This window comes from Danaus plexippus, chromosome 8 (genome assembly GCF_018135715.1).
Source record: "Danaus plexippus chromosome 8, MEX_DaPlex, whole genome shotgun sequence".
Classification (NCBI taxonomy): domain Eukaryota; kingdom Metazoa; phylum Arthropoda; class Insecta; order Lepidoptera; family Nymphalidae; genus Danaus; species Danaus plexippus.
The window spans coordinates 6,715,436-6,859,614 of NC_083542.1; the positions used below are offsets into that span (position 1 = coordinate 6,715,436).

The 144,179-nt window shown below is 31.5% G+C and overlaps 10 protein-coding genes across 14 annotated transcripts; 5 read left to right on the forward strand and 5 right to left on the reverse strand.

The window, feature by feature from the left end:
* The first annotated feature begins 524 nt into the window (after positions 1 to 524).
* Positions 525 to 62,240, forward strand: LOC116772853 (rhomboid-related protein 1). Of its 3 annotated transcripts, none has more exons than XM_032665151.2 (10): positions 525 to 672; positions 2,419 to 2,929; positions 3,097 to 3,120; positions 4,070 to 4,168; positions 4,357 to 4,422; positions 57,957 to 58,069; positions 58,653 to 58,770; positions 59,784 to 59,960; positions 60,256 to 60,528; positions 60,752 to 62,240. In XM_032665151.2, the coding sequence occupies exons 2-10, from the start codon at positions 2,687 to 2,689 to the stop codon at positions 60,986 to 60,988; spliced, it is 1,350 nt and encodes a 449-aa protein (XP_032521042.1). In that variant the 5' UTR covers positions 525 to 672; positions 2,419 to 2,686; the 3' UTR covers positions 60,989 to 62,240. The 3 variants fall into 3 exon arrangements, with proteins under 3 accessions (XP_032521042.1, XP_032521033.1, XP_032521051.1); XM_032665142.2 differs by having other exon boundaries at positions 529 to 672; positions 60,749 to 62,240; XM_032665160.2 differs by lacking the exons at positions 525 to 672; positions 2,419 to 2,929; positions 3,097 to 3,120; positions 4,070 to 4,168; positions 4,357 to 4,422 and adding an exon at positions 53,690 to 54,186 and having other exon boundaries at positions 60,749 to 62,240.
* Positions 62,241 to 62,293: 53 nt separating this feature from the next.
* On the reverse strand, positions 62,294 to 65,539 carry LOC116775774 (CDP-diacylglycerol--glycerol-3-phosphate 3-phosphatidyltransferase, mitochondrial). Its single transcript, XM_061521196.1, has 7 exons — positions 64,716 to 65,539; positions 64,471 to 64,632; positions 64,171 to 64,388; positions 64,025 to 64,095; positions 63,850 to 63,945; positions 63,399 to 63,525; positions 62,294 to 62,636 (listed from the first exon to the last, which is right to left on the reverse strand). The coding sequence occupies exons 1-7, from the start codon at positions 65,290 to 65,292 to the stop codon at positions 62,511 to 62,513; spliced, it is 1,377 nt and encodes a 458-aa protein (XP_061377180.1). The 5' UTR covers positions 65,293 to 65,539; the 3' UTR covers positions 62,294 to 62,510.
* A 2,272-nt stretch (positions 65,540 to 67,811) lies between these two features.
* On the reverse strand, positions 67,812 to 69,579 carry LOC116775875 (probable isoaspartyl peptidase/L-asparaginase GA20639). Of its 2 annotated transcripts, none has more exons than XM_032668885.2 (7): positions 69,340 to 69,579; positions 69,063 to 69,249; positions 68,791 to 68,987; positions 68,557 to 68,670; positions 68,303 to 68,471; positions 68,128 to 68,229; positions 67,812 to 68,054 (listed from the first exon to the last, which is right to left on the reverse strand). In XM_032668885.2, exons 1-7 carry the CDS (start codon positions 69,394 to 69,396, stop codon positions 67,885 to 67,887), a joined length of 996 nt encoding a protein of 331 aa, XP_032524776.2. In that variant the 5' UTR covers positions 69,397 to 69,579; the 3' UTR covers positions 67,812 to 67,884. The 2 variants fall into 2 exon arrangements, with proteins under 2 accessions (XP_032524776.2, XP_061377350.1); XM_061521366.1 differs by having other exon boundaries at positions 69,395 to 69,578.
* An 833-nt stretch (positions 69,580 to 70,412) lies between these two features.
* Positions 70,413 to 79,659, forward strand: LOC116772478 (E3 ubiquitin-protein ligase SMURF2). The gene is made up of 12 exons (XM_061521194.1): positions 70,413 to 70,587; positions 70,691 to 70,729; positions 72,581 to 72,722; positions 72,817 to 72,917; positions 73,393 to 73,630; positions 74,837 to 75,094; positions 75,307 to 75,410; positions 75,729 to 75,961; positions 76,436 to 76,612; positions 76,918 to 77,157; positions 77,595 to 77,782; positions 77,944 to 79,659. Exons 1-12 carry the CDS (start codon positions 70,533 to 70,535, stop codon positions 78,590 to 78,592), a joined length of 2,424 nt encoding a protein of 807 aa, XP_061377178.1. The 5' UTR covers positions 70,413 to 70,532; the 3' UTR covers positions 78,593 to 79,659.
* Positions 79,660 to 80,319: 660 nt separating this feature from the next.
* Positions 80,320 to 95,419, forward strand: LOC116774080 (uncharacterized). The gene is made up of 4 exons (XM_032666725.2): positions 80,320 to 80,766; positions 90,163 to 90,288; positions 92,615 to 92,798; positions 93,920 to 95,419. The coding sequence occupies exons 1-4, from the start codon at positions 80,592 to 80,594 to the stop codon at positions 93,975 to 93,977; spliced, it is 543 nt and encodes a 180-aa protein (XP_032522616.1). The 5' UTR covers positions 80,320 to 80,591; the 3' UTR covers positions 93,978 to 95,419.
* Positions 95,420 to 95,768: 349 nt separating this feature from the next.
* On the reverse strand, positions 95,769 to 98,167 carry LOC116775886 (uncharacterized). Its single transcript, XM_032668911.2, has 7 exons — positions 97,954 to 98,167; positions 97,672 to 97,876; positions 97,284 to 97,595; positions 97,026 to 97,131; positions 96,544 to 96,659; positions 96,141 to 96,199; positions 95,769 to 95,910 (listed from the first exon to the last, which is right to left on the reverse strand). Exons 2-7 carry the CDS (start codon positions 97,861 to 97,863, stop codon positions 95,841 to 95,843), a joined length of 855 nt encoding a protein of 284 aa, XP_032524802.1. The 5' UTR covers positions 97,864 to 97,876; positions 97,954 to 98,167; the 3' UTR covers positions 95,769 to 95,840.
* A 502-nt stretch (positions 98,168 to 98,669) lies between these two features.
* On the forward strand, positions 98,670 to 100,847 carry LOC116773137 (zinc finger CCCH domain-containing protein 10-like). Its single transcript, XM_032665536.2, has one exon. It carries the CDS (start codon positions 98,868 to 98,870, stop codon positions 100,404 to 100,406), a length of 1,539 nt encoding a protein of 512 aa, XP_032521427.2. The 5' UTR covers positions 98,670 to 98,867; the 3' UTR covers positions 100,407 to 100,847.
* LOC116773148 (uncharacterized) lies at positions 100,692 to 101,834 on the reverse strand. Its single transcript, XM_032665547.2, has 2 exons — positions 101,570 to 101,834; positions 100,692 to 101,482 (listed from the first exon to the last, which is right to left on the reverse strand). Exons 1-2 carry the CDS (start codon positions 101,832 to 101,834, stop codon positions 100,881 to 100,883), a joined length of 867 nt encoding a protein of 288 aa, XP_032521438.1. The 3' UTR covers positions 100,692 to 100,880.
* Positions 101,835 to 101,885: 51 nt separating this feature from the next.
* Positions 101,886 to 105,851, reverse strand: LOC116776160 (zinc finger protein 41 homolog). 2 transcript variants are annotated; one of them, XM_061521174.1, is made up of 8 exons: positions 105,833 to 105,851; positions 104,641 to 104,770; positions 104,347 to 104,500; positions 104,120 to 104,256; positions 103,825 to 103,970; positions 103,013 to 103,214; positions 102,673 to 102,791; positions 101,886 to 102,330 (listed from the first exon to the last, which is right to left on the reverse strand). In XM_061521174.1, coding segments are annotated over exons 1-8 (1,023 nt in total). In that variant the 5' UTR covers positions 105,835 to 105,851; the 3' UTR covers positions 101,886 to 102,197. The 2 variants fall into 2 exon arrangements, with proteins under 2 accessions (XP_061377158.1, XP_032525162.2); XM_032669271.2 differs by lacking the exon at positions 105,833 to 105,851 and adding an exon at positions 104,876 to 105,134.
* LOC116773859 (zinc finger protein 34-like) lies at positions 105,415 to 110,652 on the forward strand. The gene is made up of 10 exons (XM_061521173.1): positions 105,415 to 105,790; positions 105,864 to 105,993; positions 106,128 to 106,257; positions 106,333 to 106,529; positions 107,207 to 107,385; positions 107,893 to 108,088; positions 108,311 to 108,426; positions 108,714 to 108,949; positions 110,121 to 110,148; positions 110,353 to 110,652. Exons 1-10 carry the CDS (start codon positions 105,672 to 105,674, stop codon positions 110,420 to 110,422), a joined length of 1,401 nt encoding a protein of 466 aa, XP_061377157.1. The 5' UTR covers positions 105,415 to 105,671; the 3' UTR covers positions 110,423 to 110,652.
* Positions 110,653 to 144,179: the final 33,527 nt, after the last annotated feature.

A 144,179-nucleotide genomic window follows, 5' to 3' on the forward strand; every position in this document is an offset into this window, starting at 1 on the left:
AAACATTAGTTACTATGATTCATTAGACGGAAGAACAATTTTTTTTAAAGTCATTAATTTTATTTTTCATTTCAATTTAACATGGAAATAAAAGTACACAGAAGAAGTTCTATCTAAAAACAAAACTAAATCTCAGTAAAGTACATGTAGAAAATACAATTCATATAAAAAATCATTAACATATCAATATGTTAGATATAAAACAGACTGCAACCATTATAAAAATTAAAATTTTTAACTTAATTTTAATTTGGATCAATACTTTTAACTTCGTCATATTTTTAAAATTCATACATTACTGGAATGCAGTTTTGCTCGTTTTATTTTCAAGGCGTTAAAGTGGAGGTGTGCCGTTATTTCAACATGTTTTTCCTTCTGAATGAAAAGTAATTACTTTTTTTGCAAGTACTTACAATTTGTGATACTATGTCAATGACTCCCTGGTCCATTTCAATATTTTATGCAACCCCAGAGATTCATTTACGCATGCGCTAAAATCTTGACGCCACTCTCAGTTGCAATGTACCACGAGTTGTTTTGACGTATGTTAAATGCCCGCCGCATCCCTAACTTTTATGAGATCCTGACACGAAATGTTGTTCTATTACAAAACGTTGGAAAGAAAATATAGATTGAAGTTACCCTTATGATAGTGTGAGAAGTATATTAACGGTAAGTCAAAGATTGTTTATTTTACTATGATACGTAATTGTCAATTTTGAAATGTAAACAAATGTATACACTAATTCATTCTATCATAAATTGGAAAAGGATATTCTTTGACAATAGGATTCAACTTGGTTAGTTAGATATTTAATTTGATTTATAAAACTGTACTTAATTACTAAAGAAGTCTACCTTGCTGAGAAACTTAGGTACCTACATAACGTTTAATGCACAGGTCACCTTGTATAAATTGAATTTAAATGGGCAATCGTGTGTGAACTGGTAGCTGGGTGGTCACTAATTGAAAGGAATTTAATATTTCATATACAACATTATAATGATAATTCAATAGGATTTTTATACGAAGCCAAAGAAATGTACTAAATCTATGGAGGGATTTGAAACACCCACTTTTGCACGTGCGTTAGTTAGGGAAGATATTGGATGGTGAATGAAACTGCGACACGTTGCCATGGTAACGTCAAGAGGGCTAAAGCCCTCTGGAACGATGCGCTTTCCTTATGTTCGTTCCCCTAAATAATAGCACGCTTTAATGATTTCGGATTGGCTGTATGAGTGTTCCTAACCGAGATGTTTCTATGTTGGTAATTAGGTTTTGTAACACTGTAGGTCATGCTTTTAGGACGACGATCTTTATCCATAAGGATTTTACATGTAATATTGGGTTTTAGTTTAAAAATCAACCCTTAAACGACTTTGGTATTTAGGTATTCAAAAAAATATATATGAAGGTTTATATAAGATCTTCCGTAGTTCTAAGAGAAATTAAAACAAAAAAACCAATGATTAAACTTTGTAATTCAAATATAATAAATTCAAAATACTTTTTAAAATCGATTAATTACGATAGATACAAGTTTCGATACTTTCGAAACGGTTCAGAAATATGTATGATGCATATTTTTGAAAACGCATGACGAATTTTCAAAACATAAAAATGTTTTTTTTTTATTCACATATTGTAATTTAATACGTCCTTCTATAAATATTTTGTGGTGAAAAGAGTAATATTATCTTAAAATAAATAATTACTATTTATTTATTTAGTTTTATCGTTTTGGTTCTTCTTATGCGGCTTACATACAAAATATTACTAACGTTTAACTGTTTCGCGCCAAAATTAAGTAATTTTGTTTTGAGATGAATATGCGGTACCATAGCTGTCTAAATCCATCCAGAAAGACACAAATATATGAATGAGGTAAAAAATTAGTTTAGTACCAGGGCCTAGATACGCGCGTAAAACATAACCTTTTCTTAGCAGTCGGTAGAAGATAGTCATTTCTAGCTTTTTATTTACAAAACTCATTATTCGTTCATTCCAATTTAATATTAAAACATATTCAGTGTCAGAAATATTGATATTAAAATAATTGCTTGCGCTGCTCTATGCATAAAATATTATTATAGTAATTTGCAAAATTATTAAAGACTAAGACTAAGTTCTCTAATAAATAGAAAAATATTAGACTAACGGTAACCATATTAACAGATGTTTTCAAATTTTTTTTAAAGCTATCTTTACATTCACACTGGAATTGTTGAATATCTTTCCGTTTTTAGAGGAAAATAATTAAATGTCATGCGTGTAATGGCACTTTATATTATTATAACATATCTTTCCAGTGCGTAACGTAAAGTTATTTTTATTAACAATGGTCTTAAGTGTAAGTTATAATGTGTTTTGTTATATAAGTCTTAAAACTTACAAATAATATATTTTTGTTTCAGACCCTTCGGCTGCCTAATAGAGCTTTATCGAACAACGTGCCTTAGTATATTTTCTTTAACCCCCGTAAATTAGACACAGCTCATTGATAACTTTAGCCTTATAACTATTGTCCACATGACAAATATTCGGTCCAAATCTGTCCATGATAATAATATACGTATATATTTAATAAAAAAAATGGGTGATATGAAACGAAGTGCCAATATATGCCAAATAAATATATAAAACTGAGAAGAATAGTTTGTTTGTGTGGATGGTGTTGTTAGGATGTCAGTGTGGTCGGGCGGTGAGGTCCGCGCGCCGCCCGCGGCCACTATCCCATCAGCAAACACCTCCATGGAGTCCGGGATCGAGGCGGGAGTGCTACCAACGGTCACGGGATCGCTCGCCTCTGCTAGGGATTCGTTGGGATCGCTATCCCGGGCTGCGGAACCAGTCTACGACACCGACCACACGGACCTGGGTTCGGAATTGGACGAGGCGGAAATACGAAGGGAGTTGATGCATGATGTAGGTTCATAATAACGCTTTACATTAATAATGTTTTATTCTAATAAAGTCACCTGATTTTTCAGTCTCTTGACTTCATTTTTACTTAGTTTCAATAATGGAATTTATAATTACATAAGAATTAATATAATGTGACACTCTTTACTTATATACGATTTTGTTTTTAGAAATGGCGTCTGCTTTTTGATAGGGTAAGTCGATCTTAAACACTTTAAAAATATATTTATAAATTATTATGAACTAAATAAAACGGAAGATAATTAAATTTTGCTTCTGAAGTCTCTTTATACATTTCACTAATAACTGAACGTCGTCTTTCCACCGTTTGAGAACAACAATGGGAATGTTATTTCAATTCATTCGATTGTTTACGTGAAGACGGACAGAAATTAATTGATGATTATAGTGAGAAGAGGTTTATTATAAGTACCGATGAAAATATTTTCTCATTTCTTTAAAGAGTTTTCGTATTATATTTATTTTAATCAATCTCTATGTACATTATGTGGTATCAAAACAAATAATCTCGTAGTTCAAAGTCCTTATAAATAAATCTTTTGATTCTATCGAAGTATGAAATATAATATCTAATAATAATTTATCTATGGATGCGTATGTGTAAGTGTGTGTGTGTTCGTGCTTGTATGTATGCTTGTATGTGTGTCTGGGAATGGCGATGAATATAGTTATTATTAAAATAATGATGAATCGTTGGCGGGGCGACGTTTTCAGCATATACATGAGTTCCAAGGGTCGCATATAACGAACTGTAGTCTCATACGACACGGAAACAAATTTCTTAGAATGTTTCTTCTGTTCTTACTTGATTAAAATGTACAGAAGCGGGGTACAAAAAGTTGTATAAGCAGATAAGCAGCGTCGGTAGCGCCTCGGATCAAACGTTGTGTCCTCACGTAGCGGACATTGAGATAATATGACAAAACAGATAGGGCGCTTTACAGTTTTTGTGTCATTCTTTTTGGAAATGACAAAAATTATTACAATATCATAAACATTATAATGCAAACTCCCAGAACGCCGGGCGATTATGACGTTCGGATGCTCCCGTGAAAATTAAACGTCTACGTGAGGGACACGGCGTATAGGTGTGAATATTATATTATATATGTTTATCTGCAGTTTGATCCTGAAGGCTTCGGGGAGATACCGTGGCCAGACTTCCTACAGACCCTACAGAACCCTGATTTTATAGCCCAGGTGCCGCCTCATAAGCGTGAGGTAAATAAATTTTTAATAACTAAAAAACATATAAAAAATTCACGTATTTAAATTTAACTAATTTTAATCGACTTCATTTGTTAATTTAATGCTTTAACTTCAAAGATAACAGTTATAATTTTCATATGGACATTAACTAGAATCTGGCAAGGAAATATCACAAATTTTATAAATTAATTTCTCAACAGATACTATTGGATAAAGCCAAAAGTGCAACAAGTCCGGCCATAACGTTTCAGGAATTCGTAAATGTGGTAAGTGAATCTATTATACAATTAAAAAAAAAAAATAGCATAAGTAATATTTCATAATAATCTTGTTCTATTGATTTAAATGTAGCTAATTTAGGGTTGGATACTTGGGTATGTTTAAGTAAGCGCAAACCCTGGGACAACTTAATTAAGATTTAACACTGATTACATCCGACCCCGATCTACTTAGAACCAAACGCCAAACCAAAATAAGTGTAAAGCCGTAACTCTTAGTGAATCGAAGAAAAGTAAAGGGAGGAGACCTCGTCTTTATCGGCTTTTTATTGTCGCGTCTGGAAATACGATAAGGCTCGTCGAGATTTATTTGGTGGACGTTTTATTTTTGTATATAAATATATATTATCTTAAATGCGTATTAATACTGAGCACGGAACTCTTTTTATTAATTCGATATCTTGTTTTGAAACGTTTTTATATTTGCCTGAGGATCCATCAGATCATTTATTGTTAATTAATTATATCATATTAGCTCGACAATTATCTTGTTAAATATATGTTTTTATTCGGACAGTTTTAAAAATTACGATAAATTTTTATAAACACATTTTTTTTTATATAAAATAAATTCAGAAGTCGATTTGATAAAAAAATAAAAGATAACGAGACCTCCCATATAATAAGGGTTATTTATCTTGCAGTTTAATTAAAAATTAAACATGTCACGATATCAGATAAGGCAGGGAGATATTTGGAGGCGTTTTTAAATAATTAGAAGATCCGATGAAGCCAAAGGATGCGAATCACTTTAGCGTCAAATGATTTTCTGTTGTCAATTAATTATACTTGAATATTTACATTATTTGCATAAAGTTATATCGAGATTTGAGAAGCGCTTAATTATGTCTCCCGAAAATATCACTTGAATTGTAAACGTAAATTATATACCTTCATTCATATATGAAGTTGTAACTTTACAAGCGTTTAATGTTTTATAGGCTCTAAATCATACTTTTATTGTTTAAACTGTAATATTTTGATGGTCTTCTAATACAGATGGGTTTTATTGATAGTTGGTTATATATGTGCAATGTGCCTTCCAGCATCTAACAGGATAACGTATGAGATTTATAGCTCGGCTGCCGTGTGGGAAATCTGCTATCGACAAACATTTATTGGATCCACAATGAATGATTGGATATTTTATATTTGGCATAAATTATAAATTTCCTGACATCTTAGATGTCGCGTATCGTTATTATCGATGTAAAGACTAAAAATAATATAATAAATGTAATGAAAATTATATTAAATCTGACGTGAATAGCTCCACGTTACCGTAATATACATTTATGGTGTTAAAGAACCTTAAATAAAAATGAAATAATCGCGCACGTGGACCATTGTCGGCTGGTTATAAATTGTTCGCATCACAGAATGTTTTGCTCACAATTGTGTGTATAAACGTAAATCAAAATTAAATTCGATGTATAGAGACAACGCTGGTCAGAGCTGGGCCGTTGAGGTCTGTGGGCGCTCGTGATGCAGCATTCTTATGCTAATCCGACGGTACACATTTGAACGGGGTGGGCCAAATTGTTATTTATATTGTCACCTCGTCTTTTTTGTTCGAACTCACCAAAACATCTCGACCAAATTACTATCTGACTTCATCTTGATATTTCATAACTTAAACAATATGGCATTTTATTGTGGAAGGATACTCGATTTCTATACAGATATTCTGCTGTTTATTTGACAAACAAAACTTACATATATTTTGTGTCGATTGTTAAATCTTTTTTTTTCGTTCTATGTTCTATATTTACTAACGCGGGTTTCTTGCTATGTATTCTTAAACAAATGATTGATGTTAGAACGGTGACTTAAACGCTACCTCTTAGGGAAATTGTACGCACTCGTCAAGGAAAGCAATTTCCTGTCAGGAAATTACTTTAGTCCATTACGGCGATATAGCTTCTAAATATTCACGAAATAACTGTAAATATCATATGATATTGTTACTAACACACACAGTTTTCGGTTGATCCCTAAGAGAAGGAGCTTAGTACCTGTCTCATAGCACAAAAAACTTTTGAGCGCCGCCGCAGACCCCTAATCAATTTATGGGGCGCTAACTGGAACATGGAAAATGTATTAAAGCTCGCTGTGGGAACGAGACACACGCCAAACACGAGCGTGGAATACTCATATTATGTTATTCCTTTAGACAGATCTTATCCCAGACGGGATCTCACCTTAACAATGTATAAAATATAAAAAGTTCCTATCGTATATTGTATATTAGTTATACCCAAATCCAAATCCTACATGAACCCTAACACATATCGACACTAGGTATATCATATAAATCTATTAAATCATATTAAATGTTCACGGTGCGTTTCAAATTCACATTAGGAACAAAAGCAATTACTTAATAAAACACACCTCAATCAAAATTAATTGCTTTACGCATTAATCTCTTTATCTCTCCTCACCAACAAAACAACATGTCTGTTCTTGGAGGTAATGGAAGCAATCATTCCAGATAAGATATCACAAATGTGAGAAAAGGTATACGTAAACTTGGGATCGTTAATTTATATAAAACAATAAAAATAGTTTTCATCATTTAACACTTTAGACAAATTCATTTTAAATGATCACTCCGGGGTGTTTTATCGAGGGTGGGCCGCTGAAAGACTGGTTATGTTAGGTTGTGTTTATTGTAAATACTTGTAGGCGTGCCGGTGTCCAGGAGGCGTCCACGAGGCGTCAGATCATCACATCATCATGTTCAGATCGTCAGGTCGTCATTAACGCAGGTTAATGCGTCTCCACGCTAACGATACTTTAAATAACTCGCGTCGGACTGGATAAAAGACGGCGCTTATCTTATAAAATCGTAAATTAAAAAATAAAATTAATGTAACGCCCAATTTGAAGTACCTAATTCGTTAGCAGGTCCTCTGTCCTGCTATGGTTCACATTCCATCGTCAAGTAGGTTTTCGTGTTCGTTTCGTCCGTCCGTAACTCATCCGGTATCGGTGCCATCTAAATTGAGATTTTATTGACGATTACTGTTCTATGGTCGGTATCATGGCGATCTTGGCGCCCAAATCTTCGCTACGTCCCTTACCCTCCAGCGACCTAACATTATCCCTTTTAATGACACCCGAAAAGATATTCACTAACAAGACGTATTATTTAGTTGTAATACGTACCGAATATAAAGCTATTAATCGAAACAATGAATACAATCCTATCCCTTCCCTTCTCGATGCAGTCCAATATGAATTCATCTGAAATACAACGTCAGTATTATCTTGATACTGAATGAAAAAGTAAATTAAATATTTAAAACATTGATAAAATCATCAATATCTGTGTATCACCTATTGTCTCGTAAGGACAATGGGATTCAATATTTTAGTTATGCAGACTTAGTAATTTAATCTTTTTTGATAAGTTTAATGATAGCCATCACGAGAGATGTGCACTAAGATTATCATACAAAAGAGATGATGTTGATATGACAGAAACGAGAATCGATCATATCAGCTGATACTTCTTTCGAAGCATCCAGCCTCTTTGTTTTTACGTTTTAATTAAGATATGCTATGTAGTTTTTATACTGTTATACTGTTCGATAATGAAGATAAAATGCTTGGATCGTTAAGGCTCTCGTTTCTATAAGTATGGCTATTGTATTAGGGTTGTAGGTGATGACGTCACAGGTCACCATGCCCAATCCCAGCCGGGGGTTGATGATTCGTGTAATTGTAACGATTTTTTTCCCTTAAGACCACACCGCGGCAAATTTACAGTAATTTCACGGATAGTGGGTTCACACGCACCTGTGCCTTTATAATATTTTTTTTATGAGCTGGGGGAGTGAAAATTACAATGTTTTTAGATATGGTATACGACGTGTCCAATTTTTCTTTAATTTGTCGATGTAATATATTAAATTTATAGCTCACGTCAGTAAGCATTAACCTCGATGTGTAGGAGTATCTATGTGAATGACCTATAGGCTATTGCAAACAATAAACCTTGAAGATATTATCAAAATGTAAATAGTAACATTTGAGGGGCCTTTCTTAATTCTAGGATAATGTATGATTTGTGTTTAATTTAAGAGGACTCAATAAACACTGTTTGTATATTCTTACATTATTTCATGAATCAAAGAATAGAGTGTAATGTAAAACCATAATCAGCCTTACTACCGGTTAAGGAAAATCTTAAGACAGTTATTCTTCATAAAGAATATAATATTAATAAAAAAAATTGTCTAATTTTTAATTAATGTAACAAAGATACAGTATTTTTTTCTATATAAAGACATCGTTAGTCTCGAAGGACATCAAAAATAATTATTTGATACTTCAAAATAAATCATTATCACTATGAACTGAAAGAATTTTAGCTGCATATGATAAACTCGAGAGCGAATCCGCCGGCAGCACTAGACATAATCACTCTCAAGTATATCAACATATAACTTCTTTAAACCAATATGGGTTCAGGTTCATTGGATTGTAAATAGATTAATATGTATACAAAGTTAATATAAATGAATTGTGTTCGGTGAATGAACTGTTGCGAATAAAATGTGAAGGTGTCGCTCGTAAAGATTTCAAAACAGGCCATGACATCACCCGGTAACGGAAAAAAAAGCATCGCTAGAAAATAAACCTTACTTTTATAAAGGTTCGAAAGAAAACTGTACTGAAATTGTTTTAAGGTAATTTCGTAAGTTGCATGGATTTAAACAAACTTCATTACATAAAGCAATCTAGTTGCAATATTACATTAATATCTTTCAATGAGAAAATTGATTTTGACTTATAAAAAAAAAATGAACAAAATAAATAAGACGATATTGTACCGACTTCACCTGTCCACAACTAAAGATATATTCGGGACTTGTTTTTTACTCATACACAATCTCTATCCATATCGTAACAGAAGCACGTGCCGGTGCCCTACACCTTCCTTGTATCGCACAGGTGTAAACAAATAGATCGAATGGTAGCTTTAAAGAAATCATTCGGATGCCACTCCGTAATCATTATTTACAGTATTGTATCCTGTTCTGTTTGGTTAGTTAGAATCGTGAAACCGTTTACGGACGCGATAAGGAGATAACACAAGGGCTGTGAAACGTACGTTCAGGACTAAATATTTACAGTGGGTCTGTAGGGAAACATAAATACTGTTGTGATCGGACAGTGTTCGTTAGAGTTGTTAATTGGATACGTCATACCGCCGCGAGCGTATGTTCGACGAGGGCCTGGAATCAATACACACTACAACACCCAACATTATATACAAGTAATTTGTTGTTATATTTGGTATTCAAAATTTGCAAATACTAAATATCAATTCAATATCAATAGAAAACTTGAATTAAAGAAATACCCACAGATAATAAAAGTTAATAAGCGGTAAATGTGGTAAAATGTTTTTACACTGATATATTGTCAATTATGAGGGGTTTCATTCATTATGTATGTATCTATATAGTAAATTAGTTTTTTGCCATTGTCACTACGTAATTAAGAGCTTACTTGATCATTGTGGGTCATTGTTTGGAAATATACGTATATTAATGTATAATTTCACGGCTGGTGAACAAAGCAATTAGTTAGGGGCGTGAGAGTAGCCACAAGCGACTCTGATGCTATCTGCTGGATGGGAGCTGATCACACATGCGGTGCAAGCATTCTCACGACTAAGGTGCAGCTTAAGGCGGGTTCTCTATAACGTCAGAGGATTTAAACATAGGAAGCAAATCTACTTTTAACCTGTTTTTTATTCAACAAGCGTTTTAAGTATCTTATTGGTGTTCCAAAAATAACCTTTTGATATTTGATTTTTATATAACGAAAATTTATTAATTTTTAATGAATTAATAAGTTGTTTTAATAATGAAGTTAACAATGTACCATGATTATTGTTTTGTTGTAGAGTAACAGCAAAGTAACTTAGTTGCAACAAAGCAAATGACGACTTTGTCGGAGGTGATTATAACGAAATCAATTCGGTTTGTATATGATATAAAGCGAATAATAAACGTACGTCAAACGAAACAATCTATTCCCAAGCGTTATTTATAACATTACTGTTTTTTTATATATATTACTAAATAAGGTATCGTCTACAATATTTTGAATAATGATTGATCATATTTTTTAAGTATGCCATTTTTCCCATGTATTGACTTATCATCTGTTTAATCGGCTGTGCAGACTGAAGGCAACATGCGCAGACGCATGTTTGTACTGCTTATTAGCGAGCGACAACACCGCGCCTTTCCCACGCCCACACAGGAATCCTTTCTTCATACTATGCTTTATTGTTCCGAATCGACTATCTAGCTCTCTTAATCATCCTATTCAGTTTATAACTCCGATTTCTACATGCTTTCCAATTTAAGTTTTTTTTTTGTTTTTAAGAATACTCATAACTTTGTGACTCTCGTACTTTAAGAATGCGATCCGTGAAGAATAAAGAGATTGCATATGTATTTACAGATACAGAAAATAATATTATATGCTCATTCTAATAGAGTTTCATTAAAGCTTGAATTCATCTTTAATGCCTGTAAAATGCCTGCCCTATTAAATAATTCAGAACAACAGTTCGGTTCAAGCAACTAACATTATCATTATATAAGGAGACATATTTTGTTGGTATTTATACTCCAACTCAATATTCGCAAAGCTATGAATAGACGTTAACATGAATGGAATAAACGAATATAATGTATGTATACTGTCCCCGAATGCTTTTAGGGCAAACGGAACTCGTCTTTATCCTTCCAACGCCACACAAGATGTTTCTTGTTCCTAATCTGCTATTACTGGGAAAGCGTCATAAATATACCATAAGCTGTTCTCCACCGGACATAGTATTCAATTGTTACATACTACTAATGCGATGTTTTCCTTACATTAGTCGTCGCAGAAATAGACGGCTTTGTTCCATATTCGCAGATTGAATGATGATATTGTGTAAAGGATTTAGCACTGGCACTGTGTGGCCGAACAGTTTTAATCCCTTAATACCTTTTGACTATTTGTCGGACTTGATTTTTTTTTTGCAATATTAATTCATATCCTCGAAGATCTGTCTTTAACAAAAATTTCGATGAAGCCATAAACTATGAATTCAGATTTTAGTTTAGCATCTTTTTGTATAAATACATATCATCACACCACATACTATCTGTTACAACCAAATAGATTCAACCAGAACGACCATGCCATTTACATTATGGACGTCTTAATGAGTGTCATCGCTGTCAAATTTGGGCATTATCTTAATATTAAGATGATATGAAACTTTAATTAGATCATTAGATACAGTGAGATCACTCACGTCCGCGTGTGGGCAGACAATAGAGTAGGGTGGGCGAAACGGCCAAAATACGAACCTACGCCGCCCGCGACCCCGAAATGATCTATGCCTTGCGATGTCACTGCATCATTCTAATTGATGGATGGCTTTAAACAAAAGTTATGTCTGCGAAAGCTCGGACAGTTTATTGGGTAAAGAATGTTGATAGTATTTATTTAAATGATATAAAATAGTTTATGGTCTGATTGTGTTTTATGATACATTATACATATAAAAAAAAGGTTTTATGTCCAAATAAATTCAATAAAAAAAATAATCATTCCGTATAATCTGTGATATAGGTGTCGCTAATCGAAAGCAATAATTCAGTCCCCTTAGCGTCTAGTGTCCATATTTATAATATATGTCTGTATCGTTACGTTATTAGTAATATCACAGCGCCGTGTGGCGTTGGAAGTTGGAAGCGGTGGTCGCACCCCGGGGTCTTTGTCGGTCACCACCCGCTGTTGGCGTCTCCCACTTACGTGAAAAATTAAACATATACTCACTATTTAGACGCCCGCACTGATATCTAACTCTCAAACGAGAATCATCTCTATCGTAATGTATTTAAATTACAATAACCTTTGATACCTCTGGTGGCGTTTACACTGTTCAAGATGCTGTGTTGTTTATTTGTCACCCGTACACAAACATGTTTCGTTGTCCAGTGCACGTCTCAATAAAGAGATTGGGAGCGTGTAGAGCGGTGCCGGTGGCCCGTTGTGATTTATCTCTCTGGACGTTCATATATAAAGGACAAGCGCTAGTTAGGGACGCCTATTTAATAACGCTTTTTTTTGTATCCAATGATATCCTAATTTCGTTATTTATTGCTTCCAAATTTATTAAGTATTTAACTACTTATTCATTTGTTATGAATTTATTTCTATATTAAGTATAAATGTTTACGTTCGATCGTCAAGGTCTAGTGGACAGGGACGCAGTGAATCCGGGATGTAGTCGAGATTCCTAAGAAATGTTCAACAATAACAAATCGATTGGTCATCGTCCTAACATTGTGATCTACCGTCGTGACAGGTGCGGTGGATCGATACGCTTCCGATTTGGATCGATGGCGATCGATTATTAAAAGGAACTCGATATTGAGACAATTCTAACGCCTCTATTACGGTCACGTCTATTACCAAAAAATTGATCCGAAAGTCGTGCGGAATACTTTGATCCGATAGTGAACGCTGCGTGTGAAGATTTCGGCGACACAATTGCAAGACGATTCGGATGTTTCATTTATCAGTCTACAGTTTTGTTCGTAAAATATGTTTCGATAACAAAATCAGCAGTATTCTGTATTAACGTCGCCACACCTTGTGGTATAAAAAATAAATTTGACAGGGTCGCTAAACCGATTACTGCTAACAAGGTGGTCTCTGCCGATGTCTCCATTATCATATCTGTAACCCAGTACAGCAGTTTTATTATATTCATGAAATTTATTACTAACTTGATTTTACTTCTTGATATCATCGTACGCAAACATATCATTATATTGTATACGATTTTACAAATTATTTCGCTGTAATATTGTCCATTAAAATATAAGCAATGTTTTCACTTTCTTGTTTGCTAGAAGTTGCTAGGTATATCTGTTTGTAGGCGACAGGCCACCTATCGCGGTCGAGACCTAATAGATTACGTGGGTAGCACCAAAGGTGTCGTCATGGTAAGCGTTTGTCTTCTAATACATAAAATACACTTTGAAATAAAACTTACGATCGCATTATCCTCATTTTGTTTTCATTTAGTATAAAATAATATTTTTAATGACATATAATCTAAATATAGAACGCAGACGACTTAAAGATAAATTAAGAAAGTATTTAAATCGGAGACGATACGTGCATTGATCGCTGTTTAGTTGTTTGAGAGTATTGCTGTATCGCTGCTATTCCTGTCTTGTCCCGGTATAGTTGTTCCCGGAATGCAACGGAAGTCCCGCCCGAGCCGCCTCCTTATTAATGGCCTGTTTAGACGAGCTCCTTTGTTACTCGCTCACGTCTCACCACTTCAATGTGCTAGTAAAATTACGTAGACTTCGCTCCAGTCCTTTTAGTTGCCCTTTGCTTTTTATGTAAGGAATTTCGTAAATGTAACTTAGAAGTACTTAACTAATAATAATCATCATTTTATTATTAACACTTAAACCGGGCAAGTAAATTGGATTAAATGGCACTATCTTTCCCTCTATCTAGTATAGATTATAACATAAATTATGTACAATAGTTATATGTATTTAGTTGGTGTTAATGACATTTGTGTTTTAAATTTCTATAATATTTTTATTCTACTTAATAACATAGCATTAAATAATGTATTGTCATTCTGGTACAAATATGTTTAGGGTACATTCTAACAAATCGATAAAAGCCAACCCTACACTCGACTAAAAAAAGTTATGCCTTTTTTAATTTAAGAGCACTCTCTTTAATATAACACTTTAGTGCTTACCCTAGCGTTTATGTTAAAAATGTATTATACCGTTTTTTAGTTACATCACTAACGATGTGGACAAAGGATGATGTTTTCACTTTCTGTCGTTATAAATTGACATATCCTGTTAGATTTTCTCGGGTTAATTACTTGTGTCGGTTATTCACGTGTCTTAGCGCTTTTGATGTTCGGTCTAAACACGCGGTCGAGACTATTTAAGCGTTATAGCATCGATTTCCGCTTTCATTCTATTTTGATTAAACCAGACAGTAAACTAAAAGAATCCGTGTATGTTAAAACTAATCGATCTCATGATTTTCGTAATTATTTATTCAGTTAGTTGGCATCGTTGATGTGAGTAATTTAAAGATGTTCACTATATTCCCCGTCATAACAGTTGATCTCGTATCACATACGTTATTATCTCGGCGGCGAACAGTAAAAAGATATCTTAATCAAAAATAATCCAAGCATGAATCATTGCATTCGGGTCGGGTGTGACATTCGCAAGGTCGAGTTATGAACCGCTCGCGTGCACTTTGCAATCTACACTTTGAGATGATTACGAACTACTTCAATATTATAGTTAGGAATTCTTTTTTAATTTATTGTGCACATTAAAATGATGTACAAGGTATAATCGATAACTGTCACATAGTTCGCAAATTTTTTTAATCCTGTAGATTTATTTAATAACACACATGGTCAGATACAATCCACGTATCATATTAAAAAAAAAATATGCTGAGATGCTGATTTTGCATTTAAATAATCTCCAATAAAGAAGAGTCGTCTAAAATTATATACTGATAAATAAAATCAAAAGAAGAGTCCGTTTGTAATTCCAAATTAGATTACAGATTTTCACTAAACCTATATGAAAATATAGATAATTTCTACATCAATTATGGAATTTTTTAATTTTTTTTGTGTTTGCTCCGGCAAATCTCTATATAAGCTTGATCGATTTCGATTGGACTTACACTACCATATAGAAAATATCATAAGGAGTATCTATAGCCTAAGGGCTAAAGTAGTCTTAACATTAAGCCTTTAAAAGTTTAACCAACAGCAAAGAGGAGGAATTTTTCAATTCGACTTTTTATTTAATACTATATAACTTCTTAAATTCTGATTTTATATTGAGGTAATCCCAATATCACCAAGTCAGGATTTGATGAAACGGTCTTCGAAAAATCATATACGTTATAAACTGAAACTTAATGTTTATACACAGGCAAAGCCACAAGCAACAACTAATACTAATTATATTAAGGAATGTTTACATTTCAGTCAGCTCTTAATTCTAATTTTGTTCCCAACCTCCGTTTTATTTGATTAAAGACAGTTAAATATGAACTGTTATTCAAATTTGCAGATGTTTAATAATAAATTTAATTTATTATTTCTTCTGAGACAACGCTAATCCTAGTATAATATTTAAACTAAGCATTTTAAGCATTTAAAAAATAAACAAATAGTAAATTTCATTTATATTCGATGCATTGCTCACCGCAATGGTCTAGAGTAGATGATTGCTCAATTACCAGGACCTCCTTAGTAGATTTCTAGACGGATGCGACGCCGTTATTTTGGACTTTATAGTTAATATAAATAGACTCTAATATTTGTCGCTAGTGTCATTTATTCGCGTCGGCTTTACACAAAAGGTGGCTTCGAGTCTGCGCCTTGTCATTAAGGTACAATCAAACTTTATGTTTAGGGATCGCCGACAGCTTAACCGGAGTTTTTCATCCATTTCATAATTTGTTATTTCGGATTACCTAAAGGAGCGTGCCGGGAGACAAAGTAAACATTGACGTAGCCGACGGCAGTAAATACGGACTTGGATAATTTATAACGATCGACGATAATTTGTTTACAATTTTTTTTTTGCGTCCAATGCTAATAACAAACATTGACGCTTATAGCACTATTCAATATTATAGAAACCCGCACTAGTACATAACAGCTCCAAGATAACAAGCATTAATTTAGTATCCTTTGAACAAACTAAAATTTATTTACGTTAAAGTTGGTAGGTGTGTAAGAGTTATATTATTATAATGTACGTAAATAGAGTAGTGTTTGAACGTCGACCGGTTTAACGTGAATTACAGTAAATGCTAATAAGTATTGTTAGTTCCGCCACATACCACCGCGACTGCTCCGTTTTGCAGTTACGCTCCACGGACCCCACTATCTACTATAACCATTATTGTTATTCTGTTATTTTGTTCTCAAAATAAAAGTGTCAATGATCTTAGAATTCTTTGCCCATTCTGAATTCCGACACTGTCCTTCACATCACCTTTAAAATTTAGAAATTAGGTTTCATTCCTGTCATAGGTCCCAAGTCTGTTTCTTTCTAAAAATTATAAATTATATAGATTTTATCTTTGGTAAAATATTACGGCTCAAGTAATATAAAGCTGTTAGTAAAAAGACGCATGTTAACTTTAAATACTGCCATATAATTATTTGTTTGGCAAAATAAATATTGTTAATGTCAGCGATGAGTGAACGCGTGTTAGGCATCAATTGGGTGAACAATGCAGCTGATCGTTCCAGACAGTTATGGTTGGGCAAATTGCGAATTTGCAAACATTACAGAATCAAAAGAATAGCCATGAATAAAGGAGACCCGGATCTAGGCCCTCTACCTGCGGCTTCCGAATTCGCGCAAAAAATATAAAATTGATTTAATGGGGCGCGGGCCATACAAAAAGCATTACGTCCCTTATATTTAGCAGCGATCCGACAAATAAGGTTACATTGCTTGGAAAAAAAGGGATTATTGGTTTTTGAGCTCATTCATTTATGAAAAGAATATGGGTGAGCCTATTGAAGGAGCATCAGTGAGGTATCCAGAGCTCATTGTTACCTTGTGCTTTAGATTGACTATCGACCTGATTATCAGCGTGTTTCTGGAATATGGGTCAGTGTTAAATAGTGATCGTAGGAGTAGGAAATTGAAGACAGGATGAAGGTAATGAGTGCTTGTAAAACGATCGTATGACTCGCCTACGCTGGCAATAGTACCCTTATTACATTATTTTGCATTTGTCTTTGTTCTCGATACCTCGAAATTGCAGAGGTAATTACCTACGCATGTATTATTATTTATGTTAAGCAATAACTAAAATACCAAATCTAAAATCATGAAGTGTTTGAGGACATTAACGTTGTAATTAATTCAGCGCAATTTAAATAGATTGGAGAGATGTATGGAAACGCTAGTCATTAGTATTGCAAATGGCGACACAAAAAGAAAGCACCAAAGGCAGGATGTGGCGCGTGCGACGATGAGGAAATGCTTTAGATGTCCGATGGATGACATGTACTTCATTAAATTACATTTTATGACGGCCTTCATTTTAAGCTTTTATACTCTGTGTATATTTTTTTACCTTAACATAATTGTATTTTTTTCTAAAATGAGTTATACTTCACTCTCTATTAGATATTGAAGTAGAGTTTGAAAAACAATATTTTTTTGATCCCTCAGATTTCTTGTGTACGACTTATATTTCGTAAGTGTTATATATAATTTAACGTAATATCGAGGAAATAGCATGTTTACGTATGAATATTCATAAATTAGAGCTGTTACTTGTAGTTGTGTTCGGCGCCAGTGTTTATTGGATAATGAGGCAATCCCGCGGTGACTCAATCAATTGAATGATTGAATGATTGAATGATTGCCCACCGTAGTCATAGCTACGTGCGCCGACATAATAGTAGCTTCCTTCTAATAAATATCGTAAGAGATACCTAGAACATAGTGAGTGCTTATTAGAATTATTACGAAAATTATGTTCATTGAATTAAAATTAATTCTGATACTCATTTCTGGGTAAATATATTAATGTTAGACAAAAATTGTGTTTTAATTTTTGTCTTATGAATATATCACATGATTCTCGGACTCGTTCTCTTGTCTCGAGTTTATACGATTCTAAACTAATATTGTTTTAATTTGATTTTCAATTTAATTTTTTTTTTCGTTTCAAGTATACGTGAACCATAAAATATATAAAAAAAGATAAAATGGAACGAATAAGCAAAACATTGATTTGAATGACGTTGTCGGTAAAAATTAGTTCTCGAAAGATATTTGTAGAGCTTGACTAAAGTATGTAATTTAATACCTTAGAGCTAGGTCATGGTTTGACATTTGATTGACCTCTAACTTGCTCGGATAACACAAATAACCATCAAAGGTTAGAAACACAGTATTAGTTATCTCGAGCGATTATTTTTTCTAAATAATTTATTATAATTACAATAATCAAGTCTCAAAATAAGTTTAAATTTTAATATTTGATATGGAAGCTGATGGTGGTAAAACTATTGTCTGCTATAATGCAAAACTAAGACCCGATATAACCATCTTTACACTGTTGTTTTAATAGAACTTAAAGAAGTTATCTTAAAATTATATAGTATACTTTATAATGAGTGTGCTTTCATAAACATGAATCTATCGTCCGCTACACGTTCGTTACGCTCCGAGCCACGTGAAACTCGCTCATTAATCGCAACTTAATTAATGGACAACTCAATACAATCAAAGCTCCACACTCATTATAATAAATGAGTGAATTATAACCTGGCCGTAGATAAAGGTAAATGACATCGGTTGACTGTATTTGAAGTGTTAATTTAGAGCGGTGGGTTCAAATGAATAGCCGTTTTTGATACGTGATATTGTATATTATATATTGTTATAGTGAGTATACAACATAGACTCATACCATAGAATTGTACTAAAATTGCTCACAAGATGTGACTATTAGATATTTCAATGTATCTTTCTCTTATCATAAGAACATATTTATTTCTCATAACAACACGAGCATTCTGTTTGGATTGATAGATTGTATTGACTTGTTTAGGTTCTGATAATTCAGCAGAGCAGCTGGTTCTGTGGGAAACTCTGCAACGTGCTTTACCAGAACATTACTAAAATAGAATCCTCGATGTTCTCAATACCCATGAAAACAAATACGCATACGCCATACCTACATACATCTCGTATCCTATATTCGAAGTATTTGTTGGGAGCGGCAAACTGTCAGCGTAAACAACTTGTGGTCAAATCTTTTAAGTAGGCAGCGGGTCAATATTTTTGTTAATAATTTGGTTCCCTTTCATTCCCACGATCCGTAATGGAGAAGGCTTGGTTACAGATCACACCCCTAACTATGATGTTTATATAAGCCTATTTCTATTCTGTGCATTTTAAGTTCTGTCACGCTCGCCTTAGAGTTGCTATCATCCAAAATAAAGAACGCTTTCACTTTGTTCTATTTGCTAGCCCATATTGGTTTTAAGAGTATCATTGTTTTAAAATTGTTGATATATTATTATAATGACGTATATTTTAAACCCATATAAATCTGATAAATGTATTGTATCGATGATGAAGTAAGTCAAAAAAACAGTACATTTCACAATAGAGAGCTGAAACAAAAGATAATTAAAGCTGAATCAGCTTGAGCAATACAACAATGAAACAAAAAGAATATTAAGGTGTTGTGAAAACTGCGGATTGTATTATTAATATCTTACTCTAGATCAGAACAACTAATAAAAGTCCTAAGTCGGTTTCAACACGGAACCTTTACAGAGGCTGACCTTACAGGAGAATGTGAAAGATATTTCTTGAACCTCCGGAAATTAAAAGCATATTGATGTTTTAATATTAGACACAAATGGATTGTTAAGAATAAAATATCAATAAAACGAGATATAATCTTTTACTTTGACAAGATCAAATGCTTATAAAGCATTTATATGAAGCCCAAACATAACTATATTTGTTAAATATCAAGCAACTATATAATAGATAGAATCTCTAAATTTATATTTCATAATAGTGTCCTGCTTTTGTAAGAACTATGATAATCGAGCGCGGCTGATGAAATGTTATTGTCTATATATAAAAAGGAACTATTGTGATATTATATACGAAAAAAACATATACATAATTATATATTTTTTTAATATATTACAATTAGCAGATACAGCATACTTGTCATATTGATAACGTACTTTTTGAAGTCGATAAAAAATAATATTTCATGAGAAGTGTGGCGCGGGTGCGAAGTAACTGGCGGCCGGGGTCTCTAGGTGCAAATTGCAAACACTCACTAATCTCTTCGGGCGTTATTCCCACGGCCTAACAATGCCACCGTTCATTCGGAATTTCTATCAAGTTTCCACACAATTATGCAAGACACTTAATATATTGAGATTTTCTCTGAACGGATTTTTTTTTAAGAGACGCAACGTATTATATGTAAGGATTTTTCTTCAAAGGGGACTGTTTTAAAATTCCTTTGCCTCATACTCGCAAAAAGGTACTCTTCCTACCTCATAAAAAACGTGAATCGCTCCGAGGAAATGAAACTTTTTAGGAATCCTGTATCCTTTTCTGTTTCTTTTCTGGCATGCTTTGTTCTTTTAAATCATAAAGCTATGTAGCTGTTTTTGATGAAAAGAGACCTTATTTAAAAATAATATACGCAGACTAAGAGTTTAATTACGAAAAGTATTATTATCGCTCGAAATATTTATGTAACGTCTTAATAAAGTTATTAATGCAAGAATAATGAAACAAACAAAGCGAAATGTTCGTAATTGCACTAAATACAACATTGACGTAACGTTAAGGTATAATTTGATACAAGGCAATAGTTGTTTAAACAAAGTCCATGTAAAAACTGGAACTTCCAATTCTATTAATTTTCAATATGGGATTTGAGAGTTGAAATTTCGATACGTATTACACCTTATTTTATTATAGATGTGTGAACATTATTATCAATAGACCTATATATATATAACACGGCCATAATTTCAAATACATTTTCTCGTTCTTCTCGTGAAAACGTCTAATTTAAAGTAATCGTTATGTCGCTCGTAGGGTCGGGTTAAAATTAAAATGTAAATAAAATAAACGCGAGCTAAATCCAAATATATTTAAATACTTTCCTACATTTGTCATGTTTTACGAATATTTTCGAAATCTCTTAAATGCTAAAATATCTTCAGTATTTTCTGTAATATGTATATCTCAATGTATGTATTTGTTTAAGACTTTCATATTCATCACTTCAGTACCCTTTGATTAGATCCGACATAATTTATGTGGCGTTTAATGAGCAACACACACGAATAAAAATATTTGCACGGTTATTTGTTCTGGATGCCATCTGTATCCGTCTACAAATTTGTTTGATTTATAAGCTTCGTATAAATCATTGTCAACTATAAAGTGTTATGAGTCAGTGAAGTGTTAGGCTTCCACAGCGGATATCCCATACACAAAACATGGATGACTTATGCCATGGCGTACAGTCAAGGGACAACTCCGACACGCGTGCCCAGCGTTCATAACTAAACAATATGAATCGTAAGATCTATATTAACATCAAAAATACTATCTGTTTAATTATGAACACAACCGCATTAAGATATAACGGTCATTGGCATCGATACGACTAAAACAAAAGATATTTTCAATTCAATGAGCTTCACAGCGCGCAATCGAATGCTGTTTTAATTATACTGTGAAGGAACGATTTTGTTGCAACTTTGTTTGGAATGTTATATTTGGATCGAGTTTTTGATGTTCCAAGCGATCCCAAGAACAAATCACCATGCAAGATGAGTTGTTGATAATAATCCTTTTTGATGTGTATACAAAGCTTAATTGTTACATAAATAGATTATAATTTGTATACAGAACTTTTTTCGTTGAAGTATCGATATCTCTACATTTTGTCATACAACTTTACATATTTGTATCGATTCACCAGAACATTCGGAGAAATCATTGTGACTCAGATATTTGCAACTAAAAGAGAACAGAAAAAGTTACGAAATACATATTTTCTCAAATTACTCATGCATTTTCCTTATACAGTATAATAAGAATAATAAAACGAGTCGAGATAAAAAATGATTTATCTTAGGAACTTTAGGCTTGACTACTGTCTGAACAACATATAAGAAAACGTAATCTTAAAATTTTACGTTACACATATACGAAAAAGTAAATGGCAAAATATTATAAAATGTCAGCAAAGACCTTGAGGCCTTTATACGCTATAGAAGAACTCATATAACAGGTTGCACGGTTTAAACGGAAATTCCCTCGGAAGCGAGTAGCGACCAGCCCGGACATGAATGACATATGCATTACACTCAGTACTGCGGTCGGTCCTCGGTAGTCCGTAGTTATATCGTGATAGGTAGTTGTGTAGTGCCGCAGTCTATTCGGTAGTCCCCACGGACTGGCCACGTGATTGTACAACAATAATGACGCAATACAACATACCTGAATTAATGCCTGTTTGATATTTCAAGCTACAATTTCCAATGAGCAACGAACATGTTTCATATATATAATTACATTCACCTTGTTAAAGTGTGTCAGTAGTTTTGATCGATTTTATTGTATAATTACATCATGTTAATTGCAAAATTAAAATGTTTTGCTGCATTGCGGATTATATGTTAAATAGAAACTGCAGCGGTGTCGAATGACTGCGACTACAGGATGTAATGTTATTACATCAAGTACATTCAATGCAGTATAAGTCAGTAATACTGAAAGTTCCTTTTATAAAGTTATCGAAGATGCAATAAATGACTACATACTTATTTCGTATAAAACTTGTGATTTGTAGCTACTTATATAAAAAATAACTTCTGACACAAATATACATATTTTGTTGCTAGTAATCTATTCAGCTTTTATGGCTGAGCTTTGATATTTAAGACACTGGAAGTAAGTAGTATAATTATTATATATTGCAACCAAAAAGTATGAAATGTTGTTTAGGCCATTTGTTAGTAGTTGTCAATTAAATGTATTATATTTTTTCCCGTAACCGTGACGAGTCTTTGCACCATCCAGTCCATTCATAACTAGAATCAATGATAGCAATTCGTTTATTTATGTTTTTTTTTTTGTGTTATTTCTTCGGACTGTTTCATTCAGTAAAATGAGCGAGCCGTTGTTTACATTTCACAATCGTAGAATAGAACAATAGAGCCAGTGAACGAATCGTAACGGGCGTCCCCGGCGTTTAGTGTTTACAATAGATATGGAACGTGAGAATGTTGTTTTAGACCAACTTTATCCCGACTGTGGGTCCTACGTGCGCGTCACAAAGACGGCACACGACGAGCGAACCTTGCGTTTATTGTGTAGGCGGTGTAAAGCAGAGGTGTCATAAACAATGTACGTATAAACTCACAGACCCGGACCGCCGTAAGCTACAGAACCTTCGAATAATCACGTCAGAAATAGACAAATGCAATTAGTTAATTGTGTTGATCGTGGGAACGTGTTGTTAGATTCTATTGCTTTTTATTTTACTTCTTCCAACTGAAATGGTAACTTAAATGGACAATAGTAAAGTGTCAACAGCGGTTAACTTTATTGTATGCGAATATATTTAAAGGCGAACTTCCTCTTGGAGACAAAAGGCTTTTATAAACGAGAAGGAAACGGATATTAATATAATTCTTGGGTTTAAGCGCGTCCATTCAGAAAGTTCTATAATGCTGTTATTTCGACATAGCTTTTATTGAGCAAAGTTTTTAATCAAACATAACAGAATTGTAAAACAAAAGCTCCTCTCAACAACTTCAAAGCCAAACCAATCTTTTAATAAATAATATGGTTTTCGGCTAGCGCTTATAAAATTTAAAATATATTACTAAACAAAATTTTACATCTTTAACGAGATAACTTTGGTGATTTTGAAACTATCTCACTGATATTTAGTTCGTTTATTGATTGATTGATTGGTGATTGATGATTGATTGAATACATGGTTTCATGATTGAATTAAAGAGGATTTTATAATCAATAAAATATATTTTTTTCTCTGTCCTGGTGACACAGAATCCAATATTAATTAGCATGTGGATTCCAGACATTGTCAAATCAAACAGGTAAATAAACCTTAAACGCTAACAGTAGTTAACTTTCATAGAATTTTATTCACATACAAATGTCTATCATGTTTTAAGAGCGATATAAATTTTATATTGAAGTTACAAACGGATGTATAACTTAATTCATATGAACATATATATAGTTATAGTTGTAATAGTAAATCGGTGTTTTATTCGTCGGTGGTCCGTGGACATCCGGTTTTGAGCGGACACGGTAGCTTCCGCAGCTATTGTCCTCTCCCTCATTAACAATTATACCGCAATGAGCCCTCTGTACGGAGGGAATAATAATGAAATGACGTACACTAATTTTGATATTATAGTTTTATTACATCGAAATGAATATTATATTCTATATATAAACAAAATCGAAACATATATGAGATTATTATTTTATTTATGTATTATACCTTAATATACTTTTGTACATAAATTTAACATTATTATTATTTTATATAAAAGTTATTCCCTAACAATATACATATGTCTACAACATAACATAAATATCGTTTAAATTAACAATACCGAAAAAATTACCTCTTTAATTTTTAATATATAAGATTACATTTGTCAATTTAATTGAATTCTGTGTTGATTCAAGGATATAATAAAAATATTATGTACATCTGTAATATACAATAAATATTGGCTTTACATTACCTTCATACGGCAATATAACGTTTCTTTTCAACACGAAAAGGGAAGTTCGATAAACGCTAATTGATGTTTAACAGCTTTTTAAACGCTCGTTAAAAAAAAAACACTTAATTGACGACGGCACCGATTATACAAAACTGTGTCCGACTAAATTGAATAAACAGCTGATTATTTATTGTAACTGATGCTAACATTATAATTATGTTAATTACGTATATTGAATAACTAACTGAGTTCATAAATCGGTATTACTTTATGTGATTGGTATGCTAATGTCACTTCGTTCCAGGACTCATTGATATCATATTTTTCTTCAGCAATTCAAATAAATATCTTGCTGCTAATATTGAAAATAAATTTTATTGAATCGTAAGCAATATAACATACGTCTATGTCTATTTCTACTTGTCAAAAGCATTATTTCATAATGATAAATACGTTACAAAGTTTTTTTTAAGGAATAACAAACATACATTTATCAGTAACTTGAGTACTATTAAGCTGTTCCATCTTAAACACACGCAATTTAATTATAGCTTCGGTTATATAAAATGTTTATCATCCTAAAAGCTGACGTATCCTCGCCCCAGTAAGAAGGAAAGGCAGGTGCAGGAACACACGTGCTCTAACAAAATATACAGATTAAATAAATATTCCTTTTACTTTAAATCAAAAAATATTTACAGGATTTAAAGTAACACGTGTATCCAGTTTGTATTAATATATTATTGACATATCTATAACAAACGTCACATATAGTAATGAATGTAACCTCCTAGGGGTTTTTTCACTTGTTTCTAGTAGATTATGTTTACAATTCTATTCTAAGAGTATAAACTGTTGATATATACTATAATATTTTATTCACATCACTTCTAAATGAGAAATCTTTCGTTTTCAATATTATATTATAACCACTAGTTTTACCTAATATTACTTTGTATTTTTCTACTTTTTTTGGTAATAGTTATTTTATATTCACATATACAGCGTTTGATCGTTAAAAAAATAATTATCGATTAATGAATGACCAATGAAAAGGAAAATTAACGAAACACCAATAAACCGTTTAATTTCTCGATATAATTATTCCTCCCATTACTTAAGTTATTCCTCCCATGAAAGTCTCAAAGTACATCTCGCGACGAGTACGAGTGCGATCTCTTAAATAGGTCGCGTATTCCCTAGACTATTTCGGATGGCCCAGATGTAACTGCCCTCTTAACATCTACAGGAAATGAAGGTTTTTTTTTTGAGTAACGACTACAGTATCATGTAAATATTAATGATCTGCTTCACTAATTTTAAAGTCTCGTATATTATATATAATTCATTTTGAGTTAACCAGGTCTCCTTTAATTTTCGGCTACGAAATCCATAAAATTGATTTACTCAACTCACAATGGCATATTACAAATGTATTAAAAATCGCTTTTATAGTTACAATTTGTTTTAATCATAGATTAGTGTAAGATTTAAATATATAATTAATAGGTAATATATTTATGAATATTTAGATTTTGATTTATGTAATACGTTTATACGATCGATATGCTAACATGAAATTTAGATTTCACATTGCATACACATGTTTATGTTGTGTAATACATTCGTTTCATTATTCATTAGACCGTGAATGCATCGGATCCAGTCATAGATATGCGACCAGTTGCTAAACAATAGTGGGCGACAATAGTGAGCATTCACTGTGGAAGTCGTTTCAAGTAGCATGTTGTCACAATGTAGGTGACACCGCGGCCGCTGATACCGGTCCTTAAACATCTGTTACCGTAATAGTAACTAGTAAACATTGGAATTTCTTACATGATGTAGATGTTGTTTTAATGAGCTGTTTGCTATCAAGATACCGAGAGATATAAGGTGTTGAATACATTCTATCATTAAAAGTTTATTAAACACATGTACATAGTCCCATAATTCGTATAATGTGAGTATAAAAAAATTAGAGGTTCTAATTAAACTTAACCAAGATGTTTAGCTATATTCGAATGACATGTAAGAAATGACTATGAATGGTCCCCTTTGCCAGCAAACCCTCGGGGGGCTAAGTAAACTGTACAATTGGTCGGAAGCGGAAGTGTTTCGCGATCTCTTGATGAAATTCGGCCGGCAGCTGCGCGTGCGCCGCGTCAGCTGCTCCGACATCTAATAGGTCATTTCCGTTTTGCATGCCTTGTCGTTTGGATGGCTTTAGTGCTATTGTACTTTTAAGGCTTTAGGCTCGATCATGTCTCATTGCTCTGACATTTATATAAAATAATTTAGCAGGATGTGTATTGCTTAGAAATAGACTAAAATTGAAAGTACAAATTTCCTTTTTTAGTATTAAAGATAACCTGTTTCTACCACAAAGACTAATTTCCTAAATATAATAAAACTGAATTTAAAATAAGATTAATTAGGTTCTTACCCTTGTATAACACATAATATAAAGTAATTGTCCTCTTAATATATTATTGTACACAAAATATAGTCAAGCTTAATTATTTTACGTTGCAAATGATAATTCATTTACCGTGCCATATTTCAGAGTCCCAGATGCGTGGAGTGTCACAATTAATAACAAGGCTTACATTTTTTATACTTCATCTTCGCATTGCATCTGTCACACAGTATATTTAGAACATATTAAAATAGATTAAAGAAAAAGTGAGTATTTTTAAACCAGCAAGGGGGATGTTTTCATTTCTGCATAGAGAGAAAAGAGTTTTTTTATTGGAATAAAAATTCAGATAACATGTTTCAATATATTTTTAAGCCACATCACTTTAGTTCGTGTTTCGGAAATAGTGAATAAATATGGATAGTTTTTTTTTATGTTATTTAAAATAAAATACAGAATGTTTTCGTTTAAGAACATCAGAATTATTCATGTTGCTTATACGTTTAAGAGTTGCTTAATTCTGAGCATATGATTAAACCATATATTTTCACTATAAAATCTCTATTATATTCTAGTAATAGCGCTACTAGAGGTACACTGAAGGTGCTTGAAATAATAACAACCTCATACTACTTCCTTCGATAACACTCGCTATTTATTATGTCATCACAATTTATTAATTGCTTTACTCTCAAAATGAGGAAATTCAATAAAACTCGGACAAAATTAATGGCATCTTAACACAGGAAAGATGTGTTTCTTGCACACAAAAGATCTCTACTATTCCTTTCAAGAAATGAGCGTAAGTTTGTAGATATTTATAGCATGTTTGATACAATACTAGGTTGAACAAACCGCAGTATCGTCAGAGCGTTAGGATGTCGCAACTAAATCAAGGAACATATCAATTAATTCTCTGCTACTAATGTAAGGTACATTCGTGAAATATTTAACACAATTTCTTTCAGTTGTTCCATGGACGATAAAGTGATACTAATTTGTGATTTGTCAATGGTATGCGTTATATTTGTTTATATTCTTATTGTAAAATCTCAGACCACGCATTATCGTAACAAAGCGGAGACTTTGAAAGCTTGTTTGTATCATCCAATAACTTATTCGTTTTTAAATATTATATTACATTCGAGGATCTCTTCAATATATGTTATCTATCTATCAGTTGCGAAGTGCGATAGACAGTGTGTAATCTTATTATAGTATTGTTAAAGTTTGTGTAAAACGATATTAGTTTGTTACCTTCTTAGCTATGATCTATTGTACTTTTGTTATAATCCCGTTGTCCCCAATATCACACAATCAGAACAGAGCAATATCTCACAAGTTATCTATATTGTATGTGTGAACTATTAAAGAAATTTTTTGTTTTCTTTGATATATACATAATCTAAATGGAAAAAACAATGGTATCTGAATGAATTTTTCACAATACAGAATTTAATTTTCAAAATGACTTTATAACGTAAATGTTTGAAATATTACCCCATTTTCAATTGTCTTTTACATAAACAATATCTATTTAAATATATTACAAAGAGGCTAAACTTATTTCCACTTTAAAGTTTTCTCATCAGAAGCGAGAAAGCAGATTATGTAACAGGATAGTACTATCTTTTGAACGGTTTATGATGTTTATCTATTTTCTGCCACACTCTATACTACATATCTTAGAAGTTTATCGAAGGACAATTGTTTATTACTCGTGACATACTCCAATACATTTTAAATAATGGCATAAAATGTACAATTTTATATTGAATTATCTTTATTTTGTTTCCTTTTCTCTTTTACCGCGACATGTGTTCGGATAACGCATAAATCATTTGAAAGTTAATGGTGCAGTGGAAATGTACGTCACGTGAAGGCAGTGACAATACGAGTACGATACATTATGGGCTTAAAAGTATAATTGTAAATGTGCAGCCAGATTCGCATTGTTTGGCCAAATCAAATCACATCTGGTGCACGGATAGTAAGGTGTCGGGAGGAGTTACTGCACACATGTTGTGACCTTATGAATTATAATAGTCTTTGTAATGTTATTTACCTTTAAATTTTTTATTTACTTATATAATTTTTAAGATGATTAGAAGAATTTTTAATTATTCTAAATATTAAAAATATTTAAGTTCCAAGTCACGAAGTAATAAATTAAATTAGGTTTTATTTAATAAATTGCTGACAATAATAATATAGTTAAATATGTTTTTTTTTTATTTATATCAAATATATTTAAAGTTAGCCTCATTCAGATTTCTCTAGAATTAAATATAATATTTTCAATTATGTACTCAATGTCTTTGAAAGATGTTTGAAGTAAAAAATATATAATCTCTATGATTTCTGACCAACGAATCCAAGCAGATATATTATTATGTCAATACATAGTGTTTAAATTCGTTGTATCCGTTGTATGGATATGGCTCGCGTCAATCTGGAGCATTAGCCCGGTGTTAATGCGTTTTTTCTAAGACATGTGCTACTGCCAATTTACCGACAAGGTGTTCATATCCGACGGCGCCTCTGTCCTGATTTGATGAGAGGCCGTCCGTACAAAAAATATAGCTTTAGAAAAAAATCTATCGTCATATATGCCTTACCCAATAATGTAATATTATCTTCTTTTTCTCCTTTATGACGAACGGCTTATACGCTACATCATAAGATAAATCAGAAACGCTATTTAGATTCTAGATTTTGGAAATGTCTGTGAATCTTGGATGTAATTTGGTTTTGAATTGGTTGGGTTATCGAGTATTCCTAATATGGCATTGTTTGCCTGCTAAATAAAGACTAGATTAAAATTATTTTTTGTAATTAAAATTGTTTCCCAAATAAAAAATTTCAAAACATAAATCGTTTAGAACTTTACTGTAAAATATTGTGTTGAGTTTTAGCATGTTATTTAGACGAATGCCATTCTTAATAATGTTCGGTACTTGTTTCTTGACGACATAGGTCACGAGGTTATATTTACAGGCTCTTCCTACTTTCTAATACCTAAATACTGTGTTATAGAGAAAAACACCGTGAGAAAGCGTATTAAGATTGTGGGAATACAGCGATAAGCTTAATTCCTTTTAAGTTAGGTGCTAAGTAGCGAATGTCTAGTTTAATAATAAAATTCAGATGTAACGAGCTTCTGCGAGTTCTCAACTTTAATGCATTCTAGTATATTTTTTATACAACTATATTCCAATAGTGAACTTGTCTTCAAACAGCGCATAAATCTAAACACAAAAGTATAAATAAATCACGTAATAGAATTGTTAAAAGGATTACTTTTGTGTCTCGTTATTATCTAGTCACATACTTCGTCTAAAGCCACGCTTGTTGAATCCATTGTTGAAGCTCAGATGTTTGAACTAAATTATTATAATTGTAGGCCAACTCACTTTAAGGGCCATCCGGTGGACTGGGACATTAAATAAAATTTCTTTGAATGTTGAACGTACAATTAAACGTTATTATGAGTGCATTAAACGCTTAGACTCAAAAACTGGATGCACAACCTAAATACATTTAAGTTTCGCCTTTTATATGTAGAAAAAAATAATCACAATGATACATTTCTTTTAGAAGTTTGAAATTTAATATCTTCATGTATGTTTGCTATAATGAGATATGATTTATAGGTTTATATATGAATATTCGTTTGAGGTTTTCATCTTAATTGTTTCATTTAAATTTTATTTAAATCTAAAAAAATCTTCGTCGCTAATAGTTAAAGTAACTTCATTACACGTATATGTATAATAATAGATCGTTTGTAGATATTTCTATCTTACCATTCTGTGAGTTGTACTAAAAAAAATGTTGTTATTCAAATGGATTATTTTTAAATTCAATGTTTTTCTCGGAAAAAATGGATCCTATATTGAATTGTTTACGTGTCCATCTATCAGTTTGATATAACTATCAAATACTCTCGTCTGCTTTGCATTGGTAAAATTAAAGTATCCATAACGTGAACGCCATTGGTTAAGTTATTCTGTCTATTTCGAATATACTGAAGCTCGCATTTGCAATTACATTTGACCGTTTACGTCAATTTGTTCAGGAACGTAGTCATACAGCACAAGAAGAGGAAGAAATCTTCCAACCGTAAAATACTAGTTAGATAACAATTTTATGTCTCTTGTTTAGAGATACAATTTATATACTATTTGTTAACGAACTCCGACTTTGTCGATGTATAGGTATAAAAGTTTTTTTTCAAATGCAACGCAAATTTTGTATTCTAATACTAATACAACGATCATACAAATATACATAAGAATTATAAAAATGAACCGGCCCTTATGTATTTCTCAATATAGAATTCAGTTATCACAAATCTGACTTCTATTTGTCTGTATGTTGGTTAAAATGCTATGATAAGACATCTCATTTAAACATATTATGTCAACGTGTCAAACCAAATATTTCGTCAAAAATTTACAAGAGTTATGCCAGCTGTCTTCATAAAATATTTCTTTCTATTAATATGACCCAATTAATCTATCTTTTTATCCACAACAAGGTCAGATGCTAATAGCTTCATGTGAAAATTGTTGACCCTTAGAAATAGGTTAAGTTCATAATTTTATCTCTGCTACTTATAATACTAAACTTAAAGCTCAGAACAATATAATTCTAAACCAGGAAATTGATTTTAACCGTACAAGTAAGTTTTTGTGAAGCCTTTGACACCGTAAATAATATTTTATATAATGTTTTTCTAGGTCAATGACAATGAAAGATCAGCCCTAGCAGACGGCGCCGTCGGTCTTGAGATATATATTTATTATTTCGGTAGACTTTTCTTCTTCTGTCTAGACATAAAGAACGCTTAAGAAATTTATTCCCACAACATAACAAAATGTTACTTCTAGTCCTTTTGATTTGTTATTCAAATTTACTTCCGCTCAACTTCGTTCATTTTCCGAGTTTCCTTTTCAGGTCTCACTGTAAGATTTACTCAATATGTAATTGTATTTTTAATACCACGATACAATACGCATTGTTTTTTTTTATTGTGATCGTAATCTACACGTTTGTAGTATATAAATCATAATTTTGCCGGTTCTAAGTCAGAAATATATTTCTTTTATATAAAGGTAAATGTAATGATTAGTGGTTTCTTAAAAATATAATTCTACTAAAAGCTTTTTAATTTTTTTTTATATCCTATTTACAATATACTAATAACTTTTGACCACCATCTTGCTGGGTGTCATTAATTAACAAAGAGTGGTTTGTTACTAAAAATAATAGAGACAATTCTTTAACATTTATTTGCTTCATATACCTTATAACTTAATTGCGTCTTGTTTGTTGTTACGATTTTAATACGGTCAGGATTTTCAACAAACAGCAATTAGAATTATAACGTCCGTATAAATACTATAAGAATGTTCATTTGTTATGTAACAAGTTATTTTAATTCTGCATTTATAGGGAAAATTGTCATGGCATTGTACGTCGTTATGGTAACAATCAGTTCCATTATATTTATAGCAATCGGATATTTATGAAAACATTGCGAATATGGTAATTTGGTTGCGGGCTGATGAAAAACGAGCTTCCATAAAAACTAATGACTTCCAATGTTTTTTGTTACAAAGAATAAGCAAAGGTTTATTCTGATAAAGCAATGCACGAAATATCTTCAGTTCCAACATACAAGTTATGTCTGGCTGACGATTCAGTGAAACCCGTCAATGTCCAAGAGACAAACCTCGCTCCCGTCCCCTACGAATTTATGGCAATCCGATACCGTTCACTAGCTTTGTGAAATAGATATACCGTGATTAAAAAAAGTTAGGATGGATATGAAAATGGGTATACGTTCATGTTAAAAGTTACAACTGTTCTGGAATCGTCACATTTTATCTGGTTGTAGGTAAGTTTAAAAATATGATGAGAGTTTTTAAGCGTAGATGGTGTATATATTAATTGTATTTTAATAAAAATCTTGTTCTTTTGTAGGTCCACCCAATAAATTGAAAGTAATTTCATTATATATTTCCTACGACAGAAGTTTTGGTAATATAGGTCTTTGGAACGGCTTTCCATATTGTTGCTGCCTTTGGCCGAAGGTAACTTCTTGCACGTGGTCTGCTTGTTGTTAATTCCAAAAAAATAATATAGGAAAATGAATCCTAATGTCGTGTAATTAAATCTTTTCGCAAACCATTTCATCTCACACCGCATTCCGATACCAAATAACTTAAGCGTTTTACATCTTCAAAAAACTTTTGTTTTCAGAAACCTTTGTTCTGGTTTTTACTCCAGAATGAAAGACACTTGCATCCATCATCATAAATAAGAATTGTATAAGAGTTAACAAATCATAATTTAGGTTAAAATATTTACAAAAAAAGAACGCGTAAAAAATTCTTTAAACGTCTCATAGCTTTCGTGATTCAAATACTATTACGATTTAATGAACATGCTAAAGTAACAATCTCAAATTAGGGTTTTGCATGTACCGAAAATGCTTATTGAGGTCATATTTTCATAGGAAATATGACTGTGGAGTTTACGAGCGAGGGCGGGCGGTCAATGCCTCCGCTCGCCTAGACGGAGACGCTAAATATCATTCAATCATTTTTATTTACGCGTCAACTTAAATGGCTCAACTATATTTAAAGAGTTTGGTTGTACTTAATTTATAAGTGATGTTTACTTGATATGTTCCTGATGTTAAACGTGTATTCTTTTTAAGTCTTGACATTCAAGTAATAAACAATTCAAAAATGACACCGACTTGTTTATATTATTTTTATATATATGTTATAATGTAACGATTCATTTCTTCTAGAAAACTCGATAAATGGTCCGAGTTGTAGGTAGATGCTTTCCATAATTACAATGGTGGTCACATAAATATCTCGGATAAGCGACGACTGAACTTGTATCGTGACTTATGCGGGTTTTAAGATGCAGAACATAATAGCTTTGTGTTTTTAGGTAATAAATATGTCAATTGATACATACATTTGCCCACACTGTTCCTTTATAGAGGTGAGATAGGAATTGACGCGTTGTAAAACAATTTGTAATTACTTAAACGTATTGTTCAACTGATTTGCACTTGAGTATCTTTATTTTCGACGTATGATTTATATAATGTACGAATTCTTAATATTAATAGATAAAAATATAATAACTTCAATAATTTGCTGTCATTCTTGATATTTCATAGTTTAAATCGACTCCTTATAATAAATTTATATAAAAAAAAATTGTATCGTATCGTATAGTGTCGCGGAATTGCCATTACAACTAACAAACTTTTAGTTTGACTTTTATGTTTTTATATGATAAGTACATGATTTGCGTTTGGGTTATTTTTAATTTTATTAAAATCAGTTGTAACAGAATAACGAAAAAAAATTTTATATAAAGTGCAACTCATATTTCTATAGTAATTTTACGAATGTTTTAAGTAAATTAAGGCTTATTGCAACGTGTAAAAAAGTCGAATAAGAACTTACCTTATGTAATATAAAATTATTCGTAATTTTATATTTATTTAGAAAACACGCGTCTCTATAACTAAGTTAATTATCATCATATGTTATCCTAGAACGTCAATTTTAGCAGAGTTTTAGTAAAAGTTCAGAAACTTAACGTAATTCGATGCAAATCCCCTACCCAGCTGGAGCGCAACACTATTTTTAGTTAAATAACTTTTTTCATCGTATACTTAATGAGTTCATAGTTGGTGAAACACTACAGTACCTTTATCATTTCGGATACAGCAGATTAACTCAAATAGACTGCACTTAAATAAATGGCACAAATGAGTTTGAATGGATGTGTTTCTTATGTTAATATTATGTTTGTTAACGAATGTTGAGCAACCTAAGTTATAAACATACAAACAAATCACCAATCAACGGTTATCGATGGAGGTACATTGTTCACCTACACGTGAATTCATTCTTATCGAAAGGTGAAAGCATCCGATAAAGGAAATCGTGGGAATTTGACTACCAAAGAAAGTAAATACGAAACGTAAATATTACAATAACACTATTATAATTATCAAGTTTCTATGTAACTCACCGTTGTACAACAGAAACATCGTTTTATTTGTAGAGAGCGACTGACATTTTACTATTCGATCCCACAATCGATGATAAGCGTGAATTTGATATTGTGTAAAGACAATAATATATAAGACGATATGAAGAAAAAAATAAGTAGCTCATTAAAACTACATAAAATAATAAACTAAATAAACTCTCGCCAAGATAAAAAAAAATGTCATAATTACCGAAAATATTTTGTAAAGTTACGTTTTTGTTATATCATCATGTTTATTAAAGTACTTGCAATCAGCAACGCCGATTCCGCATTGCTAGAATATCAGATGTACTGAAATAAATCTCAAGTATTTCGAACGAGCGGCAGGAAACGAGGAAAAAAGCGGTAATAAGCGGACGATGTATTGAATATGAATGGACGCTGGCCACCTGCGCAAGCGCAACGCAACTGCTGAATGAAAGACGCGTGCGCGGAAAACGATGTAAGAGCAACAGCACCGGTTTCTTTTAACGATAATCGTCTCAAGACGCTGCTTCATATATTTACAATTTTTTATAATATTTAACAAGTTTTCCTCATATATGTAATACATATTTCATACCATAATATAGTTAGTATTTAATATGCAACGACTCGTTTATTTTGTAGCTTATAAAAAAAATTTTTCATCTTTGATTGAGAATAGGTACTCATTAAATACAAAATAAATACACGAATAGTATGGACAGTTAACATTAAGTATTTTTTTTCCTCATTGTACACTTATTTTTTAACTATTTAAAATAATATAAAGTTAATGAAAGGCTATTTGACCAAAACAAAGTCTCTTACAATAAGACTTGTTTTTGTGTATAAAATGCCCAATTATGTTCAAAGTATATAAATACGATGATTTTTTTTATAAATATCGCAAGTTTGATTTATTCATTCCAAAGTGCACTTTATCGCTCGTCTCATTATACTTTCATTATCTGTATGTACGACTTGACTTTCGTCAGAAAGATGTCACGCAAAAAGTGTGCTTGCTATACACACGGGGTGTTTTTATTCCGTCAGCACGGTTTCATGTCTCGCGGGCAGTGTCCATGTGTAACTCGTTTTAAATTCACATAGTGAATCCTCATAAATAATATATTAACATAACTGCTATAACCAGTTGCCGCTTAGTTTTAAATTTTCCCAACCGCTTAATTAAATCTAAGAAAATGATGATTCTGTAAGATATAATTATATTATTCAATCAATGTAAATGCAGCACCGTAAAACATTCGTCTGCCCATCTACATGAACAATAAACTTGCTTCGTTACGCTTTCTAATTTTTGACACAACGTCTATTAAAAAAATATAACATATAATAATTTTCGGCTATGCTCACACGTTTGGAGAGTATATCTTATCTAAAAAGGTTGCCGAAATCGTTAGCTTTTTCACAATATTATGCCTTACTAGGAAGTATATTTGCGTGGACAAATATTCGAGACGTCACATAGAGTCGTGGGAGCAGTTTAGAGAGCGCGTGTGAACCACGGGCCACAATAGATGATACATACATATGTACATACACGCATAATACAATAGATGTTACACATGCAAAGGACAGCCCCGGTTTAGAGGAGACATTACGTCGAACAATGAGCATAGTGCTGCAATCATAACATAATTACGCACCTGATGCGTAGGAGGCATGGGAACTGGTATTTTCCTTTTACAAATGTTTATATTCAATGGCCGCAACTGGGACTATTAAATTATATAATTGTATAACATTAATTAGTTGCATAAGTGTGCTTCTTTACAAAGCAAAGCTTTTAAATCTTAGTGGTATTTTCCCATGCATACTTTGATAGCATTATTCATTTTAAAAGCTCGAGTCCACTTTTATAAGGTTATTCAATCTACGTAAAATTATGTTTGGGAAACCAAAAACTCTATTAATCAAACTGTCCTGTCGAGCAAAAAAAAGGTTATGTATGGCATTATATTAAGTATGTATCATCAGTTATTATAATATGTTTGTTTGAGCCCTGAAGGACCATACGACCGTAGTAATGAAAATTCTATGCAAATATTATAATCTAATGACGTTAGAGGCGCACCCTCCGTATTGATGACTTCATACACGAATCGCGAACACATGACGCCATTCTACATAAAACGGTTATCTTATCTCAGAAATATCCACTTGAATATAAAAATATCGTTTATATATTTTAAGGCGAGCTCGTATAAAGACGTAACAATATCGGAACTTTTCATTGTCCTATTAATGCGCCGCCCAAAATAATACGATGAGTTATAACTCATCGTATTATTTTGCTATAACATTCTAGATCTTATAAATTGAGCCATTGATATACTATGCCTGTTAATACTTGTGTCGTTTAAGAAATGTTAATTTTGTCAAAAAATATTAAACAAGAAGGATTCAATACCATCTAATGTATATTAAATAAAATAATTATTGTTTCAAAAACTATCTCATATATTATTATACAATCAAAAATAACTTTTGTATGTTGACTGTACAACTTTCAATATGTAATTTGGTTGCAAATACTACACCCCACAGCCTATTTGAAATTCTTAATTACTCTACACATTGTAGTATTGCATGGAATTACCTTTTAACACTCCTATGTCAAAATTTTGACTAATATAAGTCTACCGAGACGTATGTATACAAGATACATAAGCGAATTTTAAAACGCCGAAGAAACGCTCACGTGCAATTGTCCCAACTATAAATGACATTGGGACACGTCTCGTCTGGTGCGTGACACACGCGATCATTACAGTTGTCAACTAGAGGGATAGCTCCTAATGTGACCTCTACAGGCTATTGTTTCGAGTTCACTAATTAATAAACATTGTTAAAGGAATATTCACAATACGTCAAAACTGACATTAGTTTAATTTGCCACAATTTGTACTTAGTAAAGTAATTATATTTAGAAACCGAATCTAAATGTGAGATGGAAAATAAATAGGCATTTAAAAAAAACCTTGATGCATAATGTGATACACATTAACAATTTGTTTTTATTCGAAGACAAGAAATAAAATGTCTTTCATGTTCTTATATTTGTGACAGCGATGCGCTACTTTTACAAAATCGTGACATATCAATAAGGAACATTATTTTTGGCATCGTATTGCAAAAAATCATTAAAATATCCTTACAAACAACAATGAATCATTTTCAAATCATTTCATTCATTTAATGCTCAATTAAAGACAAATTGCGCAATAGACCATGGATTGGTTGGATTAGAAAATAAATTCTGGTTACAGACTTGAAAAAAATATATCATTTTTAAATGTCTTATAATGACTGTTAAATTTAATTTGTTTAAATAAAGAAAAGTCTTTTCTGGTACAACAAATAGACGGTTATCAATATTTTAGTGGGTTTTCTTCAAATATGCAAAAATTAGTTTTTCATAGTTTTCTTTGTATGTTTGGAAACGCAAAAAATACAAAAAACGAAATGAAAATATATTTTGTTGTAGGTATAGTTACTTACAAAATTAATAATATAATCAGTTGCCTAGGTCCCAATTTGTCTTTATTATTTTTTACATTGTTTTATAACAACATCAAGAAAGAAAAAACAGTGCGTAATAGTTCTCGAAAACAGCTCTTTGTCTTTTTATATAAAATGCATATTTACACAAAATTTGAAAAAGCATATTGTGAATCTGGTAACTAATTACAAATAAAAACATCATTTAAACAATACTTTAGGAGTCAGACATCATAAGAACATCCATATTTATGTATCCGGAGATTTAATTGCTGAAATAAAAGGAGTTTAGAGTAAGAGCTAAAAGAGAGGAGACGGCGACGCGGATGTCGACCGATTTAGACGAAGGATTCGCGACGAACCGACTGCGAAATGCAGACTGAATGTGATCTGAATGTTACTTGTTACTGAGTGGTACAGATCGTATGGGATTCTTATAATAAAAATATAAAAATTCTATAAATAAATGGTAGTCTTAGTCTTTCATTATTACATCTAGACGAAAAATTGTCCCTAAATATCCTTTATTTCAAAGCGAACATGTCATAACAGTTGTATTTCTAATCAAGTCATACATATATTTTTGACTTCTTCTGCATCCAATTTTAAAGTCCATTCGGACTCAGTTGAGGACAAAAACACTTATTTTTGTAATTTTTACAGGTTAAAATAGATCCTACTTGTCTTTTAACAGCAGCTAAAAGTATAATTAATTCATATTATGAGTCTGTTACTTTTTTAAACAAAAACAGGTTAAGTCGTGGTTTTATTATATAATATATAACAAATATTTGTTTGACTATATAGATACTGGAATAATATACTCTTATTTTTTTGGTCAAAACAGTGTTGTCTAAGACCACACCAACCGCTTCTTTGTCATAAAACAAACTTCAGAATCTTTTGTACACCTTAGAGCCAGGATTTTTTAGTATTTAAACAACAATTATTATAAGTCACTTTTTAATATGTACAGTTATCGCACAACTTTTAATGTCGCAGTATCATGTGCCATACACTTTTGCTCTTTGCCGTATATAAATAGTTTGCACCTGAAAGCGGTCCTTGAATTGTTGCAGTACGAACGCGTGCCAGGCCGGCCTTGTGACCTATTACGTGGCCTTGCAGATGCAGCATATGCAGGTGCATAGAGTAATTAAACACGTACAACATTATTATTATTAACTATACAGTTGTGCTAACTATTCCTAGTTTATTTTGAATGTATCTATTGTCTACACTTAGTATTCCTCGGGCCTATTGACAGTTTGAAATGATGAAATAGAAATGTATGCAGGAATCTCTGTTTACAATTTCATGAGTTATCTGTAACTATTAGGTATTCGGTAACTTGTCGATGACACACGTTGCTTTCAATAACAGTGACACTTGCCGATTTGTTACATAAACAGTTATCTTCGTTTGAAAATTCTACAGATAAGGCGACGCGTGTCAAGCAAACGATATCATAGTTTGCCATATCTCAGAAATAACAAGGATTTTTAAGCAATAATGTAAATGAACTTTATTTGGCATAGTTAAAGTTTAATATAGCTTGGCGTATCAGGCATGTGGTTGCGTCGGTTGGTTCAAACAAGGAGGTGTTTGCAGGAGATAGTGGGTATTGCCTGGGAACCTCAAACAGGCGGGTCGGTTCTCGTGCCGCTGCCACTGGCCCCACTCGCGGGGAAATACCTCAGATAAGGATTCACTCCGATAAAAGCATTGGACATATATTAGTTTTTTAAAGATATTCATTGTTCAATCGCTTATGAATGATACCAATAATAAAACATCAGTGAGTCAAAAAACATTAACGTTAACATATTAAAATCAGTCTTATAAGGTACTTTAGTATTCGTGTTAACTAAAAGCGAAATTGCTATCTTGAGTCTAAGTTTAGCTTAAGCATCTGCTAAAATAGTAATAACAGTTAAGGAATCGTGACTTTAACTTTTTCGCTAATTAAATCTCTTACCTTGCTGGAAATAAAGGTGATATTCGGATGGACTAGTGCAAAATAACAGTACATTAGTAACCTTAAAGGCAAGATAGAATTAATTTGACGAGCTTCGGAAAAGCATCGCTTGGTATGCAGGCAGCCGTTTACTCGTCCATCCGGTGCATTCCTTCGCTTTAGAATGACACATTTCACAATGGAAACAATGAAAGAAATTATTTGTCTTATTAAAAATATTATATTGAATGATTACATCGTGTTTCAACACTAACGAAATTGACAGCAATCAAATGTATTTTTTATATACTAGCCTTTGCATACTGCTTCACTCGCATAAATGATTTGTTATTTTACATGTATATTGTGTTTTAATGTTATAATTATAAATTAATAATGACATGCTTGGCGTTACTCATTACTTTATAACTGCAAATTCGATTTTCTTCTAATGAATCTGAATTTTTGTTTTACTTACGAACCCTTTATATTTCTGTCATGATCGTATTATTATTATAGTATATTTATTTCTACAAACTTCTCTATTATCATTGTTCCATTAAAATGTATTTAGTTTTACAGAATGAGAAGAAAGGCAGTTAACAAAAATGTATGGTGTTTACGTCTTTGTGTCTCGTAAATATTGTATGCAGTTGATATTCAATGATCAATCAATCAACCAATCACTAAATACATATTTACTTATACATTATTTCTTACCTTATATGTATCTCGAGTTAATGATCACATTCAATTGCTATAAAATTAAATATCAAAAAGAATTTGATTGGAACTTGATATATGTACCTATGTCTCTTATTTACACGTGCCTTTTGTTTGAAGTGAATTTAATTAACATCTCTCAATCCGCTAATTTTCTTATACCTAAAGAATATTATTATAACTTTGGAAGACAAGAGGGACTAAAAAGTATTCAAGAACTTAGAGCCTAGGAAATGTTATATATATATATATATTTTATTACACAGGAGCTGGATTCCGACCAAAAAAAGACTAAGTATGAACATATATTTAATGATTTATCAATGGAGAACAGGCTTTGCTTGTTTGTAGATAAATCTTTAACAACCGGCTCGATACAATGGTAACGATAACACATATCAGGAGATCAAATAAGTGTCCGTAAATGGTAAATCTCAAATCAAAATAAAGTTAAGGCGAGGTGATAATATCTCAAATAAATAGCTAATAGCCGCTGATACCCCTTCATCCAATTATGTTTGAACTGGTTTCTGATTCCTAATGAGAATATTCCTGCTTTACAGACATCAGGACATACGATCTCGTTATCAACTTCAGTTAAATAAAAGAAGCTATACATATTGCCAAAATTATAACTGATGATCCGCTAATAAATGGGTTTAAAAGTTAAGTTTTTATTATGGTTTGGTACTAAACTGTACTGTAACTGTAAAATTAAGTAACGTATTGCGATTGTAACGAAAATTCATCGTTAAAAAGACTAACAAGTAACGCCGCATTCATACTGAGAATATGCAAAAAATTTTTGAAACGTCGTTATGATTTGAAGTTTTACGTAGTATATAGTCAATGTTCTATGATAATGATATGATATATCATGTTATTGGAGTGCGATGTGGACGCGGAAGCTGGTGATGTTCGTATGATATCCTTGGATCGGTTTTTACTTGGTGGAATCCCGATCTTGTTCGCGGTCGCCGGAATGCAACAATCGCTGGTTACACAGGTGCGAGCGCACCTGCCCTTATTGACGATTCGGCATCTATGTATAGGACCTATTATGTATTTAGTGGCTAACATCTTTATGCTATGGAGACATTTATTTAAATGTACTCATTCTTCTGTTTACTTTCTGTTAACTTGTTTGGGATTATAATCAATTAATTTTGGTCCTATTATTAGTTAAGTACCTAATATATCGATCATATCAGCTTTTTTAAGAATATGTATGAAAGAAATGCAACCTAAATAATAACATTTTTATATAAACACATAAACTTTTTTTGTCCATATAAATTAAGTACATATGGAAACAGCGGATGTGAAATTCAGTCAGTAAAAAGTAAAAGCTGCAGATATCAAAATGATACAGAAACCTTACAAGCACAAAAATTGACAGACGGCTGTAATAAAAAAATATATATAAAATTCATACGCGACCAAAAAAAAATGATTCGTCACCGTAATGGCGATTTCACGCGATGTTTCACGCACGAATTAATATTGGGTATGCAAATATGTGTGGAATATGTCCAAAGTTATTTGAATAATCCTTAAGGATTGACAATGGGAAAACAATCCGAGAAACACACGTAACATATTCAGTGTTCATAGATCAATAAAATTTAATTTATGAAGTTAAACGAAATTAGCGTCACATTAGTCTGCTCAATTGGATTCATAGCGTCCGGTTCTATGACGATTTTGTAAGTGGATAATAAGTGTAACAGCGATGTTCGAAACCGCAGACGTACAATACTGAAGTAGTTACCGGCGCCAACTCGTGAGAAACGTATCCGGTAGTACTTGAGCGTGACAGCAGAGGAAAAAAACAGTCGCTAGAATCAAATATAACACGGGAATAAAACGAATCGATTCGCAGTAGAACCGTGCTGTTGTCGCTGTTAATGTCACAAAAAAAAAATATACATAGCTTTATGAAATTGTGAAATCCGCGAAATCGAAACGACACCGTTTAGTTTATAGACAAAAGTAATCGCGGCTTTTTCCCACCGGCCGTGTTTTGCAGTGAACTAAAATTTTACAAACCATTGTAGGAATAATCGAGCGTATAATTGAAAAATAAATTATTTTTTATATTTATAACGGTTCGATGAGTGTAATAAGACAATTATTGCTAATGGTTGGAGAGCGTCTAAGATAAACATCTAAGAGGTTGTTTAGCGGCGGGCGTGGCGCCTTCGTCGGCGGCGAGTCGGTAGTGTTATAGGGCATTTAACTCAGGGTTAAGGTGATTAAAACCGCCCGTTCAGTGGGCGCGTGCCCCCGGGGCTTCGGACCCTGCGTATTTCACATTCCAATATTAATTAGTTTTGGAAGGCCGGATTATGTGCCGAAAAAATCGGTAACAGTCAATTAGCTGCTTGAAAATTTATTCAATACAAAAAAATGTAAACAATAACTAAAATGTTAGGTTTTATTTATATTAATTTAATATATATTTTTAAGATTTTTATTTAAAGTTGCTAACTATCTGCTCTTCTATAGTTGACAAGGCGAAGTTGATGCTGTGTTATCTGGAAATTTCTTTTCTTATAATAAGCATGTTAAGTTAAACATAAGACAGGTAGACAATGAGTTAACCGTCGTGGTTATATCTTCGATGTAGAGGCATTGAAATTTACGATTGGTAATTGAAGAGTGCGTTTCAAGACGCCGCGGCTTGTGGTCGGCTAAGCGTTCGACGCGCGCACGCGATGCTCCTATAGCGTATGGCCCAAGTTGTCGAAACATATTCATATAAAAAAAAGGTTAAATATAAACTTCTCATTTAATATATGACCTTCTACAATCATCATCTTCTGTAACGTATTAATGAAATCAATTATATTTCATTTATAAATTCAAACCACATTCCAGCAGCGATCGCTTGGTCCATGGACGTCATAATATATGTACTGAAGGATCGCAATTTTGCATACAGCCCCGGGCTATTGCCAAATTACAGAAGCAGCCGCCGGCGTAATTACGAACGAGCCTCGTTTGAAAACCGCGTCCGATTAATTACGATTTAATCGGCCCTAATTAAAATATTCAACACAAAACATCACGTAAATAAGATGAAACGCTAACGCCGCAGTGCGCTACGACGCTACGTGCGTAGCGCGTCTAAGCCTATACACATAATATCTTATAGATATAGTATACATTACAAATACATATATATCAAGTTTTACGTATAGATTTCTTACTTACTAGTGTCATGGTAAACGTTATAACTACTACAACGCGCACTGATACGGGTATAACAATTATAGTTTGTTGGTAAATTTCATAGAGCACCAAATATAGCACCTGCACTTTCCGACTGTCCATTATTGGGTAAGGGAGAAAGGTGTATGATCTTCCCACGGCAAGGACCTCCCAAATGCGCATACATTACAGAACACATTGTCGCCGCCCGCCTCGGCCACACGCAAGTCCTGCACCACGGCCAATTGGAAATGCCTCTAATTATTCTCGCTTTGATAACGTATTATATTTTATTCATACAATTTTATGTTATTGCTCTCAGTTTTATTGACTTTTAATTACTTCAAGGTTTATGTTCTTTTGACACGCCATCGACACTACGCCCTGTTTGCTATCAGCGACTTTGTCAACAGAAATGGCGCGTGTCAAAAGTTAATTCTGCTGACCATTAACAAGTCGCTTTCAATGTATGTGATACTGATAAATAATGTAAAAATGGACTTAGCTTGTGAAGGTCGTACTTCAAACCACTTTAATTTATATAAGTATTTACAATCATCTCTATTAAGTTAGATTACTAATAAAAAAAAGAGTTCGTAAAAGAAATGTAATCTATAAGTTGGATTGTTATGATACGATATGGATTGTAAAGTCAGATCTGATTCATAACAATCATTATAGATCCCAATGGCTCGTATGTCACTTACGGCACAGACTATGGGACATGGCACAGGACGGAGAACTCTAGCCGGCATTAGCATGTTAATGAAGGGGCGTGCCACAAATCCGGCACAAATCACGTGGCCCACGGCCCACGCGCCTCTCACCGCCTAGTGATCGATGTGCTCTTTAATAACCAAACGTCCAGCTACCCTTTTACTTTTTTGATGATATATCAATATATATATATTAATAAGATGTTTTTTTCATTTATTCCAATTTGACCTTATTGTTGAAACTACTAATTATAATTAGATTCTGTAGTAATATTTGTAAATATTATTTTCAAGGAATATGTATGTAAGGTATTTATATTTAATTGTAATAATTTATAAATTAGATGATCGCAGAATGTAGTGCGAATTGTATTTATTTTAAGATTAAAGTTAAGCGATAGATTTTGTTGTTTGTTTACGGTCAGAGTGAGGTATCAGAGCAGGTATTACTTTTGGTATCTCGATTAACATAGTAACGAAGGGGCGGTCCGGCCGGTAACTCACGCCCGCACAAAATAAATAATTTCACTCTGGAATGTATCCACAATGGAACCACTCATATTCGGCTTTTGGTATATGAATTTAGATTCTTTGTTGTTTTCAAATATATGTATACGCTGGAGGTCAGTTGGACGCAAACGCGAGGTAGGAACTTATAAAGGTTGCATATTTTTTAATGTAGTTTACACGACTGTTACAAATTAGTTTATGTGAACCAATTAACTTTGACTTGTATCCCTTCCTCGCAACTATCATTTTGACTCCATAGAATCTGAAAATGATAAACATTTGTATGTTATTTTACATATAAAATATAATTAAATAAACCTTAATCAAAATGAAATCTCTTACAAAATGAACTTCATGCTGTTATCATTGATTGGTAACAACAATGAATGAATCCACTTTATTTAAAGTCAAACATATGATATGCGAGTGAATTTTTCATCGTCACTTTTCGCACGAAGCAATTTAATCTCGAAATGATTACAATCGAGATCAGTCCCCGGACTCGATATATTTTTATATTGTCCTCTAATTTGCACGCCGGCCAATTAAGTATTGAAATAAGGCTTACATCGGAATTTGCTTTAGATTTGCGTACAAAAGAATTTTAATTGGTTTATCTATATTCAAAAACAAGTAACCAACAATACACCTATATATAACAAAAACATTTATTTTGTGTGCTAATTATAATAAGTTTAATTGTTGTTCATAAATATATATCGGAATACGCATATATTTCGCCGATCACATTCAATGGTCTGTCAAAATGTCAGTTGATAATTGGAAAAATGTGAAGGAAATGGAACCGATGTTGAATATTTCAAATGAAGTTGTCAACGTGGATAGAGAGCGGTTTAAATGAATTAAATAAATAAAATGGCGGCACATAAATATCGTATTTGTTTGAGAGTTGAGGCTGCGGCTTGCTGTGGGTGGCATCTGCGTTCGTCATTGCTACCAGGGAGTATTACTTCGATACAGACTTTATTATATTCACCTTTTGCTTGAGTTGGTAAGTTTAATTTAAATTTAAGTACAATTATCTTGACAATGTCAATACAATAATATCAACTACACAATTAGATAAATAAAGAAGAAAATAAAAACCTTAAAGATGTAATGTGAAGTTCTAACAGTTTATTAAACATTCATCTAAAATCTCTCGAAATTATGTATCTGTTTTACCAATTAAAAAGAAAGTATTCAGTGATATAATTAAATAATTCACATCATAAAACAAATTTATCACATCCAAATATTCGTAGTCCAACGAGATCCGTGGTGGCCACTATCGCGGCAAACATCGGTCTATGCAAATGTAGTTTTTGCAGCTACCAATTGAAGAGCAGAACGGAGCAATCTAACAACTGGGTGGCCAAACTTATATGTTTTCAATTTCTTATAATTTCCTTCCCATAACCCATGCAGGTTAAACATGTGAAAAGCAAATTATGACATCAGAAACATCACTTAAGTACGTGAAAAAAAAATGAATCCGATCACTGTTTAACATATATAATAATTTCCAATACAATATAATATAGAATCTATATTATATCTCTCCAATAATAATCGCTCATGTTTATTTCTATTGTGTTTAACGCATCAACATCACAAATATAAACAGTCATTCATCGAAACACAATCGCTATTCTAATAAATGTCACTAATTGTATCTCTAGAGGACAACAACACGCCACAACTAAACAACAACTAGTTTACATATTGTAATATTCAAAAATTGCTCTCAACAACTGAGTCATCCCGAGCCAGGACTTTGTTCAATTTCACTTAAGGTCTAGTGCTCTTAACATTTTCTTATTATGTTGTAATGGAATTATGACCCATTGAACTCTGTTTTAAATTCATATACAAAACCAAATGATTTCTCTGGAGTTTTTTCATAAAGATTACATAATTAATCAAATTTCATTAAGAACCTTCTTTACTATTATTTAAAACACATGGAAAACTGTATTACCGTTTATTGTTAATACCTTATTTACGAACCTTTATTTGCAAAGGTTGTTGGCCACAGTTGTCTTATCAGCGATCTCAAGGCTCTCCCGGCACGTGACGGCGCTGCACCTTAAGGACATATTTTTTTGCGCGGCACACTGCGACACGACAATAAATTAGATGCGTTGAAATGTTTGTGTCGTGGCGTCGCGGCCGCTGTCGGCGCATACATTAACGCACAATCCCGCGGGGGGCTGCCATTGTGTCCTCGCAGACTCACACTCAACCCTCCCTCACCCACCATCGCCCACACCCCGCACGCCTCTAATGAAGGATTCAACACGAGACCCGCAATTATCCGATAAAAATCGGACCATGTGTGGTCACAGAATTTAAGCCTCTTATCCCTTAACTTTTTCTGCTTATACTACAATTGTACAATAATCGAGTTCGCGGAATTACATTAGGGTTGTGTGTACAGATTTCGTGTTTCCGCAGACCCGTGGTTCCTTATAATCACTATGATATATTGGGAGGGCAGGTGCGCGTGCGCAGACTCACGCTAGTCGCGCACGCCAAGTATTGAGTGATTAGGTTGTTTTTTTTTTTATCTATACAGAAACTAGATAGATAACCTATTTATTTATACTTTCCCCCAAATAGTAATAAACAAGTTTTCGTTACTTTTGTTTAAGAAAATATCTGAATTAATCCTTAATAAATACTCATATTACATATAAGAATAAAGGTTTTCAGTTACAAAAGTACAGTAGTATTTTATAAAACTAAAATCCAAAAGAAAGTGTTTATGCAATAGTCCATTATGGGTAGCTCTTATTCTTTTTTTATTTAAAAAAAGAAAATATGTTTTTAAATTATCTTCACCGACACTAAAAAATGCGCACAAGATACATATGGCAGATATATTATTGACGAAGCTATGATATTTACAACAACGATATTCAACCATATCTCATAAAGAGAAAAATCTCTTATTTGTGTTTCATAAATCATAACGTGTTCGTTTTATAGCTTTTTAGGGTTTTTTACCTTACATTGTAGTTATCAAATTAATTTAAATTTTATGAGACTAGATACGTAGTATTAGTTAAATCATTTATAACTCAAGAACGACTAAACCGATGTTCAAGTTTTTGATTTATTTTAAATACAATACAGAGACAAATAAATGTCTCTATTTCAAATAGCAAACTAACTATATAAGATATTTTAAAAATAAAAAAGTAAAATTAAAAATGAAACATTTTTCCATACAAAATGTGCATCAGTTTTATAACGATCAAACTCCTCATCATCATCATCAATCGAAGCCTACTGCTGAGCAAAGGCCTCTTCTCACATGGAGAAGGTTAGAGCATTAATCACCACGATTACTCAAGACGGGTTGGCGATTTCAATGTTATAATTTGAAATTATAAGACCAGGTTTTCTCGCGATGTTTTCCTTCACCGTCCGTCAGTGGTGTCTAACTACTCTTAGAAAGTACATATGACTCGGAAAAGATCACATTGGTACTTGCCAGGTTTCGAACCCGCGCCTTCACGTATGAGAGGCGGGACTTTAACCTCCAGGCCACCACGACTCAAACTCCTCATATTTATCCTATCGATACTATAAACTCTTCCCTCATATAAAACAACGTATAATAAAGGTTTCGAATCAAAAACATATATTCACTTTCCCAATATTACATAGTATATATTTTTTTGTGCTATGTCTTCAGTCGTTCTGATTTTATATTTTTTAAAAATACAATAATGACAGTAATAAGAAAGGATTGACATATATACATATAAACTGTCAAAGCTTCATGCCAGCGTTCAGAAATTTGTAATAAAATCGTAAATTCAGTGCATGCTATCTGTAGCTATAACAACAGGCGCTAAGAATTTTGGCGAGGTCCCCTAGGGTATACTGAAATAGTAAATTCAAGGCGATAATTCACTTGATGTCCGAGATGTTAAATAACCATGAATTTAAAAGAGTTACTGAGCAATAATGAGCCTATATTTAATAGTCCTTAATAGTTAATTCCATTTAATTAATTATTTTTTTCGTAATTTAATGCAAAAAACAGAACATTCAAATATTTAAAGAAAGGTGATGGATTTTATAGTTTTATAATACATGATTAAAATGTAACCAAATATATAAAACGTAGGGGATTGCCTATATGGATGAAAGTCATTAACTCTGTACATAAAGCAAGCTGTTATAGCAAAAAGAAACTTTTTTTCGAGACCACCTGGTATGCACCCGCGCCTCAAATACAAAAACTTTAAGAAAAAACGTCATAATATTTGAATATTTCACAAAAAACAATTAAGGCTGCCGCACGTCACCTGTTGTGGGCACGAGATACACATTTGCATAGAAACTATTCTTTAAGTATTAATCATTGTTAACCGCGATGGGACCCCAAATATGAGACATCTTGCGATGGATTTGTAATGTAAATTAAAGATGTTTGAATAAAATATATACAAGTAACAGGGAATTAAACAGTCTGTTACGTACTAAATAATCAGAAAAGGTAGGAGAAAGATATATAATGTTTTTATAATACATCAAGTAATCTGGTATATTAAATATGAGTTCATTTATCTATTGTTAGCTTGAACAATTCAGTGTTTTGGATCCCGAGCTGACTGACAGATAACGTCATTAGCGAGGAACGTAAAAGACATTTAATTCCCTCTTTCAAACGATTACTTTATTAATATATTTTTTTCATACACTTTAACAGCAATAATAAGATGAAAATTGCGGCAAAATTATATCAAAGTTTTGGAAATGCATAATATTTGTAAATATTGTTGTTACATATTAAGTCTTATTTTGTTACATAAGCGCGTGCTACTAACACGCTAAACCTATTACAATGCGTCTGCGCATCGTGCTCTCAGTAGCAAGCCCGCCGGCGCTCGTGCCGTTTTCGCTCCAATTTTAAATGCAAATCGCTTCAAAACAACACTGCTATAACCATTATAACTGATAGTCTAATTTGAATCGTGTCTATATCACAGAACAACATTATTGCTTTGAATATTTAAGGTCACATAATACTTACAAAGCTGTTAACATAAGTATACGCATAGTCCCATATTTCGAAGTTTCATAGACGACGGAAACAACACGTAATTAGTTTGCTTTTAAAATGATGGAATACATAATTTTCTGAGTGAAATATGATAAAGAATCAGTTAATAAAGTTACATAAAAATTTTGCTACTAAAACTGAAAAAGATTGCAATGGCGAATACAAATAAGGGTTTCGTGATAGGGCCGCGACCTCCCGAATTAACGATTTTGACCGCTCGCGTGTCAAGAACATTGCACCAGGCATTCATTCCCTGTGGTTATTATTTACAAAAACTTTCCCTATCGCGGAAACATTCAAAGGATATGGGTATTTTAATATTACATCTTCCGACAACCGTTTATACATTGGATAAAATGATACCAAACAGCGTTTTTAATTACTCATTCTATATAAAAATCAAGTTCCTAACGGAGTCATATCCCAGGAACTAACGCGTCATAGATTGAGACGTAACCGAATATCTAGTACGGCCACAAGGCCGGTCAGTCACTTTAGCAATCTTAGATGTGCGTAACATGCTGTAATTCATGACTCACTTACTGATTCACTTTCACACATCTCCTAACTCACCTATATACCGCTACACGTCGGAAGCTGGTTCATTAATCTGTCTACCTCATAGGAAATACAATCTATGGAGGTCATCTACATGTATAGTAATATGTTGTTATATACTAATTTATTCCCGCAAATTCGATCGTGGATAATATTAAATTAGTATAGATGATAATATTAAGATAGTATTAAATTAAACGTTATACCTGTAAAGTTAAGATTCTTTTTATGCTCATAAATATTAATACCTTTCAAGGCCGTTGTGACTAATTCTTGTTACAACCATACTAAAAGTACTAATCTAGGATATTCGCCTCTCATAAATACAACAATCTAATTAATAAGTGATTTTATGTTTCATACCCAACATACATATAAAGCTACACTTTTAGAATCAAATCTCTGTAATTGTTAACCGTTTTAAGCAGATTATGTGTGCTCGTTCGATGTATCGATTTGAAGTCGATCAGGGAGCTCCAATTTGTCGGCGCTACTAAATCATTGGACAAAAGCACCGCCCGATCTAAATCGGTTTGTTCAAATTACGACCGGCTTATACCAAGCTCCGGTTATTAAATGCCTCCCGACTTTTGCTAATCGGCCGTTTAAGAATGGCTATTGCATTGTATATTCAGTGCAAAAGAGGTCAACGCTAATTGGAAACAATAATATGATAAAATAAATACTAATTCAAAGTAAAATGTTAATCTTTTGGCTGCAATTCAATACAACCGTTAAGTACTCGCATATGTATTTATGACTATACAAAAATACCATGAGAGGGGAATGACTGTCTGTTTGGAGTATATTAACAATATTTTTGATAGTAATATAGCAACATATGTCGGGGGTCGTTAAATATAAACCCACTACCTACACTACCCGTTGCAGAAGGTAACACGTGAACGAAACATTTGATTATTATAAACAATCCGACAAATTCACCAACAAAATTATTCTAATAATTTTTCATCCTAGATTATTTATTATACTAGAACTTATTTAAATTATTTCTTATAGAATAAATATTTTTTTGTTAAGATATTTTTTTTATTTATATAATTTAGATGTAACTCCTGTTATATTAAGAGCTGTTAAAGTTGTATTGCGAACAAACTTTTGTCTAAATAAACAGACATATGGTGAAATTTCAACATACGTATTATAAAAGCGAACAAAAAAAAATGCTCCATTTTGATAATAGTGTGTTTTTTTTAATGATACGAAAAAGTTCTTCTCACATTCGAATATAAAACTCATTAGTGGAGCCGCCTCACGGAACGTTGGTCGTAATGACTTACGATTTGTGTTGACGCCATCTTGCGAATAAATATTGGGCGAATTAACGGACCCCAGGGCTCATGGCGCCCACCTGCCTTGCTCTGACGCCCATGTGTTGACTGATAACACGAGACTTGTTAACAAACCATGAAATGTCATTATCAGATCAAACAATTCCGCCGACACATCTGGTCTGTTTGACATTTATACTTTGCCATTTTGACACTAATTTTGTAAACTAAAAACATTAAGTGGCAATAAATGTGAACGCTGAAATGATTGATATTAAAAAAAATGTATTACGTATAAATAAAATATATAAAATTGTATACCGTATTAATTGTAAGTTTTTTAATGCAGTAATCTGTCTCATATCAGTAAATCCAGATGAATCATAAAATTAATATTATTAACAGTCGAAAAACTAGATGCAGGAAATTTTGTCCGTAAAGATATTTTATTTAGGAAAGGAGTCACAGTGGAACAATGCTTTTAAGGTAATTACTTCATTTAGAACCCGGACATCTGGAACGGATTTCAGATAGAGACATGGAATAGTAACATTAAATCCAAACAGATGTGTCCAAACAAGAGGTAAGTGGTGAATTACAAATAGCAAAGGAAATTTACTAAAACCTTTAGTCACGAAAAAAAAATACAAATAATAATTTAATGACCCTATATTGTTTTCTCTTAACTATTGCTTAAAAACTTTAAATGCATATTTGGTTAGCATACCAATTTTTTTATATACTAACTTAAAGTAGAAAATTTACACTTTAATTTTATTTATTGAAGTACATTAAAGCTATAATACAACATGTTCCACTAAAACGAAATCAAACTCATCCTGTTTTTATATAGTTTGGAAACCCAAATTGAAATATAATAGAATGTGTACCAAATGTAATAAAAACTATTTGGACGACAAATGAAACTCTACCGCCCTCGGAACCGGAACCACCCTCTCAAATAGCTTGCAACCACCACTCCGGACTTAAAAAAAAAAGTCTACGCACGGACCGATTGAAACGAAACCCGCCACTGGCTCGCTATCGTCGGCGAAATCAGTCTGCATTGAGCGCTCGTGGGGAGAGGATGTGCTGCGCTCGTAACGCAATAAGAAATACGCTCGCGATATTCACATCGAAACACGAACGCAATTTATAAAAATAAACAAACGTATATCTACCTCAATTATTAAAGTGACATTAAGGTGTTGTGATTAAATTATAACAATAAAAGCCGGTTCTTGTGTGACAATAAATATAAACTAAAGATACGCGATGGGTAAGTTGAAAACTTATTTCTGACATTTGTTTGATTTTTAGGGATGTCATCGCAATTTTATTATAAAAATTATTTTTTTGTCTAAAATGCTACAAAAACAAATGCAGAAATTATTCTGATACTTAAATTAGTGCTGTGCATATAAATTATTAATGATTATAATAATTAGCGATTTTAAATTGAAAAATGAATATTTCAATTGCTGTATACAATTCGATTTTTGTATGTATTTTATTAGGGCAATAAATCTATTAATATTACAACGTTTGTTTGTTTAAATTAATATATTTTATTAGCATTACGATAATAATTATTTTTGTTTGTTGTATTAAGAATGTTACTAATTTCTACTTTCTACTGCATTATGTGTATAACTGCACAAAAATATGTGCAAGGTCAGTGTCAGTGCAGAAAATAAGAAGGTTACTAAAAATAAAAAAAAAACTAATATTGTTTTAATGCCTTAATATTGGGGGATAATAAATAAATTTTTACCTTCAAAGAATTTTACATGTGACAATACCTTTAAAAAATATTCTGCAAATCTTACAATAAAAAAATTATATGTCTAGAATATTTAGTTGTAAAGTATAAACACTATGATATACTATTTAAAATAAAGAATAAAAGAATTTCTAAATCCTAAATTACAAATGCCCTTGTAAAAAATATGTTTCAAGATATTTAAAGGTAAATAAAAACAAATTAGGTCGATTTTAAACATCAAACTAAAAGTTGTAGTTCTTATGTAAAATGAGCCTCACGAAATCAATATCGGAGAAGTCCAACGGAGCTAATAGTAGGTTTATTTTTGTATTCGTTCTAACCATTTACGATTACAATATCATATATTAATGAAATGCGGCCCCACAATAAAGTGACGTAATAATTTTAACAACATCCGCTGTATCCAGCGAGTAACGACAAGTCGAAACATGATTTGATGCCTGTATATAGATTTATAATCTATTTATTTCGATGTCCTTCACTCACACCTGGGGTGATAGTAATATGAAGAATGTTCAGATCCTAAACTTCATCTACTTATTTAATATAATAAGTGAAGAGATTAGAACATAATAGAGCGGAGGTGTCGCGTGGGAACGCTCCCAGAACATTCACTTGTCCAACACATCACTAAATCCACCATTAATATGCTAGATTTAGATAAAATTTTCTGACAGAAATACGGTTAAAGAAGTCATTAACTTTTAGCGTAGCGTCTAACGGTGGCAGTTTAATCCGACGTCTTATTGCACGTTTATTTATTTATATGAGACTGTATTGTTTTATCGTATCCACATCTGTGTTGATATCAAACAGCGAAATAAAATTGTCATAGAAAAAATACTAAAATACGTACGAAATTTTAATGTCTTACAAAATTCAAATGAATAAGTCTCTACTCGATATCTTCATAGACATTGATTTCAATTGGAAATGTAGAAGGTTTTAGATTTGTCATTTTTTACCCATTATTGTTGGTCACCCAAAACACAAGCTTTATATGAAGATTTTGATCTTTAAAAAAAGTTATATCGAGGCAGTAACGGAATTGAATTAGCGTAAAGCTCAAATTATATTTTATAGCCGATGCCAAATAACGAATGGTAATGTGGGTTTTTGTAATGGGCGCTGCGTCGTAGGCTTACTTTGACGAGGCGGCAATAGTGTCTAGTTAGTGGTTCCGGATACGAATCGTACGTGTCGGATGTCTGTGTGAGTCATGCGGCGCCTACGCCGGAGCCCACCGCCTGCCCTCGCAACACGACCATCGAGAGGGAAATCGTTTATATTGTATATTGGAAGATTTGCATTCATCAGACATGACTTGGAATTTCAAAACTTAGATACCTAGTTTGGATCACTTTGGACACTATTGATTTTAAAGCCGAATTTTTGCGCTCATACAAATTTACTTATTCGCTACGGGTAGTTGCTTTTCAAACAGCGAAGAGTTATATTTAAAAAAAAATAAAAGTATATTTAAAAACACGGATATATTCAATTTGTATTATATAAAATATTGTGTATATTGCATACACACCCATATACATCACAATCCATACTGACCTCAAGAACGTATAAAGTAACAAATACATTTAAATTTTTATAAAAAAATAATAATGGAAAAAGTCGGATTACATTATGATTTATATGTCAAACAGTTACTTTAACGACTGTATTTTGTAGAGCTTTTGTTTTATACGTAATAATATATTTTTATATATATAATAATATCTCGCGTTCGGTGAGGCCGTTGCCGGGACGGATATAGCGAACGTCTGCGCCGCGTCTAGGCTATTTAGGTTTTGGCATTGGCCATTTCATTGCGATGTCGTGGGAAACCGAGTTGAACGACTCTCGGGGACAATACGGTAGCTGGAGTGCGGATGGCGAGTTCACTGTTCAGCGCCGCCCACCTGTTCAGAGACCTGATCTATACCACTGCCCCATAGACCACACAGCATTCCTACTCGATAACTATGAAGGTCCATACAGCTGCGGCGTATTGTTTAAATTTAAATAATTGGGCAATAATTAATGTTATTTTAAGAACTAATTTTTTATATAATTTGTATGTATACTATTAACCTACGTTTTTATGATAAATCAGCATGAGTCCAAGTCGTAAATAATTCAAAAAGAAAAGCGTTAATACAATCGTATAAATGATATATATTTTTTACAAACTTTCATTTTTATTTACCAGAGAAAATAGTAATAGCGAACATTAATAGAATTAGAAGGCCGTTACGAAAGTAAAGCGTATCGATTAGTTTTAGACGGTTTTTGTGACCTTAAAAGCTTATTACTTAGGTCATAGCTGTTTGTCCACCACGATCGATAGGTGTACTGGAAACAGGCCAGCTTACTGCCTGTGGTATATCAATGTTCCCTACATTAAACTATTTAAAACAACGTAAAGTTAACCGCAGTTTTATACTGAATCGTAGTCAATTTGTACCAAACGAGAGTTATTTGATGAATTTTATTATTTGTTGTTAATTTTATAACGACCATACACCGCAACGGATGTTGTTTCTTTCTCACATTAAAAACAGAAATCTTAAAATTACAATGAAGTTTATAATTAAGTATATAGGTTGTTATAAACCCATCTAGATAATAGATAAAAGTTATTGCAAATTTTCATTATTTACGATACATTGTTTCCTTTTAAATTCCACACAGGTTGGACACATAGCCTCAGCAGTACCGTTGTACGACTCGTAAAATGTGTAACATTATATATGTGGCATCTTCAAAGAAAACTCTTCAAGTTTAATTATCATGAATATTTCATCTTTCTTCATATTTTCTATTAATATTTCTGGTTGCACTTTGATGGCACGCTGTTATGTCAAGTCGATGTAACGGTGTGAAAATCTAACTTTTGAGACCAACTAAGCAGTTAACAGTAATCAATGAGATTATATTTTTGTGTGATAACAAATAAACAGGTTCACGTATAGATATTTATTGACGACAAAATGCCGTTTATAGATGACGTCATTTTTATGTCGCGTTTTTAGTTTATTCAATGTATAAACGTATTTCTAATAAACTTACTCAATAACATGCCGTTTTGCGGTTTGGTAAGGTAAACTTAACGTTTTTGTTGAATGAAATACATTGTAATTTCCCTCTAGACAGATCAGACAGTATTTATGAATCATTCGATGTTTTATTGTTATAATATATGAGCCATATTCCAAATATCGCCAAATTATTTAGTTGATAGATCTAATAATTGTATTTTTTTCTAGATGAGCGGCAAGCGCACGCGCAGCTATAGATGTGCGGTGCATCAAAGAGACAGAGAAGTCAGCTCTGAGAACGACTTTCATTTACTATTAGAAGATCCAACACTTTTTGCCAGGTAAATTTATTTAGTAATCATTATCAGCAACAAAAAAAAATTAAAGTAACCAAATAAAGTCTAAGAAGTCTACATATAAAACCGGTGTGCCGTGACTTTGACAACAATGTTAAAAAAAAAATCATCAAGAACAATGTTTGATATATAAAATTCTCTGTGTAATATGTAACAAGATAAATAACAGCCGTAAAATTTAAACAAAATTATTAGTGTAAAGGCATTATGTTTTAATAAACCTCGATTGACATGATTGTAACGTTTTTTTTATATCGTTTTGTCGTGTCACACTGACATGTTGTGTGATTTCATGTAATAAAACGCTTATGAAATTGCTCCACCGTCAATAAATCTCATAAATAACAATCATGTGAGTTATAGCGTTTGGCAAGTCGTTTAGATGTTTTCGTAACCAGGTACGCAAGTGTGGAAGACCATACCGTTTGGGACCGTTAAAACAGATCTATTGACCGAATTCACACTGATGAAAATTAATGAAGAATATTCCAAGATATAAGAGATTATTAGTTTAAAGAAATCTGTCTGTTTCAATGTGCATAATTAAAAAAATATATTTCTATTCAAGGATGGTTCATCTCGTGGCTATGGAAGTGCTCCCGGAGGAGAGGGATCGGAAATACTATCAGGAAAGATACACGTGCTGTCCCCCGCCGCTCTTCATCATCTGCGTCACTTTACTAGAAGTAAGTTGATGTGAATTTATTTAGTAAAATTCACAGTAGATTGCCGTTAGTATAAAATTATATGATCGACTCATCACTTTCAAACGTACAGAACGCAACACAGCTGTATCCCCGCTCTAGTTACTTCGCTTAATTAAAATTTGTAATTGCTGATTTCACATCCGTGCAAACAAGCTGTTTACGTGAACAACAAACGGTCCGAGTGCTCACGCTTCCATACATTCTATCGTCACACTTTGATTCATCTCACGCGTTATTTTCCTGAGCCTCAAATGATCACAGCTAACGGTCCCTCCCCATGGATATGTCATAGGAATAAAAAACTATTTATATCCATTAGATTTTCCGGAAACGGAAACAGTTCAGCATAACTTTCATCAGATACGATTGTAATGTAACGTTTCTCCGATGCCTTTTTTTACGACAAACGTTTATTTCTCATGACGATAATAACATTCCTATTATTGCCAAGGAATTAGAAATCTTTGTATTCATGTTGATCTTATCGTCCTGTCCCTGACAACTATCCTTAGTTTAGTTTTATATGTTCTGCCCAATTTAACTTTAACTATGCAATCTTTGGCGATAAGATTTTAAAGTAAAGTTGATATGTAGTCTAGTTATTTCATATAAATACCTTCATAAGCGAAAACAATACTCAAATTCGATTTAAAACTGATTTTTTAATCCCATATATGAATGCATATTATATAATTAATCATTCTTGGAACTTACTTCGAAGGCAGCCCCAGGAGGTTCTTTTCAAATTTGGTTAGATAGAGAGAGGAACTTGGACGCAGGTGGAGGACGTTTAACGCGCTTTAGATAGGGACCCCTTAAACCTACGCCTGGGTCGCAAGTCCCAGGCACTGCTGAAGCTACTCTCCCTGCAACGCGATTGACCCGGCACCCGAACCCTATTCTGTATCTCGTCTATTTAAGAACAATTTATCAAGTAGTATGTGTATTATCAAGTGGAATTGTTCACTCAATATGCTGATCGTGTGTTCTAGTTGGGAGTGTTCGCGTGGTACGCGTGGGGCGGCGTGGCGGCCGCGGGCCCGGTGCCTGTGGACTCGCCCCTCGTGTATCGACCTGACAGGAGACAGGAGTTGTGGCGCTTCCTCACATACAGCGTGGTACACGCCGGCTGGCTGCACCTCGCATTCAACTTGCTTGTACAGTTAGCGGTCAGTTTTATATCAACATCGGAATATGCACTTTAAATACATATAAATAAGACTTATTTATCTGTTTGCTTGCCTGTCAATTGTTTTTTAAATATTTTTTTAATCTTTCTAACTATTCACAACCCTTATGGATACAAGTGTTATCAGCTTTTGGAACATTTTGTTTTATAATATGTTTTTAATCCAGCAATGTCGAGTTATACAGTTGCTTTCCAATATCTGGAGCTCGATATCCAACAGGTTGAGAGTGAGTCAGGTTTTTGTATTTTAATTAGTCTTTGGTCCATGATCGCAGGTGGGTCTGCCGTTGGAGATGGTTCACGGTGCGGTGAGGTGTGGCGCGGTGTACTTGGCGGGTGTGCTGGGCGGGTCGCTGGCCGCCTCCGTCCTCGACCCTGATGTGTGTCTCGCGGGAGCCTCGGGTGGAGTGTACGCCTTACTCGCGGCTCACCTCGCTAATGCCTTGTTGAACTTCCACGCCATGAGATACGGCGCTGTGAGACTCGTGGCAGCCCTCGCCGTCGCATCCTGTGACGTCGGTTTCGCTGTCCACGCTAGGTATACTAAGGTGAGTTTGATTCAGCAGTACTTTATCATATTAAAGTTAACACATATGCCGCACGTTGTATTAAAAGCATATACTATTGTTACATTTTCATTTATTTAGCAACAGCAAACCCATACACAAATGTGTTTACTATCTTTAGAGAAACTAAAGACGAAATTATGTCGTTATTAAGTCTTAACATTATTGGATGTTGTACTAATTTATATAATGTTTTGTGAAGCAGGAGGCGCCGCCTGTATCGTACGCGGCGCACGTGGCGGGCGCTCTGGCCGGTCTCACCATCGGACTGTTGGTGTTGAAACACGCACAACAGCGCTTATGGGAGAGACTGTTGTGGTGGGCGGCGCTAGGAGCGTACGCGGCCTGCACTCTATTCGCCGTATTATACAACGTGTTCAGCGGACCGGTCGATGAATTGCACTATATGCCGCCCGATCCGCCGCCAGACGTCGGCTTTTGATTTTGAATTTCGAACACTCAAATGTCAAACTGCCAGTGCTGCCAACGTCAGCCGGTGAATGTGGCGCCATGATCGTAACGACATTACGCGCGCTGTTGTTGCTGTTTATTTGGTCGAAATGCCATTATACGGACATTCGCTGTGATTTAAAAACCTTTTTTGTATTACATTAACATTGTATATGGATATTTTTTAATTTGAATCATATATCTCGGCGATTGTCTGTGGATGTAATGTTGGTATATCGTTTTAATAGACATTTGTAAGTCGAGCTAACGATACCGTCACGTGATTGTGACCGACTCACAAAACGCCTAGTCAATTTACCTTAGTGTGATACGCGATAAGTAGCATTATTAGAGGAGGCTCGTTTTCAGTACGCCCGCCACAGTGAAGATTTATGAGTCTTTGTTTTTATTACGCACCTTATAACAACGAGAGATAGTTGGTCCGTTTAAATGATTTGAGCTGTTGTTTCCTATACGACCTCCTCCCTATACTTAATTGTTAAGTAGTATTAATTATATTTGATAGGTGAAATATTTTTGTACCTACTATCTGCGTCCGTAGTGTTTAGTTTGAAGGCGTTACCGCAACACAGTATATATTATTCCGTGTGGACTGACAACTCGACCAAATGCCGGTGTCTCTTTTATTGTAAGTTATACAAAGATGGTTGATTGATTTTATTATAAACACCGCCCTACGGCATTTCATTGAGTGTCAGCGTTGTTATGCCCAGCACACCAAAGATTAGAATAAAATGGCGTCCATGCTTCAATGTTATAAATATTACTTCTTACATTCTATATTGGATACGAAAATTAAAATGCTTCAATTAATTGCTCATTCTTATAATAAAATCTATAATATGTGATTGCTCAATCGCAATAACTAATCTGAAATGATTATGCTCAAAACTTGAGTTTTTGTTTTGGTTGATCGATTGTTATGTTGTACCTCATACCTCTATGGTATGCCGCGTAATGTTTTAACATGTTACTACTCATTAGTAAATAGTTATTATATATATAATGTGCCTGATTCCTATTATTGTAATTTGATTGTATAATTTTAATAACAATCAAATAATGTCACAAAACCGACTGATTATTATTTTTTTTGTGTATAAATTATTGCAGAGTGTTTTCATTTAATTTATTTTAAGCGTGAATCAAAGTAATTATAATTATGTGATTATATGAAAAAAAAATAAGATTGAATATGATTAAAAAAGATTGGATAAAAATTATTTTTTGGTGTTTTTTATTTTAATAAGATTGACCTTTAAATTAAAACAATATATACCTATAACAACTTTCATATATTCCATTCTTTACATAACAATAATAACAACAACAGCAAAATAAAAATCAACTTTAAAATAAAACATAAAAAAAAGTAAAGCCAATAAGCAAAAGTTCTTAATTTGTTTTAATCTGTTTTATTATATTCGTTGAAATTAATACTGAACTATAGGGTAACCTCTTCGCGTATATACTAATAGAAGTTTTTTATTATTTCAGAAATATGTTCTAAATAAACCCACAGTAGCCCGAACCCATAACGGAGCTCGTCTTTCTTGTAAATCCTGACTACATTCTGAAGCGTTTTCGTGTAGACTAGAACATTCGTTGTGTAGTCTCTCCTGTAATAACGCAAACAATTAACACGGTAATTAAACTGCTACAAATATATCTATCAAAAAAAATATCATCCCAGACATTTAATAAATATAATTATTTAGCAGGAGGTAATAATGGAGTTGTCATCTTAACATATAATTTTAGGTTAAGGATAACTATATTTACAAATTATAATGTGATTATCTTAGCCAAATTTAATGTTTCGCTTTATGTTGAAATCGAAAGCTTATTGGCTTCAACACTAATGTCATTAAAACGAATGACATTTGTTCGACACATAGCCTCTAAAATTATTGCATAGTTTTTATAACCCGTAAGTTTTATTAGTACTGGAAGCAATTTAGGGAACACAAACTATATCAATAATGTAAGAAACAGCATAAAAACTAATATTCTTATTATGTTCTAAAAAGTCCCAAAGGTATATATCTAAATGTGTTTGAAGGAAATATACCAAAACATCTGTGTTGAGTCAAAATTAATAGTTTTATAGTTCTACATTTTATTTTCGTTTTTGACAAAACAGAATAATTAAATCCTTTAATTCTGAAACGGTTAAGACGAAATCGTCACACCTCATGCCTATACCTTTTCATAACTATTCTCACGAATTCGAAATAAACTCAAGAGTATCCTATAATAAAAAAATATTATTAATCGGACAAAAAATAAATATGGCCGTTTTGACGCCGAACACAAGGATGAGCATTTATAAATTATAACATAGAAAAATGTGTTCCAAATTCAATATCAAAGTGACGCACCTGTAAATCTGACGATACCGTAAATATGGCGGCTTGTGCTTCAAGGTCGCGTCTTACGGAGCGCTCGCCGAGGTTTGCGGAACCAACAACCGTCATCCAAGGTACATCACTACCAGGAGGATAATACCTGGACAATAAATGTTAAAAAAATATATTATATATTTATTTTCAAAACTAGTTTCTAAGTAAAATTCAAGGAACTTTTTACTACAGTAAAAATCTACAGATTGTAATTTGCTTATATGGATTTCGTTTGATTCAATATTGTATATGGACTCATTTTTGCAGTCTTAAATAACTTTATTTTAAATTAAAAGCTTAGCCTTAAAATCATATTGCAGTACCAATAATTGATTGTCACAGATAAAATAAAAAATGTATTTATAAGGTGTGTTAGTTGGCTAAAGATAAACATAATATATATTTTTATGTAACATACAATTAACCTTACCATAAACCCTTAGCATGAAAAGTCCATCCACTTCTCTCATACTCCATCATTTTTACTCTACTCCTCTGATTATTATCAACAACTTTTTGCCAGAATCTGTATATATTAAAATTTATTATAAGTAACATCATACTCGAGTGACAAGAAATATATGATAACTCAATATATTACATACTGTCGGGCTATTAATGAGTAAGCATGAGGTATTCCCCCTGCTGGACCAGCCGCTCCCATAAAACCATTCGCCTAAAAATTACATTCACAAGTATATAACCCATGCCTATTTTGTAATGTTTCATAATTTTTCATCACAATACTAACATTAGGATGAGCCATTAAAAGACTAATGTGAGCTTTACAATCTCTCAATAAAACATCAGCATATGTATTTGTCAAATTAAAATAGCCAGTTGCAAGTCTGAAGTAAGAACCCTTCGGACTCGACGATAGAATTCCACATGTGGCCTTTTCGTCCTGGGTTATATTGAATTCACCCATTTGTATCAGAGGAAATATCCATGTGTCTTTGTCACTAGCATCTGAAACATGTAATAAGATTAACATTAAATATTAAGAATAATTTAAGTGTCTTTTTTAAACTGTTTACACTTTATACTATACCATTAGATAAGCTTGATAATTTCTCATATTGTTTAAGTCTCCACTTCTCAATATGGTTTTCTATACTTCTTCTAACTTCCTGTATAATTTTATTTTTAGAAACCGAGGTATTTTTATCACTGTCCAGTGAATTTCCATGTCTACTGTATTTAACTACTTCATCTGGAATATTGAAATGTATAAACCATTTTATAAACCGGCATAAAAACTTATAACACCAGTAAAGTGACTTACTGTTTTCATACCTATAAGCTCATGATAAAAATTTGCGAGTTCCATGTCTTTTATTTCTATGTAACGATCTTGTCTTCTTTGGAAATAATCATGGGAACAGTTTGCACCACTAATTATTACAGAATCATCGGCAATGTATAATTTCATGTGTTGTAGACCAACAATTTCATTGTAGCGAGAAGGAAGAGCTTTGGACCAAGAGCCATAGAGTCTTGGTGTTTGAAATAAAGCTAAGTGACATCTATCTGACACATTTTTCATATAGTTGTTAAACAAAGTGCATGAATTAACCTCACCTCTGGTGCCTCTTTGGTAATCTAACAATACCTTAAAATTTAAATCCTTCACGTTTTTAACATTCTGTGCAGTTACTTCCAACAACCTTTTTTCTAAATGACCTGTGCCTATGTATAAGCTGGCCATTGATATCCTATGTCTAGCATTTTGAAATCTGTTGCAGAGTGTGTCATAAAATTTTACAGGTTCTGTTATAATATTTATGTTTGAAGCACTTACAGGAAAACATGGTGCAAATTTAAACATCCAATTGAAACATTGTAATTCAGTAGCTTTAAAACGAATAGACATTATGTATACAAATATTTTTAATTTTTTTAAGTACCATTACAATTAAGTTGATATTAGCAATAATTGTAATAAATAAAAGCCATTCTTAAAAATTGAAATCTCTAAGCTCTTGCTTGGTAATTGACAATTCGTTTGTCAATGCTCAGCTGTCACTGCCAGTGCGCATGTTCAATCGTTATTTTTTTTATATCCAAGATGAAATGTTCAACATATATTCTTCCAACATCATTTTTATTTCGAGCCATATTAAAATGAGTTCATACTTCAAAGGCATTAAATTAAAAGTCTGTAAAGACATTAACAACGTTGTTTCCTGAAGGACATATTCTAGAACGGGCTCTACAAGATTAACGTTTAATAATAGTATTTTTTATTTTATTATACTTATTTATACACTTTTATTTGGTAGACTTTAATCACTGGAGGAGGCCTTTACCTTTAGTTCTTCCAGAATATCCACAATATCCAATAATTTAAGTATATAATACATACACACACACACACACACACATATATATATATATATATTTAAAAACTGTTACTACTAATAAAATTATTAATATTAACACAAATAACGACTTTTGTAAACAATATTTTTCTCTCAGAAATAAAAGGAATTTACATATGAACAGTCATTCCCTCTTTTTACCCATTCTCCCCTATTTTTTGCAATAAAAAGTCGTCTATGTTGTTCCTCAGGGTCTATTCTATCTCTGTACCAAATTTCATCAAAATCATTTAGGCGTGAAAGCGAAACAGACAGACAGAGTTACTTTCGCATTTATAATATTAGTATGGATGTGTTAATATAAATGTTTGGAATTTTCTTCTGACCAGGAGCCCCTTCCGGCTGGGGGCCCGTGGCATTTTGCCAACTTGCCACCCTGTAGTTACACCACTACCTACATTAACCAAAAAGCGACCAATAAAACAGCCTCAATACAATACTAAAACAAAAGCTACTACAGTAGAACGGCGAGAATAATTATTTTTTATTACTATTAGGGCGCATTTTCATTGGTCGATATGTCGGTAGTTAGCCCGATTGCGGGGAGTACCCGCATGCGAGCTAACAACCAATGAAATCCACTGGTCGATAACTCGTTCGATTAATCGTGTGCGGGTGATATCCGCATTCGGGATAACGACCAATGAAACTAGTCAGTCGATAACTCGGTCGATACAAAGCATGCGGTGACTCGCCTCCGTTCAGTCATTTATTAGACGTCATCAATACTACGCGCATTATTTATATTATTAACGCTGTTTATTTTGTTTCTTTTTCTTTTTCTTCAAAGAAGTTATTAATTTCTTTTTTAATACACCGCAAACAGTCAAAATTGCTCCACAAAGCAATAATTGTTGATCCATGGCGAGTACGTCTGCTTATCTCAAAACCCACTGCCAAACTGTAGATACCTAATTCTCTCGCACTTCAAATGCGGGCTCTAACGACCAGTGAAAATGGCTCCCCGCATGCGGGCCTTATCGCCTGCGTTATAGAAATCACCCGCACCCCGTATGCGGGCTCTGACGACCAGTGAAAACGATAAACTCTTTGCGGGCCCTATGGCATGCGTTACAGAAATCTCCCGCACCCCGAATGCGGGCCTTATCGACCAATGAAAATGCGCCTTTAGTTTTGCAGTTATAGGAATAATTTATCACACTGGATGGCGTCAGGGGTGCTCTACGTGATTTCTCAGTACCTTTTATTTAAAATTAGATTTACAAAGGTAAATTCATATTCATCGATTGTTACAGGCTCTTATAAATTATAAAATTATTTTTAAGAATATTTTAGAATTCTATTCTAATCAATTTGAGAAAAGACACGATATAGTTGCTATTAATTATCAATTCCCTTTGTTGTAAACGTTATCTAAATTGACTTTTATATGATTTTGTGTAGCTTATTCAGTTTGTTTTTTCCTTGTTCAAATATAATAATTGAAATTTCAGCCTCTTCCTGACAACCGACCTGATCCGAAATTTGGTATACGCTTTTGGTTCTGGTGACAATACAAAATGTATTCTAATCTTTATAGCAAATACATCAATGCTACATTGCTACAAAATGGCGGTGAATCTATTTTTTTTTTTGTGTCAATCCAATCCAATGTATCAAATGAATGGGCTTGACAAGTAGAAATGATCATGGCCTTCCACGGTGCATAAATGCAAAGCAGCACTGTGGATCATGCAGTCGTATGCTTAGAATCGAAAGTATTTGAGGAAAGTTAAACCTAGGTGGTACTTTACCGAGTGAGATGTTTGGAGGGATTACGTGTCAAAGAGATTGTCATAAATTAACGGACGAAATTATCTTTTTTTGTTTCTTTTATTATTTCTATAGTCCATACGAGTCACGCCAAAGCATATTGGTCGAATGACAAAAGAGGACGCGACTATTTGTTTTGGATATCAAATACACGAGATATTTGATAGCAGAAAATCTGTTAATTAAATTTCTTGGTATATTATATTTTTAACAATTTTATCGTAAATAAAAACACGACTTTTTAATAAATTTTATAAAACATACAAAAATATATGTATATATTTTAAGATTTGAGCTCTTTTTTATATAAATTACAAAGAAACATCGTCCTCAAACACTTCATCATGGTTAATACCGTAAAATAATTTATTTGATTTTATGTATGCCCAGGCCAATCGTTGTGAACTAAAATGTATACCAACATCGCCATTTTTGGACAAAGTTATCGCTCCCGCGGTGTTATTTAGTCTTTTTGTCATCCCTGCAATCAAACAAATTTAATAGCAAAAAAATAATCAACAAAATTATACTATTTAAAACCATTTCAAATTCACCTTCCACTGCCATTTTAGTAGCAGTACTTGCATCTTTACCATTTTCCATAAGCTTTATAATGCTGTGGGCCAGACAGTATTTCAGTATGGTTTCACCATGTCCTGTGAAAATAAGTCATTTATTACCATCGTTACAAACAATGTTGATGGTCATATCTTTAATTAATATCTATACCTGTTGTAGAGACTCCTCCTATATAATCATCGGCGTATGTACCACTTCCTATTTGTGGTGTATCTCCAATTCTACCAACAGCCTTACCACTCATACCTCCAGTACTTGTTGCTACAGCTATATGACCATTACAATCAAGGGCCACTGCACCTACAGTCCCTACGTCACTCTGTAAATATATAATTTTAAGGTATAAAACATTAATAGATATTCATATTTACATGATACATATTTTGAATTCAAATAATACTTACTTTAGTGTCCATTCCGATTTCAGTCCTACCAAAATCCCCATGTTCCAAGAAAGAATTTAAAGCAGCCCTGGCATGTTCACTTATTAAAGATTCTGGAGGAACAGGTGAAAAACCCTTTAAATAAGAGATATGGTGATAAGCATTGTGCAAAAAATATTTCACATATATAGCTAATAGATTGTTGCAAAAATACTGAATTTTTTCAAATTTATTCTTGTATAAGACAATCATTACCTTCTCAAGTGCAAATAATTTTGCTCCTTCGCCGCCCAGTAATGAATGTGGGGAATCAGTCAGAACTTTATGAGCTATACTTATGGGATGTAAGAAATCTTTAATCAAAGTTACAGCGCCAACATTTAAATCCTTTCCACACATTATACTAGCCTCCATTTCAACTTCTCCACGTAAATTTAAAACGGATCCATATCCTAATAAAAAATATCATCCTAAGTAGTCAATATCTATTATCTTCTAATCAATTTTAGTGAATAAATAGATATTACCTGCATTAAAATATTCATCATTTTCCATTGAAACAACTGCAGCCTCTACAGCATCTAGAGCACTACCTCCCTCAGACAATATTCTCTGTCCAATAACTGCTGCAAGTTTTACACCTTTCAATTTTCCTTCTACCCTACTCCCAGGAATATCCCCAGCTCCGCCATGAACGATAATTGTAGGAACCATCTTTAAATAATATATTAGTTTTAATTATTAAATTTATAAAAGCAGGAACGCCTAGATACAAGTGACTTTATCTTTGATTAAATATCGTACCGCTATTATTTGCGGTGATAATATAATGAATACAAATATAAATATATAAATATACATTTTATGTATAAGCCAGTGGTGTTATCACTATCAGTAGCTGCACATAATATCTGATTAGGCGAGCTAATAGCTTCAGTTGAGATCATAAATTATAATTATAAATGGAATTATAAGGTAAATAATGCTTATTGAACAATTGTGAATAATTTAACAAATAACAAGTAATTGTCAAATGTCAGCTGTCACGGTATTAGAACTTGATTGTTTAGGTTTTTCTCTTATTAATGCTATGGCTTCATTCTTGTTTATTTGTTTTGATAACTCAATTTGAATCATGTCGTTTAAGAAAATGCATTAAACTCTTATATACAAACATGGAGAAAAAAAAGTAAACTTTTATTTCAAAAATTTATAATTTGGTTATTTGTCGTATTTTTGGATGTAATTTTATAGAATAGTAAGGAGAGCATTTATTTAGGCACGTAAGCACTCAGAGATCTATTATAAATATAAATAGTATGTCAAAATATTCATTTTCAACGGAACCGGGTCACATAAATAAAGTATTCGGATCTTAAGGTTTTTACTTCAAAGCAGGCATATATACCTATATAAGCACATTAATAAATGTTCAAAATACAAATATAAGTTTCATTTAGAAGTTGTCCATTTCCTTAGTATTAAATAATGAAGCAGTTTATATATTCTAGGGGTGTAGGTAAAGAACCGAATAATCGTTCTGTAGTGTAACTGTAATACAAACATACCGCTTTGTTTAAATCATTATAACTAGAGACTAAATTTATTTTGATTGTTATTTTTTTAAATCTATAACTGAAATTTACCTTTATTTTATTATACTTCTCAATTGTTTTGCTCGTCGAATTTCATATATTAATAGAGTTAGGGCAAAAACAAATTATTAATACATTTTTTAGGAAAATAAATATGTTTACACGTCTTTGCGTAAGACTTGAAAACATTTTTCTCGTTTGTATCTGTGCATTTAACATTTTCAAGACCTATTGAGGACAAAAAAATATTCACTAGAATCAAGTGCTAAACTTTCAAAATAAAAAAAGTCAGTCAGTGAGTAGAATAAAATAAAGATGGTGGTTGAAGTGAAATGAAAACTGTTCTATTTAATGTAATAAAATTATAATTAAACACGGTGATGTTTAATAAACATTCAAAAAATGTCTACTCCAGTGTCTAACCGTAAATATGGGGCACAAAAAATTAGACTTACGAGTAAGTAATAAAACCTTTCACCAGTGTGTTCCGTAAACGCAATGTAATTTTAATTTCAGTTTGATTGTCTTTCCTTTATTAATGCGTTTGTTTCTCGTTTCAGTATTATGCGCTAGAAATTTAGTTCGGAGGGATTTGTTTCGTAAGTAACAAAAATAATGGTATTATTCTTGTCATAGTCTTAAATTGAGTTAACTACCTATTGAGTAATAATGAAGGATGTAATGCTATCTTATGCTTCAAACATCACACTAAAAATTAATTGCGTATTTATTTGTTATTTAAAGATATTATATAAGCTTGATGATACACACTAAACATGTGGAAAATATTTGCAATTGAAATAAAATAAAATTTTAAATGTAAAACAATAATACATCGTAATAATTATATCTTAAAATTTTTAATTACATGTTTTGCATGGTTTCTCTTTTATGAAAGTCTTCAATTAATTTCAGCCAGGTTTGAAAAACTTAAATCTTTACAATATACTGCATTTAATAAAATTTATATGATTACAAACTGGTCTTTAACCAACTTCAAAAAAGGAGGACATACTCATATTCGTAATATGTTAATGAATTCGTCTTGGTTTAAAGCCATTGTCTAATTATTAAAACCAATCTGTCTGTATTTGTTTTATCCATGTGAAGGTCAAATGTTGTATGTGGTGTGAATTTAATTATTTAGTAATACTTGTTTGATTGATGGCACATTTTCACTATATTGTTGGTAGAAGACTTGTAAGTGTTGTGACTATAAAATAAATGGAAAATAGGTAATTATATTTTTACCCCTACTTTGAACTTCCTATCATGTTGTTTGTTTGTCAAACACAAATATTTTACATCTACATCTTGTAAAATTTTGAAACCAGACATGAAATTGTCTATCTGAGTGTAAATATCAAAAATATATATATATACACATCTGAGACAAAGCATTCAATAATATTTTTTTTTACTAAAAATATCAAAACAATTCCAAAATTTTTAAGTATATCTGAGCCTTAACATTCTGGACTAATAATTACAAACAAAATAGCACATAGTATAGTGAACCAGAGTATAATTTATATATAAATATGATATATAATATATTTGGTATAAACTAATGAGCTATCATTTTATTCAAATTTATTCTCAATTAATTTATTTAGGGTCATAAACATTCTCACCTCTATTTACTCAAAGACGAACAAATATTTTTTGTTGTGTTATAATACTGTTAAGTGTTAACCCTGTCATAGTTTTTATACAAGAAAAAATTATTAAACCATAATAATTTGTCTTTGGACGACAAATGATCCTAATATTCTTTTTGTGGAATATATCAATGTTTCTTCTAATTATTCCCAAAATGGTAATATCTTAAGTTTTGAAATTTTTACATTCTTCCATTTAAGCTGTTGTGCTTGACGGCCATCTTTGTTGTTGTTCTGAGAATCTATGGTGGAGATAAAACATCATATGTAATCGTACAACTTTCTAAGAATTGCTAATTAAGGCAATAAATCTGATAATGTAACGATGAATTTGAAGTAAACAATGCTTAATTTCATTTAAATTATAGTAAAATTTATATTAAAAAAATCCTATTATTTATTATTATTCAAAATGTATCTAGCAAAAATCTGAAAAACTATATATAGCGTTTTTATTAATTTGGATCAAAATCAAAGTAATATTTTAAGCATAATATACTTAATCTCATACACTTCAGGTAAAGTTAAATCGCATTTCTCCAAACATTCTCTTTTTTTATCTTTGTATTAAGATAAAAGCTATCAATGATATGTCCTATATTCCTTACTTGGATACATGATAAATTTTATATTTTTCATTAACAAATAAAGTTAAAGAAATTTTTATTTGTTCAGAAAATCTTACGAATAAAAATAATTTTAAATTTTATATTTATATTAAAATTTTTAGAATCCTTTAAAATATATGTCAATTTTATTAATGATAACATTATAATGGTAACTTTTTAGGTTTACCGGATCCTTTTGCGAAGATATCAGTTGATGGCAGCGGTCAGGTCTATTCAACTAGTGCTGTCAAAGCAACATTGGAACCGAAATGGAATACTCATTACGATCTGTATCTCACCAAAGGTGAAGGAATAACAATCAGGTATGAATTTTATTTTGGTCTTGTAAAATTTACTGTGCTTATTGGTTTTGTCTTATTTCGTATTGTAATTCATCATATTCTTTTCTATTTGCAGTTTGTGGAATCAACGTAAAATACATAAAAGACAAGGGTCTGGTTTCCTGGGTTGTGTAAGAATTCAGCCGTCCACAGTTCACAAGTTGAAAGACACGGGATGTATGTGATTTCTGTTTTATCATGCTAATATCATTAAGCTGAGGATTGTGACGATTTGTGGATATTTATTTCTGTTTCATGCAAAACCTACTTAGTGGATTTTGATAAAAATACAGTAATGTTGCTTAGACATCAGAAGACAAGCTTTTCCCTGTAGATGTTGCAGGATCTTCACCTATCACTTTTATTTTGTATAGTGACTATAGATGTCGCTGTCGTTTGGTTACTGTATCTATTGTTAATTGTTACACCTTAATTTATGCATTTTGCTCCGAGCAAACTCCGGACCCATGCGGGCGAGATTGCGGACAAAAACTAGTATAAAAAAGCTATTGTAAATATTGAGCCCAATTCCGGAGTCCATGCGGGTGAGGTCGCGGGCAAAAACTATGTAGTATTAAATAAAACTGTTGTACATAAATATTATTACTATGGTTTCTTGAATGTTAATACTAAATATAATTTTAAACACCAGATCAATGCCTGGAGCTCTGCGAGGACAGTACGGGTGAGGTGTGCGGTGTTCGCGGTCAAGTAATCGTGTCGCTTCTGTCCCGGGACGGAGCCCGCGGCGAGCAGGCCTCTACTGTGGGCGAAGGCTCCCCGCTGGCTGTAGTGGGCCCCGCGGGTGATGTTCGAGCGCCGAGAGATTCAGTCAGTACCGAGACACCGCTACCAGCTCATTGGAAACAGAGGTTTACACCCGCTGGAAGGTAATTTGATAAGGACTCTTGTAAACTAGTGAATTGATTTGTGAAATGACGTCACACATATTTTTGCAATAATTTTTTATATATCAGCAGTATTGAAAAGTCAAATTGACACTGTAGACTGTTGATCAAGACTCTAGAGTTTACGTTTTTTAAAGCTAAATATTTTAGATTCCCGAAAGTGAGAACAGAGTGGTTTAGAACAAATATTATCTAATAGTCAATTTAGAATATTGAATAAAGATATATTTTATGACCTTATAAGGAAAGCCTAACCTACCTATTCCTGAACTCCTTTAATCTAAATATATCTAGATTCATGAAGACATAGGTAGACAGTGAGAAGAGCTTAACAAAATGTTTGATACAAATATTAATGTTAAGTACATATTATGCACTTTAAAATAATAAATGACGCGGAGTGATACGAAAATATTAGTTTCATTTAAATGAATAATTGCGAAAGGGTTCATTATTATCAACGGTTTAGAGGAGGAAATTATGATGAAAATTGTTTTTTTTTTTCAAACATTCTGCTTACCCTATCCCAAATCTCTGTGCACGCAGTGCCGGCGTTAGGGGGGGGGGGGCGTGATGGGTCGATGGCCCAGGGTGACAAATTCGGGGGGGCGCCAAGGTCTGAAGTTGGAGTCTCTTGCCTCTCCTGGTGCAAACCCTCAGAACTGTCCTCTACGCTCTGTGCATATGCATATTTTTTATTGAGATTTTTTTTAGATGGATTTTTTGAGGGTTTGTGCTCACTTGGGTTAAGCACAAGGTGCTTACGCTTACGATTGGTGCAATACTTCCACCGCCAAACCGATACGCGTGACACGTGGTAGATGGTGGGGATAACTGAACCTTCTACGTCCGCGTCGTTAGCTCTGGGTAACGCTAAAGGAAAGATGAAATTCTTAATATAATTTTACTTGGGATCAGCAAAAAACACTTGAAATTGCTTCCCTCAAGTGGGCGCCACAATATTTTCGCCCGGGGTATCAGTGGCCCTTACGCCGGCACTGTGTGCACGCCACTGCTACAGCCGTCTGTATGTCTGAGCCTCATAATAACAATAGGTTGTGGAATGAGAAGAAAAATAGTTGTAAAAAATATTACGTTATAAAATAAACTTCATACTATTCTATACGTCCAATATACTTAATATACTATTAACATAGCAGTTATATTAAATGTGTGATATTATTTCAGACCTTTCTACATAAACCATCAGCTCTGTCGATCGCAATGGGAGCGTCCGAGTACTTCCCCCCTGTCACCGTCGTCTCCTACGGCCCCCCCGACCGTGTCCCAAAATCTCCCCGTATCCCAAAACTCCCCCGTGTCCCATAATTCCCCTGAATCCCCTAATTCCCCTGCGTCCCCTAGTTCCCCAATTGCCCCCTCCTCGCCCACAATGCCATCCTCCCCTGTATCCGATGACAGCCATGTAGCTTCTATATCCTTAAGGTATTGAGGTTTTTTTTTCTTCTGAATGTTTGGTGCCTTGTAACTAGCTATAATTTTAATTGCTTTTTATTTCTGAAATGACCCTCCAATCGCAAAAACGTGTTCTGAAGATATTCAATTTGTCAGTATAATTTAATTTATTTTTCAGCTAGGTTCGAAATGATTATGAGGCTTATATAAATGCAGTTATGTATATATATTTTATTTTTCAGACCGGAACCTCAACCCCAGACAGCGATCCGAAGTCGTCAGTCATCCACACCGTCCTCAGTCAATGTTACGCCGATAGCGACGTCCGATCTACCGCCCGGATATGGTAAAATAAAAAGATTAAGAAAATATAATACAATATTGTTCTTCTTCAAACGACTCAACTTCCAAATGTATATAGGCGAATGAAATAAGCCAGTAAGTTAATATAAGATACAGTTTCTTCATTACCTCGGTAATCATACTGGATATTTGATATATTAATCATATGAGACCATGTTTCTTGTATGATATTCCCTTGGCTAAAGGAACAAGCATACAAACCTAACATGTAATATTGGAAGAATTTTCGTACTTACAAAAAGTTATATAATAAATATAATATCATTGTTCGGTTTCTATATAAAGTATAAATCGTTTCCAGAGATGAGAATTACGGTTCAAGGTCAGGTGTACTTCTACAACGGCAGCACCCGCTCGTCCACGTGGCACGACCCACGTGTCCCACAACACCTGAGACACTGCGCCGCGGTCGCCGGGCCACTACCGCCCGGCTGGGAGATGAGGCACACACACTCCGGACGGCCGTACTTCGTTGATCACAACAACCGCACTACACAGTTCACTGACCCCAGACTAGCTTTGACCACCAGAATTGTTAGTTGGAGGAACATTTCTATTACAGCCGAACCTGACCGGATTATACTACAATGTTTATCGGATTTACTTCGCTTTTTTATACGATCGCGGCTGTTGCAAAGTAAAGGAAACGTCATATAAAATGTGGAACAAAAAAATACGGGGATTATTTAATTATTTTTTTTGCGAGTATTTGTTATATAGTATGTAATATAGTTGTTACATAGTTGTGCATATCAGGCTAATGGTTATAGTTAATATTGATAACTTTATCATTATTCTGTTAAGTTATCAGATTATGAAATTCAGGCACCACTAAAGAATCCATAAGGAACAATATTTTTCTGTTACACTTTGTCTTCTATTTTTTTTCCTTTATTTTTTATCAAATATGAGTATCACTAAGAGTGAAATAAAATTCTATTATGATCAGTATTCATTGTTTTATAGTTCTTTGTGACAATGATACTATTTTTCCAAATAATGCCTCAGGCGCCGCCGACTGAAGCAGTACAATCTACAAGCCCGCCGTCTACAAACCCGAGTACTAACTGGCCTGCAGACAACGACGTTCTCCCTAAGTACAAACGAGACCTCGCGGCTAAGGCGAGGGTGTTGAGAGCTGAGCTACAGGCATTACAGCCACAAACAGGACACTGTAGGATTGAAGTGAGTCTATGAAATGGTGAAAATTTTATATCCTCCAAGAACTCTTTGGAGATGCAATAGGTTTGATATATATATAATTTGCAAATATGATATTTCTACTAATTATTACTACAAATTTTCATGCTTAAACTTAATATAGACATAAGGTTGTCATAAATTGCTTTATAAATTGAAATCTGAAAATCATCATCATTATTACAAGTCACACTAAACACGTTGGGAATGCGCTAACTACGTCCAAGCTACAGATTAGCCGTACCAAACTATTGAAAAAATTATCAATAGCTAACTAAACCGTTTTCCAGGTATCACGTAACGAAGTACTAGAAGAATCGTACCGTCTCGTGATGAAGTTACGGGGTAAGGAGTTGAGGAAACGCCTGCTCGTCAAGTTCCGCGGTGAAGAGGGGCTCGACTACGGCGGCGTGGCCCGCGAGTGGCTCCATCTATTGGGGAGGGAACTGTTCAACCCGCACTATGGACTGTTTCAGTACGCTAATGCTGGCGATGACAGATATGCGTTACAGATTAATGCCGACTCTGGGGTGAGTAATAACATTAAATAAAATTGTAACAAAAAAATATTGGATTATAATTCAAGTACTAAGATCAACATAGTTAAAAGTTAAATAATTAACTATTTGTAAATTTTTGTTTTAGTTAGGAGAAAATAGTGTCAAGGCAAGAAAACGATTTGTTTAACAAATATAGATTTAAAAAAACTCTGATATGAAAAAGTTTTTAATAATCAAATTATCATCCAAAATAACATTTCCATAAAGAACTAATTATAAAAAGTCACTTAATATGTTTAGCCTTCAAAAACTTAAACAAAATTATAGTTGCATCAAAGTTACCATTACACTAACTACTAAATTTGATATACGACTTGTATAATACATACAAAGATATCTTGAATGAGTTTCATGTCATTGTTAAATAATTATCAAAGTACAGTAATATAATAATTTCTTATATCCAGGTGAATCCAGAACATCTTTCATATTTCCACTTCGCTGGTCGTATCCTCGGAGTGGCTTTGTTCCACGGACACCAACTAGACGCTGCCTTTACTGCACCCTTCTATAAGCAGCTACTAGGAAGACCCATCACCCTCAGGGATATACGAGATGTTGACCCAGAACTGCACAGATCATTGTCTTGGATGCTGTGAGTATAAAATTGTTTGTCTACCGCCGTAATTCAAAATTAGTTATAATTATAGATTTTGCTGTTATTATTTGAATAAATTAATTTTTCATTCAGTATTATGTATGGCTACTTCTATAGTAAAATGGTCGTAGAATTAAAACATATTTTTATTTATACAGTGAAAATAGCATAGCCGGTGTCATAGACACGACATTCTCCGTCGAGAGTTCGTCGTTCGGGGCAGTGCGAAGCGTAGAATTGAGGCCGGGCGGGACCAACGAAGCAGTCACAGATTCAAACAAAAGAGATTACGTACGTCTGTATGTAGCACATAGGTTTACTAGAGGAGCGGAAAGGCAATGGCTGGCATTACAAAGGGGTCTGGCTGACATTATTCCACCGCAACTCCTACAACCACTATCTCCCAGAGATCTCCAACCTTTACTGGCTGGAAGAGCTGATCTCGACCCTGTAGATTGGAAGCGGCACACTCGCCTGAAACACGTGAATCCAGACGCGCCAATTGTTGGTTGGTTCTGGGAGATAGTCGAGGAGTTCGACGCGGAAATGCGAGCTAGGTTATTGCAATTCGTTACCGGGTCGAGACGCGTTCCCCTTGCTGGGTTCAGGGCTTTACAGGGTTCTACGGGAGCGGCGGCTCCTAGACTATTCACTTTACATTTGGTCGCTGATGCGTCACCGGATTCCCTGCCCAAGGCGCACACGTGTTTCAATAGACTTGATCTGCCGCCGTATCCGACCAAGGAAAAATTACACGACAAACTGAAACAGGCCGTGTTGGAAACGGCCGGATTTGCCGTCGAATGAGATTATGATATACGAGTGAATTATATGTTCTGTATATATATAAATAATATTCTTCTACACCAATCATTTATAAGACAAATATGTAAATGAAACGTAATTAATGAGACTGATTAAATTGAAGATTGACATGACAAAATTTAATGGCATCTATTAAATTAAAATAAAAAAAAATGATAAACAAAAATCGAAAACAGTCAAATAAAGTTCAATTCTAATATAAAATGCCTTATCGGTTAATATGTACCTGCAGAATACAATACAAATACATGTATTAAAACTTCCATTAACTTTTAATATTGGTCTATGTATTGACGCTTGTTCGTTACAAATAAGTATTGTTGCATTTTAAGCCTTAATGATAAAAAACATTGGTATGATGCTCAAATGTATTTACACACTTCATGTATGCTTGATCGAGCTTATGAATTATATTAATAATATTGTGTTCAATTTATTCCTCATTAAATAATTTTGAATTGTTGACTAAATCGAAGTAGCGTCTGTGAGAAAACTACATGCTTTCTTGTTGGCCTATACTTATACATCAATGTATTTTGAAATATACCATTTATCTATAATTGCTGCCTAATGTTACAGCATATTTTATTTTTCATTAAAAAATTGTATATAATTGATTTCAGTACAAAGCACAAGGAATGTGTTCTTTTACAAATATACAGTGATTATATTTAATAAAATATTGTTATTGAAATCGCGAGGCCATTGCTCATAAGGTGCCTTTTTATTTAAACAAACACATTTACAATATTTGCACATGAAAATAAATATGTTAAAACAAATGAAATAATCAATATAGATAATTATTTAATTTGCTTAACATTATATTACATAATATATTATTATAGTTTTTACTAAGGATAGTTATTATACTGTATTATTGTATTATAAATATTTTAGGTGATGAACAATGAATATTTATAACAAGGATGAGTGCCTTTTACCTTTTAATAACATAGAGATGTAGCTTAGATTTGTATGACTGTTAGCAATGTAATGATTTAATGGTTATCATACCTGCATTGAAATAAACGATATTTTTGCACATTCTTTTTTATTTTATTTATATAATATATGCACATGTAATCGTTTTATAATTGGTTTATAAACGTTCGTAATATTATTATAATGCCCCCTTTTTTTTTAAGTTGAAAGTAGCTAAGAATTTTTAATCGGAGTTTCACCTCTGGAAATAAATAATTTTCCGTTAAATATTTACGATCCGATAAAGATTCGTTAGCATTCAATTTTCATAAAAAATCTCAAAAATATTATATTTGTAATAAGGCTACAATTATTACGGCTCAAATAAAAATATTTATTTATAGAAACAACTCTGATCACTATCCTGTCACTTCTTAGTAAATACAGATTATCTGAATAACTCAGGTTTACAGACCAATTACTATTGCACAATTCGCATAATATTTAGTTATAACTATGTACTCCATTAAATTTCTACTGTTTAGTTAAAAGCAAATAAGAAATAAACGTATCGTGTTTTATCTTCACTGTTGTTTCCTTTGTCTGATACCCTTTTAGAATTAAGAATGCTTAAAATTTTATCTCAAACTAGTAAGTTAGAAATTTTATTTTGTAAATTATTTCATTCCAAAAACGATTAACATCAACCAACACTTGCAATTAAAAAAATTGAGAATAGTTTTAGTCAAATGTCATTCCTGTCAATGTCAAATACGTTGTCTATGTCTTAGTTTGGTATTTTTCGATCGTCAATGCGAGGGTGAAGTCAACGCAGTCACCGACGCGCTTATCATTATTATTACCATTATAACAAATGTGTATATTCTTTGTTGTTTCTTGAATCCGTCAAACCGTACGGTGTAACTAACAGATTAGATTTCACTGGGGCATTTTATGTATATTAGTTGCTTCGTTATTTGTTATGGTTCATTGTTAATGAAGTGAGTGCGCATAAGGTGGTGAAATATTTTTGATATATCTTATAATATAAATCAAAATGCCGACCAGTGCCGTATATCAGCCTACGACAGTTACTTATGAGCAACAGCCTAATGATCAACGATGGAATTGTCCGATCAGCTACTTCTCGCGGCGAGTGACAAGTAGCCTGAACCGGGCATTGTGCATAAGGGTCGCTTTGTGCCTCTTGGGCAGTACCTTCTTCGTAATTGGTGAGTAATTTATCTTATTCTTGTTGCATTTTATCATACACTCCAATTACAGTAAATTTAATGAAATTTTCATTTAAAACGTATAAGAATCTTAGGAGAATTCGATTATTATAAAAAATAAATAATATAATAAATGAAGGTTACAACTATTTATTATAAAGATAAAACTGTTGATAGATAAAAATAAACTTAAATGTTGCCTACAAGACTTTGTTTAAATCATTTTTTTTATATCTATGGAAGTAAATAAATAATGTCTAGACAAACATTAAATGTTATCATTTATTTTAGTATATTTATAATAACTGTTATAATGTGTTAATAAGTAAATAAGGCCCTTCACACATTGGGCTTTATGATAAGGAACAATGACATTATTTATTACAATATATCGGAAAAGACTGACTTTATTTTTAATAGATGACTAATGCTCTTTATTTTTGGTTTTGCTCATTTTTAACATCCTTATCGCTTGTAGCAACAACTTATAACTTATATGAAGCTCTATAAACTATAACTTGGTAAAGTACTATTGTAATCATTTCTCTCAATTCAAATATAACTTGAGGCAAGCAGAAAAGGTTATCTATGATTTGGTATACTATGAACAATAATTTTATGTGCAAATTATTTGAATTCATTATTGTAAGTTGTTAGACACAAAATTTCTTACAAAAAAAATATGTGACAAAAGCATATTAATTAATCTACTTCAGGGTTACTTACTTATAGCCATAATTTTAAATCATAACATGAAAAATAACAGTATGGTAAAAAAGTATATGACCTACAAAAACCGTTTTCATTGGCAAATATTGTATTTGTTTTCAACAAAATTCACTAAACAAATGTTACTGGTAACAATATTGTGTTAAGGTTTGATTATTGTTTTAGAGATTTGTCGAAACAGTTGTTATATTTGTATTATATACAAATGTAGTAAGATAAATTAGGTTGTTATTAAACATGACTATAATTTTAAATAATCTAATTAGTGTAAGTAAATTTAAAATCATGTAATGTATCAACATTTTAACATTTACTATTGTTAACAATTTGTGACAGAATTCAACTGGTCAAGAATTTTTTTATATTATTAACAGAGCCGACAATGATACCATTCGATTATAAAAAGGTTATAATATTGTGAATGTTCACAACTAAACACCAATGACGGACCCTCCCGGTGACGCTGTGAAAGCCATTAGGGCTAACAGCTACAGTCAAATCGAAACAAAAACAAAACAATTCTTCTTAGAAAACTTTTCATCCTATTCCTAATGTAACTTATTTGTTCACCGCCATCATTTAATATGAAAATTATAAAGATACATTGACTTAAACATATATGATAAATTATCTTACTCTGCTGATAAATAATACAACAAATTAAACTTTTCTTTTCCTATTACATTAATTCAACGATAGGAAATAAATAATAATAAAATTGAATTGGAATAATAACTCGTCACTTCCGTTTACAGTTCGGAATTGTAATATGGATACGCCCTTACATCCTTGAATACAGCAACCATGTCACGTATACAACAACGAAACGAGGGTTGCCACATCAGTACACTGTCTATAAAAATTAAATCGTTTCCATCCTGTTTGTTGAAAGCTACATTGTCAAGTGCTTTTTTATAGTTAGGTAATTGACCGGAAATAAACGGGAATAATTTTAAAACGTATCCGACGGAATCAATAATACCGTCAGCCCTATTGACAATGAGATTGATTAGCATAAACTATCGGACGTAAAGGCATTGGAGATTAATAATAATAGTTTGAATATCGTCCGACTAACGGTTAAGACGTGGTTAAACGAATGATGGAAATATGATAAATTCAATGCATTTTTTGCTACTCGTAATCAGCGCTCTGCAGCTATTGAATGACATTACAATTTTTATTGATTTTTTTTTATTATGTTCTCTTGTTCGACTTTTAAATTGCAACGATCTGGTTGTAATTTTTATACTATTATATATTTTGTCGTGTTTCAAAACCGTTTGCAGGAATAACATTTCTCTTTGTCCTATTAATCACATCTAATTATTAGCTAAAAGGCAATTTTATATATTTCGTGGACTTAATGACTTATTGAATATATTTAATTTCGTATGTGTTTCTAAAAAAAATTATATATAAAATATTTAAAGTTATTTTGAAGATCTTGGTTTTGAAAGACGGTGGAGTCATAATATTATAGATTGTGTCGTGTTTCATGATTTATTATCTGAATATGTATTTGGATCAATTTAATTCATATTATGTTGTTCTATTGTACACAAATTTGATTTCGTAAATGGGTCAAACCAGCGGAAGCCGTAGGTTTGTAGTGGGCAGTTGCTCCGAAACACTGCTTTCACTTCAATTTAGAATCATTTATAATATTATACAACCTTAACTTACACATCCATCAAGCCTTTTTTTATGCAATAACATTATTTTCCAGCATGACTAGTATTCTGTGATTATTTGCTTTTCTTTACAATGTTCTCAATATGCTTATTTATTTGTCCTCAATAAAAAAAAATTGCTAAGGACAATTCCTTTATAACAGACAAGGATGATGCATTCTATATTTGAAGCGTTATATGAAAAACATTAAGAATTTTTTTTTAAATAATGTAAATCATTTATTCTATATAACATAACATAATGTAAATCATTTATTCTATATGAAAAAAAATACAATAAAATCGTTTTATGAAGTAAATCTTATTAGGAGTGGATTAAAACCGAACGATAAACGAATTCAGGTTTATTCTAAACAAGTTTGCATGCTTCTAATAACCCGTTGGGAGTTGCGTCAAATGTTTAATTTACATTTGCTTTGCAAAATTGGAACGTTTTAATTTATCTCAAAAAAGAAATCTCTCCATCATAAAGCGTCACATAAAACAGCTTTCAAGAGCGAAACGGAAATACTGTTCCGTGATTATAAGTAACAAAGAGCCGTCGACATTGAACCTCTTGACATTTTTAAACCACGGTGTTTTATAAATTAAAATTACATTATGGAATTTTCGAACGAAAAACCTTGAAGGTTTTATATTATTCATGCATATATGTCATGACATTAGCACCACCGAAGTGATACAGATAATATATAAATATATATCTGTGGATATTTATTATTTATGTGTGGATATATGGATTGGTAAGATAATATGTATATAACATTAGTGTTCAAGGAGCGAGCGAGGAAGTAAAGGGTACTTACATTACGGAAACAAGTCGGTGCCGCACCAAGAGTTTGTCGACCTTCGTTAGCTGGCTAGTTGTTACACTACAAGCTCTGAAGGCCGGTACGGTTCCATCTTTGAATTACGTCATTTTGTATGGTATGCGAAATGCATTAGTTTTGTATTTGAAACGGTCTCATCAAATAACTAGACATTTTTAACGACTTTGTCTACTTAAAATTGTATTTCACCATATACATATATCTAAAACTTAAAAGCTTAACAATATAGCAAGTATTTTAATTAAATTAAGATTGGAGTAATATGTAAGTAGATTGAAATGAAATGATGTTCTGATTGAGTTAAAAATTACTGAGTCTACAACGTATTACAAGAGTTTAATGTACGTGCTCAGACAAGTCTCTTTGGCACGAGTACAAACCACGATGCGTAATACTCGTATTCGGTTCACTAACAATTACAATCGCAGAATCTTAATACATCACGTTTTTCTTATCTTTAATTGAATTTTATCACATTACAATAATTCAAGTGCTATACAAATAGTCTTTTTATAAATCTGACTAAAGGAATTTATTGAATTTATCTTGTTAAAAATAAATATAGTCGGTTTCTATGCATTTAATAGATCATTTATAACGTACTATATGGTAGGTAATGTTTTATTTAAACATTACTATGTCATGTGCTAACTACGCACGCCGCAAGTGAGTCAGGGCTGCGTTAGCGCCGGACACTGTATGTACCCTTATAAGAAGCTTGTAGAAAACCAGACACGTATATGTATATCTTTAGTACGAATTCTTATTTATCAACATTAAAACCAACAGTTTAAACTTTTAATCGGATAGATGTATGGATTGTAGTTGGTTCATTTACGACTATAAACATTTACTAATGAAGGAACGAACACAGAAACTGACAGTTTTATTTAGTAATTAAATATATATACATATATATGTATATATGACACATTTTATCTAACGTATACTGTTTTCTAGTTGGTATTACAACGCTTTTCTTTTACATCATTGTGTCGCTGGGTGTTAAAGAACACAAAACTTCAAACTGTCCGTAAAAAGATTACATTGCAGATCGTACTAAGGGTATACGGCTGCGGACGTTATAACTGTGCTTGAGTAGACTTCTTTAACGGTCCTTGATCCTGTACAATAATATCAAATAAGCCTTGAAATTAATTAATTGTTTTATTGATTGCGATATAACCTAATATTAAAGCATATTTTATGAATATTCAAGATAAATATATTATTTGAAATACGTTAATTACGACTTACGTGGGCCGATATCGTGAATTCCGCACTAATGGCCTATTATACACACACGAGGAATTGTTATATTTAGTCGTTCTATATTGCATCGTTGGTCATAGAAATATAGAGCTGTGGTCAAGGTCATTATATAGGAGTTATTATCAAGCGATATATTTTCAATCTATCTTCCGTATACATGAATGAAAAAACGTTACGGCTCTTCTAAAGTTCCGACCTTATATGTATATAAAATTATTAAAATTTACAGATAACACGATCTTATATGCACTACGTGTACAGTGATATGTTATTTCTTGTATGTGTGCATCCTTTGTAACTGTTTATTAAATAACTATTAACTACTATAATACTCGTGAACTTTGAACTTAACGAGAAACTAGACACTAAGAGATTCGTAATCATTATTGAGTAAATCAAAATGAAATGTCCTCGGTTTGAATATGCGCATATTCATTTTATTTTTAATAAATATTTTACAATACTTTGTTATGAAATTTTAAAAAAATAATGTTATTAATGCATTAAATGATGTGTAAATTCTAATATAGTCCTAGTAATAAAGTTAATGCAAGTTTTTTATAAAATGCCATCAAGTATGTGAGTCGAGTTGGTCGGTGTAAATCAATATTCATTGGGAATGCTGAAGGTTCGCTTTATGATATACAATAGGTATTTATTATTATAAACACCCTTACTTACCATCAGTTTGCATTCTCAATCTAAACGGACAGTTTCAGGTTTTTCCTTCATAAATGATCGCACAGATTATATGTACATACGTCAACGTAGTTACGTGAATGCAAAAATTAATTATGCAAACGTTGATCGATCTGAAAGTTAGTGAGGTACCGTTTACTTAGGTAACTTTTATTTCATAGTGTTGTACGTATTATCGATATTTAAACTATGTATGTATTACGTGTGCTATGAAGATCTTTCTTACAACTCATTCGAATTGAAAACAATTTTTCTATATGCACTGTTACTGGTAATTATCGTAAACTTGATGAGTGACGCTTTTCGCATGATTGATGACGTCATAAAGAAAAATTCGTATAGTTGATGATTAAAAAATGAAATAAATCCCAGTTAAGGTTTTTCCAATAGTATTATTTAATTTTTTATTTAGTGTTAGGTATTTAATTTAATAAAGAATCGTAGCTAATTGGCTGTCCTGAGAAAACCCTTTAATTCTAATTAAAGATGTAAAATAATTTTCATTATATAGTTGTACGAATTACGAATGTTTATCATATGAATTAATTATTTTGTTCGTGTGGTCTGGGTGTACATTACAGCTATTGTTTGTTGTAAAAATTATATATAAAAAAAAATATATTTTTTGGATACATAAACGGAATACAATTAGACTAAATAACACTTCTTCGCTCAATAAAAAATTAATTCGAATCAACTTTTGTTATTTTTGTATTTATCAGAAGCAGAAGTTTTAAATTCAATTTATTTGTAATTTAAATAACGTAATAATAACAACAATACAAATTCATTTCTGATCAGTTCATTTATTTTATTGTATGTCTCAGTATCGCTTCATCTGCGATTAAATTTAAAATTCATGTATTTTGGCTGAATTTTATATGTTTAGCTTATTACATCGTTTTTTTTCTAAACTGTTATTTTTTTTATTTGCCATAAAAAAACATTGCCATAATAAAATCGCGCTAAGTATTTTTTTTGTATAGCAACACTTTTTATTAGAACATAAAGATATTTCAACTGAAATCTTAAAAATATTCAAGACTAATTATTGCAAGTAAGTAGTAAAGCTATGCTTCGGTTTTGAGATTATTTTTTTTTTTAATAAATACAGATTATGTTCATTCTCATATAAGGTACAAAAAGTTTTCCTTCCTTGTTAATATGTTTTGATATTTTGACAGAAATTAGATTTCTCATTTAAATAAAACTAATATTTTTCGGATTATACTACGCGTATTTTATTATTTTTACAAACTATACTCTCTCGACGCGACGTATCTTATATAAAAATAAATTTTCTGATGTATGCTCTCAATATACCTTAAGAAAAAAATCTATTGGTTTAGTGAGGAAACATTTTATTGGTACAAATAATTAGAGAGTGAAATATATTTTTATATATTTACTATCACACTTTTCGTTTTTATTTTGTTCTCAGTAAACTTGATTTCTTCAATTAAACCTATTACAAGGATTGTCTTTGAAGTGTACAATGAGATAAGTTTACAAGATTGTGTTATTGTAATGTGATCTTCCCTGACGGGTGTTGAGTTACTCGTACGTATAATTATAATAATTATGTACAAATAGTTATTGTAACCTCAGAACGATAACCGCAAGATGTTGAGTAATAATTGCTTTTATATTTGAATTTTACTCACTAACTAATGAGAGTGTAAGTGCAACGAAAATTATGTACATTTTAATCAACGTTGTACAAATAATATTGTTTAACTTGTATTGATTTGAATCCAATAGTCATGTTTGTTGAGTTTTAATATGTAAATGTTAGTCAGAATCCCGATCAAAACAGACCGAAAATCGTGTGAGTCATAACATTTAGTTATATTTTTGGAATTGTTCCACTTAACGCGAAGGTATTAAGAAATGAGAACATATTGTTCACTTTTGCATTACATTACGGTTTTGTGCGATGAACGGTTTTACTTACTTGAACGAAAATTTTTTCAAAAATATTTTTTTATTAAAAACACCAAAATCTTTTCGCATCCCTAATTTTATATTCTTAATAGTAGGTATGCTTACTGGTTAAGCTAGAATTTTGCATCGTCGTATTTACTACATCATCATCATCAGCCTATAGGAGCCGGAGCCCACTGCTGAGCAAAGGCCTCTTCTCACATGGAGAAGGTTAGAGCATTAATCGCCACGCTTGCTCAAGACGGGTTGGCGATTTCAATGTTATAATTTGAAATTATAAGACCAGGTTTCCTCACGATGTTTTCCTTCACCGTCCGTCAGTGGTGTCTAAATACTCTTAGAAAGTACATATGATTCGGAAAAGATCACATTGGTACTTGCCAGGTTTCGAACCCGCGCCCTCACGTATGAGAGGCGGGCCTTTTAACCTCCAGGCTACCACGACTTACTACATACGGAGCGTTAACAGTTTTTCAATCATAAATCTTCGTTCATTATAGTTTTAACTTTTAACATATGTTGTTCATTGAAAAACGGAAAACGTTTCCTATGTCGTGTGTAGATGGACACCTGTACTAAGAATACCGTGAATTATGCGGTTTTCGTAATACATAGTTTGTTTTCATTGTCAACAATCACAACTAAAAATATCGTCTTAAAACGAATGATAATATAAAATATGTGTATGTGACCTTGATGTTTATAAATAATGCTCATATTGTATGCTTTTTCTATAAACAATTAATTAAATAGAATTTTATTATTTCCTATTGGCGAAGAGCGTTATAAGAATAAATAGCGTTTCGTTGCAATTACATGGTTCGTTTAATCCGGATTCCAAATTCGATTCTTGGCGCCAAAAATTATAGGAAGTATAAAAAAACTTATATTGGTGTCTTATGAAAAGGTTGTATATGTATAAAGAATTCTCCAGAAATTAATAGCCAAGAACAAAAGGAATCTTAATACGTATTTTTTCATCTTCACATGTCATTCCAATCGTTTTCCGCTTCACATTCAATAACCTACTTTAGTTAGTTAGTTAGTTACTCTAAGGAGGACATATGTATTGAAAAATACGACGCAAATTTGAGGTGACCATTTCTACTGACAGCTCGGTATAATCGAACACTAGACTTTTTCATGCATAAGAAAAATGTTAGACACAATTAAATTATTTTCTCCTATTAGTTTCTTTATAGTGTATGAAGATTTTTATATATAAAATTTTTAAATTCACATCGAATCATTGCACCGTATGATATCATTTCATAACACGTCATTAGTGATGCCCATTAAGTTAATTAGCACTAATTAATTGTCACTAAATAATGTGTAATTATAAGTAGTAATTTAGTATTTACTTATTTAAATTATTGGCAATTTTTCTCGTTTTATATCATTCCTACAATAATACATATGTTCAAACAACTAGATCTATGTACATATGGTATAAGTTTTTTTGAAGATATTGTTTTTTTCCAAGTTTTAATAAAAAAGATAACTAAAACGATTTGTATAACAAATTTTATTTTCTCAATTTATTTCTAAGCAAAAAACGTAATGAATCTTGTTCATTTTAAAGTCTCGGCTGGAGCTAAGTTTCTTGTTATAACTTTACACGAGTATTTTAATTATCTCGTTTTAAATATAATAAAACTGTTTTTAGAATCTTTAATTTCAATTAAGTATTTTATATAAGTGCATTCATCTTTAGTACGTATTTTTATATTCAAAAAATGTTGTTTCTCACGTTGCGAGTTCACTTAGGTAAGGCAAAACCGTTTAAAGTCGACTTGCAATACCTGTTCTAGTTTCTATATATGTGTTTATATAGCTTTTGTTTTATTCGATTTGGTGAATAAAAAATCTCAGTAATGTCAGTGCTTTTTGCGGTATAATATCGTTGTAACATTATAGTTTCTACTCTATTGGCTTTAAAGCAATTGGAGTCTTAAATGTATGAGTAATGTATTTAATTAATGCAAAAAGAAGTTAATTGTTCAAAGTTTTAGTATAACGTGGGCGCAAAAAAACTCTGTTAGCTTAATGACCTTAACAATTATTCGTTCGTTACAAAGAAAAGTTCGTTCACAGTTCAAATGTTGTCTTCCGAAAAAAAAAAAACAATTCACTGTAACTGACATTAGTTTTTATATTTTTTATTAATTTTGATAGTTTTAAGATGTATTTATAATATGTATATTGAGATACATTATTTTTTTAAGGTCTGGCGCTGCTAATAGCTGGAGGCGTGCAGTATTCGGATTCGACGTCGCCCACGCAAGATGACAACGGCTTCGGGGCTTTGATAGCTGGTGGAGTTATTCTCTGCCTGGGACTGCTATTTGCAGGTCAGTTAAGAATACCATATTATAAGACAGAGGCGAAATAGGACGAAACTTGTTAGAATTCCAAGGATTCATGGTGCGGGTACCGGGTCCATCGCATTGAGGAGCTTCAACAGTGCCTGGAAGTTGCGACCCAGGTGTAGGTTTAAGGGGTCCTTATCTAAAGCGCATTAAACGCTCACCTCCACCGTCCAAGCTCCTTTCTCTGCCTAACCAAATTTGAAAAGACCCTCCTAGGGCTGCCCTCGAATCATGTTCCAAGAATGAATTGATGTAAGTTCTGGCCAGGCCCAAGTCTTTTAGTTGTTTGTAGACAGATTTAGCAATTATACCTCTCGCTCCCACTTCTACCGCGTACAAATCCACGACCAACCTATTCCTAGTGAATTCGTTAGTGAGCTCTTACTTATTGACCTTGATGGCATGGTCTTTGGATGTTTGCTTCCCAAGGAACCGTAAGCTCTATTATCACAACACGCTTCAAAATTTGCGAATGCATAAATATGTCTGGTCTGTAGGCCGACGCACAAATATCCTCTGGGATATTGTATTGTCTCTCATACGTGTCCATCATCATAGTTCAATCCGAAGTCGCTTTTATGATAGAAATTTCTTTTTTTTTATTTGAAAATGAAATAGAAAGTTCCCGAATCTAATGTTTTTATTTATAGAAATTGCGTATATAACATGGTTTGTAATTTCTATAAAGTTTGTTCTTAATTGGTCCATAAAAGTTTTGGTTAAGTTTATCGAAAATTTGTTAACAAAGACGTCACATCCTCAATAAAAGCACTTCTAAAATAATAAATGTTTTAAACCTCAATAGCTCTTTTGAATCAAACTGTTACTTTATAAGTTAGCGTTACACAATACTGGTGTTTGAGATTACATAACACATATGAGTATACCTTCAACGTATTGATGTATAGATTTAATATTCAAACATAATGAAACATACATGGACTACATTATGATATACGATGAAACTTTCAGTAACTGACACAGAAATACATACTATTACTAAAGTTTTGAAGATAAATGAAATGATAAAAAAAAAGTTTAAAAATATCTACGTTGTGATATAGTCGCGTGTTTCATCGTTGTAAAAAGACCCTTCCGCTGTACGGCCTTGCCTTCAGAATTATCTGGAACACGAGCTGATTGACCGCTCAACCTTCAATCTTCCAATCAGATAAGGTTCTGATATATCTTTATTACATTTTGTAATCAGCTTACAGCTGAAAAATTACTTTTTCTGTACCCGTTTCCGAAATAACTATACGATATAATTTAAGTCCCTTTCGAAGTTCGTAACCATTGCTTATATCGCTAGAATAAAAATTTAACTAAAAGTACTCAATTTTGGCGGTTCCAATTCTTTTATATTATTTAGTATTCTGGTTTACAAACAAAAAAATCTTACTATGAACTAGTTACCAAAACTAAGCACATCAACAGAGTTTTGAAGACTGAGTTTTGAAGGCGCCTTCATCGAAATGAAATAAAATGATTCCTTTGTAACCCTTACAACTGCTTTGATAATCACCGACATACCACCAACTGTTCATATATAAAAGATCTTTCTATTTAGAATAGTATGAGTTTACGTGAATATGATATTTTTCCTTTTTTTTATGTTAGACCGTAAAACATAATGAGTGATGGGTGACAGTTTAGGCCCGACCCACAACCTTAACCCGTTGCAAACACCAAGGTCACAGTGAAGAAGCGTTTTTGTTACATTTCATGTTTATGTTTTGTTTATAATAACCAGTCACGCTACACGCGACTGCTGTCATGTTTTGATATCAACACAAATAATTTACTCTAGCACCTTTGTCAAATCAAAATGACGTAAAACATTACCCCCAAACTATTCCTTTTTAATGCGAACTTGTTTGAAGTTAGAAGGATTGTTAGAAATAACTGACTGTCTTTGGACAAAATAAAACTCCACATTCTGCACGTTCTACTTAATTACACAAATACGATAGAATAGATTTTTATGAATACAGGTTTTAATTAAATACAAGTTATAAGAAAGGTCACGTTAAAAATGGAATCTATCGATATTCGGTCTTCTATACAAAACCACGTTAGTTAGTTTTATGGAATACTAAAGTATATTGTTATTTATTAAAAAATATCGGCTTAATTTTTAAATGAAAATAACAACTTCCCACAGCAATCAAACGTGTTGAATGCGACTAGTGTAACTAGTCGGTTACAAAAGGAACGAGCTTGTGCTGTCATATAGAGACTACGATGTCAAACATAACTTAGGTTAAAATTAAGATTTGTTATTAAACGTCCATAAATAATTGTCTAGGTATAGGAGGATGGGCGTGGTCATCACGCTGGGGTGGAGGTAAGGAAGCTACGAACAACGCAGCAGCGCTGACAGCCCTAAACCCATCGACGGATCCCCTCGTGGCTGCACAGTACGCGCCCGTGAGAGACGCCCCGCCAGCACCCGACGATGAGATGCGTAACCTCATGGATAATAAGGAATGGTGAGTGTCAATGTAACAACACTATTGATTCGATTTTCAAATATTTTAATTGACTTTTATGATGGTTTTTAATTTATATTTTTTGTGTCTCTCAATATAGCAACACTATTGTTTCGATTTTCAAATATTAAAATTCAGTTTCAAAAATATCTTGTTTCTAATAAACATGAAATAGAATTTAGATGTAATGACCAATGATAATGATTTAACTGATTATTTCTTTACAACACCGATAGGTATTGTTTATTAGAAAAAAATTGTCGCTTTTCATTTTATTAGTAACAATTAACGGTAAAAAACGATATCAAGTGTATTAAATAATTATTATCACTATAAAATGTTAATATCCATCAATATTTAAAGACATACTAAAGTTTATTCCCTTTGGATTATTAAAAATCTTGTCTAAAATTACTAATGCTTTGGCCATAACAATAAATAAAACCTAGAGCTAAAATTCCTTCACATGAAAATTACCATTATGTTATCATAGAACATATTGTGACTCCCTAACGTCTTTATAATACAAATGCGGCGACTGTGGATTGCATCAACATCGTTAGTTCTAAAATAACATTTGTTTATTCGCTCAAGGATCTATTGTAGTCCACGAACCTCGAGTGTGAAGTTTGTCGTGTCCATTGTCTATACAGTTTACATAACTTTTCATAAAACTGTATGACAGTCGCTGTCACGATCGCACCTTTCAGACTCACTGAACGGTCACAACTCCCATCGTACGCAAAAAACACGTTAAGTGACTGACGTATGTGATATCTTATTTAATTATTATCCCACGACGAATTTTTTATAAAATGAATTTTGGCTCGTTTTATAACACTGAGAATTTTTTTATATAAATAATACGTTTTATATATGTTCTGAATAAAAGAAGGAGGTCATATTAAAAAAAAAAACACGAGTGGACTACTTGAAAGAACTTCTGTTTATTTTGTTAATCAACTATTTATCAGTAAAAGGGTTCTCTCGCCCAACGACTGAGTGAATTGAAAAAAAAAAATACTTTATGGAACTGTTAAGTGCCGGCGACACTCGTTTCTTTTTGTATACAAACTCCGTACAGCTTTCACTTGTTATTCAAAATAAGCTTTTATTTTCAGCTTGAGCAGCGCAGAAGAGAGCGACAAAATGTTAGATGGGAGGCCGTCTGTAGCGTAAACATTGCGTATCGAATACACTCGAATATTTTATTCTTTAAACGGTACATTACTTAATATCTGTAAGTAAAGAGTTTATTTTAATACAATCGCCTTTTTGGTAATGCGGGAACCGGTGACGCCCGTTTTACCGCAATGTACCTTAAATAGCGAAACAATGGACCATTATTGTAATGGTATTATTTTTTATCTGTAGTCGTACTGCATTTTGTTGTACAAAGTATTTACGATCTATGTGATATTTATTTGTATTTATTGTTTTGTGGCATCAATTAAAAAAAAAAAAACAGTTTTTTTTTATTGTCTATCGGATTTATTAAAGGTATTTGTGTTCGGCTTAGGAATTACAGTGTTATTATTTGTATGATTATTCTGTTGGTGTATCACATGATCTTTATTCGATGTGGTTTTGATAGTTTAAAGTTATTTACAAGACATGTGGCCAAATTGTCGTCCAGGTTATATGATAGGTGTAACATTGTAATGTTAGTTGTAATGTCTATCCGTGAGTTAACTTTCGATTAGGCGTATGTATGACTTCAAATATAATTCCGCTTTCGGTTATGTAGCAAGTATATTTTGAATTGTAACGAATTATATAGATAATGTAATATCGTATACATTTTCATGTTGTCTTTTTGAAATAAGTGTTATTTTGATCTGTACTGGCAACTTTTTTTTCTTCTGTCAAACGTGTCAAAAATAAAAAAAATTGTATCAATAATAAAAAAAAGTGTATTTGAAACAGTATAAATAGAAATATGAACATTTTCCTCAGCAGCTGTTAATTACAAATCAAAACATATTATTCATAGACAGCTGGGAGAATCCAATATAATGTTTTGTAATTTAATTGATAATATCTCTGTAGCTATTTTTCATTTAACATAGAAGTTTTATGTTGAGACCGTCCTTAGTTTTAAGTATATATGTAACAAATGCGTTGAAATACAATATTGTATAATTCAAATCGCTGATAAGTGCTGATATTTTAAATTGTAATTGATAAGCTCAATGATTGCGGCAAAGGTTCGTGTGAAGCCTCTCACTACATTGGTGTTGCGTTTAGAAACTTAGCATTTAATTTATTTTAGGATCAATATTTTATTTATTTTAAGCTCTCTTTAGTTAAAACATTTATAAGTAGCATCACAACATTAACATTTGAAGTTCTACTTTTACAATTCAATTTTATTGTATATAAAATCAGTACCTATTTAATTATACGAGTGAACTTCGCCTAAGTTTATATATTTATAGTAATCAACTTTCTAATACCACAGTCTATGTAATTTGTTTTGTGTTTGTGGTGCAAATGCTGTGTTTGGTGTGGTTGAATGATATTTAAGTTATATTTTTAGTACTTAAAGTACATTATATTGAATTATTTACGTGTACTTAATATATTCTTAAATCTCCGTTTTAATAAATATATAACATCTACATTTGTGATTTATTTCTATATTGACATATCCTTCAATAGTTTTCAATGTTTCAAATATACCGATAACATTGTACTAACGTCTGACGTCAGAGAAGTAAGTAAAAACGAGTTTCGTTTGCGTCATATTATTAAAGCATGAATAATTTTGTCGTTCATTATAAAACGAAAAATGCATGAGGAAAATTTATTGCGATAGATATAATAAAATGTGTGTCATTGATTGTAATCTTATAAAATATAGATAGCTTTATCGATGGAGATGATTACATATTATATTAACAATTTCACAGATCATTTAGAAGAGAGGTTTAAAAAATAAATATGAACAAGAAAATGATGACACTTAAAGAAAAGCGATATCTGTTTATTTATATAACAAAGTTACATTAGAAAAAGTATAGCAAATAAATTTAAAACTAATCAGTCTCTGGCACGACGCCACCAAGGGACGCCTGGTAAGTCTTCATCACATACATTGGCTGTAGTGGGCCTAGAAAGTTATAATTAGATATATTTACTCATTAATTATAAGTTTCTAATCTATCCCATTGAACATTTACACTTTTGTGTGATGATTATTTAAAGTTTAAAAATAACAGAAATATAAAATCTCTGACCAATAATTGAGTTATGATATATATTCAAAAAGGTTTTAAGAATGCTACAAACATGAAGCATAGATGTATATGTATTTAAATGCTTATATATTTCTCTTCATACCTGTAAACTTGACTATGAGGTAAAGTAGATGTCAATAATGGACAAATTTGGGGAGCCTCCTGGAACATATAAATGTCTGTTTAGCCAATTTAACAGTTTTTTTTTGTTCTAACAATCAATTGTCTGATAATTTAGTTTAAATTCAGAATGTATTAAAAATTTCAAGCTTTTAATGTGATTAATCTTCAATTCAAGCTTTTAATATAAATTTTGATGATGAAGGATTGAAAACCATATAAAAAATATTAGAAAACAAAACCTTAAATTTTAAACATAGCTAAATCTTGTATGGTTATTATAAAATTTATAATAAATCAGTTCAAATACTATAAAACATGACTTAAGAATATTTTTTATAATGAAATAAAATATATGTATATGAATTATATAAATGGTATATTACTGGTATAGCCTGCATAGGAATGTGCAAATTAGCTCTCAACTTCCTCTGTCTTATTTCACGACGGACACAACACTGTACTCCTAGAAGTACTCCACACACACATGACGATAGACTTCCTGAATATGAAAGTAATATAAGTAATTGAAATTCAAAACAAAAAAAAAATATTAACACAAGTAGGAATCAAATCTGCATCTAACAGAATATCAGATTCATGTTGCCTTAAGGCTTAAACAAATCAACCTAATGTTAGCCCAAAATTACTTTAATGTTCAAACCATAAATATAGAAATAAAATTAAGTTTAAAATGAACATAAAAATAATATGACTAATTTATGTCCATACAGATATAGTATAGAAAGTTAAATGATGTTAGTTTAGTATGTACTTCAATCAGGTTTGACATGTTATAGTGCCTATGTTAAATAACTTGTATAGAGCAGATTTTCAGATTTTGCTAGGAAAAATATTATGATCTTACCAATATAAACTAAAACGCCCAGATCACCGTTGCGGTTTGTCCTACGCAATACAATTCCAGCAATACACAACGAGATTCCTGTTAATATACCAACTACAAAAATTACCTGAAAATTTGTGGTATGAATGTAATGAAATATGCCAACAATTATTTATACAAAAATATAATTTTCTTTGATCACAAGTAAACCTAGTAAAGGTTTCTTAAAGTTTTGATTTTGGAGATCAGCTTTAACATCTACATAAGGAAGAAACTTACTTGTAAAATATAATAGCACACATATTCAAATCCTGGACAATGGCCTCCGCAGGCCCCAATAATAGGAACTTCAGGGCTCACAGAGGGTAATGTAGGGACAGGGGAATGAGTCATCGTTCTCGTGTGATCGTCACATGTTGGCAATGAAAAAGATGAGGCACAAGGAGGGAAGGCATATGTTGTGGGCATCGGCTTTGATGCAACATTATCACATTTTTTGTAACTACGCCATGTGCCTGTAGCGTAGGGCATTTGGTAGACTGGTGATGGAGGACCATTATCTCTCTGAGAGCTTTGGTAGTAGACGGGCATCTAAAATGGTATTTTTTTATTAGTTTTTTTTCATATGTACAAAGCAGTTGTTTATTATAATAGTGTGAGACAATACATGATACGCATTTTCTGACGTGGAGCTATCAGTCCCAGCAACTTGGTAGACGGGAGTATTGACGCCTTCAGCCCAAGGAAACTTTGCTCTTTGTTGGGCGGCCGATGAAAGTTGTAGTTCGGTTCGAGGTACCACAGTTGTTTGGTAAGGGTGAACGCTTCGTGATATCGTTTTGTTTTGTTGTTTTAACATTGTATATCAATGCCTGAATTAGCATCAAAATAAAAGCAACTTACTAAATATTATTAACTTATAAACAAATAAACATGTGGGACAACTTACCTCATCATTATTTTAGAGAAAAATATCACAAACAGTTTATGGACTGCTTTTAAATTAGAAATCATTAGTCATGGTTATAGTCTTAAAGATTGTTTAGCGATTAAATGCTTTAAATCCGTCTAAGCTTTTAAATTTTAATGTAATAATTCATTGTGAGAGCCAATATATAACATTTTTTATTGTTTTCTCGCCATATTTTTATTAATTGTCAAACTCGAAACTATAGATTATAAATGTATTTGTAAAGATAGGTTAAAATGTTAAAGGTGAAATAGATTTTCATATTAAATAATAACGTATGTGATACATTTTAAAATGATACTACTTAACTAAGGAGTTAGATAATAATATTTTTATTCTGTTAAAAAACCGATGAAAAAGTATTAAGTATTTATAATGAAAAACTAATAAAAATTAGCATTTCACAATGTTCTAGTAATAAAACTTCTTCAAACCGACAAAATGTTTACAGTAACTATATTGTTATAGTTTATGATAATCAGATAATAAATTTAAGGTGCTTAAAATTTTGATTTACATTAAAAAAAATGTAGAAAGCTTTTATAATTATGGTTACAGGTATACAAGTTAATAGGTAACCAAAATTTATTAAATTATTTTTTTTAAAGAGTTAGCATGACAATAAATTGTAACTTATAACTTATAAGTGGAATCCTTAGAACAATCATGTCAAGGCAATATTATTTTCTATTATTACATGACTTTTATTCTCTGTGAATTCATGTCAAAGATAAATACATTGACCAGATAGCCAGTTTCATTTTTACCAAAATCAAAAAAATGAACACTTTTAAAAGCAAGCTTTTGAAATGATTGAAGTGTTTCTGGGTACTGTTTACATTGTTGACTACAAGTGATGTTGTCTGCAGTCAAGAGCAAATGAATTTCTAATCATGATCGGAAACGGCTTAAAAAACTCAAACGGTACTATGAGTTCTGAAGAAAATGATAACATACCAGCTGCAAGTAATTACTGCAGAGACTTTATAAGAGGATGTTGTTCTAGAGATAATTGCAGGTTTCTTCATGAAATTCCACCGAAAGCCCGTTTGAAAGAGCTGTTTCGTTTTTGTCATGATTACCAAAATATAGGTTGCTATAGATTGAATTGTAAATTTCTACACATTTCTTTAAAGAATGAGGAACAATTTTACGCTACTGGTGTTTTTCCTCGTGATCTTCGTAATGTACCAATTACTTGTCAATCCGCTATCCAAGGAGCCTGTTCCAATCAAGACTGCAAGTTTAAACATGTAAGAGATGCACCTTTCAGTGAGATAGGCGCAAAGCGTAATGCACAACAGCCAATGTTTAATCATACATTCTCCCCACATATAAGGGATAATGATTCCCCACCAGAGGCTAAGTTTAGAAGATATATGGAAGAACCAAATTTGGACAACCAGACTATGCAGCCACCAACTATGTGTCAGAATTGTGATGCATTAAATCATAGAATAAAGTTACTTCATGATAATATTAGTGTTTTGCTCAAGAAGGTAGCTGATTTGACAGAGAAAAATGTTCAGCTGACATCAATGAATGAGTTTTTATTAGAACAGACAGCATCTGTTAGAAGTGATCAGCCATGTGTTATAACATCAAGACATGGTACTTCAGCACCAGTTTCTTTGGCAACTGTAAGTGTGACACCAGTTGTGAGTCTGGCTGGAGCCATTCCAGCACTCATGCCTACAGCAGCCACACCAAACTTGACATTGGCACCGGCCGCTTCCCAAGCCCAGCTCCTCACTCCTGCTCCTCAAATACTTACTGTTAGCACAACACAACAGTTAGTTGGTAATTCTGGAGCTTTAATAGTAACAAGTGCAGGAGCTCAACAGCTAATGCAAGTCAGTGATTCTGGCACACTTATGGGAGGGGGTCAAACTGTTGTTGCTGTTACTCCAGCCCAGTTGACTTTAGCACCACCTACACAACAGTTAATGAGCAATGCGCCACAGACAGCAGTACAACAGCTGGTTCAAACATCTGCTCTACAACCACAACTGGGACCGCAACATCAGGCATCGCAATATGCTGCACAGCAATCAGTACAGCATCTAGCTCAGCATTCAGCTCAGCATTTGGCTGCACAGCAATCTGCTCAGCACCTTGCTGCTCAACAATCTGCCCAACATTTAGCTCAGTCAGCCCAGCATTTGGCTGTCGCTCAACAGTCAGCCCAGCAATTAGCTGCGCAGCAATCAGCACAACAAATGGTGGTTCAACAATCTGCCCAACAAGCTGCTATGGTGGCTCAGCAGCAGTCAGCACAGCAACAGCTGGTGCCATCAGCCCAACAACTGGTTCATCAGACTTCGACTCAGCAAATAACGATTTCTAGCACTAGTCAGCCATTGGCTTTACCAAATTCTCAAGCTCAGCCACTGACATTCCCTATAATCTCTCAGAGCATCCTGCCCCATTAGTTTTAAAATATTAAGTATACTCAAGTATTTGATTGTTATGGCTTATTTGTAGCAAAAACTATTTCATATTATAAGGAGTGTGTGTTATCTTTTTAATGTAGTCATATAAGTTTTATGTTCATTAAATTTTTCTTATTTAATTAATTGGAAGTCCATGGTATGTGTGATCTGTGTGGATATGATGTGACGCTATTCTTAGCTAGAGGTTGGACTATTCATAATAATTTTATTATTACTGAAACTATTTCCAATCTGCTGGATATAATTTATTATCGGGCATTTACTACTATATTTCCATACACATACAACCTATTTGATACAAATTGTATGAATGATTCCAACCTTTTTTTGTGATTTGTTACACATAAATGTGGGATGATGTTCATAAGTTCTTTATTTTTTTAGTAATATTAAAAAAAAAGTTCAAATATCCTAAATTGATTTATTGCATTTTAATGTGTATCATTAAAATAATTAATTACGTCTGTGATAGCAATCGTTATTGTCTATCTTGGTGTATTTCAAAAATTTCCCATTCGTACCGAGCACGAAATTGCCGGTTTTATCGAATGCAATTGCCGTTACTTTTCCTGGGATATTTTTCACCAATTTAAGTGGGCCGGAGTCGTTCTCATGTATGTATGATAAAGTTTCGCTGGCTATGTATACAACGTTCCTATAAAATGATATCTGAGCGTATCCTTCGTAAGAAACATCTCCTATGAATAATGGTTTCGACAAATTTGATTTTAGAACAAAAAGTTTTTCCTCTTTTATAAAATAAAAATTATTTCTACCGTCTACCGCCATTTCGTTCAGATCTTCGAAGGTACTGAAACGAATTTTTTTGTTTTCTGCCAAAAGATATAATTCTTCAACGCCGTCAGGGCTGTCAGTTATGTATTTATTGCCATCTTTGTCTATGAAGAGCATGTTTAATCTTAAATCTGGATCCGAGGCGAGAGTAGCTTCATTTGTAGTATGCTTATAAAGAAAGATGCCTCTGCTAGTTCCAAAATAAACTTTTTCATTCTTTTTGTCTACAGCGACAGAGTAACTCTCGCCCTGGGGAAGCCCTGATTAAAATCGTATATTTTTAATTTATTATTAGTAATAACAGTTTCGAGTTTTTCATTTAACGCAATTATATAAAACACTCTTACCTGATATTTCCTGTGCTGATGTCGTATTTGCTTTAATTGTCTTTATATTAAAGTAATATCCTTCCAAATTACGACCGGACTCCACAAAGAATAGATTGCCGTTTATATCATAGTGAGCGTCACTAGGAAAGGAATTGCCTAGATCGTAGCTCTCCGTAACATTGTAATGATCATTGTCTATAGACAAATCTGTTTTACAATTATTTTGAGGTATATCGAAAGTGACACAGCTTTTTAAGTATAAAACTATTAAAAGAACTCTCATCTTGAAAGTGAACCGTTGTAGTTGGTGGTAAGACAGAAATAACAAGAGATAACTTCTTTCAATGTTTTATTAGAAATCGAGAAATAAAAATAATATTAAAGTTTTAATAAATCATCGGAGATATAAGTCCAGTGACTCCGCATAATTGCCTTCTGCTAAGATAATGTTAACTCTTAAATTATTCAATAAAAAAAATAAATATCACATAAATAATAATAAGTCTTTTGTTGTTTTGTTATAAATAACGTATATCTATTTGAGTATAATTTCATAAAATTTTTCTAAAATATTGCAAAACAGCATTTATATGTAATACAAATGTGCGACTATGGTTTAATTACAAAATATTGCACATAATTTCTATTAATAGACAACAGACTCGCATTCATTTTGTTTATTTTCGTTGGGTTGTTGACATTGCAAATAAGAAGGCAAACGTCCGTGTCTTTCGCCTTTTATTTTGTGAATCTTAAAACGATGTCCTTGTAATATTTTTCTGTGAATCAAAATATTTACGTTATAATAATTGTTTATGTACTATTATACTTGTAATAATAGTTTAAACTAAACATTTTTAAACAAAATAAACATTTCAAAAAATAATTCCTAAATTCACTGTTATCTTTTTTTATGAAACAACTGTTTATTTTTTTTGCTTGATATTTTGTGCCAGTCCTTGAAATAGAGGTCTTCTTAGAGGGAATAAAATCTCAGAGTTTATTTTTTAAGCAGTTTTATAACAGAGCGACGGACCTGGCTAGCTTTTTAATTTTTATACCCAATGATTTTTTAAATAAAAATTTCTCAATACAATTTAGTTTAGAACCTTGTGACTTACTTTGTATTAAATTTTTTGAAACATATATCGCATTCAACGGTACCCTGTCTTAGATGAATGTCTTTTATGTGTCTCTTCATATCATGTTGGTAAGAGAATGCTTTATCGCAATATGTGCACTGAAAGTAATAAAAAGATACAGTAACTATTAAAAAAGAAACTTGTATGTGTTAGTCAAACACTCAAAAACTACTGAAACAAGCAATAATGAATTTTATTTTATTTATAATAAAGATCATCTCAAAATATAATATTCAACATATTAGATTCAGAACTTGAGTACAGAATTCAGTATTAATTTAATAATATATTTTCTTGAATAAAACCAATATATAATTACCTTATAAGGCCTAGTTTTGCTGTGAACATGTCGTATGTGCTTCATTAGGTTACTGGACGTGGTCGTAGATTTAGGGCAGTGTGCACATTTGAATGGCTTATCAGCCATGTGTGTTCGTCTGTGTACTCTGAGCAGATCCATTGTCCTCCCTTGGTAAGGACATTGATCGCATTTGAAAGGAAATATATTCTCATGTATGGCCCTGTAAATATAAACACATATATAAAATAGAATTGATTTTTTTCCCAGACATTTTCAGAAACAAAATTTATTGAAATTTTTTATATACACTTCAATTTCAGCACTTTTTTGTTATTAAGTTTTAAGTATAAAAGAAATTGATGCATTTTGTTCATTTGTTAAATAAAAAACATAAAATGATGCACACTAAAATTAATCATACTGTAATAAATACTTTAGTATTGCGCATACACAAAATAGTCAAATTTTAAGAATTTTTGCCCTCAATGGATATAACGAAACTTAACTCATCTTTAGAAGTAATGTCAAGTATTCAGGATCCCTAAGGAGAAATATAACCATCCGAAAAAAGTTACATATATTTTCTATTTGTTTATTACTTATTTTTACAAATAAAAAGAATTTAATCATATAAGGAACTTCTTGTTTCAAAATTATCAAATTTTAATAGAAGCAGAGCAACTGTTCCAATTATTTCCACTTGGATAGCAAGTGTGACCTGTATTTGAGCTGTTTTAATATTTACTTATAATATTTTATTCAGTAGCAAAATACTTTGTATTTGTTAAATAGTTGCTTTAGTAATGTTTATTTATAAAGTATTTTCATACATATGAATGAGAAGATTTGCATTGGAACGGGCAACTTTTCCACAAATATCACAGAGGAATGTCTCTTTTGTTCTTTTCCGATCTAGTTCAGGTTTCAAATCGTTGATCTGTGTTTTACATTCAACTAAATGTTTGTTGTATGATTCCTGGAATTAAATAAACATAAAATATAGAAGTAGTAAGCTTCTATTAAAGCAAATACTATAACAATACTTCATAATGAAATTATTTTTCAATTCATTAGTGTTGTTGGTGTGATATTTCAAAGGCAAAGCACATATTTTTATATTTATACCAGATTGTAATATTCTGTTTTACAAGAAGTACAGTTCCATATTTCTGAATTGTCTTCTGAACATGTCGGTGAAGGTATGTTCAATGATTCATCACTTCCATTTTGGTCAATTGTAAAATCTTTCTTCACATCCTCCTCTAAAAAAAATTACAAACAATTATTCTTTAAAACCAAATTAAGTATAATCATACATTAAATATAAATTGCTATATAAATGATGGGTATACCCTTTCTGATACAAGGTGCAATTTCTGGGACCGAGGAAATTCTTTTCATAAGCTGGTTCGTCTTTTGGCACATTTCTCGAAACATTATACAGCCATTTAGTAAATCCAAACAGTTTTGACATATTTGCTTTGGTAAATTATCGGTTTTAAATATCTGCAAGTATATTATCTGCCATAATTTGTCACTAAAATGCATAGCAGTACTATAAAGTCTAAACATGTAGTTAATTTGATACTTCTGATAAAAAATATTATATAAATTTTAGTATAAAAATTATATTTTATTTTACTTACTGAAACTCCTGAAAAATGTTTTATTTCTTCTGGTATGTTAGGCTGTATACAATCATTAAATATCGGTATTTCTCCTTTTTCTTCATTGCATACACGACATATCTTTAAATCTATTTTGTTTGTAGAAAACCTGTAATTTTTACATTCTATTTAATATATTAGAAAAAGTAGGATTACAAGTTACTGAAATATTTAAAAAAGTATTTATAGTTTATATATACTTTTTGTAACTTACAATTTCTTTGATTTAATTTTTTTTTTCTTTTTGTTTTTTTGCAAAACACTCGCCAATAAAATTGATTTAAGTAAAACTAGAGAAGTCATATCCGTGAATAACTAAATCGATTAAGTATTTGTTACGATAATCAATAAATTTGTCTACTCGTGTTTTGTTTACGACAATCTTTATTTACTGCTCTTTCTTATAATTATTTTAAACACGAATTCTTATTTTTATTTATGACCACAGATCATTCAATTCACTACAGGTAATATGTCTGTCATCGAGAGAGTACTGAGGTTTTACAGAAGTAACATTTTGTTAGTAGTAGAGCGTTTCGAATTTCTTTTACTAAAAGCAAATAATAAAATTATGAAGACACAAATTCTTTTGGAATATATATTCACTGAAATTAAATGAACAGTTAACTATTCTATAGTTTAAAAACAAAAGCATATTTTATTTCTCGTTCTCGGCATAATAATTAAAATCTTTGGCACATATGAAGTGGCAACCCTTATTATTTGTCATTCTTTGTATGTCATAACTCAGTATACATATTGTAGACATTAAATTCCTACATATTTATTTATTTATTACTTCATTAAATATAATCCATAAACCATATATAATAATTTGGACATGATATATTATTACAAACATGAGTCAAAATTAGTCCTATTGAAGTATGAAAGTTAAAAATGTTTTTGAAATGCAAACATGAAAACTTTTTAGTCTCGGTAGAAGACGGCTAAATATGAATTACAACAAAATAGTTTTCATTTAATATAAAACTAATTATTTATCAACAATGACTGTCTACTTAACTAAGGCGATGATGTCCAAATTAAATAAGGTGTCTTATCCTAATATGAATCCACCAGATGACGATAATAATAGTGACCACTGGGACAAACTTACTATGGACAGGTATAATATTATTCAAAGCATTTAATCTATTCTTCATATTACATTTACCAGTAGTAATTGCTTTTTCTTACAGTAAAGTAGGCTTAAGACTGTCAAAGGAAATGATATGCAGAGTTTGTGCAAGGAATGGATGTTTACCACTAAGTACAAAAATTTATGATTGTGATATAATGGGGGCAATTCGTAGTCTGACTAATATAAATGTGAGTACTAATATATGTTGTAAGACTTTGTGTTGTGTATTTATATATTCAATGACTATTATGTTTCTCAAACAACCAGATGCATACTTTTATACATATTGTTGATATTTATATTATTTTAAATGTTTTAACAGATAAATGCTGATGATTCATTGCCTAAATACATATGTTCAGAATGTCTGGAGTCCCTCAAAGTTGCCATGAGGTTCAAAAAGAACTGCGAATTGTCTGATAAGAAGTTTAGAAAGATACTGAATCCTATGGGTTTGTTTGATAATAATAAGCATATTATGCAAAATCTATATTACATTAATACATGTTTCATATTAAAAATTACAGGTGATCCCCTACTTCACTCATATCCATATTCCAAACACGACTTTCAACTTATCTTGCACCAAATGAAATTAAAAAGAATGGAAACAGAACAGAAAGCGGAAAAAGAAAGAAGGAGAAGGGAGAGACTGTTACAGAAGAAGGATCCTAAAAATAAAGAATTCAAATGTTCACCATGTGATATGATTTTTCCAACAAAGGTATTCATTTCAATTAATTTACCACCAATAAGTTGGTAGTAGTATTTTACCAAAATTTTTTTATGTAGTAAGTAGATATTGACAGCAATTTCAAGATCAAGATAGATTGTTAAAAAAAATGCAATGATATATATGTAAGATTAAGATACAAGTTATCATATGGTTTGACTATTGACCATTTGATATTGTAGAAACCGTTACATATTATTCATTATATACAACACACGGTTTGTATGTTGGTTTTCTACAGTTTTATGCCCTTGTATGACTTCAAAATAGAAACAAAGTTATGCCTGAATTATTATGGTACTTTTTATTGAAGTCGTAAGAATTCAGTGTAATTTTTACTGCAGTTATTAATTGTATTGTTAAATTTCAATGATTTCAATGTTTAAAAATGTGACCGACATTAGTTTTCATTTTTAATCAATCACTCAATGGAGATGGGCATTTTTTTATAACCGCATGTGGCTTTGTCCATAAATAGATAACATTCATTATAAGAAGGAAAAATAGAATTAAAAGAATGGAACAATTGGCTTAGAATGGCTAAATACTAAGGGCTATGGACACTTACTCCTAGATTATTCTCACATACAAAAGTTAGAATAGATGTTCTACAATCTTCTTAATGTTGGGAGTGTCTATCAGCTTAAATGATTGATTACCACTACCAGGACAAGTTAGTGCTGCATCGTCGCGAGCGGCAGTGTACGAGGCGGGCTTGCGACATCTGCGGCCAACTTGTTCGCAGTATAGCTCAGCACATGCGGCACAACCACGAACAGGGTTTGCTGCACAAATGTACGACCTGCGGCAAGGAGTTCCCCATTGTAGCCAGGCTCAAGAACCACATGTACGTTATAATATAGAGCAGGGGTTGTTAAACTAAGATAACGGAACACCAAACACCCTTTATAAGATAACAGTCAGCTGATAGATAATCGTTAGAATAGTTTGACAATTACAAGAATAGTCAATTTGGTATCCCTGATAAAGAGTGCACTAATTAAGGCTTCTAACAGATGAACGACCTCTTAAAACATTACAAGTAATTATGGCGATATATGATGATGCGGCTGACGCTTTTCTGACCGCTTTTTTTTCTAGACTTTGTATGTTAGGACAAATTTTTACATACTAGGTGTTATCTTTAATTTGTAATTTTTTTGTTCTGCTTAGGGTTTCGTTTTTATTTTTTAAAAGAATGAACATAAATTAAGCTAAAAAAAAAAAAAAAATTTAAAAAAAGTTTATTATAATAGTTGTAAACATTTCATAACTTAAGAGCCTTAAAGCCGTAATTTAAGGGCAATATTGCTACTTTTTTCTACAAATTACCTTAATTTACTTCAAACACCAGGTTGGTACATACAAACACTTTCAACTTTTTCTGCGACCTGTGCCCATATAAGTCGAAGCACAAATATTACCTGGTGATGCACATGAGGACCCACACAGGTGAGAAGCCGTACAAATGTGCCCAGTGTCCAGCGACTTTCGTGAATCCATCCAACCTTAATAAACACAAACTTACACACCAGGAGAAGCAGTTCAAAGTAAGTTGGTTATTGATAAACAAGTTTTTTGTATTGTGAAAAAAAAGTAAAAGAACTTCTTTCTTCTTGAATATTTTTTGTTATAGGCCAGTAATAATTTCTAGAAGTTTGTGAAGCTAATAAGTTAAGTCAAAAAAGTTAATTATGAAGTATCTGTTGGGTTAAACGTCTTAGTTTGGTTAACTAAAAGTCAGTTAATAAATATTTAACTGTGTATTTCAGTGTATGCTCTGTGAGAAAGCTTTTCGAACCGGCACAGCTTTATGGGAACATCACGACGCCAAACATATGAACATAAAACACACATGCACATACTGCGGACGAGACTTCTGTTACAAGTATGTGTTTCATGTATATGTGTGTGTGATAACAAAGCTTTAAATGTGTGCGTGATTCAATAAAAGCATATTTAGAATCAATACTAAATCTAAGAATTCGATGTAATGTATATTGGTCAATACATACATGCTGATATCATAAATCAATTGCCAGAGTGAGACAGATATATTTACTATTTCATTTGGAAAGAAATCAAATTCCCATCGATATAAATGAAAGAATGAATTTTTCGCTATATATATTTTCTTGACAAATACAAATTCAACCACTGCATTATAACCAACAGATCCGATCTACGTAAACACGAAATCAGGAACCATAATCGCGTGAAACGAGATTACATAGGAGGTGAGCCGACGTACAAACAAGTGGAGAGGTTGCAGAAGATACAAGAAGATGAGATGGAGAAGTGGAGACAGCAGCAGATCTCTGAGCCCAACTTCATGAGTGTACCAGACCCTAAAGATTTCGTGCAGCACAATATGTACGTCTCAGACGTAGGGCCCATCATACAACCACTTGGTGAGTTTACATTTGATTAATTCTAATTAAAATAATTACTTAATTATTATTATTTAAACGAAGGTCGAAGCTAAGGTTCAATTTCAATAGAGCTTACATGAAACGAATATTTTTCGGATTACTACGGTTGCTGCAAAGTAATCGAAACGTCGAGAGTATGAAGTTTTCAAAATAATAAATTCCTTAAAATATCAGTTTTATTTAAATTAATACTCGCGAAAGGTTTAGATCTCATTCAATGGATCTTGACTTCAGGTGATGAATTTAAAAATGGCTGTAAGAACTAAACCTTTTCATTGTAAATACATAGAAAAAAATTATTTATGTTTTTTTTAACAGTTGAAGCGATCAGGCGGTTTAAAACAAATAATGCCAAAAATCGAATTTAAATTAAATTTGATTTAATTTAATTACTCTGTTTTGAAGAACTATGATAGAAACACTGTTTTATTTGGAACTTAAGTAGCCCGTTACTATTTATTTCACAAGAAAGAAGCTATTAAAAATCAAAGAAAAATGTTCTTATACTTCATATAATACCTTTCCTACAAACACTGTGACTATGTCAAATAAGATGTATTTTGTAATAGATAATCTATTTTTCAATAAGCAATTAAAGAACCAGGAGCAATCTAATGTTGAATAATCAAATCATGAAAAAAATACTCCTCCTTTATAAATGTAACAAAAGCTTCAAGAAACGCTTTTAAATAGTGGTCTTCCAGATCATTCTAGAAATTTTGCATATTGTCAATTAATAACTATACATATCTAAATTGTAAATTAAATGAGCATCCTTTATAAGGTTAACATTAGGTACACTTTTATACATATTATTTCAGATATTCACTTACCACTAGATTATGTTTAATTTATTTTTATTTTAAAATTGGAATTTCCCATCCGTTTACTAATAAGATTGTAGAGTCAAATAAATTGCTTGTCAAATATGTTAAAAATGGTCTCCAAGTTAGACGTTTTACAATATATTACAGCGTGAAAAAGTTCGCTAATGGAAGAAAGGTTTTTTTTCTAAGACACAGTTATTCATCTTATTTGTATAAGTTACTTGTGTCGTTGCAGAGTCTGTTTCTAAAACTAATGAAAAAACTTATTCTCTCATTATACAGACGGCCTCCGAGTTTAGTGTAATGAGTTCATTTTGTTTCAGGTCAACCGCAAACGGTCGAAATTACTTTGTAAGTTATTTTCAGTGTTTGTATGTGATTAGATGAATTTATGTTAAAAAAAAAAACTTTAACTATTTAAGATATATTACATATATTCATACATTTTATGTGTTACATAGTGTTTTAAATTAAAAAAAAAACCATACATACATATAATTAAATAAATTCCATATGAAGCCTCCTTTAAGACATTCATATATATTTTTGTTTCAGGCCGGATTTGAGTCTTAAGAAGGATGAAGTGAAAATGTATGAAGCGGAACAAGCAATGGCCTACTTTTAGTATCAGTGTGTTCTAAATTTAAAATAAATATATATATTTTTTTGTATTACAATAACAGTTCTGCCATTAAACATGTGATGAAAGTATTTTAGCCATGTAGATGTAGTAATGGTTTCTATTTGCATTTTTATTAAGTAAAATATTGATTAATATTTTTAAATAAATATAGAATTTTAGTATTCTATATGAACGGCTGAGTGTAATAGTAATAAATAAGTAAAAATATATAATATTTTGTTTTATTGTTGATAAGTTCATTATTAAATGTAGCATCTATTTGAAAATTTCCGATGAATTATCTTTTGAAACAAAAAAAAAAATGGTTTACAATGTGATGTATGTAAAACCGGCAGTGATGTTTTAAATTTGGATTAACAAAATCAATAACGTTATCTTCTTCTTCCTGGCAATTATCCCAGTTTTAGCCAGGGTCTGCCTTCCTGCTTAAACTCCTCCACAATGAAAAAAATGTTTGGCATCCTCGGTGGTAGGTCCATTAGCTCATATCCTGCTTCATGATGTCAATAAGGTTATATAGGTTATTAATTTAAAAAAATATTCTTATTATATCTTTGGATTCTATTTTTGTAATCAGCTTTACTGTTACCAAGGGCCTCGTAAAACTTATTAAGGTTTTTTAGTTAACGAATATTTTGCGAACTTGGAATAGTTTTACCTGGAAAAATCTTCGTTCAAACAAAACAAAGACCAGTTTCCATGTTTGTATTACGTTTTTCTATGAATATAGAAATATTTTAGCATATGCGACCACAATTAACTTTAATGCTAGAAGAGAAAGATGAATGCACATGATTCTTTGGTTAACATAAAAATGTGACGAGATATGATTAATAATAATCAACTGACTATTTAGTGAACTAACTCCCACGTCTGTGTTTCTTCTTTCAAAATAGGTCTGTTATAATATTATATATGTACATATATATTCATAAAATGAAATAAAATTCTAATAAGTAAAATCTATGGTGTAAATCCATTTATATAGTGGAACATCAAAATAGTCTCGACGATATTTTTCAATGCCCCTAATTGGCTCTTGTAGATTTACACTAATTCTCTTTAAATTTTATATAATAAATCATTTTTCTCACTCTACTAATTTAATCGTGCGTTCACGTTCCCCTGTAATCAATCACTCCACATTTATTCCAAGGGAGATATTTTTAAGTGAAATCGTTTTGTATTACAATATAAGATAAATTATACCTATGAAATATTTTTATAAACTGCCATTCTAACACTTAAGAATAGTGGAGTGATTGAAGGAAAAGCTTTTAAATCGCAAAAAGCTCAATGAATACTGTAGCGAACTATAAATAGAGGCTGGGTTTTACGATCTCACAAATCTTTTCGGTAACCGAATTTATTATGGGTCCTTTGTAACTGTTTTTCTTTGTTGTTGACTTGACAAATCACGTGAATAGGTCAAAGTTGAAAATTATTTCTTATACCGAAGAAAGTATTAACTTGATCGTGATTTATTTTAGTTTTATTACTTTTCAATTCGGTTCTATTAAGTAATTCAGTTTTAAGAAAGAAATTAAGTGTTGCGGAATATTATATAAATTGTTGTGTTAAGGTTTGTGATAATTAGTAGGAGTCATTAGTTAATAACAAATAGGTAGGTGGTCAGCAAATTTCCATTTACTCTTAGATGAGAAAAACTTTCAGGAGGTTAAATCCAGTCTTTTAATTTAAAACTGTCAACTATTATTCGTTTACTGATTGATTGGCGTATTTTATTTTGTAATAATTTAAAAACGAGCTATATTTGATACCAATTAAATCATATAGATACATCAGATATGATCTAACAATTGATATCTAATTGTGTATTTTAGAACATCCGATTCATTTACCGTTTTATAAAATAGGAAAGGAATTGAATTTAAGGTAAGACCCTCTTCCTATTGATTGATAATACGGTGGTGAGAAAATCGAAATCTGACTCGGTTTTTTGTTGGTTCCTTTAAGTGAAAGGCACGTAGAAACCCTCGTAAACTTATTTTTAATTTGTCAGTTATTGACCTCCCTCAATCGAGAAGAATAATTGGTTTGTGACGTTGATAACTTCTAATATATAGCATTTCTTATAACACTGATACTTTTCGTAGAGAGAGAATATTTTTAATTTCGGATTTCTTTTAAGAACAGGTTTTTTAGAAACACATTGTTTTGATTCTAGCTATCGTCAGTATACTTTAGAAGGTATTCAAAGTAAAATCATAGTCCGAGGGTTGTTCTTAAATGAAATAATAATAAAAAATGGTGATTATCCTTTTTATAATTCAATTGACAATACAAATATCTATAAAATGTAAATTATGAAAATATGTGAGCTTTAGTGTCTTTCTATAAATGTAAATGACTCTTTGCCTTATAAAAAAATTATTACTTTGGAAATGAAAGTTTTTTGAGGAAAACTAGTTTTTAGATTCTTCTTTGAGTTGATATTACAGAAAGGTTCGGAAGACAAAAGATATTTCTAATAACAAATTTCCAACACGCAGCCAATATCTGAAGTAAGTTAAAATTCATGGAATGGAATAAATTTGCTTATCTTCGAGATGTAAATATTATAAAAGTAAAAAAAATCTCTAGAATATTTTGCTTATGGAATATGATACAGGGGAAAATCAAAAACTATGTCCAGCTTATTTTTTATTCAAACAATTGTAAATAATTTTCCGAAGAGTTTAACTAACTAAAGGATGTTTTTCCTAAAGTTGTAATTTAACTGAAACTTTGTCTGTTGCTCAAAGATACATAAGATACATAATTTTGGTGGTTACATGAGGAATTACGTTTAGTTCTTTCATTGAGAATAATCTATTTCGGTTGATATATTTTTTACATTGTTGTTCATATTGGCACAACCTTCAAAGTTAGATCATAATTATTAGGGTTGAACTGAAACTAATATTTGACTTTCCCTAGACTGTCTACCAAATAAAGGCCCAATACGCAGTTTGGATAAGTTTGTTTTGACTTAGTGTAGGGAATACAATCAGAAGAGTAACCTTTGTTTAGATGAAATGGAAATTTAGGTCGAATATAGTAGGTTATTCTAAAATGACATAATTAATGTATAATAACTTTATTTATATGTATACAAAGACATATAAGACAATCGGACCAAACAACATTAGATCGATATATAAGTTTACACACATGTATTCTTCGCAGTAGAAGGCATGGTCGAAACCCTAAATTGTTCAACCTATTTGTTGACCTAATTCAAAAAACCCTGGTTTTTTTTTTAAATTATACTTTGAAATGGTTTAAAATTTATCTTTGTTTTCAGATTAAATACGTTATATACTTAATATGTGATTTCTTGTTTAAGACATATTATATTATACAAATTAGTCCGAAAAAATTTAATTATCTCCAGAAACGAAAGGGTCGTCATTTACACCTCCTCATCTACACCTCCAAATATTATTTTTCTTCGTAGATGTATGTACATGTATAATGGCTATATTGTATTCAATATTTGAGCTCTTGTTATATAAATGCTAAAATAAATTCATCAATGTAATAAATGAAAAAAATATTCATACAAGGATGTCAGAAAATATATATAGCTTTTAATTGGGATTGCTCTATCAGACGGAGTTCTGTGTCTTATCAACTAATAGTAGAAAGTCCTTAAGAGCAGTTACTTTTAAATTCTTTATAAAAAAAATACTTTGGGATACATTATTGTGAAGTCAATCTCTTTCTTAATATTGTGTTATCATTTGTTTTTTTAATGTTTATAATATATATATATAAATATAAAAAATATATATATAAAGGGAAAGAAAATTTTATGCAGTTAAAGGTTTTTTAAACTAGGGAAAAGCAGCTCATATCAAATGTCTTACCTCTTTTATAATTGTTTATAATTTTTATCTTAACAGTGGCCAAATTGCTTTGTATTATCAGACTTCTCCATTCGTTCTTCAGAACTTTAAATTATAAAAATGTAATATTTTTATTTCTTTTTTTTTCTTGAGCTAAACGAATTTTCAGTTACAGCACAACAAGAAAATGGAAAAAAAATCTAAAAAGAACATATATTTTTAATTAAAGTTCAATTAGCAAATATATTGAAGAATTCATGAACATAACCAGGATCTATAACCTTATATATTATGTTATATCTTAGCCATCTGGCTTTATTAATAATGCATGATATACCGATCGTTGCACATTTTCATCATTCTTCATTTTAATTTCTCATTAAATTCTTATAAAATATTAGCCCAACATTGCTTTTATGTTAAACTTCCTCATCGTTATTTTTCTTCTACACCAAAGTATTACTTGTTGGCTGCTGCCGACTTAAATTGTTCTAAAAGATCAATAAGACATAAAGGAGTTCTCTGTTAAGTGAACTTTTGAGCTCTTCCACTTTAAACACGACCAATACATTATAGTACACGTACCAACAGCCGACCGCTGGAGCTTGAAAATGAAAAAAGATAATAATTTTTCTATGGTATAATAACAATTCAGTCAAGTGTCACTTAATTTATTCACTGAATTCTACTACAAGGACTATTTTGAGTATCCTTTGTAAGTCAATTTTATACACCTATTTGCCTAAAAATTTATTGCATGGCCTACAATTGTCGCATCAATTACGTCTGTAGATTTATTAAAATAGTAGGAATTAACAAGATACATGTGATGTGATTTTTAATTCTGTGATGGCAGCCGTACAGAATTTAAGGGTAACAATACAAATCCACAGTCAAATACCCAATCACAACACAACAAAAAAATTCAGTATTATTATTACCCTTTCGTAATAGTAAATAAAACTTAATAAATAAATAAATCCTATTTCTTAACGTTACTTAGAAAAACCTTAAAAAATAACGTAAATCAGTTGAAGTGATTGAAAATATCATGAATAGTATGGGTTTGGTTAAAAAAATCTGCTGCTTTCTATCCTTTAATTCTCGTGGGTGATTACAACACCTTTCCGTTTGCACACAGAATTAACTAAAAAAGAAAACGGAACCGGGGGCAGTTCCTCTCACTTTTTTATTTTCATACTATTATAATATTATATACAGTAGTGTCGAAATCACATCTATATGCATTTTTCAGCATATATATACATATGTAAACGTCGGGTCAAAAGACTTGTGATATTGCTATTTATATTGTTTATTGAAAACGCAACTTTTTATGTAATTGCTTTTAGTTAGTTGCTATAACTTTTATCATGTGAGGAATTTTAAAATATGACCTGAATCCGTTAGTGAATATTACATGAATACAATTCAGTTTACGGGCTGGTATTTTTTTATATTTTCACGTTTGTCACTTAATACTGCTTTTTTAGTTTAGTTTTTATGCGTTATGCCAATTAAAATTTGTTGGATTTTTCAAAGGTTTTAATACTTTTCTTTTTGACATCAAATTATTAACAGAACCGTCGATTTTTTTTAAATATATTATCCCAGTTACTTTCTAAGAATTGACTTTTATACGTTCCCATTGATCCTTAGAGCACTTTTAATATTTTGAAGACCAAATCTAACAGATGACATTTCGTTCGAGAATTCTTAAATTTCCCAAGTTCATTGCATAAAAAGTTTATCCGTTTGACCTATCAAGCGGAAATCGTCTTCTGAAGAAGATTTACAGTTTTGCAATTAAAAGTTATATTCAAATTTAAACTCGTAATACTATAAGTTTGAATTTGAATAAATTTAGGCAGTGGTTTGTTTATTAGGTATTACTAAAATGCATTTACGTAAAATATGCATTTTTATTAACGTGAAATATTACAATACAAAATCACAGCTCTTTTCTAGAATACTTCAGTTTTATCGCTTTCTACGTTCCAATGATACGTTTATTACTTTTAGATATTTAATAGAAAAAGTTGTATATTAATTATATCCGTGATATATTATGCTATATATGTGTACCAATACCTTTAAATGATTAGTAAATGTAAACGAGATAAAGGATTTATAGAATTGTGGAGATGGCAATGGTTAGAAAAGGAAATATTGTTTTTATGTAAGATACGTTTCAGTACAATTTTATAATTTACACATTGAATGTTTGTTAATTTAAACTTGTTAAATGTCGCAATGATGTAGATAATATATAAGATTTATTTTATCTCTTCTTTTCCTTACTATATGTGTCCTTGTTTTGTATTTTTCATTTGCATTGCTTGTATTTTATGTATAAAAATTCACACAATGTTATTCAGCTGTCTCTAATATATCACAAACATACTTGCCTTATACAATGTGCTTGTATTACTAAGTTCTCTGTTTGAGCTGCATGGAAAGTAATCAAGTCTCAGATACAACTCTGCATGAAATAGAATAACTTCAATTACAGCTAAGCTGCGGCCGTCATAAAATTCCACAACATCGGTGTCATAGAATATAAACAATTTTTATATTATAAATGTAACAGTAAACTATTATCTTAAGAATAAATTCCTGTCATCTAATTATTAATATTCGAATTTAACATTACCACAGTCTACAAACTACAGTATCATATAGAAAGATAAATATAAAGTTCTATTGGTAGAAAATGCTCTCCTTTATAGAACGCATTTGAGTTTAAAAGGTCAACCAATTCAAGTTGCATATAAAGAAAATTTATAGCTTAAGTTGCAAAGCACTAAGCGAAGTGTGGAAAATATTTTTCTTATTTTTCATAATGCGCAATAAATACGCAGTCATGAGCGAATAGTCCTCTACAGTTAGAAGAAAAAAAAACCTTTTGTTTACTATAATAAAACTTTGATTATTTAATATATACTAATAGGAGACCAACATCAACAAACATATTAGTGTTTCTCGAAAGTTAACGTAAGGATACCGTCTTAATTAAAATATGATCTTCTTAAACGATTTCATTCATACGATGTTTCACATTTGCTAATTACTTCACTAAGTGGATATTTTAATAATAATAATAATGAACAATTTCTTAATTTCGCTAAATTCTATGGATGATGTTGCGCAGATATATGTTATTATATTGAATTGAATTTGTGAATGTGGCAAACTGAATTTTGCTGTTAGACCAGCGTAGAATCATCTGAAAATATATATAAATTTTTAACGTAATATATATATATAAAATATATGTAGTTTTTAAATAATAAAATCCGTGTAGTATATCCGAAAATATATTAGTTTCATTTAAATATATATATATATATATATATATACATTCGGTAAAAAAACATTTTTTTAGTTTCATTCCATAATACTTTGTGGTCGGAATCTTCTTTTTTAATATACAAAATTATGTTTACTTTAACTATTTTCGTAAAGCGTCCTTATTCATATTTGGAACTAAATTTCCCTCTAACTTTGTTTTTAAATAAATAAACTGGGTCTTACAAAAAATAATTAAATTCTGTGTTTTTATATTTATTTTTTATTTTTTCAGGAATGTCCAGTTTGTTCCCTCAAAGTATTAGAAACACGCTTGAGTCGTCGTTTTTTCCAAACCTTAAAGTAATACAAACATTATTATTTTGTGATTCTATGAAGCTCTTTTTCGACACCGTCAATATCTACAATGCTGGTTCAATATCATTCATTGGGGACTCTTTAGTTTTAGGAACCAAAAGGCTACATTACGGCTGTTTTAATGAATACATTACATTTTTCTGTGGCATTATTACTGAGTTATTTTAACCAACAATTTTAGGAAATTCAGTGACGTGTATGCAATGTTATAAAAAAATTACGTCTATTCTTCTTGTACAAATCATTGGTGACCTTCGCATTTTTTCTCTCTTTATTCGCTGCAAGCTAAGTGAACCGAACTCAGTGTTTTTTTGGACAGGGATTCCTTTTTCCAGTCTTAAAATTTAAAGTGGTGTTCCGAACTATATTTTCATTTAATAAAAGTAGATAGTTCAGATAAGTGGGCTATTGAAAAAAAAAACGTCGCCGAGTGACTTAAAATGACCTGAGTTGCCTGTAAAGCGTTTCGCTTGCTTTATTCAACAAATGGAGAGTCAGATCTAGTCCATACATTCTGCTTCTAAGCGATTTCTGCCACGATGATTTTAATTGATCATTTTTATTTTTACTTTATCAATGCTTTCGTTTGTTGCTGACTTGCTGGGCTATTCGGCAAGCTTTTATTCGTTTTTGTCTTGGTCCGCTGAGAGCATCTTGTACCACCCGTGAATATTTATTCATTCAAATTAGCTTCACGGTCTACAACTTCAACATTCTGAATGCAAAAAAAATTCCTTGCACAAATTTTTCTTTTTACACAAAATTGTATGCTGAATTTTTTGCACAATTTTGAAATGACAAAAATTAAAGACGAGCTTGAAATACATGTAAGTAAAGCAGTTGCCAAGAAAAAACTGAATATGAAAAATGGTTGAATTTTTCGTCATATATTAGGAATAGGTATCTAGGATATACTATGAAAAGAAAATTTCAATAAATTGATATGTAAAATAATTTTTTTTCGCTGTTTTAGGTATAGGTGTGTAAGAATCTATTATTACTTTATTTCTTCACTTGGGACTTATCGTTTTTAAGAAGTAAGGTGTTCCTAAAAATTGTTTGAATATAAAATATGAGTCCACATTAAATGTAATATTGTAAATTTATTGATTATTACTTTCTTTCTAGTACATTTCATTTCAATTTTTTTGATCGCTATGTTATTTTTACTTTTAAATTTACTTTTAAATCTGTTGTAAATATTGACATAAAATTTTATTTGTAAAAGACAGAATATTCACAGTTACAATTTGGACGAGAGATTGTCCTGAGTATAAATTTAAAAGCGAATAAATTTGGTTTAAATCCAAAAAGAGTAATAATAGTCAGCAGTAGAGAATATATGTCGTTTTATATGACACTACAAATGGTTTTGAGTATTAACATTATAATTAAACTAAGACGAACTAAATATATATCATATTAATATATTAAGATTTTATATCCAGTTAGAGATTAAAATAAATTAGAAATAAGACGAATAACATTTTCAGACTAATCGGAACTAACCACGGGAACTAGCTCATCAGTAGCATACGAGTAAGTCGCTGAATTAAATTCTGTTTCTAATCTATCTGTACTGGATAAAGTTCAAATGAACAACGAACTAACTTTAAATGAAGTATTCTTAGCAAATGTGTTTTGATAGTAACGGCTATTCATTTATTCAGGAATTTATATGACATGAATGTTGTTTTTGTTTAAAAAATTGTCTAATACTTTATATATATACATATTACACGTAAAAAAAATATTATTAGGAGTTTTAGTATGTTTTTAAATAAACTATTACCTGACCGTGAGCATTATTATTAAGAAATTTTTATTTATTAAAATTTTATATATTACATAATTTTTCATAAAAAATAAAAGTTGTATAAATTCATATATAATGTCTCATACATTTTACATTCCCTAAACAGCTTTCTTTAAGAAAAGTACTTTACTAAAATTCTATAATTAGATTTTATTCAAAAAGTAGACATAGCAGTATCGGTTTAAAGCTAATATTCACCTCGCGCATGTCTAGGAAGGCTGCCAACAGGACAATGTAAAAAAAAATTAAAGATTTCAATGCTAACTAAACAATACGTAACGAAAGCGAGGCAAAAAAACGTAATAATAAATAAAAACATCACAGTCTAAATGATTAATACTGTTTGTGACACATGTTATATATGATAGTTACAGAAAACGTTGAGTAGATATTTTATATAAGGCGGAAATTCTCTCCACACAATGAGTATTTGAACTTGAGAGCCCGAGTTATTTATGTAACATAGTGGAAGCATAAAAGTTTTTCTTGAACAAAATCTGAATACGTGTAATATAATAAAAATAATAATGTCTAAGAGAGACTTTGTATAACTAAATTACGAGAAAAATACAATATCAAAAATGTTTATGATAGCGAACAAAATACGTAAAATAAACGTTTTATATTACATACTTCATTTTAACGAGAAAAAAAACATAAAAACGCATTTTATTAATAAATTAATAAATTAAACTGAATGTTCTTCACCTCATATATTTTAATGTCGATAGAATAGTAAGGAACACTTTGCATACAAAGTTTATTGCAGCAAATATTAGTTTTCCATCTCAAACATTGTTGAGATATGCGAAAAGTATAATATGTATACTGGAGTACGTGTATTCTGAAACTAGAAAAGAATTTTTTTAACTGGTATTATAACAGCTAAGCCATTAATTCCTTACGATATTAAAGGCGCTTTTTAACAACTTACACACTAATTTTCTTTACCTTTATTGTTCTGTGTCATAAGTTGAAATTTTTATTGCCTTAGCTGTGGCATTTATTTAATAAAATAAATTAGAAATATTTTCAGACATATAAACTAAACTAGTCTGTTTTGGTTACGTCCCTGTGTCCTTATTAAGTAGTAAGTTCCTTAAAATTTGGTTAGATAGAGAAAGGAAGAGCTTTGATTTTGAATGTGAGCGTCTTACGCGGGTTAGATAGGGGCCTCTTAATCTTACTTCTGGGTTTCAAGTCCCAGGCACTGTTAAACCTCTCCCTGCAACGCGATGATCCCGGCACCTGCTGAGAAGTTTCGTCCCTGTAATGACATTCGAAAAATTACTCTGGCTGTCAAAGCGATAATTGCATCAGTAAATAATGTTCTAAATTAAAATACATATTTAAACAATGTGATTAAAATTCTATTTTCGACTTCGGTTCATTATACATATTTAATTTTTAATCTTCTTAGTTGGTTAACAAGCTATCAGGTTACATATATAAAAAAAAATATATATATTCTACTTTATATGTTCAGTATTTACTTACTAGCCTTTATTTACTACTTCCCTAATATACTTACTTGTTTATTGTTGTTGTCTATGTGCTTACTCTTTTATATATGCTTACATTCCTTAACCCATAATTATTAGCCCTCGTTGTATACTTTCTCTCCTTATGTACTAACATAAGTATATAAGAAAGTAAGTATATAAGGCGAGGAAGTATATAAGGCGCGTAAATATATAAGACGAGTAAGTATATAAGTGGAGTAAGTATATAAGGCGAGTAAGTATATAAGTAGAGTAAGTATATAAGCGAAGTAAGTATATAAGGCGAGTAAGTATATAAGGCGAGTAAGTATATAAGTAGAGTAAGTATATAAGCGAAGTAAGTATATAAGGCGAGTAAGTATATAAGCGGAGTAAGTATATAAGGCGAGTAAGTATATAAGTGGAGTAAGTATATAAGGCGAGTAAGTATATAAGTGGAGTAAGTATATAAGGCGAGTAAGTATATAAGGCGCGTAAGTATATAAGGCGAGTAAGTATATAAGTAGAGTAAGTATATAAGCGGAGCAAATATATAAGGCGAGTAAGTATATAAGCGGAGTAAGTATATAAGGCGCGTAAGTATATAAGGCGAGTAAGTATATAAGGCGAGTAAGTATATAAGACGAGGAAATATATGAGGCGAGTAAGTATATAAGGCGAGTAAGTATATAAGTAGAGTAAGTATATAAGGCGAGTAAGTATATAAGGCGCGTAAGTATATAAGGCGAGTAAGTATATAAGGCGCGTAAGTATATAAGGCGAGTAAGTATATAAGTGGAGTAAGTATATAAGGCGAGTAAGTATATAAGTGGAGTAAGTATATAAGGCGAGTAAGTATATAAGGCGCGTAAGTATATAAGGCGAGTAAGTATATAAGGCGAGTAATTATTATACCGAAGAAAGTAGTTACTTAATCGTGATTTATTTTAGTTTTATTACTTTTCAATTCGGTTCTATTAAGTAATTCAGTTTTAAGAAAGAAATTAAGTGTTGCGGAATATTATATAAATTGTTGTGTTAAGATTTGTGATAATTAGTTGGAGTCATTGATTAATAACAAATAGGTAGGTGGTCAGCAAATTTCCATTTACTCTTAGATGAGAAAAACTTTCAGGAGGTTACATCCAGTCTTTTAATTTAAAACTGTCAACTATTATTCGTTTACTGATTGATTAGCGTATTTTATTTTGTAATAATTTAAAGACGAGCTATATTTGATACCAATTAAACCATATAGATACATCAAATATGACATAACAATTGATATCTAATTGTGTATTTTGGAACATCTGATTTATTTACCGTTTTATAAAATAGGAAAGGAATTGAATTGAAGGTAAGACTCTCTTCTTATTGATTGATAATACGGTGGTGAGAAAATCGAAATCCGACTCGGTTTTTTGTGGGTTCCTTTAAGTGAAAGGCACGTAGAAACCCTCGTAAACTTATTTTTAATTTGTCAGTTATTGACCTCCCTCAATCGAGAAGAATAATTGGTTTGTGACGTTGATAACTTCTAATATATAGCATTTCTTATAACACTGATACTTTTCGTAGAGAGAGAATATTTTTAATTTCGGATTTCTTTTAAGAACAGGTTTTTTAGGAACACATTGTTTTGATTCTAGCTATCGTAGTATACTTTAGTAGGTATTCAAAGTAAAATCATGGTCTGAGGATTGTTCTTAAATGAAATAATAATAAGAAATGGTGATTATCTTTTTTATATAATTCAATTGACAATACAAATATCTATAAAATGCAAATTATGAAAATATGTGAGCTTTAGTGTCTTTCTCTAAATGTAAATGACTCTTTGCCTTATAAAAAAATTATTACTTTGGAAATGAAAGTTATTTAAAAAGTTTTTTGAGGAACAGTAGTTTTTATTTTCTTCTTTGAGTCGATATTACAGAAAGGATATTTGGAAAAAGATTCGGAAGACAAAAGATATTTCTAATAACAAATTTTCAACACGCAGCCAATATCTGAAGTAAGTTAAAATATATGGAATGGAATTAATTTGCTTATCGTCGAGATGTAAATATTATGAAAGTCAAAAAAAAATATTAGAATATTTTGCTCATGGAAATGGATATTACTTTATATCTGAGAATCAAAAACTATATCCAGCTTATTTTTTATTCATATAATTGTAAAAAAATTTCCGAAGAGTTTAACTAACCAAAGATGTTCAAGCGTTTCAATAAATCGGTGTCTGGGGAAGACAATTGAGGAGAAACTGTTGAAATGACACTAAAAATTTTATATAATGTTTAAATTCAATATAAATACGCGAATAAATTACAGAGACGTTTGAAATATTAAAAGATGTGGATACCCACATCAAAACACACAGTAACGTCCGTCCACTTAAAGGATGTTTTGCCTAAAGTTGTAAATTAACTGAAACTTTGGCTGTTGTTCAAAGATACATGAGTCAATATATATAATTTTGGTGGTTACATCAGGAATTACGTTTAGTTCTTTCATTGAGAATAATCTATTTCGGTTGATATATTTTTTACATTGTTGTTCATATTGGCACAACCTTCAAAGTTAGATCATAATTATTAGGGTTGAACTGAAACTAATATTTGACTTTCCCTAGACTGTCTACCAAATAAAGGCCCAATACGCAGTTTGGATAAGTTTGTTTTGACTTAGTATAGGGAATACAGTCAGAAGAGTAACCTTTGTTTAGATGAAATGGAAGTTTAGGCCGAATATAGTAGGTTATTCTAAAATGACATAATTAATGTATAATTATTTATTTATATGTATACAAAGACATATAAGACAATCGGACCAAACAACATTAGATCAATATATAAGTTTACACACATGTATTCTTCGCAGTAGCAGGAATGGTCGAAACCCTAAATCGTTCAGCCTATTTGTTGACCTAATTCAAAAAACCGTATTTTTTTAAAATTATACTTTGAAATGGTTTAAAATTTATCTTTGTTTTCAGATTAAATACGTTATATACTTAATATGTGATTTTTTGTTTAAGACATATTATATTATACAAATTAGTCCGAAAAAATTTAATTATCTCCAAAAACGAAAGGGTCGTCATCTGCTTTTAAACCTCCAAATATTATGTTTCTTTGTAGATATACATATATAATGGCTATATTGTATTCAACACTCGAGCTCTTGTTATATAAATGCTAAAATAAATTCATCAATGTAATAAATGAAAAAAATATTCATACAAGGATGTCAGAAAATATATATAGCTTTTAATTGGGATTGCTCTATTAAACGGAGTTCTGTGTCTTATCAACTAATAGTAGAAAGTCCTTAAGAGCAGTTACTTTTAAGACAGTGTATTTGTGTTAACAAGCTATCAGGTTACATATTTAAAAAAATATATTCTATTTTATACGTTCAGTATTCCCGATTTAACTTAAAGTTTAATATATATATTTTGTAAATCTTGTTTCATTCTCATTGTCAACTACATACTTTGTATCGATTTACTATTCTCATTTCATCCAATATATATTAATTAAGTTAAGATCTAAACGCCGTACCCTAAATCGATTTATGTATAAAACTTACAGTTCTTTTGTTTTAAATTTGTATAAAATATTATTTTAAAGCAATAGAGACGGTCTTTTGAACGGGAAAAGGATTTTAAACATTTTCTTTTAAAGAAACCCGGATAGAAAGGAATATTTAATAAAAATGTTTTTGTTTATTTTGTACATTGTTCTGTAGTTATAAAGATATGAAAGGGTTCAAGATTTTTCGGTTCTAATTATAACACAAAAGAAATAATAGAAATATATTTATTTTATTATAAGAAAGTATATAATTACAACAAATGCGTAATTTAGTTACAAGAAAATTTGCTGTCTATACTTAAATGAACTAAAAATAATTCATACATGCTAGGGGCACGCCGTCGTAGCGGCGGTAAGGCCCGTTCTAGAGGATTGGCTCAATAGGAGTCACGGTGTTTCGGGAAGTACATATGCTGCATAGGTCGGGAACAGACGTCCCAGTGCCAGCATTGTTGTGACTGCCGCAATGATACGGCACTACATACGTTGGCGGAATGCCCAGCTTGGGCCACCGATTCTCGGCCACCGTAGAGCTCGATCTGTAGACGACAGTTTTGGGGCATCTTGTCATCCGATAACAGATGCAGGCTTCGAGGAGGCGGCGTGTGTTCCGCGCGCGCCTCATAGTTGAGTCTTGTGGCCAGGTGACAGCCACAGAGTGGGTGATGGGGCCCACCTGACCATATGGTGGGTCAATACCTGTCATGGGGTGGCGATGAATGCTTTGGCGATACCCGCCCCTCTGACACACGAGAACATGAGGAACACGGACTGGTTTTTAGTCAGTAAGAGTCTGACAATCCCCTTCGCCCTTCCTCGAGGGCGTAGAGGCTGCATGAGGATTTTCCAACCCGAGACCAAAAAAAAAATTCATACATGCTACAGTCATAGTTTTGAGATATTATCAGACGCTATTGAAAGAGAAAATCTTATAATATGGTAGTTATATTGTCAATGACTATTCGTAGAATCAATTTTATTAATAATTTTGACAGAAGTAAGAGATAAATTAATAATCAAAATACATATTCTACTTTTAATTCGATGTGAATTTTGATACGAACTATATATTTGAAATGACATTTTATTAAGGGAGAGTTTGAATAAACAAATATATTGTATAAAAGATATCATCGTTTCACCCATTTTAGAAAATTGCTACGTACTGGTAAAATATTCAATGTTTTTTGTTTCCGTAATTTGCGTATAAAATGTACACAATTCGTTTGTAGATCTGATAACTTTGTTGTAATAAAATTAAATGGTTAGTCAAACGAAAAAAATGGTGTATCACATTAAAAAATACATATAAAAGCCTCGTTCCTAGAACTCTACTACCGTGAAGATGCTGAACTGGAGATTCCATGAAGCATCTTTCTCACGTAAATAATAAATTTCAATAATTGTTTTTTTTGTTTTAGAATAAAGAAAAAAGTTAAATTCTCTTGTTTATGAAAAAAATTTAATAAATAATATTATTGTGTTTATCTGAATGATTTGTCATTTTTACATAACATACATTTTGTCAGTTTATGACCAAAACAAAGTCGCAATATTAAAACAATTATACAATTGTTATTTTATTCAATATATTATTTTACTTATATTTCATGGAAATATTTTACACTTTCACAAATGATAACACCAAGCTTATAATGATAACAAAGTTTGACCAAATTCTTATTATTAGTACAACTGTTTAAAGCCCACCTTTAAGCTTCTCTTACTTAATAGTTATAAATACAGGTTTTAAAGTAGTTGCAAAAACGTAACTCTATTTGAATGTTATCATTGGCCCTCTTTCTGTTAATAGTGACAATTACGTTAAATGAATGCGAATTACTGTTAAACAAATTAAACCAACGTTTTAATAAAATGCAACGCATAAATAAGAAAAATAAATATTTCTGTGAGAGTAATGATACTGACAACTTTAGTATTTTTAAATATATAAATATTAATAGAGAAAATATTGTATGCGATAATGTTTTTTATTTAATCATATTTGATGGAACGAAAAAGTTTATATGGAAAGCCATTGGACAAAGTTTTGATTGAGCATCGAATGTTTCGATCTTATAAATTGATGTGTGTTGTTGAGTTTGGCTTCGGTCGGAAGTTTTATAGCACTACAATAGTGAGGTGTGCAAGAGTGGAATAGAATGCCGGAGATGAATCAACAATTTGATTTCGATAGTTTTTTTTCTATGCTATGGCGACATTCACACTTTAATTGTTTAATATTTGGCCAATGTCTAGGTTTTATATAATGAACGAATGATAATTGAAGCGAAGCGAGCGGAACGTTATACTGGCGACTCAGGTCATCCATCCACGGAGATGATCTCGATGATGATCAACCCAATGTTCGATAGAGTCGAGATTTTTTTTTGTTCGAAAGTCCATTTATCTAAGATGGTTTTTATTTAAAAAATATTTAAATCGGACAACCACTTTTTAGGGCCGGAAATGGAACCCATGTCGAAAAAAACGTTTGTGTACCGAAACGCTGAGGTCGCTTAACTCAACTTGCACCCAGAGATTTTTTCGAGCAAACCGAGATAAAAATGCGAAGGTTCATCTCCTCGTTTAATTTTGAATACGATGTTGACAAGTTTTCTATGTATAACTAGAAAGAATTAATTCCTTCTCCGCCTTAAGAATTCAAAAGTATTTGTAAAACTTTATAAAAGCCTTAGGATGACTAGCTTTTTTCAGCAATACAACATTAAATCGTTACAATTAATTGTTATCAATTATTTGATTTTTCAAAATAAATTAACGTTGCCATTATCACAGAAACAATTAACACGTAGCTGTACATTGCTTGTGTAATAATGTCAACGATTGCTCTCATATTAGCGCTTGCTATTATTAAACTCATTTCATTTGGCCATTTAAATAAAGACAATGGTAGCACTCTAAGTAGATATAAATTTATGTTTAACATCGTGCTGTATTTTCAATAAAATGTAATTTCATGTTTAAAAAAAAATTTTTTTGAACATAACTAATTCTCTCTGTTTTTATTTAAAATTCTTTTTACATATTTTAGAAATACAGCTTTGCTACCTTTACATTAGTTCCTTGTAATAAGCACGTTATTTTTATAAAATATTTTGATATACAACAACCTTATAAAATCTGGCGTTTATGTTTATAAAGTAAACAAAAGACTTAATTCTCCTTTTATCGAATGGACAATTTAAATTCCGTGCCAGCTTTACAACTCGTAGAGAAAACTATAAATCTTGGTCTACCGAATATCCCAAGGGATTTCCCTTCCACACAAATCTCTTCAGAGCCCGCATTCAACGCCAATATCCTTTTTAAGTGCAATTAATTTTTTATGAGGTTTTGATTCTTCGACGTTAAATTATTTAAAATAGTGTTAATTTTAACTTTTAAAATGGTTATTTTTTAAAAAGTGGCCATATACTTGTATAATAAATTCATTAAGTATTTCCCCAAAAAAACATTGTCAACATTGTGCAGTCATTGTTTATAATTATAAGACTAGATCTAGTAATGTAAGCTTGTTACGTACGCGCTACATATTATAAAATAAATGAACATCGCCGGGGCAACATCGCTGTATGGATAAAATATTATATAACGAGTGACGCCGCTGACTCCGCGGAACGAATATCAAGCCGTGTGAACCAGAAGATTCCTGATACCAAACAAGCTATGGAATGGCATTGCTATCCTAACATCGGATCAATCATGTAGTCTTAGGTATAGGTTATAAGTTTTAATATGTAATCCTTATTATAATATACATATAAGTATGTTTCGTAGTTTTCCTGGAACCTCCGGTTGCCACCTTATATAATTAGCTAGAGGCGGAAGTTAGAACAAAAAAATACTTTAATTAATTAAAATTAATCTTACAAGTTAAAATTAATGTACGACCTACTACATGTAAGCTTATACTACCTATTGTATTGTAATTAGTAGCATCACTACACTACTGAAAGTATAAAGTCCTAAACTTCAGTTTAATATTCTTCGTTAAAAGTACATTAGCATTTCTTTGGAAGGAAATCTACATTTATCTTTCTGGAACAATTGTTTATATAACTCTGTTTTGTTAATTATATTATTTATTTAGAAAGTAAGTAGTCCTCTAAAGATTATACAATAATAATTATTGAAGAATTAAAGAAGAATTAAAGAAGAATGTTAAACTTAAATTGACTTTAGACAGATGGTAATTGTCCTAGTAAGTTTTCAACCGACTTCAAGAATGGACGAGATTAACAATTCGTTTATATATGTATATATATATATATATATATATATATATATATATATATATATATCTCGGATTTAATACAAATTCATTGTTTAAACAGAGAAAGAGACGCAAGCCTCGCTGACGTCACTAATGTCACTTCTTTCATTACGTTCCATGATATTGTGAAATGAAACTTCAATTCTTCAAAATGTCCTTGTATTTCTCGAAGATTCTTCATAGTCACATTCTTCAATGGTCGCACTCACTGAACTCTGCCGTTGTGCGTCCAGACGTCGTATGTATACCAGAATTGAAACATAGTTCTATTCTCCTTTTAGACAGTCTTTGATTTCGTTTTACTTTTAACAATAATTATGAATACCAAAAAGTTTTTATAATAATTGATGATAGCCTCAAGTTATTTTCATGTTGCATCCGTCATCAACGCTGATAGCGCCGATATATATACGTAAATTTTTGTTATCTAATCTAATACCTTTCGACTGGGTGAAGTAATTTATATTATTTTGTTTTGAAAGCTGGTGGTTCCCGTTTGGTCACATTTCAATTTGGTCATATTCTGACATATAATTTTAAAATTAACATTAAGTTTGTGTGCGACTTTAAAAGGTTAAATATTAAATAATTAGTCAGGTAATAAATTAGATTATTACGTAATAAATAAAACTATTGTTCGTTTATCTGCATTAGGTGTTTACTTGATTTTTGTGCAGATATTTAGAATCAAAATATTTGCAACTATATTAAATTCAATTATAAAAATAAAAGTAGTGAAATCTGTCTCAATAAAAGAGTAGAAAAAGATTTCTTAAACATCAAGAATAAATGATAACGTTAAAAACTACAACATTTTCCTCATTGTTATTGTTTATTTTTGTTTAAAGTACATATTAGTCATTTATTTCTGAAGTTACTATTGCCTTGGTCGGCGAAAGATACATATTTATTATTTCCTCTTAGTAAAAACGGATACAAAAGTCCTACGATATCAAATAAAATATAATCTTTATAAAAATATATTTAAAATCGAAACATTGTTCATTCAATTTAAGCATTTTTTGTGGGGATAAACTGTTTGAATGGATCACATCATTGTGGTAACATTTTTTCATATCTGTTGTATTACATTTAGTATAGAAATTTAAGGTCGTAATTTTACATCTCTTGTATGAAACCTCATTGCTTATATTGTTATTGTTGGTGGTAACAAAATGTATGTAACGTCAAGTAAACATCTCTAAAGACCACTGAAACGTTGTTCTTCTGCGCCAACGGGATTTTACGATGTTGTTCTCTCAGTTATGGTATGAATTTTTTTATTTGTTTGTCTTTTTCATAGCTTACTTTATTTATTACCAACAAATAAGATACATAATATAAAAGCTATAAACATTCTTTTATTAATAAGAACAAATTTATGGTTAACTGAATTCTTACTAAGAAGTAAAATATTATTGAATGTAATATTTTTAATCTGTTTAGATTTGATGGTATCACTTAACAACATCTTACAAAGAGGAGTTTTGAGGTCCCAGAAATTACTGGTAGTAAATAAAATATGACTTCTGAGTGATCTTAACTCGAATAACACAATTTTATATGTTGTCGCAACGCAAGAGAAAGAAATACAGCAACAGTCTTCAAGAGATCTCCGAAAAAAACGAAGAAAGACTTATTCAAACTTTTTTTGTTTTCCTTAAATTTTTAGAAGATCTTATTATGAAAACCTGACTTGGTGACCAGCTTTCAAAAAAAAAAAAAATCATTCATAACTTAGTCGAAAGTTTTAAGGTAACAAACATAAAAAAAATACAAACGAATTGATAACCTCCTCCTTTTTTAAAGTCGGTTGAAAACTAATACGAACGCTTACATTTTCAAATAGAAAGTCTTTAATTTTTTTAATGTTAATTTAATTCTTAAATATTTTTTTCTTTCATTCCCTTGTTTGCATGATAACTACATATAACATTTCAAGCATTAAATTTCAGTTTATTAAGTGAGCTTTAGTTACTGAGTATAAATTAATACCAAATGTTGGCTGTTATTAACTACAAATTGGAGTAATATATAACGATATTTGTGCTACGTATGTAATAATTACGTTTAACCTTCGTTGTCGGTTTACAGTAAATATAAGGGAATTGATGCTAGAAATGTTTAGTAAATGATAAATATTATGCATTAAGAATATGAACAGGTTACATTGTATATATGTATGTATATCTAATATATATGTTTCAGAGAGATCTAAACATCTTTGCTTATACAATTTTTTACCTCGTAATATAAACTGAGGCCGATATTATTATTCTGAAGTTTGAATAATAATTGTCACATAAAACTGACATAATACCATAATTTTGACTACGTACGCCAATGAAATATATGGTTAATGTAATATTTTATACAATCGAACTATAACAGAAATAATTTGCTATTTTTTTTTTATTTATTGCCCTATAAGCATATTTATTTGAAATGTGGATACGAAATGAAGCCTTAGCATGTGAAAATAAAGTCTGTAAATATAATGGTACTATAAATCTGGCACATTAACTATACATTCTATTGTTTTATTAAAAAGTAACTCCATTTGGAATTCAATGATAAATTTAAATGGATATTAAGATATCATTTTCAAAAAAAAAAAAAATATTTTTTTTGTACAAGTTCCGATAAACGTGCTTTTTTAAATGTACACGATAACATATCCAATCCCGAAGAGAAATTTGAATGCAAGGATTTATTTTTTATTTGTATGAAATAGTATTGTAATTTTTCTATGTGCAGAATTTTTTTAAATTGTGTTGAAATGAGATCAGGTTCATTAATGTTAATGTGTATTATGTAATATGTATTATATAATATTATACACATAATAAATCTATAAAGGATCGCTGCCCCTACATACTCGTCGTTTAAAAAGGTATTTTTACTAATAAGATCTAAGATTTTCACGAGTATTCATTTAAATGAAACTAGTGTTATTCGGATTTACTAAGCGGATTTTATTATTTAAAAACTACATAATCCCGACGTTTCGGTTACTTTGCAGCAACCGTGATCACGGGCAGACGAGGTGTGAATGTATTTTGACTATTCGTTTACTTGAATTAATAGTTGTCCTTGAGAGAGTTACTAATGGTATAATCATTTGAGTCTATCATAGATTTATAACGGTAGCAGATTAAAAGTCACCAATTTACAATGAAGGTTGTTAGAGGCAGAGGTGATAACAGGGCGCACAATGGATGATCGTGCTTTTAGTCCCCTCTCTGTTGTACCAAATAGTTTTCCGTTTAGTCTCAAACGAATGCAATTTCCAGTGAGTCTATGCTTCGGGTTTATAAAAAATAAGTCCCAGTGGCAGGCTCGAAAAAATTGTCGGTATATATATGTATGTTTATTATATATAAACTGCAGTAAAGCCTTAGAAAGATGAAATAAGACGATATTAGAGACACAAAATGGTATAAACCATAGACATAGAAATATTTTCCTTAATGGTAAAGACTGATAAACAGTATTTACTGACGGTAACAAAAACAGTGGTAGGTTTATATTAACTATAACTTTATATGTAAGCCTTTATACAAGGTTACTTGGTGTTCTATGAAGGTTTTGGCGTGTTCAACCATTATTATAATAAATATGTCACTTCCTACCTGTAAATAAATATAGTTTGTAAACTTTAATAAACAATGCGTTTTCGTGTGTTAATAATATAAAACAACGAAAAAACTTTTCTTTCGTCTGTAAACAATAATAGATTATAATAGATAAATATTTTATTTACAGATAAAATTTTGTCATTGTTTATGTTAATTTATGAAATTTTAAGACATGTAGTAATTATAATCTCTTGTGACTATTGTGATTTTGTCCATTAATTTTTGAAATCGAAAAGCCTGTATTCTATATTCCAAATTAGTTTATATATTTTTGTTTTTCTTTTTAATAATTTATATATTTTTTTTTCTATATAAATATCAAACGTTATGCTTTTGTCCATCAAGCTACTCTTTGACTTCCTTTTTATATAACAAAATTATTAAAAACGTCACACTAACTATCATACTCTTCAACTTTTTCAATTTGTGACCCATATACCTTATAAGCGCTTTATTGTAATGATTTAAAAATTGAGATGAAAAAAATATTATCTATTGCTAAATCATAACTCTGGTTCTCAAAGATATGATTAATTTATTTTACTTATTTCTATCAGTTCTTTCAACTCATAAATGAAAGGAGAATGTTTAATTTTTTTATGTGGATAAGCCCATTGTATTTCAGAATATCAATAATCACTCCTTTTCATCATCATCGGGACCATCAACAAAATACTTTCATTATACACACAAACTACCGCTACAAAAACCGTACATTCCAACAGAACGTGAGATTCCCTAAAATAAGTAAGAGGATGATGTGAGTAAGTCTACTACAAAATTTGTTGCTTAAATAAAAAATGTTATTTAAAAATATTAAAAAGTTCCAGTGCTCGTAACGTTTATCAATACAAAAATTGTTGTTTATACATACGTACTTGACTTAAGATCATATATTTATTGATATCACTAGCCTTTCAACTTACATTTTTAAATACTGACATATATATGGCGGTATTTAGCCAATACTATCAAATAAATTAATTATTTAGCTAAATTTAATACAATTGATATGAAAACGATTTTCATTAACTAATAAAGTCAATTTACACGAGCCGATTGTTGACATTTAAGTGTCAAATGACTATATACATATTGTAATTGATATTATTTTAAAGTACCTTTAATATTGACGAATGGGAAACAATTTTGTATAATAAATGTTAGTTAATATACAAATTTGTTAATGTAATGTAAATGTTTACATGATATCTTTTTATTTGTCCACAAACAATTTATAAACCACTAACATATCTGTTGCTCTGGTATGAATATTTTGTTTGTGGTATTTGTTCGGCGTGAAATTTTTAAAGATATTTTTGGTTAATATCCAAATTGAAGATACAAAATTCATGAAGTTCCGTAATATTATGAATAATCACTGAAATTTCAGAGAGTTGAGTCCTTACGTGACTATTAATTACCTGGATGGGTTCTAATAAAATTCACAAAAGAAAAATAGTTTGTTTGATTTATTTATAATATTAAATACCCGAGGGAAGGTGTAAAAAGTAGAAACGAGAGTTTTATAATAAAAACAATATTAATAAAGTGTTACATGACGATGTGTATGTCTGTTGGGTGAGCGCGTGTATGTGAGCGTGCGTGCTTACTTACTTGCGTGGATGAGCATGTATGTGTGTTTGTGTCAACTTTTTGTGTTATGTAGTCATGTTTGTCAGCAAAAATTAAGTCGCGTTATAAACTCGGTTTTTCTATTAACTACACCAAAGTTTATTTATTCTTTATTAGGTGAAATTCTGATTATCCAACTTCTCTTTTTTTTTTAAGGGCAATTGATAGAATTTTTTTCTTAAAATCATTTTGACTGCAGATACTTGTTAATTGAGTCAAACGAAATGCATTCAGACGTGTTGAGTTGTTCTTCGTTAGTTCTTCTGCTAGTTCAAGTTAGACATTTTTTAAATTCGCATAGAAAAATGTAGTACTGGATTCTAAACATTTTATATATTTTATATAATACGAAAATATATCTATACGAATCTATACGAATATATATTTAGTAATATTTCTATTTAAATAATATAAAAGTTTTTATGACACTTTTTGTAAGATCTACCAGCTTTCAATACACTATAACTGTCTATTCTGGACTACTTAAATTTGTTTGAAAGGCTTGCATAATTTTGTACGAGCTCTACAATGTACGGTTATATTTCTTGTTGAATTTCAATAAAGCGACCCGCTTTTGAGCTTAAATTTTGCAACAAAATCTGGTTCAACAATGTATTACCGCATTTTCATATTGTCTGTTGAAAACTAAAAAAAAATACTTATTTTTTATGTATAAAACACATTGAAGGAATTGAAGTTTTAATTTAAGAGGTTCCTTTTTTGTGGTTTAGAAAAATATTATAAGATATCAAGTAGTTAAATGAAATACATGAAATTTTAGCCTTAGATTTTTATTTTTTTTATATAATTTATAAATTTTATTTTAGATTTCACAATATAGTTCATAATGCTTTAAAAAGTGGTAACAATGATATTAGTTGTCTCGTAATGTTAGCAAGAGTCCACGAAAATTGTTAATTGTTTTATTCACAATCCATGTTATAAAAAACAAATACATAAATTGCCTACAATTAGGAGAAATCCATTTGGATTGATGTTAAAGCATTTAAATTTATTTTAAATAATGGGGGTTATATGCTGGTATTGAAAATATAACTTTACACAGTTGTTGTTAGGATCAAGAAATCGTATTTCAATGAATGCGAAACAAATGAACTTGTATAATGTGTTTATAAATTATTTATCTGTAATCTCTGAAGAATAGATTCCTTGTTTTGTTACCGTTATTTATTTTGTATCACTTTATGACACGTTTTATTTATTTTGAGATATCATAAAGCTAAATTTGACAATTTTATAGTATTTTTTCTATTTATTATTGTTACTGTTTCTTCTTTATCGTAAATATTATACTTTAGTGAGATTGTAAACCATATTTAGAAGGCTTTAAGCGTTGTTTTTGCCTTGAATATTACTTCATAAAAACGTGAATTTTTAAAAGAGATCTATAAATTTTCCTTGGTACTTAGAAACATTTTGAAAGACAAGCGAGATATTACATCTTGACGCTCATCAACATCACCTTTTTAATTTACCATAAATTATGATGTTTAATGTTAATAAATTATACGGATATCTGTAGAAATATACTTAGAACATAAAAATATTGGAATATTTCCCTTATTTTTTCACATTAAATTAGCCATATATTAACAGAATTTTGTATAAACCTTGAAATGAAGTTAATGCTCAAATTGAATATAATTATTTTATTATTTAAAGTATTGTATCTAGTGCAGTAGTAATTATAAGTTTTCTAGTAAAATTATCACCATGGGGAAAAAGATCTAAGTTATCTCAAATACTCGTGTAATCCCAAAATGGCTATTACTCTTTTTCTTCTTTCTGTTTTCATAATAGAGAAATAGATGTTTTATTCATGAGAGTGTAGGGTTTTGGTATTTAACACGGGCAATATTATCACAATATCACAGAAGATTAATGCATGTTATATAATTATTTGTCTCAATAACAGGATTATCGCTTGTAAGCGAAATTGACTGTAGTGATTGTAGTAGACTTATTGAGGTGGTAGAGCCTAGCTGTGGTCAAGTAACTACAGGTCGAACATGGGCTGGCTCGATCGGGAAGGTACCACCCTTTCACTGAAGAGCGGCGTGAAGTAGCCTTTAGTGGCTGCATTTCGTCTGTTGAGTGAGAGAGCCGGTTACCCTTTCCCTATACCCACCCTTTACAGCCATTTCCTTTTTCCCCCTCCTCCCTTTTTCTTAATAATCAAGGTGGGCAACGCATCCGGAACATAGATGTTGCGGATGTCCACGGGCGACGGTCACTACTGCCCATCAAGCAGGCCGTCTGCTCGTTTGTCATCTTTCACATAAAAAGAAAAGTTTTTATAAAATTTATTTGGCTCAAGCTAAAAAATATATTAATTTTATAAATCTGAAGAAAGTAGAATTTAATGGATGGTGGGGAGACTAACGCCGTTGAAGCAGCATGTCAAATAGCACCTGACTTTCACAGAGACAGGCAACTCTTTAAAGCATTTTGTATGTAGTCAGACGAGAGGAATTTGAGCATGTCAATCTGGTACTGACCCCCGAGCTGTATAGAGACAGCAACGACTACATTTTATACATTTCAAACAGGCTTCAACCAGTATACAGAATTGGTATTAGGAATTTATTGAATATTTAAGATTATATCACATTTTTTTGACGTGGTAGTATTTTCTCTAATTATTCTTTACCTATTATTCTATTGACTGTAAACTTTTATTTTCCTAACTTGAGAGCACAAATTATTTAAGTCGAATCATAGTCATTATGGTACGAGTATAACAGTGGTATTCTTAACAATTCTATATACAATTTTACAAAATCAAATATAAATAGATCTGTTTGCTTGTTTTGTCAGTATAGACAGAGCATCTATCATTAATAGGTTTCAAAAATGTTAAGTGACAATTTGTAAGACATCCTTACTTGGTTTCATTTATGACACGATGTGGTTAGGATGTGACTCTCTATCTGTTGAGATTTGACACTAGTGAAAGCCTATCAAGACAAAAAGCGTGATTATGTGTAAGATAGTTTTTGCAAAGACTTTAAAAAAAGGTTTGAGAGTGATTTAATAAATTAGTTATTATTTTTTATTTTTTTATGAAATTTCTTATTTAAAGTTTTGAAGTATATTTTGTTTTAATTGCATTAGAATAAATGAAGTGTAGGTTAAAAAGCCCCTTGCTTTATATGAATTCAAAATTGTTTTTGTAAATTAAATGAAAAACCGAAATAGATTTTTCTGAAATTTGTCTTTTTCTTATTATAAAACATTTATATAAAAGCGATATTCAAACAAAAAAAAATTTAGGTTATTCGTATATTTATGAAGAAAATTTCATAAAATAAAATAGGTCAACTTTTTACAATATAGTATCCATTGTGCAGAACCTTCAGTTACAGTCGACTACGAGATGTTATAACTCGACCGTTCTTCCCGTTTTAGTTGCAAGCGTTCGTAGGCTATTTAAGTATTTTAAAGTTATTTGAAATTATATCACTTCAAAGCAGTGCAATAAAAACAATAAAAAATATATAATCTGTTATACTACTGCATTTTTAATGTTCTCTACAATTTGGTATTCGTTTACTTAAGGATTTAATGATGTCCAAATGATGCTACCCGATATTTTCTATATATAAAATAATTATTAAATTCGATTTATATTTTTAAAGTTTATTACCCTTAATTACCATAATTACCCATAAACCAAAATATATATCAATCTTAGAAGATTGTATTGCAGGTGAACATTCACTTATTGACCAACATACATACGTACATTAAACCATTAAACTACAAACATTATGTAAAATATTGTTGAGTCTGAAACATTACTTATATTGAATTCCAACATTCTTTTTGGTCGTTCAAATTTATTTTTTATTTCTTTTTTTACAAAACCAATTTCACCAAAACCTTGTGTTTGGCTTGAGGTAATTGTAATAGGTTTTATGGTGACAGTGAAATTATGAGTACTTAGTAATTGGTCCAAAGTTTCAAAAAGGTTAAAACCGGGATATTAATTAATAATTAATTCATTATGTATATATTTTGTTTTCCTTTATATTTTTTAATAAACACACAGGCATATAAAATTGTTAACTCAATGTTTTTATGTAAAGGTGAAAAAAATCGTCTTTTATAAAACCTACTATTATTTAAACATTGATGTAATATTAATATACAGCTTATAATGTAATTTCGTAATAAATAGTAACGTTTAATAAAATTTCGTCATTTTGATAACTCATAAAACGTGACAGTGAAATGAAATTAAGCGTTCCTTCGTAAACCAATTTTATGAAATTTGAGTAAGACTGGTATTAAATAAAATAATATATGGTTGAGCAAAAAAGGAAACATTTTTTTTTACGTAAATATAAATAAAAATCTTTTATTTAAAAAATCTTTTAGTAGTTAACGTTTATGTATATAGTTTATAAACTGCTATTTTATATGTAAGGTTTCATTCAAAGTACTATAATATTTTAACAAATGTTTGTGGATCCTCACCCTCAATTTGCGTTTCATCATGTCTTATATAGAATATGAGTTTTGAATTCCTTAAAAATACAAACGGTACGACCGTTCGTGTCCTAGGATTTTAAATTAAGCTATTTGTATTTTTTTCCTTTTCCGTTACTAATAAAAGGAAGGAAACAATTTACTATTTTCAAAAGGTTATCTTTCTATTTTTTTTACTCAGCCTAGTTTATTTCTTCAAGGCTAAATAATTTTTCCTCACCCTAAGAATTATTAAATTATTTAAACTGCTCAAAAAATTTCATGTTACTTAAGACAGGAACATTTTTGCGATTAATGAGAATATAGTGTAATGTATTTACAACCATAGTTTGTATATCTTTTTCGATGTGGATAAATTTTTCTTAATAACTAAGTAAATAAACAAAGATATTGTTATTTGAGTGTTAAGATAAAAACATTCTCATAGAAACAATGATCATTTCAAGCTTCCCAAATAGAAGGGACTTTCAAAATTAAAAAGAAGTAATAAGTAAAAATTTCACTGTAATTTTACTTTTCACGTCATAACTGTATAGTCCTTGAAATTTTATGTTTAATAAATTTTATTAAATTTTGTTGGAGCTATTTTTGTAAACCTTGTTACGGTTGTTTAACAAACGTGTTGTTACATAGTGAATATTACATATTTTTGTTACGCGTCACTCGTGTATTCATATGTAAATGTCACTTTCGTTATGACACAACTCACTCCAGAATGAAAGAAAACAAACATCATCCTCAAAACTCATGTTATTTTGAATTTTACGTACGAGTTTTTTAATAAATTTTACTATCAGTAATGTCTATAGAATTATTGTGTATATACATATTTTCTTATAAAATACTCACTATGCCAAATTATTGAATAATCAACACTTCATTCATGGTGTAACTTAAGAAGATCATTTATAATTACAGTAGATAATTTTTTTTTTTTTTTATATCAAAGGGGCCAAACGAGCAGACGGCCTACCTGATGGAGGCGGTACCGTCACCCATAGACATCCGCAAAAAATTTTGCGGATGTTCATGGGAAGTAGAAGAAGAGAAACTTATGTAAATATTATAAATATCTGATTTTCTAAGTGCTTGACGTCATTAATTTATTTTTCTTATATTTTTTCTGAAAACTGACTTCTGTGACAGAAAAGGAATTCCCTTGAAAAAAAATAACAATTACAGACATCTATATGTGGTTACATTCATGTACTACACTAACAGTACTTCCCGGACTGTTTACGCTCGTGCAAGTAAATTAATTGAAAGGTCATTTGCATCACTTTGTAGAGAAATTTCAGAGCACTATACCAATTTAATTCTCGTTGTAGTTTGGAGTGGCATTGTTAAAGTTCCTGCTTCATTGATCATAGGCCATTGTTTGTTGTGTATAAATTTAACAATATAAATTCAATTAAAAAAGTAAAAACATTATTCTCTATTTCTTGATTAATCCTAAAAAGTTACTTGATTTGATTTTGGGAACTTTAAAATGTAGCGTTTTCCTTTAGTATAAACACATTAAAAAAAAAAAATATTGTGTTATGCATAAAATTCAATCATAATAAGATTAAAGTTTTTTCAATATCAGTGCGATTATGTATTATTATTGTTAGGCACCCGTGAGAATAAAAAACACATTCATCTAGTCTGCCCGCGTTCGCGGTTGTCGCAAAGGAAGTAAAACGTCGGGATTTTGTAGTAATAAAATAATAAAAAACGCTTAGAATCAAAAACACTTAGTTTAAAATAAATGTATATCCGAGTTTTAGGTATCATTATTCTTCGATAATCTTCAAAAGTTAACATTTATTAAATCGTAAATAGTACTAAAAGTAAAACATTTTACAATATAAACTGTAAATCTGTCAGCGTTCTCGTCATGTTTGGTCGCACGTTTGGGCTAAAATGACATCATAGTTGTCGGCTAACTAAAGTTGAATGATGATGGAAATAAAATATTATAATTTATAAAATAACTAGTCTGTAACTTCCTGACAGGAGCTGTGTTTAGTTTTATCAAGTCTAGCGAACAGTCATTACGATCGATGTACATTCCATGTTGTTTGAGAAGTTTATGAAATTGTTATTATGAATTAATATAAACTAGTTTCTAATATATTTATATCACAGGTTTAATAATTTCACGATAATTATAACGTTTTGCATTATTGTGTTTCAAATTTGTTCTACTATAAATTTCGTTTCACTAAAACGTATAATTTAGAACTAAAGGAAAGGAGTAAGTAAGGAAAAAATATTCAAAGACACATAGTTTCTCTTTTGTGAGTTGGCATTATAAATAACCAAATTGAGTCATAATTAATATATATAGGGTTTTCCATTAAGGGCGCTTGATCTTTGAAATGCAAAAAAAAATACATGTAGGAAAGATATTTGCGAATTTTTTTTTTTATTTGGAAGGTCTATCGACCCCATTATGTATGGAATATGACATCATTCAAATGACCGCCACGGCTTCGGTTGGTGGCGCGCACACGAAAGGTCCAATTTTCGATGACTCTGGCGCACAAATCGGGCTGTATTTGATCGATGGCGTGGCGTATGTTGACTTTGAGGGCATCGGTGGTTTGCGGCTTGTTGGCATAGACCTGCGACTTAAGAAAACCCCACAAGAAAAAGTCCAGCGGGGTCAAATCGCACGATCTCGGTGGCCAGTTCACGTCGCCTCCGCGCGAGATGACCATGTCCAGAAATTGCTCGTGCAGAACTTCCATCGTAGCGTGTGCTGTGTGGCACGTAGCGCCGTCCTGTTGAAACCACATGTTGTCCAGATCCATATTCTCGATTTCAGGCCAAAAGAAGTTGGTTATCATCGACCGGTATCGCTCACCATTGACGGTGACGGCCACACCATTATCGTTTTCGAAAAAATACGGACCAATCACGCCTCCGGCCCAAAATCCGCACCAAACAGTCACTTTCTGCGGGTGCATTGCCACTTGGTGAACCTCGTGTGGATTGGTCTCGTCCCAAATACGGCAATTTTGCTTGTTGACATAGCCATTCATCCAAAAATGCGCCTCGTTGCTGAAGATGATTTTTTTGCCAAAATCGGCGTCAACTTCCAACTGCTCTAATGCCCAGTCAGCGAACACACGGCGCTGTCTATGGTCATTAACCTTGAGCTCTTGGGTCAGCTGGATCTTGTACGGGTGCAGGCTCAAGTCACAACGCAAAATTCGCCAAGTTGTCGTCTGCGAAAGGCCGAGTTCCTGTGCGCGACGCGGAATTGACTGCCGCGGGTTTTCGAGGACACTGTCGCGCACAGCGGCGATATTCTCGGCAGATCTCGCGTTACGTTGACGCACGGGAACCGGCTGATTGTTAACTGACCCGGTTGACTCGAATTTGTCCACCAATCGACGGATAGTCGACTCGGCAGGACGATCATCGCGACCGTAAAACGGGCGAAGTGCGCGGAACGTTGCTCGAACTGAAGACCCATTTTCATAAAACAATTTTATGATTTGCACGTGCTGCTCGACACTGTAACCTGCCATGGTGATTTGGGAGGACGGAATGAATATAACACACTGCATTTGACAGCTGTCACTCAAACAACATGGCCGCAATCAGCTGTCAAAGTTCAAGCGTCCCTATTGGAAAACCCCATATCTATATATCTTTAAAGATTTCAATCCCAGCTACAAACAAAAATAGTTTATGTAGTCACAAAACTAAATATAAATTTTTCTGATCTTTCTATTATATGTATTTATTGTTTTATGCAAGAAACGTACAAAAAGATGTTTTATGTCATAATATTACTATTAAAAAATCTGTTGACTAAGACCTTTCTTTCATAGAGTAAAAAAAATAGGAAAGGTGCTTATTTGCATTGTAATATAATATGATTTAGATTTATGTAATTTTTGTATTTATATATGTATGTATATAAACTAACTTTAAAATCTATGTCGTAGCAATATTGGAGCTTTTATGTAGTTTTTGTAGCATCTGCTACAGAAGTCTACGATATCTTTATTATTTGAAAGTCAGTTTGTAAGAAGCTATACTCGTATCAACATTAAATAAATGATCTGGAGATTAGTCCTACATGTATTTTTACATATAAATGACAAAAAGCGGCGAGCGTTGGAAATTGCATCATAGTGTTTATATATTTTGATTTTTCGTTCGTCAGCTTGATAAAAAATTGCTCCATTATTAGAAGACCTTCCGACAACACTTCCCATTACTTCCTTTATAATCTTTAATTTATAAAAATATATTTTCTACATGTTAAGAACTTAATGACATAAAATTGGATTGTCCATAGAGATATTTTCAAATTCTTTTGTAGTTTTCTGGGATATATTCGCATTTCATATGCAGCCACGTGCGGCCGACATGAATCCCTTTGTCGTCCGCTCACTTCCTGAATTATTCCGGAATAAACACAAGCTGCATGGAAAATACGTATTTACTCAAAATATATACAGTGGTCCTAATAATTTATGAATAAGTAAGTATAAATGTATCATAAATATATTTCCAGTTTTAAAATAACTTTTAATTAATACTTATTTGTATCTTATTGTTAATAGTAAAAATTTATAAACAAATAATATAAAACTAATATATTCCTTATAGTATTATAAGTAAGCATGATTCGAATCTATTGTTATTTATATTAAATGATTAACTTTTATTATATGATATACAAAAGTTAATATTGTCCAGACAAAATAATACACATTTTATTCGCCTTAACAAAAGCTTAAATATATCTACACTTTGATTAAATATATCTACACTTAGTTATATAATTATATGATAACAACATGTTTTTTAAATTAATGATAAATTTTTATGGGTATATTGTGCACTTATTGAAAATATGAGTTTTTTGATATTTAATTAGACTTAAGTCCTCGATAGGAAATCACAAACACGCTAGCAAAGTAGACATACCTACAATCTTGATATTAATACTTTTAGACTTACAGTGCTGTCATCAACCATTAAACTCTTTAATGAAATATAACCAAGCATTTCTTTATTGCTGAATTATATGAGGATGAGGTAATATGGTCGTATTGGTTTTATAAAACCTTGTTAATGAAAAAATAAAGAGGATAATTTATTAAGGTTAATTTTATATAGCTAGTTATTATTAACTATAACTATTTGTCTTGTAACTGCTTAACTATTAACAATTTTTCACATATTTTAAATACGCTTGGTATTTTATAAGTAGTGTATAGATTAAGCAAGCGTAGCTAA

Coding starts and splice junctions, on each gene's coding strand:
- LOC116772853 (XM_032665142.2), top strand. CDS start 2,687: ATGTCAGTGTGGTCGGGCGGTGAGGTCCGCGCGCCGCCCGCGGCCACT. Junction 3,121..4,069: donor GGCGTCTGCTTTTTGATAGG/GTAAGTCGATCT, acceptor GTTTATCTGCAG/TTTGATCCTGAAGGCTTCGG. Junction 4,169..4,356: donor TGCCGCCTCATAAGCGTGAG/GTAAATAAATTT, acceptor ATTTCTCAACAG/ATACTATTGGATAAAGCCAA.
- LOC116775774 (XM_061521196.1), bottom strand. CDS start 65,292: ATGTCTATTCGTTTTAAAGCTACTGAATTACAATGTTTCAATTGGATG. Junction 64,389..64,470: donor ATTATCAAGCTTATCTAATG/GTATAGTATAAA, acceptor TACATGTTTCAG/ATGCTAGTGACAAAGACACA. Junction 63,946..64,024: donor TACTCATTAATAGCCCGACA/GTATGTAATATA, acceptor TAATATATACAG/ATTCTGGCAAAAAGTTGTTG.
- LOC116775875 (XM_032668885.2), bottom strand. CDS start 69,396: ATGTATATTTATATATTTATATTTGTATTCATTATATTATCACCGCAA. Junction 69,250..69,339: donor TATCACCGCAAATAATAGCG/GTACGATATTTA, acceptor TATTATTTAAAG/ATGGTTCCTACAATTATCGT. Junction 68,671..68,790: donor AATTATTTGCACTTGAGAAG/GTAATGATTGTC, acceptor TCTTATTTAAAG/GGTTTTTCACCTGTTCCTCC.
- LOC116772478 (XM_061521194.1), top strand. CDS start 70,533: ATGTCTACTCCAGTGTCTAACCGTAAATATGGGGCACAAAAAATTAGA. Junction 70,730..72,580: donor AGTTCGGAGGGATTTGTTTC/GTAAGTAACAAA, acceptor GTAACTTTTTAG/GTTTACCGGATCCTTTTGCG. Junction 75,411..75,728: donor CGATCTACCGCCCGGATATG/GTAAAATAAAAA, acceptor AATCGTTTCCAG/AGATGAGAATTACGGTTCAA.
- LOC116774080 (XM_032666725.2), top strand. CDS start 80,592: ATGCCGACCAGTGCCGTATATCAGCCTACGACAGTTACTTATGAGCAA. Junction 80,767..90,162: donor CAGTACCTTCTTCGTAATTG/GTGAGTAATTTA, acceptor TATTTTTTTAAG/GTCTGGCGCTGCTAATAGCT. Junction 92,799..93,919: donor CTCATGGATAATAAGGAATG/GTGAGTGTCAAT, acceptor TTTTATTTTCAG/CTTGAGCAGCGCAGAAGAGA.
- LOC116775886 (XM_032668911.2), bottom strand. CDS start 97,863: ATGTTAAAACAACAAAACAAAACGATATCACGAAGCGTTCACCCTTAC. Junction 96,660..97,025: donor GGGCGTTTTAGTTTATATTG/GTAAGATCATAA, acceptor TTTCATATTCAG/GAAGTCTATCGTCATGTGTG. Junction 95,911..96,140: donor CCTCATAGTCAAGTTTACAG/GTATGAAGAGAA, acceptor ATAACTTTCTAG/GCCCACTACAGCCAATGTAT.
- LOC116773137 (XM_032665536.2), top strand. CDS start 98,868: ATGATCGGAAACGGCTTAAAAAACTCAAACGGTACTATGAGTTCTGAA.
- LOC116773148 (XM_032665547.2), bottom strand. CDS start 101,834: ATGAGAGTTCTTTTAATAGTTTTATACTTAAAAAGCTGTGTCACTTTC. Junction 101,483..101,569: donor ATCAGCACAGGAAATATCAG/GTAAGAGTGTTT, acceptor GATTTTAATCAG/GGCTTCCCCAGGGCGAGAGT.
- LOC116776160 (XM_032669271.2), bottom strand. CDS start 104,964: ATGACTTCTCTAGTTTTACTTAAATCAATTTTATTGGCGAGTGTTTTG. Junction 104,771..104,875: donor AAAATTAAATCAAAGAAATT/GTAAGTTACAAA, acceptor TAAAAATTACAG/GTTTTCTACAAACAAAATAG. Junction 103,215..103,824: donor GCAAATCTTCTCATTCATAT/GTATGAAAATAC, acceptor TTATATTTACAG/GGCCATACATGAGAATATAT.
- LOC116773859 (XM_061521173.1), top strand. CDS start 105,672: ATGACTGTCTACTTAACTAAGGCGATGATGTCCAAATTAAATAAGGTG. Junction 108,089..108,310: donor ACCAGGAGAAGCAGTTCAAA/GTAAGTTGGTTA, acceptor TGTGTATTTCAG/TGTATGCTCTGTGAGAAAGC. Junction 108,427..108,713: donor GGACGAGACTTCTGTTACAA/GTATGTGTTTCA, acceptor TATAACCAACAG/ATCCGATCTACGTAAACACG.